General features: G+C 43.8%; 4 protein-coding genes across 4 annotated transcripts; 3 read left to right on the top strand and 1 right to left on the bottom strand.

Annotated features, from left to right (window-relative positions):
* Positions 1-6,506: 6,506 nt before the first annotated feature.
* On the top strand, positions 6,507-10,649 carry ticam1 (TIR domain containing adaptor molecule 1). Its single transcript, XM_063013225.1, has one exon. The coding sequence runs from the start codon at positions 6,606-6,608 to the stop codon at positions 7,986-7,988; it is 1,383 nt and encodes a 460-aa protein (XP_062869295.1). The 5' UTR covers positions 6,507-6,605; the 3' UTR covers positions 7,989-10,649.
* A 1,302-nt stretch (positions 10,650-11,951) lies between these two features.
* On the top strand, positions 11,952-23,136 carry timm44 (translocase of inner mitochondrial membrane 44 homolog (yeast)). Its single transcript, XM_063012668.1, has 13 exons — positions 11,952-12,008; positions 13,719-13,826; positions 14,267-14,440; positions 14,723-14,803; positions 15,041-15,190; positions 17,143-17,279; positions 17,426-17,511; positions 17,658-17,750; positions 19,253-19,377; positions 19,463-19,513; positions 19,646-19,735; positions 21,343-21,453; positions 22,560-23,136. The coding sequence occupies exons 1-13, from the start codon at positions 11,979-11,981 to the stop codon at positions 22,677-22,679; spliced, it is 1,356 nt and encodes a 451-aa protein (XP_062868738.1). The 5' UTR covers positions 11,952-11,978; the 3' UTR covers positions 22,680-23,136.
* Positions 23,137-48,275: 25,139 nt separating this feature from the next.
* Positions 48,276-48,535, top strand: LOC134331741 (cortexin-1). The gene has a single exon (XM_063013251.1). It carries the CDS (start codon positions 48,276-48,278, stop codon positions 48,522-48,524), a length of 249 nt encoding a protein of 82 aa, XP_062869321.1. The 3' UTR covers positions 48,525-48,535.
* A 3,634-nt stretch (positions 48,536-52,169) lies between these two features.
* fbn2b (fibrillin 2b) lies at positions 52,170-139,629 on the bottom strand. The gene is made up of 64 exons (XM_063012479.1): positions 139,367-139,629; positions 128,597-128,679; positions 128,208-128,312; positions 120,910-121,005; positions 120,629-120,724; positions 110,264-110,461; positions 104,923-105,048; positions 99,770-99,895; positions 95,920-96,072; positions 95,567-95,782; positions 95,334-95,483; positions 93,564-93,683; positions 93,339-93,464; positions 93,042-93,164; positions 92,202-92,477; positions 92,011-92,064; positions 91,802-91,927; positions 91,575-91,700; positions 90,536-90,655; positions 90,306-90,443; positions 89,328-89,378; positions 88,964-89,089; positions 87,446-87,673; positions 86,393-86,518; positions 86,173-86,301; positions 85,950-86,075; positions 84,495-84,620; positions 84,285-84,407; positions 83,204-83,329; positions 83,004-83,129; positions 82,785-82,907; positions 81,963-82,085; positions 81,744-81,869; positions 81,527-81,649; positions 80,342-80,464; positions 79,670-79,831; positions 79,494-79,562; positions 78,461-78,586; positions 78,218-78,343; positions 77,965-78,114; positions 77,059-77,130; positions 76,831-76,953; positions 75,964-76,089; positions 74,826-74,951; positions 74,571-74,687; positions 73,698-73,826; positions 73,243-73,362; positions 72,796-72,921; positions 71,605-71,757; positions 71,374-71,442; positions 68,564-68,689; positions 67,982-68,101; positions 66,870-66,992; positions 64,812-64,943; positions 63,981-64,106; positions 62,692-62,898; positions 62,478-62,603; positions 61,410-61,532; positions 61,176-61,292; positions 59,880-60,008; positions 58,762-58,881; positions 57,629-57,860; positions 56,605-56,761; positions 52,170-55,235 (listed from the first exon to the last, which is right to left on the bottom strand). The coding sequence occupies exons 1-64, from the start codon at positions 139,540-139,542 to the stop codon at positions 54,867-54,869; spliced, it is 8,640 nt and encodes a 2,879-aa protein (XP_062868549.1). The 5' UTR covers positions 139,543-139,629; the 3' UTR covers positions 52,170-54,866.
* Positions 139,630-144,179: the final 4,550 nt, after the last annotated feature.

Genomic DNA, 144,179 nt, shown 5'->3' with positions numbered 1-144,179 from the left:
TGGTAGAACAAACGTGTTAATGTCGGACTTGCCACCGTTGTTCATTTGCAGTTTGTTAAAATAATGTAACCGAGCGTCGTAGGGATGCACTTGCATAATAAAGAAATAAATACACGGTATATTCACAAGTTGTCGGGAGCAAAACACTTTATTAACTTAATCTGTTATGGCACTGAATACCGGAGTCAAGCACGCTAGTCCATGAACTATGGAAGCCCCAAAGGGTCAAAACACACTCACTTCGTGTAGAAACGTCCATCAAACCATTGTCACGATACAAGCACAGAAAAGTCTGTTACAATAACTACGCCTTATCCCACCTAAAGCACCGCTGATCTACAATGTTTGCTGATGGAGAAATTCTAACCTACAATCTGACATTTATACGAAGTCAAGGGTCACTGCTGGATAGAATTACTGCCTAGTATGTGAGTGAATAAAACTCCCTTACAGTTTTCTCTTGTTCCAGCAGTTTTTAACATAAGTACATTTAGCATAAAATGTGTTCACCATTTTAATGGTAACATTTCACTTAAAAAACCTTGTTTTCTATAACATTTACACAGAATTTATTTAATGCGATTAATCGCGATTAACTATATGAAATTCTGAGATTAATCGCGATTAAAATTTTTAATCGTTTGACAGTCCTAATAAAAATATGTCTTAAGCCTTCTTTTAAAAATCTCCTTTGACCCAGCAAGTCTAATATCCAGGGGCAGGGTATTCCACAACTTAGGAGCATATGCGGAAAACGTTCCTTCCGTTTCCGCTTTGTCCTAGGGACAACTAAAAGCCCCTGACTGGAGGACCTCAGAGCCCTGGCACCGGAATACGGAACTAAGAGGTCAGAAATATATTCTGGTCCATCACCATGCACCGCGTAGAACGTTAAAACCAAGATTTTGAACTGAACCCTAAAAGCAACAAGCAACCAGTGCAACGATGCCAGTATAGGGGTAATATGTTCCCGTCTTTTAGTCCTAGTGAGAACTCGGGCGGCTGCATTTTGGACCAATTGTCCTGCATGGTCCAATTATGTACTGCAAGATTGATTTATTAGTTGATTGATTGATTGAATACTTTATTGATCCCTGAAGGAAAATTGCAATGTTGCAGAAGCAATTCACAATTATCACAAGCATCACACAACAACACGTCAATGTAGTGCAAGGACAGAATATAAAATTAAAAGTAGTGTGATTCAAAAATGTGCACTGCCTAGTGTCATACATCATGTTTCTATTGGCTGAAAAGGTCCCTATCACTATATTCAAATCAATCCAACTTAGTTAAAGTACATGTGTAGTGCATATCAATAGTACCACTAAGATTCAAACCTATTAGATAGATAGATAGATAGATAGATAGATAGATAGATAGATAGATAGATAGATAGATAGATAGATAGATAGATAGACAGACAGACAGACAGACAGATAAAATCTATCTATCTATCTATCTATCTATCTATCTATCTATCTACAGTATCTATCTATCTATCTATCTATCTATCTATCTATCTCAATAGCATTTAATATGTTAAATACTATCAAGTATTTAGCATATTACAAACTTCAATAGTTTTTAAAATATTTATCAAATTTCTTTAAAACAAGATTTATTTGTTTTAGAAAAATTTGATAAATATTTTAAAAGCTATTGAAGTTTTTAAATAGCTAAATACTTGCAATGCTATTGAGGTTTATGCTATGCTGAATATTTCAATGGTATTAATGTCATGAATAAAATCAGTTTTTAATTAGGTATTGAATGGTAAAAGTTTAAAAATAAAAATTGTAGTGTGTAATATGGGTTACACTTGATAAAATAAATCTTGTTTTAGAAAAAATTTATAAATATTTTAAAAACTATTGAAGTTTTTAAATAGCTAAATACTTGCAATGCTATTGAGGTTTAAAATTGCTAAATACAAACTACAATTTTTGCAGCATGGCAAAAACCCTTCAATACCTAATAAAAAACTGATTTTATCCATGACTTTAATACCATTGAAATATTCAGCATAGCAAAAACCTCAATAACATTGCAAGTATTTAGCTATTTAAAAACTTCAATAGCTTTTAAAAGGCCCTACAATTGTGTATCAGTCAATATTAACCTGACTGACTGGTCAAACCACAAACCACAAACCACAAGCTGTGGAATCGACTCTTTTCAAAATGCATTGAATCAGAGAATCGACTCTTCTGTAATAGAATCTACGTGCTAAAAAATAAAACCCAATGTTTTTAAATCAAGTTTTTGTTTCCTGTGTGAGGTTTCTCAGTATTAAACTGTTGGAGTACTAAAATATGATGTTATAATGTTGCTTTAAAATGAAATGTCTGAAAAACTAAAATCGCGCCATTACTGCATTTTTACTACCAATTCTCGGAGAAGTCCCGCCTCCTCAACAACGATTGGCTAGCAGCGTAAAAGGCGGGTTTGTTCCAGGCCGTAATTGGCGGGAGGTGGTCAGACTTGGCAACCTCTCAAATCACGTACATTCCTACTACATAAGGTGTATAAGTAGATCCCAAACTAAAGCATTTTAACGCATCTATAGGCATACTAGTTAGTAAGAACTGTTCGATTTGAGACGCAGCCACGGAATTGCACCAAATTTAACAAAAATAGTAATTTAAGAATGTATTAATTGTACGAAATGTGTTGTTTTGTGTCATTATTATTCATCACTTCATCCTGATCAGAGTCTCAGTGGGCCCGGTTTCACTAGGAAGAACTGAGATAGTCAATCATGTCTGTGTGGATGCCTAGTCAGCCAATATTACCTCTGAGATTCGAACCTATTCTAACATATTAAGTTTGTTTGTTTATTATGATTTTAACGTCATGTTTTACACTTTGGTTACATTCATGACAGGAACGGTAGTTACTCATTACACAAGATTCATCAGTTCACAAGGTCATATCGAACACAGTCATGGACAATTTTGTATCTCCAATTCACCTGACCGCATGTCTTTGGACTGTGGGAGGAAACCCAAGCAGACACAGGGAGAACATGCAAACTCCACACAGAAAGGACCCGGACCGTCCCACCTGGGGATCGAACCCAGGACCTTTTTGCTGTGAGGCGATAGTGCTACCCACTTAGCCACCGTGCCGCCCAACATATTAAGATATTGTTAATCAAAAGCAATGAGCATTACTAATAATAATGTAATAGTAATAATAGTAATAATAGTAATAAGTATATATCCTCCTGAGACCCAGCAATTCGTTTTATCCTCTGTGGGGGACATGAGTCTGAGATCTCTAACTCAGGCACCATTTATGCAATCTATTTGAGTACTACTGTATTTAATAGAGCACATTCTGAAATGTACAGTAATTGTAACTTTCAAAACACAACATTTATTCAGTGTCCTTTGTAGTGGACAGCAGGACTTACTACCCCCTGTTTTAGCCTGTTTCTGTACAAGGAGGCAGAGGGCTGAGCAAGGCATTTCAAAAAACAAAAACTGCTTCCTGTTGTACATGGCTGATGTTGTAAACGCTGTGTGATGTGATTTTAGGGTGACTATTTAAATGAATACAGTTTAAAGAAAAAAAATTCCACTCTGAGATGTTTTTCTTTTCAGTGGCCAGTGATAGCTCAGTGGTTAAGGTACTTGACTAGTAAACAGAAGGTTGCTGGTTCAAGCCCCGCCACCACCAAGTTGCCACTGTTGGGTCCCTGAGCAAGACCCTTAACCCTCAATTGCTCATTGTGTAAGTCGCTTTGGATAAAAGCGTCTGCTAAATGCTGAAAATGTAAATGTGTTTTAGTGTTCATATTTGTCTCCTTTATCAAACTGTTTTGATGTAGGTAAATAAAATATAATAAAATAGAAATCTATACAAAAATAAATACAATATCATTACATTACACCATTACATTTTTTTATTAAACAAGACCCAATGTCCATTACAAAGGACAGATGATAAAAACAAATAAATAACATTGCTGAGAAATACATTTGAAAATGCACTAATAGCCACATTTTTGTTTTGTTAGCTGTTTGTGTAATCGTTTCCAAAAAGAACACAAAAATGTGTACATGGCAACTGTGTATGTTCTGTATCCTCAAACTAAAGACTAAAGAATAGATCATTACTTTTGTTTATGTTAAACGTTCATCTTTAAAATATATTTTAAGGCTGAATATTTAATTCATGACCTGAGGAAACCGAGTACTGATTTACTTGGTCACTTGGTTTACTTTATTTACTTGGTTACTAGGGGCGGTGGCTCGGTGGGTAGCACTGTCGTCTCACATCAAGAAGGTCCTGGGTTCGGTCCTTTCTGTGTGGAGTTTGCATGTTCTCCTCATGTCCGTGTGGGTTTCCTGCGGGTGCTCCGGTTTCCTCCCACAGTCCAAAGACATGCAAGTGAAGTGAATTTGAGACACTAAATTGTCCATGACTGTGTTCGATATAAACTTGTGAACTGATGAATCTTGTGTAATGAGTAAGTGTAAAACATGATGTTAAAATCCTAATAAATAAATAAATAATTAAATAGTATTTTCCAAAAAGTACATGGGTATGTGTACATGAAAACTGTGTATGTTCTGTATCCTCAGACTAAAGACTAAATCAGAATCAGAATCAGATTTATTGGCCAAGTATGTGAATACACACAAGGAATTTGGTTCCGGCTGGTGGTATCTCTCAATATCTCTATCTCTATATATATATATATATACAAAAACAGTAAAGTGCACAGCATGTAGAATGAGTACTACAAAGTAGTATTAAAAACATATTATTTATTTATTAAGATTATTATTATTTGTTAAAACATATTATAAGTAAACCGAGTACTAATGACTTAAAATGGCTGAGCTCTGTTAAGTGCACTTGTGTGATTTGTAACACAGCCCAAATGAGCCCTCGCTGCATGTTTCTTCTCTCAGGAATTTCCGCACTAGATTTGGGCTGTGTCCGGAATCGCTTGTGTACTGTGCACTAGATCCTCTATATGAGTCACTCTATATATTACTCCCTATGTAGTGCACGTATGTAGGGAGTATGGAGCGGTTTGGGATGCGGTCGGTGTTTCTCAGGAGTGCCTTCTCTTCCTGATGTTTGGACTGAAGTCAGTTCAGCAGGAATAGTTCCAGTCACAGGTAGGATTTTCATTAGACTCTAATCTTTCTAAATTAATGTTGTTTACTTGTTCTAGTTTGTTTGGTTGTGTGTATTTAGCTCTACAGTTCAGTTTTATCAGCTAGTAAATGTCAGCACGCTGTTTACAGAATAACGAAGGGGCAGCAAAATAATCAGTAATCAATCAACCAATTAATCAATAAATTTAACAACCAGTTCATTTAGGCATAAAAGTAAATCATTGACCCACAGAAACATAACAGACTGTCAGTACAGAATACCAAGACCTGTCAAGACCTACGTGTTCCTTACAAGTGTATGTAAAGTTTTGACTTCAACTTATATAATTATTAACAATAATAATTATTATAATTATTATACAGATTTCAGGTGACTGGAGGAAAGTCCATGACAGCAAGGACATCTTGCCTTCATCTTCAGGTAGTTGTTGTAATGCTTTAAGGTTTTTTCTTTCTTTTTATTCTGTGCTGGTATGTGTGGATCAGACACAGCAGTGCTGCTGGAGTTTTTAAATACCGTGTCCACTCACTGTCCACTCTATCAGACACTCCTACCTAGTTGGTCCACCTTGTAGATGTAAAGTCAGAGACGACCGCTCATCTATTGCTGGTCATCTTCTAGACCTTCATCAGTGGTCACAGGATGCTGCCCACTGGGCGCTGTTGGCTGGATATTTTTGGTTGGTGGACTATTCTCAGTCCAGCAGTGACACACACTAACACACCAGCACCATGTCAGTGTCACTGCAGTGCTGAGAATCATAGACCACCTAAATAATACCTGCGTGTAGAGAAACAGATGGACTACAGTCAGTAATTGTAGAACTACAAAGTGCTTGTATATGGTAAGTGGAGCTGATAAAATGGACAGTGAGTGTAGAAACAAGGAGGTGGTTTTAATGTTATGGCTGATCAGTGTATATACATCTATATGTTCCCCTGGGCACAATGCAAGATCTATAGTGTCCTGCACAGAGCCCTGACCTCAGCCCCACCCAACAGCTTTGGAATGAACTGGAACATCAACTGAGGCTTTCTTGGCCAACACCAGTGCCAAGCCATGCAATGCTCTTTCGACTGAATGGGCACAAATTCCCACAGACACACTCATACTCAAAGTCTTGTGAGAAGAAGTCCTCTTAGAAGAGTGACTGTTGTGGCTGAACGGCCACCAGCTATTATTAATTTTAATGCTATTTTAATACTCTAGGCTTCAGTGTGACGGAAACAGAACTGGTTTTGTTCACAGCTGATGGTTCCAGTTTTATTTTAGGCTGAACTCACCACACCTGTTAAGGAAGGAACAAATCAAATAAAAATGAAAGTGTTCTGTTTCTGTTGCAGTTTCAGTCATGGATAAATCGGTCACGTCGCCCCGCCGCAGTAACGCCCTGCCGGTGGCGCAGGTCTGAAAATGCCTGCCAGGCTTGACGGTTCAGATTCCAGTCGTGTTACACTGAGAACAACATGGAAAAAGAGGAGGCGAAGCTGACAGACAGCTTCGGAAAACAAACCATGGGGTCATCTCAGGGACGTCCACCCCAACGTGACGATAGCTACCCGTCATCCTTACGCTCCACCTCCACGTGCACCACGTACAGCCTGGAGATCAGCGTATCTACAGCCGACAGCGGCGGAAAAGAGTCACCGCCCATGTCACTCCGGACGCTTCCCGGGACCCGAGACGCCGATCCTGAGCAAAAAGATCCTGCCTCTACCCTGGCCCACCGTTCTCCTCCAGAAAATATAGATACGGCTGAGACGAGTTCACACAGACCACCTCAACCAAAGGACCAACACATAGAAGAATTAAACCAGTGTCAAGATAAGCTCAGCAACTGTAGGATCGAACCATCCAGGCGCCCAAGAACAAAATCGTGTCCCGAACAGACATTTGTGTCAAATCCAAGCTGCAGTATGAAGCAAGAAGCTCAACCGATATCAGCGAGCGGATCTTTTAATAGGGACCAGGGACAGCCGAGCAGCACTCAGGAAGACTGGCGAGCCGGCCAGGAGGAAGCCGATTTCTTTTTCTCCTTCGTAATCCTGCACGCCCTGGAGGACACCGAAGAAGCCGCGAGGCTGAAGAAGAGGTTGGAGCTCATCTCCTCGACGACCGGAGCCACTTTCTCCGAGGACTTTGCCGAGCCCGGTCGGTCCACCTTCAGATGCGTCGAGGACGCCATCGGAAACTCGGCCTACGTCATGCTGCTCCTCACGCCCAACTTCAACTCCCGCCTGAACGAGACCAGCGTGGACTCGGCGCTCATTAACTCCATCGAGAAACCGCACAAATATAACACCGTCATCCCGCTGCTGCCTCACACCAACAGGCTGACCCGTGACGAAATGCCCCTCGTCCTGAAAACCAAGATCCCGCTCAAGGAAACGAAGGAAAACAGCATTTTTGAGAGGAGCGTCCGAAAGTTGTTAAGTCCGAGCAGAATACGGGACCAGAAGCTGATGTGGAGCCAGGAACAACGAACAAAAAATATCCAGGAGAGGCAGCGAAGGGTTCAGGAGGAGAACCGACACCTCGCCGAAACCCTTCGAGAAAAAGCCAAGCTCCAAGAGTTAGAGTGGCAAAGAAGGCATCTTCAGACGGAACAAGAACGCTACCCGCCCCCGTTCACTTTTCAGCCTGATGCGTACCAGGCTCATCCCACACAGGCACAGCCGTTTCACCCCACGCCGCCTCAATTGCTGGGACCGGTGCCGTCAAACATGAACATGTGGCACCCGCAACCGTCCTGTATCCACATCCAGGACGCAAAGTACATCATGATCGGGAGTAATTCCACCATGACTGTGGGAGCTGGTGGAGACTCGGGAGATGAAGACTGCTTATAAATTGCCAAGCGTTTGCTGGCACTGGTGCTTCGCTGGCGTATGGCACTGCATGGCAACGTTTTGGGCCAAACCCTCACGGTTTGGTAGACGTCATGTTGTAAGCGAGAGTTGTAAATTAGGGAGAAAATGGGATTGAATAACCCGACGACGATGCACTAAACATTCAAGCACTTAGTAATTGTGGAAATGGGTGGTGATCTTGTGGGTTCTGTTTTTAGAAATCGATCTGGTATTGTGGTTTATTCCTTCTTTGTGCAAAACAATCAGTACCAATGAAGTCTTACAGCTTTTTTATAAATAAGATGTGATTTCATAGCAGTATTTATTAGGGATGTCGGGACCGATCAAGGCATTTTTTACTAAGGCCGATCCTAATTCCGATCCTTTGTTTTACGTCGGCATGTCCGCTGTGTGGAAATACTTTAAATTGGAAAGTGAAACAAGTCCAGCAGTGAAGTGTACTGTCTGCAATTCGAGCGTTTCACGAGGCGGTGGGAGCAGAGCTTCGTTCACTACTGTAAAATTTTACTGTTTATATGGTGTGTGAGTCGAGGATCACTCCGGTTTACAAAACAATAACTTTTAATCCGAGTATGAAAACTTCAGGAGCATAACATATAGCTTTTACGAGTGTCACAAGACTGAACGACATCTCAGTATCGAGCACTCTGATTGGCTTAGTTATGTAACCGAGCGTCGTAGTGATGCACTCGCTTAATAAAGAAATAAATACACTGTATATTCACAAACTGTCGGGAGCATTTAACACTTTATTAACTTCTTCTGTTACGGTAGCGAATAGCGGACCGCTAGAGTCATCGCGTTAGCCAAGCAGGCTATTCCATGCACTATGGAAGCCCCAAAGGGTCAAAACACACTCACTTCGCGTAGAAACGTCCATCAAACCATTGTCACAATACAACCACAGAAAAGTTTGTTACAGTTACAACATGCATACAAGTACGGTGGCTCATAAGAAACAAACCAAATATCATTTAACCAAACGATCTACAATTACTACCCTCTGATACGGCACCTAAAAAATAAACACTCAGCCGAATATAGCGAGTTTATTATTATATGATGAGAAGAGGAACCGGCAGAGATGCTGATTTTCCTCAAAAAGAACCTTCACTGCATTTTGAGTGTTCTAGTGTTACTGCTACAATGCTGCACTAAGTTTGTTTATTTTGTAAAAATAAAAGAACATTAGGCAATAGTTTGGATGCAGGCAATGTTTTTCCTACAGCACTGCAGAGCTATTCAGTTGTTAAACATTTACATTGGATTAATTTGAATAACTGTAATGTACTTGAAGTGTGCACTGTGTGAACAGTGTTATCTAGTTCTTATCTAGACCGGAATCGGGAACAAAGAAAGGTGATCGGGACATCCTTAGTATTTACACATAGTTTTTGTATAGGACAGGGGATTAAAATAATGCTGAAACATTGTGATTGTTGCTCACAGTTTGAGCCCTGATAATGCTGTAAGCTCATTGGTCAGGATCAGCCTTGCCTTGACGCAGTCGATTTGTAAACCTACGTGTATAAACGATGACCAAGAATGAATCATCCAATCACGTTTATCCGTCAGGTGAGATTGCATAAGCTACAGTTTGTAAAGACGTGTACATGGTGGATTATGTGTCTTGGAGGAAGCATGTGCTAGCCTCACCCTTTTACAGACATCCCAAGTTGCAAAAACTCATTTCAGGAAGGTACCCCGGACCCGGATAGTGTAAAAGATAATGATTTATGTTCCCTACATAGTGCACTAGATTGTATATTAGAAAAGAATTTATGTTCCTTACTTAGTGCACTAGATAGTGTACTAGATAACAGACTTATGTTTCTAACATAATGCTTTAGGTAGCGTATTAGTTAACGGATTTAGGTTCCCTACATAGTGCACTAGACAGTATATTAGACAATTGATTTATGTTCCCTACACAGTGCACTAGAAAGTATAACTAGATGATGATTTGTGTTCCCTACATAGTGCACTAGCTTGTATATTAGAAAAGAATTTATGTTCCTTACTTAGTGCACTAGATAGTGTACTAGATAACAGACTTATGTTTCTTACATAATGCTTTAGGTAGCGTATTAGATAACGGATTTAGGTTCCCTACATAGTGCGCTAAATTGTATATCAGATAACGGATTTATATTCCCTACATAGTGCACTAGATAGTATTTTAGATATGAATTTATGTTCCCTACATAGTGCACTAGACAGTATATTGGACAATTGATTGCACTAGATAGTGTATTACATAATTATGTTCCCTACATAGTGCACTAAATTGTATATCAGATAACGGATTTATTTTCACTACATAGTGCACTAGAAAGTATAACTAGATGATGATTTGTGTTCCCTACATAGTGCACTAGATAGTGTATTACATAATTAATTGTGTTCCCTACATAGTGTCGCTCTTGGCCGCTCGTTCTAGATTCCGGGAGATTTTATCTGACTTGCGGGCATCAGGGAGCCGCTATGTATACGCGGGAGACTCCCAGAACTTCCGGTACACTTGGGATGTCTGCTTTTACACTGGTTGCTGTGCTTGGATGGGGGAGACGTTTACATTAGAACATTTCATTACTCTGTAAATAACCCAAACCCTTCAAAATAAAAGATTCAGCAAAAAAGGCTTACCGTTTGATTCAGTTCTCTCAGGTATTCGTGCATTTTTTATACACAGGTAACACATCACTAGGCTTAACTATGGATTTATCACTATCACTATGAGAACTACTCATCATATTTTTACATTTTCAGCATTTAGCACACGCTTTTTATCCAAAGCGACTTACAGTACTGGGACAGTATACAGTCTGAGCAATTAAGGGTTAAGCGCCTTGCTCAAGGGTCCAACAGCAGTAACCTGGCAGTGATGAGGCTTGAATCAGCAACCTTCTGATTACTAGTCCAGTACCTTCACCTCTAGGCTACAACTTTGGAGACACAAAATTGTCCATGACTGTGTTCGATATGACCTTGTGAACTGATGAATCTTGTGTAATGAGTAACGACCGTTCCTGTCATGAATGTAACCAAAGTGTAAAACATGACGTTAAAATCCTAATAAACAAACAAACCAACCACAGCTTTATCACGGTGGCTAGGTGGGTAGCACTATCGCCTCACAGAAAGAAGGTCCGGGGTTCGATCCCCAGGTGGGGCGGTCTGGGTCCTTTCTGTGTGGAGTTTGCATGTTCTCCCCGTGTCTGTGTGGGTTTCCTCCAGGAGCTCCGGTTGGAGATTCAAAATTGTCCATTTAGAGTTTCGGGTTTTAGCTGATGCTTGTATCAAAAGTGACTTTTAGTACTGTGACAGTATACTGTCTAAGCAATTAATAGTTAAGGGCCTTGCTCAAGGGCCCAACCTGGCAGTGGTGGGGCTTGAACCAGCAACCTTTTGATTACCAGTACAGTTCCTTAACCACTAGGCTACAACTGTCCATCAGTGTGTTTGACATTAAAAACTTGAACTAATGAATCTTGTGTAACCAGTAACTATCCTGTCATGAATGTAACTAAAGTGTGTAAATCCTGGTCAGGTTTGCGGTGTGTCCTTTCCCAAGAATTGCTGGGCATGGTGCAGTATTAATGGTCATTGGTCAACGGACAGAAAGCCCAGCCAATTTTTAAGAATATCTAAAAAAAGAAAAACCCTTTTGCTATTTAACTGTTAGATACATTATATACAGGGTGGCACATATTTGAGAGTAGGTACCACACAGCACCAACAGTCCACCAACAGTCCTCAGATCCTTGCTTCTGATCACTGTTTGGTCCCCATGTGGGTTTCTACAGCTACTTCACCACACCTCCCACACCTCCCAGAATCGTGCAGAAGGTGGCTTGGCTGATCTAAATTGCTCCTTGGTGCAGACGTGAGCGAGTGAAAACCACGTGCTCGGTAATCCGGAAGTGCGTCACAAGGTCAACGGCATCTCAGGCAGGCAACGCGACCAACATGGCGGCCTCCGTGTGTCAGTGTTACCAGGTGAGACGATATATTTATTATTATTATTATATGAGCTGTAATCGCGGTGATTCTGATAACCGAAACTGTGTGGTTGTTGTGGGATCTGGTCCAGGACGCGGTGCTGTGTTCAGGTGTGAGGAGGGGCGCGTGGTGGTGCTGGTTAGCTTTAGCATGTGTTAGCGGTGATGAGCTGAACATGGACTCAGATTCTGTCTGATTCTGTCTGATTACACAGATAGTTTCTGATCTGTGTGTGTGTGTGTGTGTGTGTGTGTGTGTGTGTGTGTGTGTGTGTGTGTGTGTGTGTGTGTGTGTGTGTGTGTGTGTGTGTGTGATAATAAGCTTTTATTTTCTCTACATGGATGTTATTATGATGTTGTACATGAATATAACCGCATTAATCCCACAATACATACAGTCCAGAGCCTACCTGTCTGTCTCTCTTTATCTGTCTGTCTGTTTCTCTGTCTGTCATCTCAAACCTGTCTGTCTGTTTCTCTTCACCTGTCTGTCTGTCTGTCTGTTTCTCTTCACCTGTCTGTCTGTCTGTCTGTCTGTCTGTCTGTTTCTCTCCATCTGTCTGTCTGTTTCTCTTCACTTGTCTGTCTGTCTGTTTCTCTGTCTGGCTGTCTCTTCATCTGTCTGTTTTTTTTTCAACTCTGTTTCTCTGTTTCTCTGTCTGTCTCTTTCTTTCTGTCTCTCTGTCATTCTCTGTTTCTCTGTCTTTTTCTGTTTTTTCTTGTCTGTCTGTCTGCTTCTCATCTGTCTGTTTCTCTTCGTCTCTGTCTGTCTTTGTTTTGTTGTCTGTCTGTCTTTCTCCATCTTCTCTTTCAGTTTTTTTCCGTCTGTTTCTTCATTTGTCTGTTTCTCTATCTGTATTTTCTATCATCTGTCTGTCTGTCTCTGTCTGTCTGTCTGTCTGTCTTTTCATCTTCTCTTTCTGTTATTTTTTTTTTTCTTCGTCTGTTTTTCTCTTTGCTGTTTGGCTGCCTGTCTCTGCTTTTCTGTCTCTCTCTTTCTCTGTCTGTTTCTCTGTCTGTTTTTTTCTTGTCTCTCTGTCTGCTTCCCCTTGTCTGTCTTTCTCGTTACCTGTCTGCTTCTCATCTGTCAGTTTCTCTTCGTCTGTCTGTCTTTTTGTTTTTTTTTGTCTGTTTGTCTTTCTCTTCATGTCTGTTTGTCTGTCTGTCTCCGTTTGCATCTCCTTCTGTCTGCCTTTCTGTTTATCTGTCTGTTCATCCTCATCTGTCTGTTTCTCTGTCTGTCTCTGTCCACTTGTCATTCTGTTTGTTTTAAAATCTGTCTGTCCATCTTTTTCTCTTGAACTGTCTGTCTGTCATTCTGTTTGTTTCTGTTGATCTGTCCTTTTGTCTGTCTGTATGTTTCTTTTTTTCTCTGTCTGACGTTCGGTTTCTCCATCTGTCTGTCCTGTTTGAGTTCATCTGTCTGTCTGTGTCTTTTTGTTTTTTTCTTTCATCTGTCTGTTTCTCACACAACTCACACACACACACACACACTGTATCTGTATTTGTGTGTGTTTGAGTGTTTTGATGGAACCTAAAGAACCAGGGTGAAATTTAAGCAAACATGAAGAACAGACTAAACTACTCGTTGACAGTAGAACTGCTGGTTGCTAAAACTGGTAGTTATTTTTATGAGATGGTAATATTTATTATATTTTTATTTAATCTCTCTCTCTCTCTCTCTCTCTCTCTCTCTCTCTCTCTGCAGCACATTGCCAGGAGGAGTTTGGTATTGCTAACCACACGCCCGTGTTTGTCCACATATGACAGATCTCATGTCCACAGGATATGTGGGTCCATCACAAGCGCCTCACAGGTTTGAATTACTGTCACTGATTTGTAACACAACTATTCAACCGAGATGTTTATATGGTCAAAAGTATGTAGCTACTCCTTCTAATTATTTACCACACCCACCCACACCCCCTTTCCCTTCCTGTTTGGGCTTGACTGTACCTCCATGAAGTTTTCCAACCCCAGGGAGCATCTTTGGGATGAATTTGAATGTTGATTGGAACGTTGATTGAGCCAGGCCCTCTCATCCAACATCAGTGCCTGACGTTACGAAGGTTTTTTGTCCGAATGGGCACAAATTCCTACAGATACACTCCAAAATCTTAAAGTGTGTGTTATGTTACGGGATGACTAACAAACTCATGTTTGGCTGTCCATATACTTTTGACCATATACAATAACTAAACCTGCAATTTGTGGATGTGTTTGTATTAACATGGTCTGATGTTTATGCCCCTGTAGGTCCGGTATTCTTCGGGAGGAGGTAGAAGGAAAGGCTTTCTGGGCGAGTTTCTGGATAATCTGAAGCAGGAGCTGAGCAAGAACAATGAGATGAAGGACAACATCAAGAAATTTCGGGAGGAGGCCAAAAAGCTGGAAGAATCGGAGGCTTTGCAGCAAGCGAGGAGGAAATATGTAAGTTTCTGTCTCATCTGGGGGGGATATGGCGACCTCTGCTGATTGGTTGATGCATGTGCATGGGGGACATCCCGGTTCTATGAGCTTCTCACAAGACTTTGGAGTATGTCTGTGGGAATTTGTGCCCATTCTGTCAAAAAATGATAGCATTTTATGACTGGGCTGTTATTTATTACACCTCTTAGCAACTGTTGTGGCTGAAAAACATAATAATGAATTAGAAGGGGTGTCCAAATACCCCCAAAGCCACTACACCAATTCTGAACGCTCTCTCTGTAGAAAACGATCGAGTCTGAGACGGTGAAGACGTCCGAGGTGCTGAAGAAGAAGCTGGGGACGCTGTCGGAGACGGTGAAGGAGGTGAGCGCCCCCCTCACGCCTCATTTAAAGATGATAAACGTGCTGCAGCAGCGTTATAATGATTAATAAATGTGATTCTAATAACCTGTGTGTGTTATTTGTTTACGTAGCTCGGTGAACCTTTACGCTGAGTTTACATTGTTAACTATGTAAACACGTATAGCTGTTGGGTGGAACCTGCTTACCTGATTGAAAACAACATGCCGGGCGCTTCTCACTCATGGATGGTTTTTTTAGGGCCTGGAAGAGGTCGGCCGCTCGGATATCGGAAAGAAAATCAAAGAGGGGATGGAGGAGGCGGCCAAAACGGCCAAGCAGTCGGCGGAGAGCGTGTCCAAGGGCGGAGAGAAGCTGGGAAAGACCGGCGCCTTCCGAGCAATCTCACAGGTCAGAACTCTGATCCATTCAGCTCTCAGCTCTTCATTCATTCATTCATTCATTCATCTATTCATCTATTTATTAATTAATACAATCATTTATTCATTCATTTATTCGTCTGAGCCATTAAGCTCTTAGCTCTTATGCTGCTGTCGCTTTATCTATTCATTAATTCATCTATTCATTAATTAATTAATTCATTCATCTGTTCATTCATTTATTCATTTATTTATTCATTCATTCATCTATTTATTCATTTATTCATTCATTCATCTATTTATTCATTTATTCATCTACTCATTCATCCATTCATTCATTCATCTGTTCATTCATTCATTCATTCATTCATCTATTCATTCATTCATTCATCTACTCATTCATCTACTCATTCATTCATCTATTTATTCATTTATTCATCTACTCATTCATCCATTCATTCATTCATCTGTTCATTCATTCATTCATTCATTCATCTATTCATTCATTCATTCATCTATTCATTCATTCATCTGTTCATTCATTCATTCATCTTCATTCATTCATTCATCTATTCATTCATTCATTCATCCATCTATTCATTCATTCATTCATTCATCTATTCATTCATTTATTCATCTACTCATTCATCTATTCATTCATTCATTCATTCATCTATTCATTCATTTATTCATCTACTCATTCATCTATTTATTCATCCATTCATTCATTTATTCATCTACTCATTCATCTATTTATTCATCCATTCATTCATCTATTCATTCATTTATTCATCTACTCATTCATCTATTTATTCATCCATTCATTCATCCATCTATTCATTCATCCATTCATTCATCTATTCATTCATTTATTCATCTACTCATTCATCTATTCATTCATTCATTCATTCATCTATTCATTCATTTATTCATCTACTCATTCATCTATTTATTCATCCATTCATTCATTTATTCATCTACTCATTCATCTATTTATTCATCCATTCATTCATTCATCTGTTCATTCATTCATTCATTCATTCATCTATTCATTCATTCATTCATCTATTCATTCATTCATCTGTTCATTCATTCATTCATTCATCTTCATTCATTCATTCATCTATTCATTCATTCATTCATTCATCCATCTATTCATTCATTCATTCATTCATCTATTCATTCATTTATTCATCTACTCATTCATCTATTCATTCATTCATTCATTCATCTGTTCATTCATCTCTTCATCTATTCATTCATCTATTCATTCATCTGTTCATTCATCCATCTATTTATTCATTCATTCATCTCTTCATTTATTCATTCAATCATTAATTAATTAATCTATTCAGTCATTTATCTGATCCATTAAGCTCTTAGCTCTTATGCTGTTTTGATTCATTAATTCCTCTATTTATTCATCTATTAATTAATTAATTAATTCATTCATCTGAGCCATTAAGCTCTTAGTTCGTACGCTGCTGTTGATTCATTAATTCATCTATTTATTCCTTCATTTATTAATTAATTAATGCATTAATTCATCCATTCATTTATTCATTAATTTATTTATTCATCCATTCATTTATTCATTAATTTATTTATTCATTCATCTATTCATTCATTTATTCATCTACTCATTCATCTATTCATTCATTCATTCATTCATCTGTTCATTCATTTATTCATTCATTCATCTGTTTATTCATCTGAGCCATTAAGCTCTTAGTTCTTATGCTGCTGTTGATTCATTAATTCATCCATTCATTTATTCATTAATTTATTTATTCATCTATTCATTTAATAATTAATTAATGCATTCATTCATCTATTTATTCTTTCATTTATTAATTAATTAATTAATGCATTAATGCATCTATTTATTCGTGGATGCTCAGATGCAGCTTGTTAGTCATCAGAGCAGAATTTGGAATGGAATTCTATATTGGAGTTCCTGAAGAAGTGCTGGTGCTTTTTCAGGGTATGGAGAGCGTGAAGAAGGAGATCGGGGACATCGGGCATGACGGGCCCTACAGAGCTCCCTCTAGATTGCGCAAGAGAAGCGAATTCTCATCTAAAGCTGCAGAGGCGGAGGCCAAGGTCTTCGAAGCCAACGAGTAAGGACGTGTATTCATTTCTGTTTCTGTTTAAATATTCAGATACGACAGATAGTGTACAGTCTGTTCCAGGATTATACACACACAGGAACAGGAGTGGCGGACGACCTGTCTGTCTTACTGTCTGTCTTACTGTCTGTTTTCAGGGATGCGACGGGTATGGTGCTTCACAGAGACTCCAAGTGGTTTCAGCAGTGGAAGGACTTTAAGGACAATAATGTAGTTTTTAACAGTAAGTCGTCGTTTTCTTTTTGCTTTATTTTCTTCAGGTTTTGTGTTTGGGGTTCAGGGTGGCAATAGGATGGAATACTGGCATTAGATCAACAGGTGGCGCTACAACCTTAGCAAAACCATTTTTTATTTATTTATTTTGTGCAGGATTCTTCGAGATGAAGATGAAATACGACGAGAGCGACAACGCTTTGATCAGAGCGTCTCGGGCCGTCACAGACAAGATGACGGATCTGATAGGTGAAGTGGCTTCGACATCTCACCTGGCCGCGTGTGTATGAGTATGAGAGAGGGTTCCGACTTTACTGCCGTCTGATTAAATGGAAGAGCTGATCAGCAATAGTATAAAGACACTTGATTTATCTGACGTCCTTTTATGATTCCTTTTATATTATTAGTTTGTGTCGGTGCTAATTTTGTGCTGACACAAACTAACCCCTCTAGTTCCATCACACCACACTTCTGCTAAGGTCTGGAAACCAGACGAATACAGACATACAAATGCAGTGGAGCCTCGATTTAACGGACTAAAAGAGGGGAGCACTCAGGGGCGTAACTACCGGGCGGGGGGGCAGGTGCACTGGGGCCCATGGCTCTCTTCTATATATACTGATCAGCCATAACATTAAAACCACCTCCTTGTGTCTACACTCACTGTCCATTTTATCAGCTCCACTTACCATATAGAAGCACTTTGCAGTTCTACAATTACTGACTGTAGTCCATCTGTTTCTCTGCATGCTTTGTTAACCCCTTTCATGCTGTTCTTCAATGGTCAGGACCCCCACAGGACCACCACAGAGCAGGTATTATTTAGGTGGTGGATCATTCTCAGCACTGCAGTGACACTGACATGGTGGTGGTGTGTTAGTGTGTGTTGTGCTGGTATGAGTGGATCAGACACAGCACCTCACTGTCACTGCTGGACTGAGAATCGTCCATCAACCAAAAACATCCAGCCAACAGCACCCCGTGGGCAGCGTCCTGTGACCACCGATGAAGGTCTAGAAGACGACCGACTCAAACAGCAGCAATAGATGAGCGATCGTCTCTGACTTTACATCTACAAGGTGGACCGACTAGGTAGGAGTGTCTAATAGAGTGGACAGTGAGTGGACTCGGTATTTAAAAACTCCAGCAGCGCTGCTGTGTCTGATCCGCATACCAGCACAACACACACTAACACACAACCACCATGTCAGTGTCACTGCAGTGCTGAGAATGATCCACCACCTAAATAATACCTGCTCTGTGGTGGTCCTGTGGGGGTCCTGACCATTAAAGAACAGGGTGAGAAACAGACGGACTACAGTCAGTAATTGTAGAACTACAAAGTGCTTCTATATGGTAAGTGGAGCTGATAAAATGAACAGTGTGTAGAAACAAGGAGGTGGTTTTAATGTTATGGCTGATCGGTGTATATATATATATATATATATATATATATATATATATATATATATATAGGTATTTACCTTGTGTGGTGGAGGAGATTTTTTTGGAGGAGCAAAGCTGGTACAGAATTAAGCACTAGAACTTAAAACACAGAGAAAAAGTCGAGAACAAAGTGAGCCTCCAGACAAAATAAAGCCTCTCACTCATGTAAACAGAGAGACGTGCACCACCTAGTGGACAATTACTGAACTACTTGTCTTGCTACGCTTGGGGGAATTTTAAACAATCAGATCGGACATTCGGTTTTCCAGATTTTGTCTGTTTAATAAAATGTCTTTTTTCTTTAGGTGGATTATTCTCCAAGACTGAGATGTCCGAGGTTCTCACTGAGATCCTGAAGGTGGACCCCAGCTTCGACAAGGACTCGTTTCTCAAACAGTGCGAGAAGGACATCATCCCAAACGTCTTAGAGGTGAGTCTTATATGAACGACACTATTGGGACACTTCAACACTGTCTGTTCTTAAAGTGATCGTCCTTTTTTCTTTTTATTTGCAGGCCATGATCCAAGGAGAGCTCGAAGTCCTCAAGGATTGGTGCTACGAAGCTGTACGTGAACATGTAGTACTTGTATAACCACCCGCCTGATGCTGATGCGCATCCGGCTACCTTATTAACATTATTTCAGACCCTGATACAATAATAATAATAATAATGAGCAGCTTTTCTCTGGTTTTCCAGACTTACAGCCAGTTGGCGCATCCCATTCAGCAGGCCAAAGCCATGGGACTGCAGTTCAGCTCCAAGATTCTTGACATCGACAACGTAGACGTGAGTACGACTGAGAAATGTCAAAATGTGATGGAATTATATCATTGTGTGATTGCGTTAGTGGTCATTTCTCATCACGTACACCATGTACACATTCAGTAACATTCTATTGTAGCAGTATTCTTGGAATATTGGAATATGACTACTGGCAATCAAATCTTAAGCATATCTACATTAGTACATTATCTACAAGTAGTAATTGATTATGTATTAATACTAGAGATGGGACGATCGATCGGCTACGAATCGGCATCGGCCGATTTTTAATCAAAATATGCTATCGGCGATCGGCCGATATTTCCTAAAAGTAGCCGATCCGATCGTGTGATATATAAAAGATCACGTTAAGTTAACAGCTCAGTGGATTGATCCAGACTTTGAGCTACGAAGCACCAACCATCACATCACCATTCATCAACCATCGTACAGAAACCATCGTGAAAGCTCTTACGATGTAATTTTGCTGATTGTAATATTTACTTAAAAAAATTAATTCAACCCGGTCACATCTGAGTGGATTCTATCAGCACGTTATATAAACTCCTGGTTCACTTTGGTAAATCGTAAGCGGTTCTTACTTGTGATGTAGATGAGAACAGAAAACGTTACAGAGCCAATCAGAGGCAAAAGTTTATTCATTACCAAATTCGTTAGTTCAGGATCATCTGCTGAACTTTTAGAAAACTTTTAACTCCTTACACGGAACGAGTCTGACGGTCGGTTATAGATCTGTGGTAATAACAGTGTAATGAAGCTTTTTAATGTAAGAGAGTCACACAGAATGTTCTGTAGTAGCTGGTGTTTATTTAAAACCACGACATTTAATTAATAACAGTAAACACGGAGAGATAACTGAGAAGAGAAACTTACGCTTCACATAAAACGAATCAACTCATGAATCAATGAATCACTTATAGCGATACTGTGAACAAAGCGTCTCTGTAACTCTGTAACTGCGTCTCTTCTAAAGGCACACACACACACACGCGCGCGCTGCTCCAGTTTATCTTTACTGTGAGGATCTTTTTAAGTTTATTTACTGCTAATCCCCGCCCCCCCCCCCCCCCCCCCCCCCCCTCCATCGGAATCGGCTATCGGCCGATGTCCCTGAAAGGAGATCGGAATCGGTGCCAAAAACCCTGATCGGTCCATCTCTAATTAATACTTCTAGTGTATATTAACATTTTTCTCTCACAGACAGTACTGTTTAGTAACAGTGTCCACTCTTTCAGGAAAGACTATCCAAAAGATTTTGGGTGCCTGTGGGAATTTGTGACCATTAGATCAGGCACCATACTAATGCTGGGAGGACCTGGCTGGTAATCAAAGTTCAAATTTTTTCCAAAGGGTTGGAATATCAATAGGGATGGGTCTGTCTAAAGTAGTCACTCATGTTTCTCTAGAGCAAACTTGTCAAACCACGTCCTTATCTTTCCTGAACTGTTGCCGCGTATTTGGAGACATACTGTGGCTGAGACATCTGAACTCAACAATTAGGAGAGCTGTCCACAGACTTTTGGCTGCATATTGTATGTTTAAATGTATTGTATGTTAAATACTAATTCTTCTTTTTAACTCTTAATTCTCTCTTCTTTGTGTTGATGCAGTTGGCCATGGGGAAGATGATGGAGCAAGGTCCCGTCCTCATCATCACCTTCCAGGCTCAGCTGGTCATGGTGCTCCGTAACCCGAAGGGCGAGGTGGTGGAGGGCGACCCGGTGAGTGAGTCGTTGGCTGTGGTGCATCAGCATCACTAGCGCTATGCAATAGGTTGAGACTAGGGCTGGGCGAGATACGATACGATACGATACGATGAAAACCTAAACAATGTATAAAGTAAAGTATCATTATTATTTGTAACATGTTGTATAATAACTGTACTTATCAAACTGTACATCTACGTTAAATTTAAAATAATAATAATAAGCATAAGACAACTGCACACCCAGCATACAGCCTTTAACTTAAGTCAAGTCAGTTGCTTCCAACATATATATATATATATCAACCATAACATTAAAACCACCTACTTGTTTCTACACTCACTGTCCATTTTATTAGCTCCACTTACCATATAGAAGCACTTTGTAGTTCTACAATTACTGACTGTAGTACATCTGTTTCTCACCCTGTTCTTCAATGGTCAGGACCCCCACAGGACCACCACAGAGCAGGTATTATTTAGGTGGTGGATCATTCTCAGCACTGCAGTGACACTGACATGGTGGTTGTGTGTTAGTGTGTGTTGTGCTGGTATGCGGATCAGACACAGCAGCGCTGCTGGAGTTTTTAAATACCGTGTCCACTCACTGTCCACTCTATTAGACACTCCTACCTAGTCGGTCCACCTTGTAGATGTAAAGTCAGAGACGATCACTCATCTATTGCTGCTGTTTGAGTCGGTCATCTTCTAGACCTTCATCAGTGGACACAGGACGCTGCCCACGGGGCGCTGTTGGCTGGATATTTTTAGTTGGTGGACTGTTCTCAGTCCAGCAGTGACAGTGAGGTGTTTAAAAACTCCAGCAGCGCTGCTGTGTCTGATCCACTCATACCAGCACAACACATCGTGTAAAAAATACTATCAAATATATCTATATTTACGTTATACCACCCAGCCCTAGTTCAGACGAGGATTTACTTTTTTCTGTGGCTTTTTTTAAACTCCCAAGACACATTAATTGATGTATAAATTTTACTTTCAACTTCTTTTGTTGTGCTAAACTACTTCCTACGCAGTTTGAAATATGAATGCTTCTGTAGTGTATGAATAAATAAATGCAGCCAGGCTCAATTACTAATCGTGTGTGTGTGTGTTTTTCAGGAGAAAGTGCTCAGGATGATGTACGTCTGGGCCCTGTGTCGAGACCAGGAGGAGTTTAATCCCTACGCCGCCTGGAGGCTGCTGGACATCTCGGCTTCCAGCACGGAGCAGGTTCTCTGAGGACCCTCGCCTCGCACGCCTGGCTCAGCCGCGTGGATCTCGCCCTGATGTGGGACCGGACTCTCGATCTCCATCCTCGCCGGCTGTTTCCGAAACTCATGCCGGTGGTTCCGTCACTGGACCGATAGTGATGTTTCTGACCGGATGCTCGTGTGACTCTGGACCGATCGCCGTGCACTTCCACTCGCCGCGACCCAGTACGGAGAGTGAACATGTGTTATTGTGTGTGTTTACTGCGCAGGAGGGTCTGTGGTAAAGCAGCGCCACCTTAAAGGAAGAGATCCGTCAGACGTGCTGATTGGCTCACGTTCAGTACGACGTGACGTTCTACCGATCGTTAGCCATGTTGGCGTCGTTCTGAGCGAGACCCGAAAGACATTCTCATGTAGTTATAATGACACGTATTAATGAATCCATTCCCAACTCTAATATGAAATAAAAAGGAAGTGGAAGAAAATATTCCTAGTTTTTTAATCTAATCTAATTTAAAGAGCTGCATTTAACATTTTGGTAAATAATCTCATCGCTTTAAGTTTCCACACCGTGAATTCATTCATCCTGTAAATGTTTTTACTGTAATGAGAAACTCAGCTGAGCGCGGCGGAAGAGAAATTCTGCTTTTGCAATGAACGAATCGACCTTAAAGTCAAACTTAACTTCAGTTCATAAACTGTAGACGTTAAATCCTTATTTTATTTATTTATTTACATTTTTTAATGCACTTCCCCCACCAGCCAGTCCCAGTGTATTAGATGTAGCTTCAATACCAGTTAGTCCCAGTAAATAACATGTGGCCTCTGTACCAGTATGTTTCAGTAATGGGGGTGTATCTTCTGTCCTGGTCAGTCTCAGTATAGGAGGTGTAGCTTCTGTCCCAGTTGGTCCCAGTAAATCACATGTATCTTCTGTACCAGTCAGTCCCAGTATAGGAGGTGTATCCTCTGTACCAGTCAGTCCCAGTATAGGAGGTGTATCCTCTGTACTAGTCAGTCCCAGTATATTAGATGTGGCTTAATTACCAGTTAGTCCCAGTAAATGACATGTGGCCTCTGTACCAGTCTGTTTCAGTAATGGGGGTGTATCTTCTGTCCTGGTCAGTCCCAGTATATGAGGTTTAGCTTCTGTCCCAGTTGGTCCCAGTAAATGACATGTGGCTTCTTTACCAGTCAGTCCCAGTATAGGAGGTGTATCTTTATTACCAGGCAGTCCCAGTAATGGAGGTGTATCCTCTGTACCAGTCAGTCCCAGTAATGGAGGTTTATCTTCTGTACCAGTCAGTCACAGTATATTAGATGTAGCTTCAATACCAGTTAGTCCCAGTAAATGACATGTGGCCTCTGAACCAGTCTGTTTCAGAAATGGGGGTGTATCTTCTGTACCAGTCAATCCCAGTACAGGTGGTGTAGCTTATGTCCCAGTCGGTCCTACAAAAGGAGCTGTGGCTTCTTTACCAGTCAGTCCCAGTAGAGAAGGTGTATCTTCTGTACCAGTCAGTCCCAGTATAGGTGTATCTTCTGTACCAGTCAGTCCCAGTATAGGAGGTGTATCTTCTGTACCAGTCAGTCCCAGTATAGGAGGTGTATCCTCTGTACCAGTCAGTCCCAGTATAGGAGGTGTATCCTCTGTACTAGTCAGTCCCAGTATATTAGATGTGGCTTCATTACCAGTTAGTCCCAGTAAATGACATGTGGCCTCTGTACCAGTCTGTTTCAGTAATGGGGGTGTATCTTCTGTCCTGGTCAGTCCCAGTATATGAGGTTTAGCTTCTGTCCCAGTTGGTCCCAGTAAATGACATGTGGCTTCTTTACCAGTCAGTCCCAGTATAGGAGGTGTATCTTTATTACCAGGCAGTCCCAGTAATGGAGGTGTATCCTCTGTACCAGTCAGTCCCAGTAATGGAGGTTTATCTTCTGTACCAGTCAGTCACAGTATATTAGATGTAGCTTCAATACCAGTTAGTCCCAGTAAATGACATGTGGCCTCTGAACCAGTCTGTTTCAGAAATGGGGGTGTATCTTCTGTACCAGTCAATCCCAGTACAGGTGGTGTAGCTTATGTCCCAGTCGGTCCTACAAAAGGAGCTGTGGCTTCTTTACCAGTCAGTCCCAGTAGAGAAGGTGTATCTTCTGTACCAGTCAGTCCCAGTATAGGTGTATCTTCTGTACCAGTCAGTCCCAGTATAGGAGGTGTATCTTCTGTACCAGTCAGTCCCAGTATAGGAGGTGTATCCTCTGTACCAGTCAGTCCCAGTATAGGAGGTGTATCCTCTGTACTAGTCAGTCCCAGTATATTAGATGTGGCTTCATTACCAGTTAGTCCCAGTAAATGACATGTGGCCTCTGTACCAGTATGTTTCAGTAATGGGGGTGTATCTTCTGTCCTGGTCAGTCCCAGTATATGAGGTGTAGTTTCTGTCCCAGTTGGTCCCAGTAAATGACATGTGGCTTCTTTACCAGTCAGTCCCAGTATAGGAGGTGTATCTTATGTACCAGTTAGTCCCAGTAAAGGAGGTGTGGCTTTTATCTCTTGTCCATTTCAGCAGGTAGTGTGGGTGCCGCACAGCTTCAGGCTCCTGGCAACTTCGCCTGAGTTTCCTCTCGCCTACCAAAACATGCCTGCAGGTGGATTGGCTAAGTTTCGAAAGCCCCTGTGGGGAAGTGAATGGTCGGCATCCAGGGTGTGTACTGGTTTTGTGCCCTGTGTTTTGGGGTAGGATTAGGGTTCGATTGGGCATTTTATTGTGTGGAAGGCAGAGAGATGTGCAGAAACGGGGGCTGGGCAACACCAGCGTGGTCAGATTTATAGCCTCCAGCGCTGAAAAATGATGAGCTAGCGCACGCATCCGTCCGTCGCTGGGCGCGGCTATTTCAGGCCCGTCTGCCGTGATGAATCCCCCCCGATGGTGTTCGGCTTCTCCACGCCCACGTGCCTCGAAGCGCTTCTGAAGCCTGGTCCTGCCACATCCTGGGTACGAGTGTGTACAACTGAATCTTGTAGAGCTTTAATTTAAACGTTCTTAATGATTGAGGCTGTGAAGGTCACACACACACACACACACACACACACACACAAACACACACTATTTTTAAAGTAAATACAGGGACGAAATACTAGAAACCATTTAAATGTTTAGCTTCTGTACCAGTCAGTCCCAGTGATGGGGGTGTATGTTTTGTACCAGTCAGTCCCAGTATAGGAGGTGTATGTATGTATATATACCAGTACAGGCGGTGTATCTTCTGTACCAGTCAGTCCCAGTAATCTGGGTGTATGTTCTGTACCAGTTAGTTCCAGTATACAAGGTGTATGTTCTGTACCAGTCAGTCCCAGTAATGGAGGTGTATGTATGTATATATACCAGTAATGGTGGTGTATGTTCTGTACCAGTCAATCCCAGTATAAAAAGTGTAGCTCTGTACCAGTCAGTCCTATCAGATGACATGTGGCTTCTGTACCGTATCCAGCCTTGTGCCCGGTGCGTCCCCGTGGCACCACAGCCAATCAGGACGAAGCGTTTATCAATAATAAATGAATGTTCGACTTGACTCGGTTCCGTTCGGGATCTTTTTGATCCGCACACGCGGACGACATGAAACCAACGACGTAAACGAGCTACAGAAGCGGCAGCAGTGAATCACACACTCGTACTCGCCGTAAATCTGTGTTCGGACGCGCACGCTTGATGAATTAGCACAGTAAAAGCTATAAAACACGCCGTGTAGAAATGGCGGCTTTATATTCTTTGAAGTATTGATGCCGCCGCGCCCGTCGGGGTGTAAATCCTCTCTGTGTGTGACTGGGAGTAAATAGGAGTTCTGATTCGGAGCGTGAACCCTGATCAATCAGATCTTAACGGCTACGTTAGCGGGAATCTGGGTCCCGGATGGAGCGGCAGCAATTCAGGTCGACCGGTCGGGCGCCTAGACAGACACGTGATTGGCTGTGTGTCTGCACGGGGGAGGGACAATGAAGGATGAAGGGATTCCTCATCACTGCTGCGATTGCGGCCTCTGCTGGCGGTGTGTGGCTCTCCAGTCCTGTGGTGATACTGCGGTGTGAGAGCCCGCCTCTGGCAGGGGAAAAGAAGTGGTTACTGGCTGCTGTGTTTTAGGAGGCGTGTGACCCTCCTGTGACGCTCCTCGATCAGAGGTTGCCATTGGATACAAAACGATTGGGTGAAGATGGGAAAAAGGTGGCACAGTTGAGGACGTTGGCGCTGCACAGCACGCCTGTTAATGCACTTTACGACTGATCACTGTGTGTGCTGAGTTTGCCATGTTCTCTCCAGGTCTGCATCAGCTCATCGACCTCATTGAAGCATGCAGAAGGTGGATTTGTGAGTGTGAATTGCCCTGTGATGGGTTGGTGCCCTGTCCAGGGTGTATTTCTGTTATCCTCATGCCCAGTGTATCCAGGTGGTGCCTTTCTCACCACCAGTCTCTTTCTTTAATTAAGTACATTCTAAGGATAGATATTGATATGGCCGTAAGTATGTGGACACCTGATCATCAGCTGATCTTTTAAGGAGGCTTCTCACATGACTTTTTGACGTCAGGGCTCCCCGCACAGGGACACGATCATGCTGGAACAGGGAAGGACCTTCCCTAAACTGTTGCTGCAGAGTTGGATGATATAATTTCCTTCATATAATTGATTTACACCTGTTAGCGATTGCTGTGGCTGAAACACATGAATGTAATCATTAGAAGGGGCGTCCGGATACTTTTGTCCATGTATTCTACGTCTGTGTACGTCTGGCCCCGTCATCCTGTTGATTCCTGCCGGATCGAAGCCGGATCGTCTGGCTCGGCACTTAATCCGGTGACGGATGCTCCTCCTGAAAGCCACTAACTCGGGGGTCGAGGAGCGCGAGGCTCGGCGCTCGATACAAATGGAATTAGCCGCCGCTTCCTTCCCGAAGAGAATAACAAATTCTCATCAAGGATCGACCCTTATGGTTATCGGTGAGCGAGACGTCTCCAAATCGCATTTCGTTTGGGCCGGGGGTTCGTCTCTGGATTCGTTACGACTCCCCAGACGACCTTTGTGGAACTGGTCAGCTAAAAACAGCCACTGTTCTTTTTTTTTCCCTGCCAATTTAGTCGTATCCAATTACCCAATTATATTTCGCTTCCTCTAGTGCTGCAGACTTGCACTCCTGACCGAGGAGGGCCGCACAAACACCCCCCCCTTTGATGCGGGTGCTGTGGATGGCCGCTTCTTTTCACCTGCGCTTGGCGGGCACATATGGAGATCCGTATCGCGCACGGAGAGCCACGCACCGATCTCAGTTATCCTTCATCTTGATCAGCCAGCAGAGGTCGTAACTACAGCGTTTGTATGTTGGTCGAGAATGCAACAGTCAAAGTTCCGGTTCATCTCAGAGCTGTCGAGTGGTACTGAGGTCAGGACTCTGCAGGACGCTGGAGTTTCTTGGTTTTTTAATCGCACAGACACGCCCCCTCTGACACGTGTGCTGCTGCCGACCGCTTCTTTTCACCTGCGCTTGGCGGGCACATGTGGAGATCCGTATCGCGCACGGAGAGTCACGCACCGATCCCCGTTATCCTTCGTCTTGTGTAGCCAGCAGTCGTGAGGAATCCCTTCTGACATTCCCACCCTTCAGACAAGCCAATCGTTGTCCTCATAAGCACCTTGTCTTCTGGTAGTAAGTCTGAGATTTTAGCTAGCATGTTTTACCACTGCTCCACCCAAGCGTGCAGCCGCTATCTGTTCTAACTTTCGTTGTAGCAGCTCTAATATACAAAGTAAAACCACTGAACGTCTTACTGCAGTCTTGGACAATGCCAGATAAAAAAAAACAAAAAGCTGCTAAAGTCGTATTAGCGCAGCACGTGGCATGACGGTAGCGTGTGTACATGCTAACAGCACCTCGTTACCGCGTGCAGAGTGACGGCTCGTCCCTCAGCTGTCAGGTAAAATAAATCGCCACACCGTGGTGTGTTTCGGATCCTCTGAGGCGTGACGTGACTGTCTTGCCTATAAAATAAGCGGCGTGGCGTGGCGCACCGACACCGGCGCTGGCGTGGCGTGATGAATGAGCCCCGCTCGCCCGCTGAGCGTGTATAGAAGAGTGGCTGTGGGGGGAGGCGGGTAGATTTAGCAAGACGGTCCAGCGTTTGATCAAATCTGAAAAGGCAGGAAATTAAAGCCAAGACAAAAATATTAAAATCATCTTTCGTTAGAGCCCCCACGTACCCTCCCACCCCTCCCCCCCAGGCGCCCCCAGCAATGACTGATTAAAGCAGCCGAGCTGGTCTGAATTTGTAATGGTGCGGTCGAGGTCCTGGTTTGTGAACCAGTGAGAATTGAGAGAGAATGTGCTCTGGTCTAAATACACAGCTTTTGAAAGGGCATGGCTCCGGCCTTTTAGGAGAGCAGGGGCGTGTTTAGGACCTGCCAGTGGAACCTCTTAATTTAACAGTTCTTTATTTGGTTTAACCCCTTTTTAACCCAGTCCAGTCGTGTCCAATTGGAGCTTTTGGGACTGATGGGTACAGCTTTTGGCACAGTAGCCACGCCTCCTTTACTGGGACTGACGGGGACAGAAGTTCAGTCTCCTTAACTGGGACGGATGGGTACACTGGCCACGCCTCCTTTACTGGGACTGACAGGGACATAAATCAATTCTCCTTAACACGGACCGATAGGTCCAGTGACCGCGCCTTCTTTATTTGGCAGTTACAGTAATCACACCTTTTTTAATGTGACTGACGGATACAGAGGTCCAGTCTCCTTAACTGGGACTGACGGGTACAATGACCACTCCTCCTTTACTGGGACTGACTGGCACAAAGGTCCAGTTTCCTTAATGGGTACAGTGGCCACGCCCCCTTCAATGGGGCTGACAGAGACAGTGACCACACCTTCTTTACTGTGACTGATAGGCACAGTGGTCAATCCTCCTTTACTGATAGTGACTTGTGCACAAGCCACACCTTCTGTACTTGGACTGAGACGGGTACAGAGGCTACGCTCCCACCTGGCACAGAAATACCAGTTACTGTGCCCGTCTAACTCAAGCCGCCTGTCTCGAGTGAAAGAGAACCGAAATCGTTTTGGCGCCCACAGGCCTCCGAGAGACGATGTATGAAAGTGAAAGGATTCAGGATGTGGGGGGGGGGGGAGTTAATGACTGCCCCCGTGTGATTAAAGCGAGGTCTGATCTGTAGGAAACCTCGCCCGATTCGGCTGCCCAATTGGCGGCGCCACTCCCCCGCTCATGAGGAACGTCCTCTAATATTTATGAGCTCGGGGGCCGCAGGGCTCCGTCTCAAACCAGCGATAATTACAGTAAAAATGGCTTTTCATTAGTTAGCTGTCATATGAGCTTCAGAGAGTTCACAGTGACATTTCAGTGCTGGATTAACCCTTACACTTCATCTGTATTGCTCATTCATTCATTCATTCATTCACTCAGTCAAAATAGGTGTAAAACATGAGGAGAACATGCCAAATTATTCAAATATAGTGACTGTAGGTGAGGTTTGAACACTGGCGCTGTGCAGTCACCACTTCACTAGCTATGCCACCGTGATGCCTACACTCCTCATTGTGTCCATATTGCTTATTTCATTCATTCATTCATTCATTCATCTCCTGATCAAGGTCACAGTGGGCCTTGCATCGTTCAAAACACGGCGCAAGGCAGGACCACCACAGAGCAGGTATTATTTAGGTGGTGGATCATTCTCAGCACTGCAGTGACACTGACATGGTGCTGGTGTGTTAGTGTGTGTTGTGCTGGTATGAGTGGATCAGAGTTTTTAAACACCGTGTCCACTCACTGTCCACTCTATTAGACACTCCTACCTAGTCGGTCCACCTTGTAGATGTAAAGTCAGAGACGATCGCTCATCTATTGCTGCTGTTTGAGTCGTCATCTTGTAGACCTTCATCAGTGGTCACAGGACGCTGCCCACGGGGTGCTGTTGGCTGGATATTTTTGGTTGGTGGACTATTCTCAGTCCAGCAGTGACAGTGAGGTGTTTAAAAACTCCATCAGCGCAGCTGTGTCTGATCCACTCATACCAGCACAACACACACTAACACCCCCCCACCATGTCAGTGTCACTGCAGTGCTGAGAATGATCCACCACCTAAATAATACCTGCTCTGTGGTGGTCCTGTGGGGGTCCTGACCATTGAAGAACAGCATGAAAGGGGGCTAACAAAGCATGCAGAGAAACAGATGGACAACAGTCAGTAATTGTAGAACTACAAAGTGCTTCTATATGGTAAGTGGAGCTGATAAAATGGACAGTGAGTGTAGAAACAAGGAGGTGGTTTTAATGTTATGGCTGATCTGTGTATATGTACTCATTCATCTTTACTAACTGCTCGCCAGTTCACTTAGCATTCATGCGTTACCATTAATGCATATCTAATGGAACCCCACAGCTTCCTGTTCCCGTCAGACCGACCGCGCTGGTTTATACAGGACCGACTCGACTCGGCACTAAAGGTCATTAGAGCCGTAATGTGCTCATGATGTGTTCTGCTCCCTCCTGCATAATAAACACATAATAAACACATTCCCAGTGGAGAACTGGGAGCCATGGCGTTCCATAGTCGATAGTGAGGCGTGGAGAGGAAACGAATGACCGGTACGACCCGGTGAATGACGTGGTCAAACCTGTCGATCGCACCGTCGACCTGGAGGAGATTTACGATGCTCGTGGGGTTAATTGTGTAAATGGGTAACAGATTCCACCACTAATCTACTGACTTCAGATCAGTCACGTACTTTCACCAGGGTGGGGTGGGTTATTTACGACAGAGGGGAACTGCCAGGACTCGACACACCCTCATAAAGGGAATGAGATATTCTATATATACTTTATATACTGTATATATATATTTCATTGAAACATACAAATCTAAGCAAACAAATCCTTCAAACATATCCTTCATTTTCAATTTGTCCTGGAATGTTAAGGGTTAAATTAAAGACTACTCTTTGCCGCCTCTGCTGTCGGCGATCGGTTTTCCGGCTATAAATTTAGGGGCAGAGCAACAGTAATTCAATAAGAGATCGATTTCAAATGACCAGGTTCAAAGGTCACGGTTTACTACTGAAAAACAGACGTCAAACATTTAGGATTGATCATGCAGTCAGGTTAACTGGAGCTATTAAAAGGTGTGTGTGTGTGTGTGTGTGTGTGTGTTTGTGTGTGTGTGTGTGTTTGTGTTTGTGTTTGTGTTTGCCCTTTGTTGGACCTCACAGAAAGGTGAATTGTCATGGTCTTCACTATGTATAGTAAGACGTGTGTGTTTGCCCTGTAATAGACTGGCAGAAAGGTTGGACTTTATAGAAAGGTGTTTTGGCACGGTCCTCACTATGTATAGTATGATGTGTGTGTGTGTGTTTGGCTTGTGGTGGTCTGGCAGGAAGGTTGGGTGTGGGTTCCTTTGAATACTTGGTTACTCAGATCACTCAAGGTTGTATTTTTCTTTTCTGGAAAGTTCTCAGTTACATAACGGCCAGATTCAGCACCGAGCTAGAGCGATCGTGACGAGTAAAGCATAATCACGTTCCTACAGAGGTTCGGGATCCAAGCCAACCACCCTGGCACAATCAGGGCTGAATGAAACTCCCTAATGGCTTATTAAAGCGAGTCCATGGTTGCAGCTTTGATGTGGGTGTAGGTGATTAAAACAAAGAGGCGCTGATAAGCTGGCGTACTGGTCGTTCTCTGTTCCTGCGAAGCTCAACACAGGAAAACAAAAACAGCAGAAAAAGATCGGTGAGGCCATTCGTGGACCAAAACTAGGACGACTGGACTTTGAGCTTTGTAGCTCCAGTGCAAAACGAAGGAGGTAAATGTTGGGGGTAGGGGGTAGTGGGTAAGGCTGAAGTCGTGTCAACGTGGAATATTAAGAAATGGCTTCAAACCCCTGCAGTTGTGTTATCAAACCTTAATACAGACAAATAAGCCTTCATGTCCATTTTATCTTTACATGTCCCACCTTGTACATAACAATAAATCAGTTTTTAATTTCCCTGATGCGTCCGTGAAACCCAGGATGTTCCCCCCCCAAAAAAGAGGATTTAGGGTCAGCCTGGTCAGGTTACACATCAAATGTTTCGATTGCTTGAATCTTTCTGCTCGAGTGGCGGAGTGGTTCAAATATGAGCGGTGCTATCGGCCAGCCAGGAGCCCACACAGACATGGCTTAGTCTGAGCAAGGAAGCGATGGCTTCTGAATAGTTTTTTTATGCATTTTCTCCCCATTTTCCTCCCGATTTAACGACTCAATTTTGTCTTCTGCTGCTGAGGGATACCAGATTGCATCCGAGGAGAGCCCTCCTCCTCTCGAACATAGTCCTCATCCACACATAGTCCGGCTCCCACCCTGCAAATACTGTGGCCAATTAGTATCACTGCCAATTATGCCCGCCAGATGGCGCCCAGCCGACTGGTGGAAACACCGAGTTTCAAACAGAGGAGTTCAGAAACTCTGTGCTGGTGTGCTATCCCGCTGCACCACCTGGGCGAGGGCTTCTGAACTATTGAACACTTATTAGCTGAGATCTTTACCAAATATATTAAAATGGTTCCTGAGGGGAAACCACTGACCCCTCCTTTAATATAACAATTGTGTATAATCTCATTGACCGAGTCCTTTAATGAAAACGAGAGAGCAGAGCAGAAGAAACCCAGCAGAGGTTCTTCGGCCGGAGAGAAGTCTTTTAAAGACCTCGACAGGTTAATGAGGCTTGTTGTGCGGAGGTTGATGAAGCTCCCGTTCGTTACGGACGAAGAGGCTGGTAGTGCCCGAGGGCACGGGTCTAATGACGTCCCATGGATCTCATTATTAAGCTTATTGATTTGACCCACGTCCCGCCAGCATCTCGACGTGTCTGTCCGTGTTCGCCAGCACCGCCCAGCGGGAGACGAGCCGCCAGGACGTCCTCTTATTACCTTACACACAGGGTAGCTGTGTAAAATGCGTGGATTCATTTAGGTGTGACGGGGGCTGGATGTGCATCCGTCACACAGTCTGACCTCGTGGAGAACGTGGCGTCCAGCCGAGGACCGGCCGAATGTGGACAAACGGGCAGCAGGTGGCACAGATGGTCAAGCGGCATCCTGCCTTCCTACCAAGGCTCCAGATCTCGTCCTACTGGGACCAGACTGGAATCTCGGTAGAGACAAAAGGGCACAAATGGAGTGGAAACCTGTAGAAACATTCATCAAAATGTTGGGTAATGGAGCGTCCATGTAATATAGCAGCGCAAACGCGATGAAAGCTGCAGCATTAATAATGACTTTCATCTGCAGCTTCAAACGGTGCTGCTGGGTGGACAAAATAACAGAAACACTACATAAAAATGAGCTTGACTTTAAAGTAAGTAAATCAAAATAATAAAGATGGGTTTACAGATGAGTTTTGTTGGATATACATACAGCAGAAAGAATTCTTCACTAACAGAATACTAATAGAATTGACTATACCTAGTGACTCTGTGCCCATTAAATAAAAGGTCTTCTTTGCAAAGTACACTATTTGGACACATGACCATGACCTTGTTGGACATTCATCTTTTGCTGATTGTGTTATACCAATTGTTTTTGAAATTGGATGTCCAACAAGCTAATGATCAGGTGTCCAAATACTTTCGGCCATCTCCCCAAAAAGAATAGCACCTTCATGGTCCAGTCTCAAGCAAAACGAAATGCAATAAAGTGTTATGGTCTGCTGACTAAATACATCCAAAACTTCCTATAAAAGGTGTCTGTATGACATTTTGCATGTTCTCCCCGTGTCTGCTTTGATTTCCTTTGCTTTGATTGCTTTATATGGGCGGTGCAAAGACGCAGCGGTAAAGTAGGACCCGGGTATACGATCCTTGTCTCTGACTATTGTCTGTAAAGGGTTTTGCATGTTCTCCCCTGGCGTCGGCTTGGGTTTCCTTTCTCCCATCAACCAAAAACTTGCAGAAGATGGATTGGCTACATTATTTTCCGCACTGGACCCACCGGAACCGCGACCAGAATCCAGTAGTCAGTGGAAATGAATGAATGAATGAATGAATACATATAAACGTTTTGCACGGGTAGAAATGTCTTGACACACACACACACACACACACACACACACACACACACACACACACACACACACACACACACACACACACAGGCGCATTCCTGGGTGAGAATCGATTCCTCGATTGAATCGTTTAAAGAGTCGTTCAGAAGGAACCGAGTTCCCGATGGATCTCTGCTCAGTATGTTCTGATCTCCAGGCTGATTAAAGCGCTTTCTGCTCCCGCGACCTCGACCAAGTTTGTGCTCATCTAATGCTGGTTATATTTCCTTCCTTCTGCAAAACCGGGGTAAGATTTTGTATATTTTAAATGTATATTAAATGTTCATTTGTACGCGTTGTGTTTATGTGTTGCGGTACATTGCTGAATCTTTGAATGTCAGAAACATTAATAAACTTCATAGGATGTATTTAGTGCCCTGCAGCTCAATATAAAACAAATAACATAACAAGATTTCTACTTATTCACACCTTTTTCTTCAATACTGATCACCTGAATGTCATTATAAATCAGGGTTATATAATAAAGTGCAGGTTGGAGGCTGACAGGTTGCCGTTTCCATTAATATCCTACATTATAAGGAAATTCAGATGCCACTGTGTATACAAATATTGTCTATATTAATAGATCATACATAATCAGCTCCAGAAGTATTATCAGACCTGGTAAAGACGACTTAAATGGTTATTAAATCACTCTTATAACATTAAAGAATGTAATATCTTATAGAAAAAATCCCACCACTGATTGAGGGCAAGGCTGCAATTACTTAATTGATTTACATTCAAGATTTAGAGCCACCAATCCACCTTTTGCATGTGTTTCAAGGTGAGATGGAAGAAAACTGGGGTAACTAATGATGAGAAAATGTTGACAAGGCAAGGTTCAAACCCAGGTTTCCAAGAACTGCTTTGCTGTGCAGCACCTACTCTAGCTGATGCCACCCCATCCATGAGATCAATCTAACTATCCATTAAAGTGCATTTATTTAAATACAATTTTTAAACAGACTATGCATCACTAGTTTAGACGTCTATAGACGAATATTTACATTATATGAATTAATTAGGGTCATGGTGGAAACACCCTGGACATGCACTCAGGGCATCGCTCACTCAGTTACTCACTCTCATTCACATTCATTCACACATTTGGTCGTGTTAGAATAGACAGTATTTAGATGGCACCCACAAGGAGAACATGCTTATCTTCTCATCCTCTTCTGATCAGAGGGACGGTACAAACCCGGGTCCTCTGGACACTAAATGAAAAAAGTCATAAAGTTTTGTTTCACTTTTAAACTGTTTAGTGTTTAACATTTTTGAAGTGCTTCACGAATTCACATGAAATACATGAATTCAATCATTAGAAGGGGTGTCCCATTACTTTTGTCCACATAGTGTTGATGTAAATGGTTCATAGCTTTGCAGACGGCAATGATTTTAACTCAGCAGTTTAATTATATACAGAGATAAAGTCACAGATAACAAACGTCCTGTCTGCCAGTGTGTAAAAATACAGACCTGTGAAATCTGAGGGTCACATTTGGTCTTTTTTTAATTTTCTTTATTTATTTATTGCATTTTCTGATATTAATTGTCTTTTTAGGGTTTATTTTTAGGGTTCTTCTCCTATAAATAATCCCAGCACTGGTATTGATGATCTTCTCTTGCAAAACATCTATTTGTTTTAAAGTGTTAAAGAAGATTTTAATCCTCATGGGTTTTGTTAAAAATCCAGAAACCCCCTCATGAACCCTTTAGGTAGGAGCATCGGTGCAAATCGATGGAAGTAAAAAGGTTTGACTGGAGCTTGGCAGCACGTCCTCAGTCGGATAAGTGGAGCAGCGAGGAGGATTCGATTATTTAAAATATTCATTAGGAGCGATTTAGGAAGCGCTTGATAATTGACACCGTGTCTGGGTCTGAATTATCTCTGTGCTTCGTCTCCGGATAACATGCAGCTTTACAGGTCAGGTTCTAAACTGCTTTAGACTGGGTTCGATCCTGGGTTCGATCTCCAGGTGGGGCGGTCCGGGTCCTTTCTGTGTGGAGTTTGCATGTTCTCCCCGTGTGTCTGCGTGGGTTTCCTCCCAGGTTTCAAATGCCTTGCGCCCATTGGAAAGCTGGGATAGGCACCAGCACCCCCCGTGACCCTGATTGGATAAGCGGTTAAGACAGTGAGTGAGTGAATGTTTCAGCCACAGTATTTGCTAACAGGTGTAGAAAAATCAATTATATCAAAGAACTCATATGCTTCTAAGCTCCAGCGTCCTGCACAGAGCCCTGACCTCAACCCCACTGAACCGGAACCAACATGAGTGCCCAGCTGTACAACGTTGTCATCTTTTGACTGAATGGGCACAAATTCCCATACACAGACTTCAAAGTCCTCCTCGTGAGAAGAACGGCTGTTGTTCTAGCTGAGGAGATCATGTAGAGGTTGTTCTATTTTGATACGGTTTGTTTTTAAACAGGTATGTCATGCTCAGGTGTCCAAATACTTTTGGCCATATAGAGTACGTGTACCATAAAAGATCATAAATGTTTGACTTGTGAAGTGACCTGCAAAACACGAATACAGGTGGTATATTAGGCCATTTGTTTTTTATAAAGGTTTGTTCAACAAGCCCATACTTAGGCGTCCAAATACTTTTGGTCATATAGAGTAAGTTGGGTTTGTTTGGCTGTTTGAATCTGGATGCGGTTCTTAACATCGCTCGACATCTGGAAGCACATTTTTATAGTTTAATTCAGCCTTTAAGAGCTCGAGGTGTGTGTGTGTGTGTGTGTGTGTGTGTGTGTGTGTGTGTGTGTGTGTGTGTGTGTGTGTGTGTGTGTGTGTGTGTGTGTGTGTGTGTGTGTGTGTGTGTGTGTGTGTGTGTGTGTGTGTGTGTGTGTGTGTGTGTGTGTGTGTGTGTGTGTGTGTGTGTGTGTGTGAGAGAGAGAGAGAGACTGTGTGTGTGCGTGTGTGAACATCATCAGCATTTCTATATTCACCTGAACTTGTGTATTCGTGTTTTGCGTGTGAATGTGTGATAAGAAGGTGAAGATGTAACATTAAAAGAATACATCAGCATTTTTAACTTACGTACCCTATATAGCCAAAAGTATTTGGACACCTGACAATAAACTTGCTGGTTACCACATTTACATTTTCTATTATATATTATATATCAGGTGTATGTAAACTTTTGACTCCCGTTGTTCCTCATCATGAGTAACTGAACCTCTCATCTGTATTTGATGGCACTACTTTCTCTGTCCTTTTTACATGCCTCTCGCGGCGTGTCCGTCTGACCTTTCGTCCGTCCCTCCCCGTCGCCCCTCGCTGTCCGTTTGACATTTGCCGAGTTGCGACACGTCGCCTGCGAGGGCGGCGCTTTGACTCGACCTGTCGCCCGTGGGCCGAGGTCCCTTGGCCGGTTTCCCCGTGGCGGGTCACGTCGCCGAGGAGAAAGTGCTGTCTGCTTTATTTAGACTCCAGAAAGTGATGACTGCTCATCGGTGCACGTTTCCTCCACGGGATCCTGCCGTCCTGAGTGTTCAGTGACACGAAAGAATCTGAGCGACACTTCAGTCTTCACGTGTCAAGTCGCTGTGCTCCAAAAAGCTAACACGGACCCCGCTGAGGACCCGTGCTGAGCTCAGCGCCGTCCGTGCTGACCGCTCCGACTTAATATGTCCTGCTGGGATTTGGGTTGGAATTAGAAATGTGGCAGGTGGATTTTGACAAAGATTTGGCATTGTTACCTGTAATGAGCACCAGGTAGAACATTTCATCTGGTCTCATCCAGAACCGGCAGTTTTTTAACCCACCTCACAGCCATAAAAACAAAAATACACCCACAATATAAAGATGAGATACTATAAGCAGACTTAAACATAATACCGATCGTGCCATAAAACGACACGTGTTATAATCCAAACAAATAAACATCCAGAACCAGCACATCCTAAACTTCTTAGCCCCACATTGATTCTCTCGGAATCTCTTGGAAGCGTAGTGGTGCGCTGGTGCAGAACTAAGCACTAGAACACAGAGAAAAAGGCGAGAACTAAGCGAGCCTCCTGACAAAATAAAGCCCATCACTCATGTAAACAGAGAGACAAGCACCAGCTAGTGGACGATTACTGAACTATCGGTCTAGGTACGCTTCTTGCTGGAATTTTAAACAATTGGACCGGACATTTGGCTTTCCAGATTTTGTCCATTAAATGGAGCTCCGTTAAATCGAGGTTTCACTGTAATAGTTTTAATCGGATTCATCTGTATCCTTGACATTTTTCGGCTACGTAGTACCCTGAGCCTGTACGGCACTTTGGTCAACCATTGGTCACCACATTTACTGGTACTGACCGGTAGTGGCCATGACCTATTAAGTAAAACTGTTACAGAAACCAATACTGAAACCACACCGAGTACTACGTCTGGTACTGCACATCACCTGGTTGAAACGTGGTGGTGGTAGCATCATGCGAGTCCACTGTCCATTCTTTCTAATCACAAAGTAATTATTTGCACAATTTACTCCTGTATGATTTCTTTTACAGTGTCGGTTCTTTAATTTGCGTTTAAATAGCGTTTTTAAATAGTCCGCTCTGCCCACCTCTCATCCTTCTGAACAATTTCCGTCACATTCAGTCTCCAGTCTGGGATTGTAAAGATAAAAATAATAATAATCTCCTCCTCCTGACGGTTAAGTGCTTTATTAAAACAGCCCCGCTGGCTGAGGGGTCGGGCGGGGCGCTCGCTGGACAGCTGTATTTGACAAAGCTCGAGCCTCTGCGCTCTTTCGTTCCTTTATTACGCCGAATATCTCTGGCACGGACTCTCACTAGATAGTTACTCCATCATTTTTAAGTACGGCCAGCTGGGACGCATCCAGAACCCGGCGTGAGATTTTTCTCCATCAGTCTCGCTCCTGTTCGGATGAGGATTCGTTAAACGATTCCTTTCAGATGTGATAAATGTGGCCGTGTGTTTACTTCGAGAGCAGGAGTACAAACTGAGCCATCATCTCCCAGGTACGGGTACAAGATCTGGGTACGGAGGGGGTGAAAATCCTCCAGCGGGCCGTTCCTTTAAAATTTTACTACGGAATAATAAACATGACATAGAGGGCTATAAGACGTGTCCGACACATCATTTCCTTGTTCCTTGCAGCTGAGTTTAAAGCGTGGAACGCAAAGATAAAGTAAATCAACAGAACAACCCGAAAGATAGAATCAACAAAACAAAAACTCTCACAATTAAAATCAGAATGACTTACGTCTATATAATTTTAAATCTGCCTCCGTCTGGTTTGTCCTTGAGGTTTTATCCTCATGCTGAGTTCAAACCTGCCTGAAAAAGAAAATGAATCAGGCACTCAGGTGGTGCAGCGGCCTATTATGCTAACTCACCACCTCTGAGATCCAGGTTCGAATCCCAGAGGTGCTACTGGTCGGCTACACAGACATGACAGCCTTGCAATGGACTGGCGCCCTGTCCAGGGTATTCCTGCCTTAAACCCAGTGTTTCAGCTTTGATTGGATTAAAATGAACCTTGGTTTGGTCACTCTATTAGTGCGATTCATTACAGTAAGTACTCCGATGCACCAAATAAATGTCATTAAACAAATTCTGGTGCAATTCGTTTCAGGTATGAGCACGATACGAACCGAAAGCATCTAACCGCAGAACATGATGTCACAAGATGTGACCCTAAACCCACCCTTTTCTCCTGATTTAGCATAGCTAAGTAGTCTTCCACTGCTGGGGATCCCGATTGCGTTTGAGGAGGGTATATTTGCCTGCCCCACGCCCCCTCTGACGCGTGTGCGGTCCCTCGACCCCTTCTTTTTTGTCCTCGGTGCCTCGGTGGATTTTCACATGAGGCGCATCAACGTCTGTACAGGCGCCTCGGTCTGCTAACCAGGGTCCCTTTTGAAGACCCCGCCCACTTTATCCCACCCGGCCAATTGTGCCAGCTAGGGGGCGCACAGCCGGCTGGTGGCAAAGCTGAGATTCAAAGCAGGGAGTTCAGAATCTCAGTGCTGGTGTGCATTAAACCCAGCGTGGTGCATCATTCTGACCACTGGCTCACAAAATATTCGACATAGGTGAATCACACAAATGTAACAATGGATATTCAGAAAAAAAGCTGTTTTCTTTAAAACCGTGATAAAAAGAAACACGTCCACCTGGAGCTGTGCCTCCTCCATGCCCCCTCTGCCGGCCAGATTTAAAAAGCAGAAGGGCATGATTCTGTATCTCCACGCCATGCGGGCGCGTTACATTTACTAAATAAATTGTGGTTTTTAAAAAAATGCATTTTGTCTCTTTTTCTCCCGATTTTAGCACGTCCAATTTTTACCCAATTGCGTTGTGCTTCCTCTCTACTGATGCTGACGCCCTTAAATTGTGGTTAATGGAATTTCTGCTTTTGCCATGGTATTAAATTAGCACCAAACAAACAACCCATTTTCTGGTATTTGAAAGCACCCAGGTTAAAAACAAACCCAGAAAAATGACACTCCGGTTTGAAATCAAAGTGCAAATGTAAAAATGACCTAAAATAATCAGGTGTTTGATCTCGGGATGCTGATGCTGGTTCAGTGCTCGTGTCTAACAGACGATTTGTAGTAAAAGCTGGAGGTTTGTCAGGGTAATGCACAGCGATGGAGCATTTTTACTGAGCCAGCAGGTCATTTATAATCTTCAGCGTCCACCTTTCTCTTTTTTAGCCTCAAAAACTGCACGAGGGTGAGACACATTATTACAGAGCATGAATCCAGTTTCAGGTCGAGAACATGATGTTCTTGAAGATGAGCCGTCTGAACACTTAATCATTATGTCGTCATTAATTATAATTACTCACGACTGTTCCAGCGTCGGATGTAGTAGTTTCAGCTTTCTGTTTCCTGTAATAACTGAGGAGCACTGGTTATTAAGAGGGGCAAGTATCAGTGCAGGCTTAGTTCTGGTCCCAGGCTCGAATAGACTGAAGAGTCGTGTCATATTTACGTCTAACCAGGAGCATTTTGACCGTGTTTGTAGGTAATACTATGAAATGCAGGTTTGCAAATTTGAATTTCAGCTCTGCTATCGGCCGTCCGGGCACCTATACAGACAATAATTGGCTCGTCTGAGGGAGGGAGGGAGGGCTGAAGGGGTTCCTTATAACTGCTGCAATTATGACATCTGCTGAACAGCAATGGTCATTAAGGGGAACATTTACTCCTTAGTCCTGGTCCCAAGCCTGAATAAATTGAACAGTTGGGTCAGGAAGGGCTATCTGGACGCCCAGGTGGCGCAGCTGGATGTTCCGCTAGATTCTGAACTCCTTGGTTCGAAACTGGGTCGTCTGGGCACCATCCAGCGGGCATAATTGGCAGTGCCTGCAGCAGACACTGATTGGCCACTGCGTCTGCAAGGGCGGGATGTCCGGACTATGTGGGTGGGGTCTTCAAAGGACCTGGTTAGCGGACCGTGAAACGAGTCGTTTCCCGTGTAATAAGCGATTAGCTGTGAAATTTTAACTTAAGGTTTGTGTTTATGATGTTTATGATTTACAGGTTAATCTGCACTACGAGGCGCCCTAGTGATCCTTCGGCAATTCAGTTAGCAATCGGTTAGTCAAAACGTCCGAGATGTCGGCCGCTCAGGTGGCGCAGCGGTAAAAACACGCTCTGGAACCAGAGCTGGGATCTCGAATACAGCGTATCGAGTCTCAGCTGTGCCTGCCGGCTGAGGCTGAGCGGCCACATGAACAACGATTGGCCTGTTGTTCAGATATGGGCGGGACTAAGCCGGATGGGGTCTCTCTCTCATGACTGGTGCAATTATGACCTCTGCTGGCTGATTGGTGGTGCATGCACAGAAATGAGAAAAGAGTGCTCTCAGTGTGTGTCTCTCCGTACACGACGCTGAGCTGCACTGCACTGGTCAAAGTGTAGGTAATAAGATGCATACGGCTGCTGCCCACGTGTCGCAGGAGGGGCGTGGGTCAGCTTCGTTCTCCTCAAACAGAGCAGGGATCGGCATTGGTGGAGAGGAAGCCCTCCCTCCCTCAGACGAGCCGATTATCGTCTGTATAGGGGCTGAGATTCGGACTTGCGAGTTTGAAATGTCAGCGCTGGTGGGAGAACACGTTCTTCAGTTTTGCACATGAGCTAAAGCAGTGGCGGTTGTAGCCTAGAGGTTAAGATACTGGATTAGTAATCGGAAGCTTGCTGGTTCAAAGCCCACCACTGCAGGTTAACACTCATTTGCTCAGATTGTGTACTTACAGTTCTGTACGTCTGCTAAATACAGAAAATAGAAATCAGACGTCATTCGACACACAGTTTGCTTAAACCTGCTTTTAAATTTGTCTGGTCTGTAAATCCTGACAAACAAGGACAGAAGAACGTCAGAGCCGCCGTGATGGATCGAAAAAAAGCATGAACGCGTCTCCGTCTCACCACACACGTCTGCTGAAGGACCGTCTGTCCTGTCGCACGTCGCCTATAAAAGCCTCCTCTTGCCCTTTTTCTAAACTCCGGCTGAACGGATTTCGGCTCAATTCCCGATCGAGGCGGCGACCATCAGTGCTCACGGACTGCCAGCGGCGGGCGGATGGATGGGCGGGTGGATGGGCGGGTGGCAGCTCATCATTTGATTACGACCTTTAATTCATTTCGGTGAGGGATAACGGACGGGTCACGTACGCCGATAAATCTCGGCTCTCGGTGCCAGAGCTGGAACGCCGGGACGCAGGAGGGGCGTGCGACTTCCAAAATCTAAAGACGACACGTTTACACTATATGTACAAAAGTATTGGGACACCCCTTCTAATTTTCAATTCATGTCCTTTGGGACAGTGGTGGCCTTGTGGGTGGAGATTTGGGCTATCAATCGAAAGGTTGAGAGTTTGAATCCTGGCTCTGCCATGCAGCCACTGTTGGGCTCTCGACCTGTCTGCTCCAGGGGCTGACCCTGCGCTCTGACCCCTGTCTCCAGACTTTTGTCTCAACGTTTCCAACTGCTTCTACAAGCAACCATTAATCTGTCTAATGTATGTTTCCCGAATGATCATCCTAAAATAACTGTGTGTGTGGGAAGTGTGTGTTTGTACGCAGAAACTATGGGTGTGTAAAGTCTGGGTGTTGATGCACTTGTGTGTGTGTGTGTGCAATATTTATAAAAAATGCAGTATGAGATGCAATGTAAGCCTATAACTTTGCAGCAACAGTTTAGGGAAGGCCCTTTCCTGCATCTGTGGACAAGTCAAGCTCTGTAAGAAAAAGCCCCAGTGTCCTGCACAGAGCCCTGACCTCAGCCCCACTCAACAGCTCTGGGATGATACAAATGCTGTCATCTTTTGACTGAATGGGCACAAATTCCCATACACAGACCTACACTGATCAGCCATAACATTAAAACCACCTCCTTGTTTCTACACTCACTGTCCATTTTATCAGCTCCACTCACCATATAGAAGCACTTTGTAGTTCTACAATTACTGACTGTAGTCCATCTGTTTCTCTACATTCTTTGTTAGCTCCCTTTTATGCTGTTCTTCAATGGTCAGGACCCCCACAGGACCACCACAGAGCAGGTATTATTTAGGTGGTGGATGATTCTTAGCACTGCAGTGACACTGACATGGTGGTGGTGTGTTAGTGTGTGTTGTGCTGGTATGAGTGGATCAGACACAGCAGCGCTGCTGGAGCTTTTAAACACCGTGTCCACTCACTGTCCACTCTATTAGACACTCCTACGTACTTGGTCCACCTTGTAGATGTAAAGTCAGAGACGATCGCTCATCTATTGCTGCTGTTTGAGTCGGTCATCTTCTAGACCTTCATCGGTGGTCACAGGATGCTGCCCATGGGGCGCTGTTGGCTGGATGTTTTTGGTTGGTGGACTATTCTCAGTCCAGCAGTGACAGTGAGGTGTTTAAAAACTCCAGCAGCGCTGCTGTGTCTGATCCATTCATACCAGCACAACACACACTAACACACCACCACCATGTCAGTGTCACTGCAGTGCTGAGAATGATCCAGTCAGTGTTTATTTGTTTATTTATTTATTATTATAACCAAAAAAATACCATTTATGGGCTGAATATGGGCCATGTTTCCTTTACTGGTATAATTAGGTCCATGGATGCGATACTGGTATGAATAGGGCTGTGCCACTTTTACAGTAATAAATAGGGGTCGTGTTTTAATTACTGGGATAAATACGGGTCATGCCTCATTACTGGGATAAGAAGGGGGGTCATGCCTCATTACTGGGATAAGTAGGGGCCATGCGTCATTACTGGGATAAGTAGGGGCGATGCATGCTTTACTGGTAAAAATAGAGCCATTCCACGTTTACTGGGATAAACAGGGGCCATGTCTCATTTACTGGTACAAATAGGTGTCATGCATGCTTTACTGGGATAAACAGTGCCCATGCTACTTTTACTGGGATAAATATGTGCCCTGCCTCTTTTACTGGGCTAAACAAAGACCATGTTTCCTTTACTGGGAAAAATAGGGGCCATGCATGCTTTATTGGGATAGACAAAGACCATGTTTCTTTTCATAGGAAACAATAGGAGGTCAGCCCATTTTACTGGGATAAATAGAGGTCTTGCATCCCTAATTGGTATAAAGAGGGGTCATGCCATGTGTACTGGGAGGAATAGGGGCCATGTTTCCTTTACTGGGATAAATAGGGATCAAGCATCCTTTACAGGTATAAAGAGGGGTCATTCCCTTTTTACTGGAAAAAAATAGGGGCCATGTATGCTTTACTGGGATAAGAAGGGGCCACACCTCCTTTACTGGGATAAATAGGTGCCATGCCAGTTTTTAATAGGATAAGTACTGGGAGGAATAGGGACCATGTTTTCATTAATAGGATAAACAAGGGTCATGTTTCCTTTACTAAGATAAATAGGGATCAAGCATCCTTTACTGGTGTAAAAAGGAAGTCGTCCTTTTTTTAATGGGATAAATAGAGGTCTTGCATTCTTTACTGGTATAAAGAGGGGTTATGCCCTGTGCACTGGGGTAAACAGGGGTCATGCATGCTTTAGTGGTATAAGAAGGAAGTCTGCCTTTTTAATGGGATAATTAGTGGTCTTGCATCCTTTACTGGGATAAATAGGTGCCATGCCCTCCTTTTTTAGGATTTACAGAGGAAATGTGTCCTTTACAATGCTGTATAAACACACACCCTTCACTGGGATTAATGCACCCAAAAACACCCAACACCACTCACCGTCCATTCAGTGCTCGTTTGACCTTCTCTCTTAGTCTCGTCCTCACAGTCCTCACTTTAATTCACCTTCAGTTTTATTGTTCTTTTTTACATCAGTCTGGGTTTTTTATCTTTTTTTCTCGAGTGAGCCAACTCTGTTCTCAACCTAATAGCCCGGCGGAGGAACTGTTCTTTAAAAAATGGGTGTTTTTGTAGATTTGGTGATTCCGGATCAGTCCTCCTCTTCCTCCTCCTCCTCCTCACAGCAGCGTGTTAACGTTACTCTGAATCTCGGCTCTGATGAATGTCGATGACATTTACACTACTGATGCGTCGGTGCGCCGTTACGTCTCTATAATTACGTAATCACTGAGTGATCGTGCTGAATGTCACACTAATACTTTAAGCACCGGTACGACCTGTCAGAATGTCCTTTTAATTTATGGACGTGTGAAAACCAAAACAAACGAAATTCCAGCGGTGTGGGTTAGATTTACACACATTGTGCATGAAAAATTGGTGTCCAAGAGTAACTGTAGTGTTACTACATTGTACCAAGTGAATCTGAGGAACCACTTTTTGAAGCTTGGTGCTCGTTCAGTTGGATGTTGATTTGTGGGTAATATGCTAACTGGTTAGAGCAGAAGCGGGCAATTACGTTTTGCAAAGGGCCTCATGAGAAACTGAGACTGTTGTGGTGAACTTAGTTCCACTTGGTGCTTTCTTTATCTCTTTAAAAATCAGTAAATTGTAAGTTTTTGATAAGCTGTTACTGGTAATAATAGATGTTTCAATCAGGAAATAAAAATGAGAAGCAGGCGGAGTAAAAACATCAACATTATTACACTTTAATCACGATACTTTTAAACACGAGGTTTTTACATGAGCTATACACAAAGTGCCTTTGCTATTTCGTTTGGAGTCTTTCAGTTCTTTGTTACTGTTGGATATTCTTTCTGGATATTACAAAGCTGGTTATGACTGCTCCAGTCCTGAACGTGTAATACTTGTGTTGGTTTGGCAGTTTAGCCGGTGAAGCTTCAGATGTGATTTCTCTTTGTGTTTAGTACCATAATGGTGATTAAAATGTAATCCTTAAACACAGCTGCGTGTTCTCCAATAAACTAAACACACGACTTTACACCTTTACACCTGAGAATTCCATGTCTTGTTAAAACGTACACTTATTTACGTCTGATTTCTAATTACCACTGACCTCATGTGGGCCTAACTTCAACCCAGTTTGCTGACCATTTCAAAGCTCTTCCAATAAGACGAACTGTTTGATACGACACAGTAAAAGCGACTCGGGCCGTACGAACGAAGCTTAACGTGACTTATTGTAGTAAAACAGCGAGTGAGGAATGTGATTAGTGGAGGAACATATGAGCAGTAATAATGAAGAGAAGTTTAGTGCTCCTGTCTCCTTCTTTTACTACATTAAACCACGTTAAGCTTTATTTTCAACCAGAAGCGTTTTAGACTCTGGGAGAAGCTGATTCTGATTCTCACCATTTCTCAGAAGCTCGAGCTGTAACACAAGTTTAAAAGTGAAACAGGGAAGAAAATCCAGATAAATGTAAGGCAAGCCAACTTGGCTTTGGGTTGTTCAGCAGCGTCCACATTGTTTGAACTTGTAAAAGCAACAATCAAATATTGATCAGTGCATCTTAAAGCCTTATTAAATAGAGGTGTTTTGCCTTTACAGGAGACTGAAGACGACTAGAGATGCCCACGTGTGCCGACGACTGCCAAGACGCCAACTGAAGATCCCACATCTCCACTGCCCCTTACACGACTCTGTAATCGATTCAGAAACTGGATTGTTTTGCTGCCGCTCTAAGCTAATATGTTGGTGTAGCGCCTGCTTCCTCTGACCTGCTTCATTAGCGAATATTCTCATCCTCCCCCCGGTGATCTGATGAGTCCTCAGATTCGCAGGCCCGGACACGTCTGAGCCCGGGGAACCGAGAAACCAGGACGTGATTGTTTACAGTTTAGTCGCGCCCGAGCGGAGCATGTAGCACCTGGACACCAGAGTTCCGTCTGGATCCGATTACCCAGCGTGAGTCGGAGTCCCGCGGTCTTCACCCGCCCCTCAGCGCGACCCAGCTCGTGTTCACAGGATCAGATGTGACAGGGCTGAAAAAAGCCGAGCTGAAATAAACCGCCGTGACGTTTTTTACGTGTCGCCGACGCCCCCCTGCGGTTTCCGTCCGTCTCCGTCCAATCTGGCCGAGTCGCCGATCTTCCCGACTGTCCAGACGGTGTGCAGGTTCTGCGGGCGTGGCGCGTGGAGGATGAGCGATGTTCCCCCGCTGGAGTATGAGCCGCTCTCCCCTGCGCTTCCCAGCAGGCCCCCGCTGGCCGCCGACGCCGAGCAGAGGACGGCGCTAGCGTTCGTCGGGCTGCTCATGCTCTTCCTGCTCTTCCTGCTGGTGCGCTGCTTCCGGATCCTGCTGGATCCCTACAGCCGCATGCCGGCCTCATCCTGGACCGACCACAAAGAGGGCCTGGAGAGGGGCCAGTTTGACTACGCGCTGGTGTGACGCCGTGCCCAGCGGCCGTGGGCGAGCCGGGAGCCCTTACCCTGGCCCCCTCTGTGGTCGGCTCTTGATGGCTGCTCCCCAAACGTTGTCATGTAGGGACTTCTCAGGTCTCCAAGGTCCCCGCAGAGCATGACATCAAAAATACTGGTTTTCCTCATCGTACAAAATTACATTCATAGATAAATCAGTTTATTTATTAGGATTTTATCAGCAACTGGTCCAAAGGTCCAAGAGTCCAGTACTAGAAACAAAAACTAAATTCTAAACTATTCTAAACTAAAGTCTAGGTCTAAATTCTATTATTGGCTTTGATCTTACTGCACATGATCTGGAATTAATACTTAACGTTTTTTTTATGGTGCAAAAGTTCCATGTTTTGTCTGGATCATATTCGGAAAACAAACTTCTGCTCCTTTTTATTTATAAGTTTATTTGCATAAAATGTGGATTGTGTTAATTATTAGTTAAAGTTCATTATTTGGCCACCACCAGCCGTTACCACAGTTCCTCTCTTCTCCTCTCCGCTCTGCTCTGGTTCTGGTCTCGTTTTGGTTCTGCGTGCATTTAATATCCATCTTGATTTTGGTGTCGAACAAAGACCAAAAATTGTTAATTGGGTTCATTGTCATTTTTTAATATATTTTTTAAAATTTTATTTAATATTTTTAATGTTTATTTTTTTAATGTTTTATATATTTTAAGGTTTTTATTTATTTATTTTTTTATATTTATTATTTATTTTTTTATTTTATTTTTTTATTTGTATATTGTTTTTTTATTTTTATTTTATTTATTTATTTATTATTTACCAGATAGAAGTAATTACAAATTACTACATTTAAAAACGATTAATAAAATTTTTTTTCAGTATTACCCATTAATGAAATTATTAATAAAACATGGTTACGGTCCAATCTGGAATTAATACTTACAGCTTTATGCAAACGTTTTGACCAGGGGTTTAAATTCCATGTTTTGTCTGGATCATCTTCAAAAAACGTTCTATTATTAATTACAAATATTTAAAAATGAAAAATATTTATTAAAAAACATCAGTTTTATTCACCCAAGTTTACAAAACGTCCTTCTAGAATCCCTCATATTTAGGTACTTTTGGATACGACTGACGATCTTTCAGCAGGAATTCTCAACCTTGCGTCTACGCTATATGGTCAAAAGTATTTGGACACCTGATTATGAGCTTGTCGGACATCCCGTTTAAAAAACGTCTTTATAGAGCTTTGCTTTGTGCACAGGGGCACAGTCATGCTGGGACAGTAAAGGACCTTCCCTAAACTGTTGATACAAAGTTAGAAGTGTTTAATTTCCTTTATATAACTGATTTAACACACTTGTTAGCAACTGCTGTAGCTGAAACACATGAATGCATTAATTAGAAGCGGTGTCCTAATACTTTTGTCCATCCAGTGTACAAAACTGTGTTTGTGCATCATTCAGGACCAGATTTTGAAACACAACACTAAGAGCCGGTGTGTTACACCCCGTCCACCCACGGTGAACCGCTTCCCTCAGTGTTTACAGGCGCCGATCCCCTTTAAGGTTGTAGAAACGCGGTACCGCTGCAGGCTTCTGCCTCGTGTCGTGTATCTCGGCGTGTGTGTGTGTGTGTGTGATTTAAAGCCATATGTGTGTATATATCTGCCTCGGACGCTTCTCTATTCTAGCTCTAGCTGACGTGTAGCTCTGTGCTGTACCGTGAGTTTTTTTGTGAGGTTTAGATTTATGGAAAGTGCTTTATTTTTCTATTCAGACTCAGATTGCGAGTCTCTTTTGCTAATACTGTAATTGTACGAGTTGTGTTGTAGATTTGTAGCTCACTGTCCTTTCAGCGGATCCAGTTTGTGAAGAAACGGTAGATGATGTCCCAGCATGGTGGGGTGGAGTGGGGGGGAACATTGCGGGGGTAAATGTTGCTTTGTGTGTTTTGTACTGTAAGCAGATCGGATATTTTGGATATTTTGCTAAGCTGTTAAATAAAACTTAATAAACTTCCAATAAACTGGAATTATTGACCTGATGCCTCCAAAAGTGACCGATTTCATCCAACCAGTGACTGTAATTATGAATGAACAACATCAGCAACTCCAGATGTGTATCACATTCATTAGGGTGAGCATACGTGCTGTTACTGCTGCAGAGGGAGTTTTTGCATTTTACACCACAAAGTACACTCTGTACTACACTCACACACATACTGTACTACACACACACACACTGTATTATACATAACACACTGTACAAAACACAACACACTGTACTACACACTGACAAACATACACACATACACACTGTACTACACACTCACACACACTGTACTACACACTCACACACACTGTACTACACTCACACAAACTCTATAACACTCACACAAATACTGTACTAGACACTCACAAACATACACACACACTGTACTACACACACTGTATTATACATAACACACTGTACAAAACACAACACACTGTACTACACACTAACAAACATCCACACACTGTACTACACACTCACATACACACTCTGTACGACACACACACTGTACTACACACATACACACACTACTTACACTATACTTAATACAATACACACTATTAACACTGTACTATACACGATACACACTGTACTACACCCAACACAAACTCACAAACATACACTGCACTACACACTCACAAACACACACACTGTACTACACACAACACAAACTCACAAACATACACTGCACTACACACTCACAAACACTGTACTACAGACTAACAAACATACACACTACTACTCATATACACACACACTGTACTACACACAATACTTACACTATACTTAATACAATACACACTATTAACACTGTATTACACACTACACAAACATACACTGTACTACACACTCACAAACACACACACACACACACTACTACACACTCACAAACACACACACACACACACACACTACTACACACTAACACATACACACTACTACTCATATACATACATACACTGTACTACACACAATACTGTATTACACACTACACAAACTAACAAACACACACTGTACTACACACAGCACAAACTCACAAACACACTACTACACACTCACAAACACACACACACACTACTACACACTAACACACATACACACTACTACTCATATACATACATACACTGTACTACACAATACTTACACTATACTTAATACAATACACACTATTAACACTGTAGTACACACAACACAAACACACTGACTACACACCAAACTCACCAACATACACTGACTACACACAACACACTGTACTACACACTCACAAACATACACTGTACTACACACACCGTAATAAGATAATTGAATAGGCAGGTATTAAGAGATTTGTATTTGTTTAAATGTTGATTTCTAAATTATGAGTAGATAAAAATGAGCACTGAACACTTATATTATATTATTAATTTTTTTATTAATTTTTTAAATTAAAAAATTAAAAAAATTAATTATATTATGTTTAGTCATAATAATAATTATTATTATGATAGTTCCCCTTTTTGCTGCCGTGTGATTGAACCCTGATCAGGATGATGTTTACTTTAGATGAATGAATGAACACACACACACACTCACACACACACACACACACACACACGAGTCTTAAAAACATCCCAGGTTCATTTATTGCCATTTGTTGCATTTTACAAAACGATGTGAAACACTGCGTGCTACAAACAGATCAAAAACATGTTCTACCATTACACCGGCTCGTTTTCGGACTTCTACGGCTCACAGATTTCCGAGGAGGCCCCGTGTGAGACGGCGGGAGCGCCGGGGCCCCCGAGCACCAGGGGTCGTTTTCTTCGGTTCCGAAGGGCGTCAACCACTTCAGAGATACAGCGTGATGACGAGAGAGACGTTTCAAGTTTGCTAATGACATGATGCTGAGATACAGTACACACACGCGCGCGGGCACATTCGTTCTGGTACATGTAGTGGCAAATCAACTCCTGACTGACAACAACACAAAACAGGCATAAATATTAGCGCAGGCTGGTAACCTCGGTGTTTAGGAAGCTCTCGTGTGGATTTAGCACCGGATCACGTCCACGATGCGCCCACTTCACATCAACGCCAGGCTAGGCTGGCATTATTTCAGTGGGTACCACGTACAGGACTGTAAACAGTGATGCCGATCACTCAGTGTCTGGTGGCAGCAGAAAAACAAAGTAAACAGCATTTAACCTGGCGCGTTCGGTTCGGCGGCTTTGATGCTTTAAAAAAAAAAAATCGACATTTCATTTTAAAATATACAATTACATTTAGTCGAAAAGCGTTTCGAAGTTTGATAATGTCAATTTTCAGCACTGAGACGGTACAAAAAGACGAGACGAACACAAAACAAAACCAAAAACATCAGATTTTTTAAAAAAAGGTCACGATTGCAATCCGTGAATTATTATTAGCACTTCTGGAGTCGCGTAGCACCTTGTAAAACCTTGAGAGGAAATCATACGAATGGGAGTTGATCGTGTGGACGACAGGATCGGATTTCTCAAGTTTATAGGGTGTGGCTGCTGGAAAAATATGCCAGTGGCTGTGTTCAAAATTGCCTACTACATACTGCTTTTAGTATATACTACACACTACTGTACATACTGCATACCACACTCAGTATATACTACACACTACATACTGCATACCACACTCAGTATATACTACACACTACATACTGCATACCACACTCAGTATATACTGCACACTACATACTGCATACTACATGCTGCATTCAGTATATACTGTATACTACATACTACATGCTGCATTCAGTATATACTGCATACTACATACTACATGCTGCACTCAGTATATACGGCATACAACATACTAGACTCAGTATATACTGCATACTACATACTTCATTCAGTATATACAGTGTACTGCACTCAGTATATACTGCATACTGCATTCAGTACATACTGCATACTACATACTGCATTTAGTATATACTGCATTCAGGTCATTTACATTTTCGGCATTTAGCAGACGCTCTTATTCAGAGCGACTTGCATAAGTGCTTCCATAGTACATACTGCATACTACATGCTGCATTCAGTATATACTGCACACTACATACTAAATTCTACTAAATTCAGTATGTACTACATACTGCACTCAGTATATACTGCATTCTACATACTGATCCCTGTAGTAGTATGCAGTACAGCATCGAGTATGCAACAAAAGCAAACCATACCGCAGGGACCACAATTGTATAAAGGTTCCGGGACGCAGTACCCCCAGAAAGAACATTTTGGTCGCATACTGTGTACTGCATACTGATTTGGGACCACATCAGTATGTGAGTAGTATGTAGTGGACCTTTTTAAACACAGCCAGTGTACCACTTGAGTACCAAACCCGCCACAAAAGTCCCCCCCCCAGGCTTCCTCACATTACGCATTACTGCTCGTACTAAAAACTGTCAGTGGTGGACACTGAGGCCCCATGGATGAGCTGTGTAAACTGCAGAGTAGATCAAGTATCCCAGACTGGGTAGAGAAAAGCGGTTTGGCAGCAACCGCACCGTCGTAGCACCGTTCAAATGAAATGTGAAGCAGGGTGGAGGTATTGGGAGCATCGGCACAATATACACTACACACTTCTAAGAGAAGACTCTTTCCTTTTTGACTTAATGGGGCACAAATCCCCATACACAGACAGACTTTAAAGAAGATTTTTAAATAGGACTTTTAATCTTTAATCTTTTATATCCTCATATCCTCCCGTGTGCTGTTTTCGACTCCATAACGCAGCCCTGGCGACGATCCCTGATCTGATCAACTCCCATTTTGACCTGAAACGCTGTGATGGTTTTATTTTTTGCAGTCCTTCGTGACGTTTTTTCTCTCTTATAAAACAGTACAATCGGTTATGAATAACACAATACTGAGCGGAATCTCCTTAAATACTTTGACCCCAGTGTTTACTGAGATTATAAAAAGGTCAGTGGTTGTTCTGGGCTGTAAGACGTACGTATACATTTCTGAATATTATATCAAACGCGTTTCGTTTTATGTGCATCTTTGGCTGATATAGTTGCTACGATAAAGTCTAAAAAACAAACAAAACAAGTAAAAAACAGATGCTCGTAGATAATAAAGGAAAGATTTGGTTACTAGCTTCAGTCCTCTTTGGTCGTCGAGTCCTTCTATAAAACAGTATTTGGTTTCTGATTGTCGCTCGGGCACGTGGGTCGTTCTTTGGCGTGACGGTGGACAGAACGATGAAGACAGTTCTTCAGCATTACAAAGGCCCCTGTGGCGCCGGGGCCTGGGTCGGGGGCCCGGCGGGTGCTCAGTGCAGGTGGATGTTCAGCCTGATACGCAGGGCGTCGCCGATCTCTCCCAGCAGGTAGTCGGCGTCGTGCTGGTCCTCCAGCTGGCGCAGTTGGCGCGGGCCGTACAGGGGCAGAGAGGCGATATCCAGGCGGTACGTGCCGGCCGGCGGGGGTCTGCGGCCCAGGCGCAGGACGCTCTTGCCGTCGCGCCGCTCCAGCAGGCGGAAGTGATCGCCCTGGTTGCCGTGGGTGATGACGTAGCGGACGTGGTGCTCCAGCGGCTCCAGCGCCGGCAGCAGCTCCAGCAGCGGCTCTTTGTTCTGCAGCGACGCCAGAGACAGGTTCATGGGGATGGACGTCTGAGTGTCCACGCTGGCCATGCTCACCTGGAGAACCACAGAGAGGATTTATTATTTATTCCTGTTTCAGTTCACACAATTAAACACAGAAAACACACCATCACTAACACAGACATGTCACATCTGTAACACCCAGGTGTCAGCTCCGTAACACAACTGTCACATCTGTAGGATAGACATGTCACATTTGTAACACAGAAATGTCAAATCTATAACAGACGTCATATTTGAAACATCACATCTATTACACAGACATGTCACATCTGTAACAGACATGTCACATCTGTAACAGACATGTCACATCTGTAACACAGAAATGTCACATCTGTAACACAGAAATGTCTCATCTTTAATATAGATGTCACATCTGTATCATATCTGTAACATAGACATGTCACATCTGTAATATAAACATGTCACATTTGTAACACAGAAATGTCACATCAGTAATACAGATGTCATTTCTGTAATATAGACATGTCACATCTGTAACAGACATGTCACATCTATTACATAGACATGTCACATCTATAACAGACATATCACATCTGTAACAGACATGTCACATCTGTAACAGACATGTCACATCTGTAACATAGACATGTCACATCTATTACATTGACATGTCACATCTATTACATAGACATGTCACATCTATAACAGACATGTCACATCTGTAATATAGACATGTCACATCTGTAACAGACATGTCACATCTGTAACATAGACATGTCACATCTATTACATAGACATGTCACATCTATTACATAGACATGTCACATCTGTAATATAGACATGTCACATCTGTAACAGACATGTCACATCTGTAACATAGACATGTCACATCTATTACATAGACATGTCACATCTATAACAGACATATCACATCTGTAACACAGACGTCACATCTATTGCATAGACATGTATCATATCTGTATTATATCTGCAACATAAAAAGTCACATCTGCAACACAGTCACTATCTGAACATCTAAATTGTCCCTATTCACGTCAAAAAGACTTTAAATGTCACAGCAACTAAACTGGAATCTTAAAGCTGCACGTGAAACTAAACGTCTTTATCACTTCATCAGCGTCATTAGAAAAAACAACTTTGAGCTGATTTACAGTCGCTGTTACAGCTGTAACCAAACCAAAACAAACAGACGAATGAGATCTAATGACTGGTGATGGGATTATAACGAGTGTAATTACAGTCACATGACTAATGATGGGATTATAACGAGTGTAATTACAGTCACATGGTTTTCCAGCCTAAACACCTCACACTTCACCCTCTGGTAAAGAGAAAATAATCATTACTGTGATTATTATATGGCGTATAACGAGACGCTGATGAGCGTCGTTACTCTCACACGTTATTAATCCTAACTCACCTTTAGCTCGTTATCCGCGGCATTACGTCTGTGGCGACCGTTCTTGCCGGCACCGCCGTTGATCTTACACTCGTAACAGGTTTCGGGTGATAGAGCGCTCTCGTCGTCTTCCTCAGAGCCGAACTGACCCTGGAAGCCCACGCCTGTGATACAGTGTCTACAGAAAAATAAACCCACACGTTACACGTTAAACGCTGATACAGGTAAGTTCATCAAACACAGATACAGAAGCTACAGGAAACAGCGGTCAGCGTTTCTCCTTCTGCTACATTTATATGAACTTTATTTATTTAAACACAGCAAACACGGCATCACTAACACAGAAATGTCACAGATGTAACACCCAGGTGTCAGCTCCATAACACAAGTGTCACATCTGTACGACAGCCGTGTCACAGCTGTAACATTGACATGTCACATCTGTAACATACAAATGTCACATCTGTAACACAGAAATGTCACGTCTGTAACACAGACATGTCACATCTGTAACATAAAAATTTCAAGTCCGTAACATTGACATGTCACATCTGTAACATACAAATGTCACATCTGTAACACAGACATGTCACATCTGTAACATAGAAATGTCACATCTGTAACACAGACATGTCACATCTGTAACACAGACGTGTCACATCTGTAACATACAAATGTCACGTCTGTAGAATAACCGTGTCACAGCTGTAACATACAAATCTCAAGTCCGTAACATTGACATGTCACATCTGTAACATACAAATGTCAGGTCTGTAACATAGGAATGTCACATCTGCAACAGACATGTCACATCTGTTACAAAGATGTCATTTCTGTGTGGAGTTTGCATGTTTTCCCCGTGTCTGTGTGGGTTTCCTTCGGGAGCTCCGGTTTCCTCCCACAGTCCAAAGACATGCAGTCAGTTTACGTGTGTGCCCTGTGATGGACTGGTGACCTGTCCGGAGTGTTTCCTGCCTTTCGCCCTGTGAATCGGACCAACCGTGACCCTGACCAGGATGAATGAATGAATGTTTTCGACTCCTACCCCTGTCCCGCTCTGAAGAAGCCACCAGGACATCCACACAGGTAGCCGCCGTCTGTGTTGGAGCAGCCGTAGTTGCACGGGTTGCTGGACGTGGTGCATTCGTTAACGTCTTGGCATCCGCCGCTGCCCTGCTGGAAGTCGAAGCCTGACGGGCACATGCACTTGAAGCTGCCTAACGTGTTGTAGCACGAGGCTGATCCACACGCCTGACTGCCAGCACACTCGTTCTCATCTGAAAACAGAAAACAAGAGGAGGAGCGTTCACTTACAGAAGTAAAATAATACAAATCTCAGCTCTGCTACCGGTCGGCTGGGCGGACAAAATTGGCCACCAGTCTGCTGGGTGGGAAAATACGGGACAAAAAATCAGGACAGGGTCTTCGACGCTGTGTAAGGACCCTGGTTAGTACCTGCAGGCACCTGTACTTATGTGTGGGAAAGGTGGAGATCAGTGTGTGACTCTCCATGCGTGAGACCGACCTCACACTCGAATCTACCAAGGTACAGGTGAATAAGACACACTCAAACCTCTCCATCGCAGAACAGCATAGACATGATGCCAGGCTGTATCATGTTAATGCTCATGGTTTTGTGTCTGACAAGCTCATCGTGAGATGTCCACATACTTTTGGCCGTGTGGTGTGTGTAGCATTTTAAAGTCCAGTTGCTGCAGAGGTCGGTTACATCATTCGGCCAGAAAGAATTCCGTACATGGGCGCTCGGGTGGCACAGCAATCTATCACTCCCCATCTATCTAGCCCACTACCTCTGAGATCCGGGTTCAAATCTTAGCAGTGAGATGGATCGGCGCCCCGTCCAGGGTGTTCCTGCCCTGCGCCCAGTGTTTCCTGGTGGAACCGGGCCTGCTGTGACCCTGACCAGTATAAGGAGGTTGATGAAAATGGAATGAGCTCTGATATCTAGTGTGACGTCTCGCTTCCTAATTATCGTTACTCCATTCACTATCCCGTTATGGGCAGTTTAGCCTAATCGAAAGGTCGCTGGTTCAAGCCCCACCACTGACAAGTTGGGCCCTAAAGCAAGGCACTTAACCCTCAATTGCTTAGACAATATTCTGTCACAGTACTGTAAGTCGCTTTGGATAGAAAGGAGACCCACGTCGGGTCACTCACCCACGCACTGGTTCCACTGGTAATGTTGGATGTAACCCTGCGGGCAGCCGCACCGGAAACCTCCCAGCATGTTCTGGCATCCGTGCTGGCACCGGTGGTTCCCGCTGCACTCGTCCACATCTGCAAAAAAATAAAAAATACCCGGTGAGCTCTCTACGCAGACGCATTTCAGGTCATCCTACACTTCCGAGATGAGGGCGTGTCTAAATTCTTAGATACATTAAAGTGCTCCTACTGAGGCGCCTTAATTCTGAGTGATGATCTGACTGAATGACGAGGGAGCGTCCGACGCCTCCTCAGCACTGAAGCCAATCCCACCATTCAGTCACAAAATTACAAATATGACGAACAAATGCGGAGCAACCAACGGAGTTCTTTAGAATTGTAAATAATTTCTCGTAGATGTTTAATCTGTATAAAGGTGTAATTACACAAGTGGAGTTTATTTGTAAATTCAGGCTCGTCAGGGACAGATTTACCGTGTTCGGCACACAGGAGGGAGACTTGCGGATTGTGCCGCTTTAGGCTATGTCTTATTAGTAGGGATGTAACGATGCACCACAAGACAGATAAAAATCGAGTCACATGTGTAACGATTCAAATCGGTTCACATGTCAAATGAATCGATATTCGCTTTAAACAGCAGAGGGCGCTGGCGCTATTCACGTCGCCTGGTTGACGTGACTACAGGGTTACCAGGTTCAGAATTTTTCAGCCAAATGTATTTATGTGAGGATACTTTCTTTATTTGTATTATTCATTTATTTATTTAATGTGGGATTTGTTTCATTTCATTCAAAAAGGGAAATGTGCAGCATTGTTTTGCATAGTTTGTACCTACCTCAGAAATAAAAGGGCATTCATTATTTAGATAAATAAAAGATAAGCACAAATACAGGATTTTATTTTATTTTTTAAGAGAAATAAGAAAAGGAAACTGTCATAATTTGTCTTCAATTTCATTTTGTTTAAAAAATCGGGGAAAAAATCGTATCGTGAACCCAGTATCGTGAATCGTATTGCATCGTGGGTAGAGTGTATCGTTACATCCTTACTTATTAGAATCCTCTCTACTGGGGCAGCCTTGCATTTTTACAGAATGCGACTGTAAGCTTTACCTTCACACTCGATCCCGGTGCCGTCCAGAGAAAATCCCTTCTGGCATTCACAGCTGAAGCTGCCAGGGGAGTTGAGGCAGGAGGCTCTGGACCCGCACACACTCGACTGGCCGGTGCACTCGTTGTTATCTACCGAAAAGAACAACAACGTATAAAAGTATTTAAATAAATAAATACATGAGAAATAATGGATCATGTTTTACTAGATCTGAATACACACTATATGGCCAAAAGTATTTGGACACCTTTGTTGGACGAATGCTATTAAAATAGAATGACCTCTGTGTGACCTTTTCAGCCAGAACAACAGCCTCTCTTTTGAGAAGGCTTATCACAAGTATAACTGTAGGAATTTGTGCCCATTTGTGGTTCTGGTTCATTCCAGAGCTGTTCAGTGAAGCTGAGGTCAGGGCTTTGTGCAGGACTCTAGAGGTTCTTGTTTTTTAAACCGAGCTTTTCTTCATGTCTTTATAATTCTTGCTTTGTGCACAGGAGTGCAGTCATGCTGGAATAGCAAAGGGCCTTCCCTAAACTGTTGCTGCAAAATTAGAAGCATACAGTTCTTTATATAATTGATTTATTAAACCTGTTAGCAACTGTTGTGGCTGAAACACATAAATGAATTCAATACTTAAAAGGGGCGTCCCAATCTTTTTGTCTGTATAGTGTATATGCAAAAGTATGTGGACACCCCTCCTTTTCGAATCAACTGTTTCAGCCACAGATATTTCTAATAAGTGTATACATATGAAATGAATCACAACTTTGTATGGATTGTCTGGGGGTCGTACGTCCTGATCCAGTGTGTCTGTGACGTCCATAAAGATTTGATTCGACCTTTCAATGATTTAGACTCAAACTGGAAGCCCCTGCTGAATGCAAGCCAGAACTTCACGTCCATCATCGTTCCCTGACCTTAACAATGGTTTCTGGACCAAATGGGCATGAATGTCCACAGACGCACTCCGAAATCTTGTGGAAAGCCATCCCAGACGTCTGACAACATCATACTAATGACCTTAGTTTAGAGAAATGGCTGTCCAACAAGCTTAGACTAGGTGTCCACATACTTTTGACCACACAAAGAACTCTGGTTCTTAAACCGGTCCCATTCAGGGTTCTTAGAACCTTGGTGCTTTTTAGAGAGCCTGTTGCATTTCCACCAGTTTTTGGGAGCCAAGGATGCATCATCAACAGCAGGCGTGGCAAACAGCACTAACAAACTGGTGGAGCGTGTAGATGACCTGTGAGGATTTGTGCTGTCGTTACAGATGTTCGATTTAGCAGCCAGCTTACCGATACACGCCGTCTGGTGCTGAGAGAATCCAGGTGGGCACTTGCAGGTAAACCCTCCGATGGTGTTGACACACAGGAACTGGCAGTTGTGCTGCTTGGTGGAACATTCGTCCAAGTCTGGGTTTCAAAACACACGTCACATTACAAATAATTCATCATAAATATATGATATGGACACATGAATATATATATACGTATATATTTTTATGTTAACGTTTACGTGGCGTCATTTACCTTTGCAGGTCTTTCCGTCCGGCTGCAGGACGTACCCGCGGGGGCACGAGCACAGGTAACTGCCCTCCGTGTTCTTACACAGGAAGTTACACGGCTTGGGAGACTGAGAGCACTCGTCCAAATCTAACGCACACGGAAAATTCGGATTAGAAATAATATTGACATCATGAGCGTCTACATTCGATGTTTTAGGGGATGCGGGTACGACAAGGCAGCGGTTCTCAACCCCGGAGTGAAGATAGCGACTAGTTAGACAGCAGTTATGTCACTACGCAGCCTGGGCGCCCTTATTGGGTTTATGATTAATATCATTAATAATATGATTTTTTGTTTAATATCCACTTACCATGAGCGTGTGAGCGAGTGACCTCAGCTAGTACAACAACCGCTCTTCTGAGGAGGCTTTCACAAGACTGGGAATTTGTGCCCATTCAAAACAGTAGCCACTATCTTCAAGAGTCGCTGCACCGCCTGGGCGCCCTTGTTGTGTTTATTATTAATATTATTTATTAGTATTTATTGTTTATTATCTATTTATATTTATTTATTATTTATTGTTTATCATTTAATTATTATTATTTGTTATTTTATATTGTTTATTATAATTTTTATATTATTATTTATTTATTGTTATTATTTACTATTATTTATTTATTATTAATCATTTACTATTTATTTATATTTATTTATTTATTATTTATTATTTATTTATTATAACTCATTACTTATCATTTATTATTTATAATTTATTTAATATTTATTTATCTGTCTGTCTGTCTATTAGTGAAGGATAAAGTGAAGTATTTATTTATTGTTATTTATTTATTATTATATATTGTTTATTATTATTTATTAATAGTTGTTTATTTATTATTTTATATTGTTTATTATTATTTATTATAATGTATTTATTATTTACTATTATTTATTAATTATTAATCATGTATTAATTATTTATATTTACTTATTAATTATTAGTTATTTATTTATTATTTATCATTTATTATTTATTTATCATTATTTATTTGTCTGTCTGTCTCTTAGCGAAGGAGAAAGTGAAGCTCGTACCGATGCAGGACGTGCCGCTGAAGTCGTTGGTGTACCCGATGTTGCAGTGGCAGCGGAAGGACCCGACGGTGTTGATACACTGGCCGTTCTTACACAGGTTGGGCAGCACCTCACACTCATTAATATCTGCGAAACCAAGAGTCACGGTCAACGTCCGAACCATAAACTTCACCTACGATCCGAACTGTCATCCATGAATACGAGCCCGTCTTACCCCTGCCATCGGTGGTGTAGCCCGGTCCATGCGGGCACATCTTCTTGTACTGGATGGTGCCAGGCAGGGGGCAGAGCTCGCACTGCGGGCCCCAGCCCCGTCCCCCGTTGCAGCAGCACTCAGACTTGGTGGCGCTGTTGCGGTTGGTGGAGGACTGCTGGCACATGGTCTGCAGGACCTCGGTGAAGCAGTAGCCCTGCCGGTTATCTGAGAAATAATTCATATGGAACGTTGAATGCAGCACGTTAATAATGGATGTCTTTAATATTATAGCACACGCTAATATCAGAGCGCAGAGAGGCAGTGGGAATAAAAAAATATGTATTTGATGTTTATCGTGGCAGATGCCCGTGCTTAAATGTCAGTGGTGCTACCAGCCTGGTCAACCTCTCCAGAGAACCAGCTGTCTGTGTCTGAGGAAGGAACGGCCAGGATTGGAACTCCTACTGTATGGTTGAGGTGCTGGAACGAGCAGTGGAGGAGTACAGAGAGCTCAGCATGTTCCTCTGTACTGGTTAAAGCTCTGTACACTGTGCCTGTTTATTCATTCATTCATTGTCTGTTTTATGACCGCTCTATCCTGGTCAGGGTCTCGGTGTGTCTGATTTATTGGAAGAAAGGTAGGAAACACACACACACACACACACACACACACACACTAATAGGGCAATTTCGTATCTTCAATTAACCTGACTGCATGTCTTTGGACTGTGGGAGGAAACCCACACAGACACAGGGAAAATCCCAGATCGTTCCACCTGGGAATCGAACCCATGACCTTCTTGCTGTGAGGACACAGTGCTACCCACCAAGCCAACCTCCCAGCAACATTTAGACCTATCTCAGCCATCTGTGACCAACCAAGCTTTTGGAAAGGGGGACTATAGGGCAACTTTGTGTCTCCGGTTCCCTGGACAAGGCGTGTCTCACCTCAGCAAACTGGGACGTCACGCCGCTACTGGGAAGCCAACGAGGAACTGGGGCGAATTCCCAAACACAAAAGAACACTGACCAAACCATCTGGCATCACGGCTTTTAGGGAAATATGTGTGCCAGCCAATGTGCTGGCAAACAAGACAAGAAGATGCCGTAATGTATATAGAAAACCTTCCACCTGGAGCGCTTTAGATCACAAACTGTGACTCCGTGCCCCCTCTGCCAGCCAAACTAGAGTGCACGCGTCTTAACGTTACAGTCAGAGTTGCTAAAACGCCAGCGGTCGAGTCGCGTGGGCGTGTGTTAGATGGTATTTGTGTAGGAACGCCGGTTGAGTGCATGCCGAGGCTTACCTATACACTCAGTGCCAGTGGAGCTGGGCTCGAATCCCTCGTTACACTCGCAGCGGTAGCTCCCCACGGTGTTCACGCAGCGGCCGTTCTTGCAGATGCCCGGTTTGGCGCGGCACTCGTTCAGATCTGCCAGCGCGGCGTGCAGAGGAGGAGGATGAAGGATGGTGAGTCAGGGTCGGTGGGTGGTGATGAAGAAGCAGAGAAAGAAAGAACAAACAAACGAAGGTCTGAAGGTGCTGAGAATGCTACTACTTCTGTGTCTAATAATAACACTCTGGGCACTGAGCGCCCGCGGCAGATTAAAACACCGCAGCTGGCAAACAGGCACGCGCCAGGCTGGCTGGATGATACGCGACTTTGATTAGCCTTTCGTTCCATCATTAATAACAGAAACGTGTCAGGGTGCCGGGTTTTTCTCCCAGTTTATCGTTGCCAATTAGTTTTCACTGCCGGGGACCCCGATGGCATAATTGGCAGACACCCGATGGGTATAATTGGCAGACACGCGCTCCCTCAGACGCGTGCGTGGTCCACCGACCCTTTCTTATTCGCCCGTACTGTGGTGGATTGGCGTGTGAGGTCGGTCTCGCACATGGAGAGTCACGCACTGATCTCCACGTTCCTCCACTTCTATACAGGCGCCTCAGGTTACTAACCAGGGTCCTTACACAGCGTCAAAGACCCCACCCACTTTTTAGTCTGGTCTTTTCCCACCTAGCAGATTGTGCCCGCTAAGGGGCGCCCAGCCGAGATTCAGCTCAGAGAGCTTCCAAGTGCCAGTTTTTAAGGTTTCATGTTCTGCTTTTTACACCTAGGTAGGTGGGTACTCACCCATACAGCCCTCTCCATCCGGGCGCCGGGTCATGCCAGCGGGGCAGATACACATAAAGGTGCCGATGAGGTTCTTGCAAAGCATGCCCCGGCTCTCACAGTCATCCAGCCCCTCCGCACACTCGTCCTGGTCTACACAGAGAAATGAAACATGGATTAATTAGCAAATAAAAACAACCGCTACATCCTGGTCAGGGTCACGATGGGTCCAGTCTCAGCAGGAATCTCTCGGCTTTGGTTGTCCCGCCATCAGACACAGCCAATCGTGTCTGTGTAGACGCTAGAATGGTCGGTAGCACCGGAGATTCAGCCGGGATCTCACCTGTGCTGGACTACCGTAGCTGAACGTTGTGCCACCCAAGCGCCCAAACTTAATATTTTCTGCCAATTTAGTCATATCCAATTACCCGACTGTAATTCGCCTCTACTGCTGCAGATTTCCACTCCTAACCAAGAAGGTTCATGACTAACACACCTCCAACACTTGTGGGTTCATGTGGAGATCCGTATTGCGCATGGAGAGTCACACACCGATCTCCAGCAGAGGTCATAATTGCAGCAGGAACCCTGTTCAGCCGTTGTCACACTACCATCACACTACCATACACCGTCACACACACACTACCCTCACACTACCATACACAATCACACACACACACACACACAAACACACACTACCATACACCGTCACACACACTACCCTCACACTACCATACACCGTCACACACACACTACCCTCACACTACCATACATAGTCACACACACACTACCCTCACACTACCATACACAATCACACACACACACAAACACACACTACCCTCACACTACCATACACCGTCACACACACACTACCATCACACTACCATACACCGTCACACACACACTACCCTCACATTACCATACACCGTCACACACACACTACCCTCACACTAACATACACAATCACACACACACTACCCTCACACTACCATACACCGTCACACACACACTACCCTCACACTACCATACAGTCACACACACACTACCCTCACACTACCATACACCGTCACACACACACTACCCTCACACTACCATACACAATCACACACACACTACCCTCACACTACCATACACAATTACACACAAACACACACTACCATACACAATCACACATACACTACAATACACAATCACACACACTACAATACACAATCACACACACTACCATACACAATCACACACACTACAATACACAATCACACACACTACCATACACAATAACACACACTACAATACACAATCACACATACTACGATCACACTACAATACACAATCACACACAAACACACACTACCATACACAATCACACACACACTACAATACACAATCACACACACTACCATACACAATCACACACACTACAATACACAATCACACATACTACGATCACACTACCATACACAATCACACACACACACACAAACACACACTACCATACACAATCACACACACACACACTACAATACACAATCACACACACTACAATACACAATCACACATACTACGATCACACTACCATACACAATCACACACACACACACACACACTACAATCACACACACTACCATACACAATCACACACACTACAATACACAATCACACATACTACGATCACACTACCATACACAATCACACACACACACACAAACACACACTACAATACAATACACAATCACACACACTACAATACACAATCACACACACTACGATCACACTACCATACACAATCACACACACACACACAAACACACTACCATACACAGTTACACACACAGCCAATAGTGTGTCTGTGTGAGTGTCTGGCCGGCTGATAGCAGCTAAATGTAAAATGTAGATTAATAAAATAAAGTGATGTTTTCTCTCCCCCTGTTGTTTCTCTTGTAAGTGTGAAACAGTCTGAATGGCTTAAATCCTGCTCTGTGTGGGATGAGAACACAGTGTGGGAGTGAAGATCTGTGTTCTGTGATACTGAGCCTCCGGTATCAAGCTGTGGATGTTTATTATTTTATTATTTTGTACCTCGACACATCCTCTGATCCTCACGCAGCACGTAGCCTGAAGGACACATGCACTCGTACGAGCCGAAAGTGTTCACACAGCGGAAAGCACACAGCAGAGGGTTCAGACTGCACTCGTTAATATCTGTCCGAAACAGAGGAGAGAGGCGAGTAAATATCATCAAACGGCGAAACAGCACGGCACAGTCTCACAGTTCTGAAAATATTTAAATAAACTATAATAATAATAATGATAATAATAATATTATAATACTAATTATAACTTAGATAATAAGAATAAAATAATATTAATTATACTAAAAAGAAACAATAATAGTATTAACAATTGTATTACAAATAATAACAATGATAGTAATAATAATAATAAAACAAAATAAATAATAATAAAATAGTAATAATAATACAAATATTAATAATACAACTAATAATAATAATAATAATAATAAAAATACTACTACTTACAACTAATAATAATAATAATAATAATACAACTAATAATAATATTAAAAATAATAATAAAAATACTACTACTACTCACAACTAGTAATAATAATTAATAATAAAATAATTTTAACAATAAAAATAATAATACAACTAATAATAATAATAATAATACAACTAATAATAATAATTATAACAACAAAAATAATAATAATAAAAATAATAATACAACTAATAATAATAATAATAATAATAAAAATAACAAAACAATAAAAATACTACTACTTACAACTAATAATAATAATAGTACTACTAATAAAAATAATACAAATTATAATTAATAATAAAAAAAATAATTAAAATAATAATTAATAATAAAAATAATAATAATAAAAATACTACTACTACTACTTACAACTAATAATAATAATAATAATAATAATCCTTTTTTGAGTAAAAAAAAGTTTGTGGTCTTAAATATTAAAGTAATTTTAAGCATCTTTTGTGATCTATGGAGGAAACACTAGACTACGTCGCCTTCCAAACACTAACAACTAAATATTTTTATAAATTGAATAATGCCTGTGAGAACAAGCTTGGTGATTCATTAAAACATAAAGGAGCACACACACACACACACACACACACACACACACAGACACACACACACACCTTCACAGGTCATCATGGGTCCAGGTTCGAAGCCCTCCTGACAGGAACACTCAAATCCACCCTCCACATTAGTGCAGGTACCGTTACCACACGGGTTCCCGATGGAACACTCGTCTGTATCTGAGAGAAGGAAGAACAACACGTTTAAACACCAACATGTTTGTTTTCTGTGTTTCTGAGAGAGTTTCTGAAGATGAGATAGCCTATCCCACAGGAGGACATTTATAATGTTACAGCAGCTTTAATGTATATTGTGTGTATTTGAGTGTATATTATATTTGGTTCAGTTACATGAAATGACACAACATGAATATCTCTACATTTATTACTTTAATAAGAGCATCATGATATAAAAAAATAATAATAATTTTACATTCTGAAGTAAAACAGTTGGTCACAGTAGGAATAAAAGTCATTAGAATTAATTTTATATTTAAATTCTTCAAATGAAGACAAGCTGAGTGAGTAAAGCAGTAACAAGTCAGCAGCCCTTCCAGAAAATTCTGAAAATACCCCCCCGATCTGTGGCTCGGTGTGTGTGAGTGTATGTGTGTACGTGTGTGTGTGTGTGTTTATACTCACCCACACATTTGATGCCTGTGTAGTCGAGGTTGTAGCCGAAGGGACACTCACAGCGGAATGACCCGTCAGTGTTGATACACTGACCGTTCTCACAGATCCCCGGGTTGTCCTGACACTCGTTCATATCTGCACCACACAACATCAAAGTGCAACATTACTGATTGTGTAGTGTGTGTGATTGTGTAGTGTGTGTGATTGTGTAATGTGTGTGATTGTGTTGGGTAGTGTGTGTGTGTGATTGTGCTGAATAGTGTGTGATTGTGTTGGGTAGTGTGTGTGATTATGTTGAATAGTGTGTGATTGTGTTGGGTAGTGTGTGTGTGATTATGTTGAATAGTGTGTGATTGTGTTGGGTAGTGTGTGTGTGTGATTGTGTGATTGTGTAGTGTGTGATTGTGTTGGGTAGTGTGTGTGTGTGATTATGTTGAATAGTGTGTGATTGTGTTGGGTAGTGTGTGTGATTGTGTGATTATGTGATTGTGTTGGGTAGTGTGTGTGTGATTATGTTGAATAGTGTGTGATTGTGTTGGGTAGTGTGTGTGTGATTATGTTGAATAGTGTGTGATTGTGTTGGGTAGTGTGTGTGTGATTATGTTGAATAGTGTGTGATTGTGTTGGGTAGTGTGTGTGTGTGTGTGTGTGTGATTATGTTGAATAGTGTGTGATTGTGTTGGGTAGTGTGTGTGTGTGTGATTATGTTGAATAGTGTGTGATTGTGTTGGGTAGTGTGTGTGTGATTGTGTAGTGTGTGATTGTGTTGGGTAGTGTGTGTGTGTGATTATGTTGAATAGTGTGTGATTGTGTTGGGTAGTGTGTGTGATTATGTTGAATAGTGTGTGATTGTGTTGGGTAGTGTGTGTGATTGTGTAGTGTGTGATTGTGTTGGGTAGTGTGTGTGTGTGATTGTGTTGGGTAGTGTGTGTGTGTGTGATTGTGTAGTGTGTGATTGTGTTGGGTAGTGTGTGTGTGTGATTATGTTGAATAGTGTGTGATTGTGTTGGGTAGTGTGTGTGTGATTGTGTGATTGTGTAGTGTGTGATTGTGTTGGGTAGTGTGTGTGTGATTATGTTGAATAGTGTGTGATTGTGTTGGGTAGTGTGTGTGTGATTATGTTGAATAGTGTGTGATTGTGTTGGGTAGTGTGTGTGTGTGATTATGTTGAATAGTGTGTGATTGTGTTGGGTAGTGTGTGTGTGTGATTATGTTGAATAGTGTGTGATTGTGTTGGGTAGTGTGTGTGTGTGATTATGTTGAATAGTGTGTGATTGTGTTGGGTAGTGTGTGTGTGTGATTATGTTGAATAGTGTGTGATTGTGTTGGGTAGTGTGTGTGATTATGTTGAATAGTGTGTGATTGTGTTGGGTAGTGTGTGTGATTGTGTAGTGTGTGATTGTGTTGGGTAGTGTGTGTGATTATGTTGAATAGTGTGTGATTGTGTTGGGTAGTGTGTGTGTGATTGTGTGATTGTGTAGTGTGTGATTGTGTTGGGTAGTGTGTGTGATTATGTTGAATAGTGTGTGATTGTGTTGGGTAGTGTGTGTGTGATTATGTTGAATAGTGTGTGATTGTGTTGGGTAGTGTGTGTGTGATTGTGTAGTGTGTGATTGTGTTGGGTAGTGTGTGTGATTATGTTTAATAGTGTGTGATTGTGTTGGGTAGTGTGTGTGATTATGTTGAATAGTGTGTGATTGTGTTGGGTAGTGTGTGTGTGATTGTGTGATTGTGTAGTGTGTGATTGTGTTGGGTAGTGTGTGTGTGTGATTATGTTGAATAGTGTGTGATTGTTTGTTTGTTTGTTTGTTTATTAGGATTTTAACGTCATGTTTTACACTTTTTGGTTACATTCATGACAGGAACGGTAGTTTATCTTCACACAAGGTTCTTCAGTTCACAAGGTTATATCGAACACAGTCATGGACAATTTAGTGTCTCCAATTCACCTCACTTGCATGTTTTTGGACTGTGGGAGGAAACCGGAGCACCCGGAGTAAACCCACGCAGGCACGGGGAGAACATGCAAACTCCACACAGAAAGGACCCAGACCGCCCCACCTGGGGATCGAACCCAGGACCTTCTTGCTGTGAGGCGACAGTGCTACCCACTTAGCCACCGTGCCACCCGTGTGTGATTGTGTTGGGTAGTGTGTGTGTGATTATGTTGAATAGTGTGTGATTGTGTTGGGTAGTGTGTCTGATTGTGTAGTGTGTGATTGTGTTGGGTAGTGTGTGTGATTATGTTGAATAGTGTGTGATTGTGTTGGATAGTGTGTGTGTGATTGTGTAGTGTGTGACTGTTTTGGGTAGTGTGTGTGATTATGTTGAATAGTGTGTGATTGTGTTGGGTAGTGTGTGTGTGTGTGATTATGTTGAATAGTGTGTGATTGTGTAGTGTGTAATTGTGTTGGGTAGTGTGTGTGTGATTGTGTGATTGTGTAGTGTGTGATTGTGTTGGGTAGTGTGTGTGATTATGTTGAATAGTGTGTGATTGTGTTGGGTAGTGTGTGTGTGATTGTGTGATTGTGTAGTGTGTAATTGTGTTGGGTAGTGTGTGTGTGTGATTATGTTGAATAGTGTGTGATTGTGTAGTGTGTGATTGTGTATGGTCGTGTGTGTGTGTAACTGTGTATGGTAGTGTGTATGTGTAATTGTGTATGGTAGTGTGTATGTGTATTTGTGTGATTGTGTATTGTATGGTAGTGTGTGTGTGATTGTGTATGGTAGTGTGTGTGATTTATAAGTGTGTGTGATTGTGTATGGTAGTGTGTATGTGTGTGTGACTGTGTGTGTTGTGTATTTGTGTTGTATCTTACCCACGCGTCCTTCACCACGTCCAGGAACAGTTCCGAGACCGTAGGGACACAGTGATGTAAAACCAGCTGCTGACCAAACAGATGATGAGAATTATTACAATCACACACACATGCACACACACACACACACACGCACACGCACACACACACTGTATATAACAGTAAATGAATGTATAAACTGTATAATATGAAGAAAGCTGGGCGAGTGCAGACGCTCGTGTCGGTACCCACTCTCGTTTTCGCTGGGGCAGAGTTCGCAGGGGTCGCCCCAGCCCTCGCCGGGCATCAGGCTGCAGCAGCACTCGGCCTTGGTGGTGTTCACAGCTTTGGGCACCGAACATTTACTGGATTCAAAACGGGTGTAACAGAAACTCTTCCGGGTGTCTAAACAACAACAGAGAGGAATTTACAAACACACACACTTACAAATCACACACACACACACACACAGAAACACTTACAAATCACACACACACACATTATACAAACATATACACACACACACACACACACATCACAAACACTTACAAATCACACACACACATTATACAAACATATATACACACACACATCACAAACACTTACAAATCACACACACAAATCACACACACACACACACACACACACACACAGAAACACTTACAAATCACACACACAAATCACACACACAGAAACACTTACAAATCACACACACATATAACACACACTTACAAATCTCACAGACTTACAAATCACACACACATATTACACACACACAAATCACACACACACACACACACACACACAGAAACACTTACAAATCACACACACATATTACACACACACAAATCTCACAGACTTACAAATCACACACACATTACACACAGACTTACAAATCACACACACATATTACACACACACAAATCACACACACATATTACACACACTTACAAATCACACACACACACACAGAAACACTTACAAATCACACACACACATATTACACACTTATCATACACAAATCACACGTTTATCACACACACACACACATACAAATCACACACACATTACACACACACTTACAAATCACACACACATATTACACACAAATCACATGTTTATCACACACACACACACACATAAATCACACACACACACACACTTACAAATCACACACACATATTACACACAGACATACACACACATCACACATACACAAATCACACACACAAATCACACACTTACTTATCACATACACACAGAGAAATCGCACACACATTCACAAATCACACACAGAGTTATCAGACAGGTACAAATCACACACATCACACTTACACACACAAAAATCACACACTTATCTCTCTCTCTCTCATACACACACAGACACAAATCACACACACACACACTACTAAACACTAGCTAGGTCTGTAGCTCAGCACTCACCGTGGCAGCGTTTTCCATTGTCAGAGAGAACGAATCCTGACTGGCAGATACACTGGAAACTTCCTGGTGTGTTAATACAGGTGCCAAACAGACAGGTATTGGGCTCGGAGGTGCACTCGTCAATGTCTGAGGAGAAAGGGAGCAAAATAACAACCAAAAAAATAGAACGGGGTTCACGTTAGAGATCAGAAAACAAAACTGGAGAAATAATGACACAGAGGAAGGAAATAACAGGCAAAATAATTCTGGTTCACTGTATAAGAAAATAATAAAATATCAACAATATTAAACAGTATAACCAACAAAAATCTGTTTACATCGTCCTGAAAGAAAGTTCTATCATTTCTAAAACAATAAAAGACAAGATAAGAATAAAAATGACTTATTTTTACTATGGTAGTTTACTATGGTAGAACCTTTTTGGCTCCCAGAACATGACAGACTCACCTATACACTGCTCATTCTGCAACTTGTAACCCTTCGGACAGATGCATCGGAACGACCCCTCCAGGTTCTGACAGGTTCCTGGGGAGCACGTGCCCGGGAACGTCACACACTCATTAACATCTGAAGAGGAAACAACACACAGCGCATCAGAAACCTTCTACAATGATAAGATAGACAGACAACTGTTGTGCAGTAAGTGAATTTAAAAACTGCTGAAAATCTCATGGAGGAAGATAATAACCACTGAGCGAGTGTAGGTAATGGCCAGAACAGAAAAGGAGCTACTAAACCAAACTAAGCCCCACAAGTTATGTTACTTAGGTTGTGTGATGAGGTGCCCACATGATGGAAGGACTCAAAAGACATCAGAAAGGTTCTACATAGATAAGATAGATAGACCCATATGTGCAGCCAACCATCACAATGGAGCTGTGATGGTGCTGGTGGAATCTTACCGACGCAGTTTTTAGAGTCGGGCGTGAGTTCGAATCCCTCCTGGCATAGACACTGGAAGAATCCCAGAGTGTTGATGCACTGACCGTGGCTGCAGACCTGGCCTTTCAGAGTGGTGCACTCGTCCACATCTACACACACACACACACACATACACAGACACGTTGTGAGACATTGTGGACATTTTATATGTTGTGGGACGCTGTGGGACGTGTTGTGGAACATTGTGGACGTTGTGGACCATTGTGGGACATTCTGAGACGTTGTGGTGGACGTTAAGAGACACTGTGGACATGGTGGGTCATTGTGGACATTGTGGGACATTGTGGTGGACGTTGTGGGACATTGTTCTGGACGCTGTGGATGTTGTGGGACATTGTGGACATTGTTGGACGTTGTCTGACATTGTGGTGGGCGTTGTGGTACATCGTGGGACATTCTGAGTCAATGTGGACGTGGTGGACGTTGTGGTGGATGTTGTGAAACATTGTGGACATTGTCTGACATTGTGGTGGGCGTTGTGGGTCATTGTGGACGTTGTGGTACATTGTGGGACATTCTGAGTCACTGTGGACGTGGTGGACGTTGTGGTACATTGTGGGACGTTCTGAGTCACTGTGGATGTGGTGGACGTTGTGGAACATTGTGGATGTTGTTGGACATTGTGGACATTGTCTGACATTGTGGTAGATGTTGTGGGACATTGTGACCGTTGTGGTGGACGTTGTGGTACATTGTGGGACGTTCTGAGTCACTGTGGACGTGGTGGACGTTGTGGTGGACGTTGTGGAACATTGTGGACGTTGTTGGACATTGTGGATATTGTCTGACATTGTGGTGGACGTTGTGGAACATTGTGGACGCTGTGAACTCACCCATGCAGTCGTTGTTGTGCGTGAGCTGGAAGCCGGGGAAGCAGAGACAGTTGTAGGACCCGACGGTGTTCTTACATGTGCCGTTACCACACGGCTGCCGCTCACACTCGTCGATATCTGAGACACACAGAGTAAAAATCCACGTTATGAAAGAATTTATTATATTTCAGAGACGTTTTTACCCTCAGATGATGAAACGGGGAGCAGACTGAGACTAGGATAAAAGAGATCTGGAGATGTGTGTTGGACACTCACCCATGCACATGGTCAGGTCCGCTGTAGCCTTGAAGCCATTGTGGCAGAGACAGCGGTAGCTTCCCTGTGTATCAATACACTCGCCGTGGCTGCACACGTTCGGGATTTCCTGACATTCGTTACGGTCTGTATAGTAAAAAATACCACGTTTTTAATGATCAGAAAACACCACGGTGTCACAAAATACTGCGTTTATCTTACGGCGGCCTTTAGCTTTAGGGAAACTGTAAAGTTACAAAAAAAACACAATTTAATTCTTGGTTGTTTTCTGCATTTTCACAGCACTGCAGGAACCATAAACAACAACAATAAAGAAATAATAATAATAATAATAATGATAATAATAATACTATAATAATAATAATAACAATAATAATAATGATGATGATGATGATGATGATGATGATGATGATAATATAATAATAATAATACTATAATAATAATAATTATTATTAAACAACAACAACAATAATAATAATAATAATGATAATATAATAATAATAACAATGATAATAATAATAATAATGATAATAATAACAATAATGACAATAATAATAATAAAAACAATAAAACAACAATAAAAACAAAAATTAAAATTAATAAAAAATAAAATAACAACAGTAATAGTAAATTAATAATAATAAAATAATAATATAAAAATAATACTAACAACAATAATAACCAATAATAAATAAAAACAATTTAAAAATAATAAAAACATAACAAATACCTAACGGTAAAATAACAAAACAACAATAAAAATAATAATACAAATATAAACAATAATAATAACAACAATAATAAACTATTCTCTGTAGTAATTTAAAAAATGAGAATGAAATTAACATTCAATTATTAACAGACTAAATAAACTAAACTATTATTATTATGTAATAAACAGGAACATTTATCCTTCAGGTATTTTACAGTAAACAGTGCTGTACGATTGTAAAAATCATATAATATTTTTTGTGACCTGTAACCATTGATCTTTATTGGCATTATTATGAGTATTTATCTACAGGGGGTTTAGAAACACATGGATTGTTCCTAAATTCCTGTAGAGGTTCCTGCAGTGAGATTATGCAGCATCTTTATTTGTACACTGGTGTGATGAGTGTAGTGGGGCGAGACTCACCCACGCAGGCTCCGCTGGGGGAGAGTTTAAATCCGGGCGAGCACTCGCACCGGTAGCTGCCGGGGATGTTGTTACAGTTGGCGTTACGCTGGCACAGATTGTCCCCGCTGTTACACTCATCAATATCTGAGAGACAAGCGACAGGAAAACAACAACAGTGAGGTGCAATCAGTCATTTACTCATTCACTCACTAACTAACTCACTCACTTATTTACTCACTCACTAACTCACTCATTTACTCACTAATTCACTTACTCACTTATTTACTCACTCACTAACTCACTCACTTATTTACTCACTCACTTATTTACTCACTCACTAACTCACTCACTTATTTACTCACTCACTAACTCACTCTCACTTATTTACTCACTCACTAATTCACTCACTCACTAATTTACTCACTAACTCACTCACTTATTTACTCACTCACTAACTCACTCACTTATTTACTCACTCACTAATTCACTCACTCACTTATTTACTCACTCACTAATTCATTCACTCACTGCCTTACTCACTTATTCATTTACTCACTTATTTACTACTCATTCACTAACATTCACTCACTCATTTCTTTACTAAACTCACTCATTCAAGGACTTATTTACTTACTAACTTACATATTCACTCACTAACTTATTCACTCACTCATTCACTTACTTATTCACTCACTAATTCACTAGTCATTTACTCATTAACTCACTCATTTACTTACCAATGCACTCACTCATTCACTTATTCATTCAATCGTTCACTAAATTATTCACTCATTAACTCACTCAATCACTGACGCATTAACTCACTAACTTATTCATCCACTAACTCACTCATTCACTAATTAATTCACTCAGGTGTGTGTTTACCTTCACAGACGAGCAGGATATTGTTGTAGCTGAAGCCCATCGGACACTCGCAGCGGAAGCTGCCGATCTGGTTGATACAGGCTCCGTGGGCGCAGATCCCTGGAATCTGGCACTCGTCAATATCTGGATCATCACACACACACACACACACACACACACACACAGACTTTAGTTCGAAGCCTGTGTGAAGGAGATCATGTGATACAAACACACGTGTCTGTATTTTACCGATGGGTTTTCCAGTCTGGATGTCGATGATGAAGCCTGGAGCGGGGTTTCCACACAGCTGCTCATACTCCACTACACAACACACACACACAACACCGTTAAAGAAAAGGTTCAAAAGGTAAAGTATGCTAACACATGAGTGTTGAGATCTGGGGGTTCAGGGTTCGAATCTCAGTGATTGGCTAGACCTGGAATAGAACTGGAACCAATGACAGTGTCCAGGCATACAAATCAGCTCTTTTGACTGAACGGGCACAAATTCCCACAGACATACTTCTCAAAAGAGCGACTGTCGTTCTAGCTGAAATGATCTCTTTATTTTAACACATTTACGGCATTTAGAGGACGCTTTCATTCAAAGTGACTGAATAGAATTTAAGCAATTGAGGGTTAAGGGCCTCGCTCAGGGGTCCATCAGCAGCAACCTGGAAGCAGAGGAGCTTTTAAAATAGTTTGTCGAGCAAGTACACGGTGTCCGAATACTTTTGGTTGTATAGAATCTGTCTGAAAACCTAGTGACGCAATGTACGTCATCCTACACTCCCGAGAAGAGGGCGTGTCTAAATCCTTAGATCCCTTAAAGTGCTCTTACTGAGGCGCCTTAATTCTGAGTGATGATCTGACTGAATGACACGGGAGCGTCCGACCTCAGCGCTGAAGGCAATCCCAGCATTCAGTGCGGCACGACTTTTCTCACAAAAAATGACAAACGTGGCGGGCAAATATAATGCGGAGCAACCAACGGAGTTCCGTTCAAATGTAAATAAATTCTCATTGATGTTTAATCTGTATGAAGGTGCACAAGTGTCACCAAATCGGTCTTATACGTTCCATGTCTCTCTACTGAAGCAGTAAGGCAGATCACTAGGATTTCAGACCGAGTGAACGTGTGTGGGGATCTCTCACCGGTTGCAGGTACGGGACAGGGTTCGCAGGGTTTGTTCCAGGCTTTGCCAACGTTGTAGGCGCAGCAGCACATTTTCTTGGTCATGTTGAAGGAGAGCTCGTTCTCACACGTGTCGTTGAAGCTGTGGTAGCACACGCTCTTCCTCATGTCTGAAACAAAGCACAAACCGGAGGGTTCAGTCAGGCACGTTCAGCACCACCTACACCAGGACCGGTGGAGTACCGCTGGAGTCCACGTTTTTGAGTTCCTTACCCATGCAGTTGTTGCCCCCGTTGACCTGCATGTACTCCGGGGGGCAGATGCAGGTGTAGTTACCCAGCGTGTTGTAGCACGTCCCCGGGCCGCAGATGCCGATGTGAGCCGAGCACTCGTCGATATCTGAGGGGGGGAGCAATTCGGCATCGTTACCGGGTTTAAATGGGCATCACACACTCCTCACACACTCCACACACTGACTACAAACTCAGTGGTCAGTGATGATGGGCTGACCGTTACCTTCACAGATGCGCGTCTCCTCGTTGAGGTAGTAACCAGCCGGGCATTCACACTGAAAACTACCAAACGTGTTCACACAGTTTCCACCCTGGCACAGACCGGGCAGCTCCTGGCATTCATCGATGTCTGGAAAAGGTCAGCAAGAGGGCAAAGACGGGTCAGTATCAATCACTAACTGTACAGTGACACACACATTCATACACACACACACACCTTCATATGGAAAGATCACATAAACTCTCTCACACACACCGTCAGATAGAATGATCACCCCCACACACACACTCACATACACACACTCATTTCACATGGAAAGATCACACAAACTCACACACACAGACATAAACATACTTTCATACAGCAAGATCACATACACACACACACCTGTTATGGCAAGATCACACACACACACACACACACACACCATCATATGGCAAGATCACACAAACTCACACACACACTTACTCCCACACACACCTTCATAGAGCAAGATCACATTAACTTACACACACACACATCTTCATATGGGGAGATCACATACACACACCTTTATATGGCAAGATCACACACACACACACACCTTCACATGAAAAGATCATACACACACACACACACACACACACACATACACAAAGACCTTCATATGGAAAGATCACACAAACTCACACATACACACATTTTCATACAGCAAGATCACATACACACACACCTTTATATGGCAAGATCACACACACTCACTCTCACATGCACACACTCACACACCTTCATACAGCAAGATCACACACACACACACACACACACACACACACACACACAAACACTAGCACACTTTTCAATAATTAATTCCTTGTTAGTAGTAGCTTCATTCTGATCAGGGTTGCACTGGGTCCAGATCCAACCTGTAAACACTGAACACACCTGCAGTCCATCTAAGGGTATCACACACACCTCACACACTCATCAGAGTTGCCATTCTACCTACTGGTAGGTGTAAGGTAACCAGAGTGCTCTGATAAAACCACAGGGTTCTTACCCTCGAGGATGACAGTGATGGGGTTCGGTCTGAATCCCTCTCCTCCAGGACACAGAGTTTTATATTCCGCTACAGAGAGAACCAGATTAAAATGAGATTATTTAATCACACTCACACAGGCCGGGTCGACTCTTCAGGGTGTGTGAGGGTGAGTGTGGTATGCTGGGAGAACATACTGGAGTTAAGAAGAGGGCAAAGTTCGCACGGGTTCCCCCAGGCTCCGCCCCGAGAGCAGCAACAGGAGGCTCGGGACACGCCCACTCCGATCTCAGCACTGCAGGAGATACCGCCGTCGCCCCGATCCAGCGTGTCCAGGAAACAGTTACCCACCCGGGTGTCTGGAGGGGGAGGAGGGAGACAGAGGAAGACGTCAACACGTATTTTATTTATTATTATTATTATTTATCATTAAATATGAAGATTTGAAGGGTTCGATTTCTACACAATCACACCATTTAATATAGACAAAAGTATTTGGACACCTGAGCATGAGCTGGTTTAATGTCCCATTTCAAAAACTAATACTATCAGAGTGACCGCTATGTGACCAGCCGGCTTCTCACCAGACTTGGAAGTACGTCTGTGGGAATTTGTGCCAATCAAAAGAGCTTGATGTGGACAAGAAACCCATAGTTGATGTTCCGGTTCATTCCAGAGCTGTTCAGTGAGGTCAGGGCTCTGTGCAGAAGGGCCTTCCCTAAACTGTTGCCCCAAAGTCCTTTCTATAATTGATTTATTACACCTGAATTCAATCATTAGAAGAGGGTGTCCAAATACTTTTGTCCACAGAGTAACGTCGTTCAGGATGAATCGGCTGAAGGTAGGCGGGCACGGCCGGGCACACTCACCCACACAGCCCACGCCCGTGGGGTTGAGCTCGAAGTCGGCGGGGCAGTTACACAGGTAGCTTCCCTGCATGTTCACACACAGGCCATTGATGCAGTTCACGGGGTCGGCGCATTCGTTGACGTCTGGAAAAGAGAGAAATCGCTCGGTTATAAAATATGAAAGATGCCCTTTTTGTAAGTGTGGGCATTGCTTTTCTTGGTTGGCACAGGCGTCAGAGGCAGCCACGTCAGAGGGCAAGAACAAGTAGCTTCATAAATATTTCTGGGTTTCTGAAAGAAGTTGAGAACAGAAATAGAAATCTGGAAGTTGGTCCACGTTAAGAGTCGTGCCCTCCTGTTCGGTCTAGTTTGACCAGCAGGGGGGGCACGGAGTCAAATTGTGACCTGTCATTCTCTTAACACACTCCAGGTGGCAGGTTTTCTATTTATATGCTTTTCTGTTACAGTTCCAGGTGCTTTGTGATTAGTTTTTATAACCAGCCCTATTTATATGGGCACAGAGAAGTCGCCAGCTGCAGTCAATCATTGTCAGTAATGAGGAACTCCGAGGCCCTGCTACTAAGTCTAATGAATTTTGTCTTCCAGTCATTATGACCCAAAAATCCCCAAATAGTCCCCCAATCATCCCCAAGTCCCTATATAGTCCGCAAGTCCCAAAATCGTCCCAAAATCGTCCTAAAATCATCCCCAAATAGTCCCCATATAGTCCGCAGATCCCAAAATCGTCCTCAAAGTCCCCATATAGTCCCCAAACTGTCCCCAGGTCCCCTAATTGTCCCCATATCATCAATAAGTTCCCAAATCATCCCCAAGTCCCCAAATAATCCCAAAATAATCCCCAAGTCCCCAAATTGTCCCTGAGTCCCCAAATAGTCCCCAAGTCTGCAAATTGGCCCCAAGTCCCCAAATAGTCCCCAGATAGTCCCCAAATCATCCCCAAGTCCCCATATAGTCCCCAAATCATCCCCAAGTCCCTGAATAGTCCCCATATCATCCTCAAGTCCCCATAGAGTCCCCAAATCGCCCCCAAATCATCCTCAAGTCTCCAAATAATCCCCAAGTCCCCAAATTGCCCCCAAGTCTCCGAATAGTCCCCAAATAGTCCCCCACAAATGCATATAAAGCTCAGACAAACACCCATCCTGCTAAGCATTCTGTATAAACTTCAGAAGTGAGCGTCCTTACCCGTACAGTTCCCTCCACTGCGGTCCAGCTCGTACCCGTCGTCACACACACAGCGGAACATTCCGGGCAGATTCTGACACGTTCCGAACACACAGATGTTCTGGAAGCTGCACTCGTCGATATCTGTGTGTGTACAGGAAAGAGAACAGTGAGTGTGTGTCGTACTTAAATGTGTGTGTATACTAACAAGTGTGTGTGTGTGTGTGTGTTTGCGCACCCTGGCAGGTCCGGCTGTCCTCGCTGTTGTTGAAGCCCATCTCGCACTCGCAGCGGTATCCACCGGGCGTGTTCAGACACTGACCGTTCTCACACAGGTTCACGTTGTCGGCGCACTCGTCCGTATCTGAGGAAGAAAAGAGACGAGGGTCAGTGTGTGTTCCTGAGACACTGTGTGTGTGTGTGTGTGTGTGTGTTGGGTAGGGGGCTTTTGAGGTACCGGAGCAGAAGAAGCCGTCTCCGTTGAAGCCCTCCTTGCAGGCGCAGCGGTAAGACCCGGGCGTGTTGACACATTCGGCGTTGGGGTTGCAGCTGTGGTCCTCTGTCGCGCACTCGTCCAAATCTGCCGGAACGAAGCACAGGGTTAGGACTGACCGAATGACCGCATTCATCAAACAACACAAGCATGGAGCTAACCAAACCACATTCTGCACGGGTAACAACAGTGTACATGGCAATGGGCGTGGCTTTGTAGCATAAGAGTGCAGGTGCTAGACTGGCCTGTCTGCAGTCCAAACCTGTCACCTATTCAAAAATGCGCCCAGGTTGTGCAGCTTCATATTCTTCTAGCGCACGATCGACAGGATTCTGGACTCTCTGAGCTCTGAGCTCATCTGTGAGATGAGGTGGGTGACTGGGTGCCCCCTAGCGGGAGCAATCGGCAATGCAGCAGACAAAATTGGCCACTAATCTGCTGGGTGGGGAAAAAGACCAGGCTAAAAAAAAATGGGGCGGGGTCTTCAATGCTGTGTAAGGACCCTGGTTGGTAGCTCGAGGTGCCTGTACAGAAGTGGAGGAAGGTGGAGATCAGAGCGTGACTACCGAAGTATGGGCGAATAAGAGGGGGTCAGTGGGCAAAATATACCCTCCTCGGGTGCAATGGGGGTCAACAGCAGTGGACGACTGCTCCTGGACTGTTGAGCAGCTAAAATAAGAGCTAAATAAATAAATCATAGGGAGAAAATCGTCATCCCCAGTTACAGAAAGCCGTCGAATAAAATGTGATGCATCACAGCGGCAATAATCATCCAGCGACACTCACCGACACACTTGATGCCGTCTCCCACCCATCCGTCCCTGCAGCGGCACTTGAAGCTCCCGGGAACGTTGACGCAGGCGGCGTGCATGTCGCAGTTATGAGCGTCGAGCTCACACTCGTTAATATCTGAAAACAACAACAACAACGCACAGGAGAGCAGTCAGAACAGCAGTCCACGCCCGTACGAAAGCTCAGCAGACGTCCGGACGCTCGTCCACTCACCCGTACAGCCGGTGGAGCCCTTCCTCACGTGGTAGCCCAGCTGACAGTGGCAGATGAAGGAACCCTTGGTGTTCTCACAGTCCCCGTGCAGGCAGATGTTGGGGTTCAGGTCGCACTCGTTCACATCTGGAAAGTCGCCCAGACAGGTCAGGCACTCGCAGTAAAAAAAACAACTCCAGGTCGCTTGGTTCGATCCTTACCCAGACAGGAGCGCATGTCCATGGAGGCCATGAAGCCGTCGAAGCAGAGGCAGCGGAACTCTCCGGGGATGTTGGTGCACTGACCGCCGTCGCAGATGTCGGGCATGTCCTCACACTCGTCGATGTCTGAACACACAACAGATCCGGTTCAGATCAATTTATTTATTTATTTATTAGGATTTTAACGGCATGTTTTACACACTTTAGACTGTGGGAGGAAACCGGAGCTCCCGGAGGAAACCCACAGGGACACACGGAGAACATGCAAACTCCAGACAGAAAGGACCCGGACCGCACCCGGGAATCAAACCCAGGACCTTCTTGCTGTGAGGCGACAGTGCTACCCACCGAGCTGTCCCAGATCGGTGAGTAAGTGTTTACGTGTATGTGTGGTGGGTGAGGACGCGCCTCGCTGGAGAGAAAGCGAGGCGAATCCCCACACACCTGGTAGAAGGAAAATAGAATCCGTATGCAAGTGGGTGGGTGACGTGACTCGGTTTTGCAGTGTTAGGTCACTGTGGTAATCAGATGTCCACAACAATGGACAGTAAGGGAACTTCCGGTGCCACCTAGTGCTGGCCAGAGGTGTTTGTGTGTAGACAGGCTGTGGGTCATTACCATGATAATGGGTACTAAATGGCTCACAACAGGGGAGCGGGGGATCGAGAGGCTAGAGTCCCTTGCGCAAAAAAGCGTAACTGTAGTCATTCTAGTGTTAACAGGTAGACACCCCGACCAGGCTACTTGCGCCTCCTCTGTGCATCAGGTGGCTTTACGGGCGTGTCTCACCCCAGGAAACAGGGATGTCATGGCACAACTGGGGCTCAAACTGACCCCAACTGGGATCAAAAACAGTCAGACTGTAGATGTCTATACTATATGACAATAAGGGCGTTTTCTCTTTCTCTCTCTCTCGTATGTTTGATGTTTTAATCTAGATTATAAAATTGGCCCCTAAAAATACCCAAAAACATCAGACTCTAAAATCGGCTGCAGAGCAAGCAAATAAAAAATGCAGATGGGTGTGGCACTGCTGTGAAAGTTCAGACACTGAACACGACGGGTGTTTGCGTGTGGTTACCGGAACAGGTCCTGAGGTCGGGCATCAGGGCGTATCCCTCACTGCAACTGCACTCGTAGCTTCCCTCTGAATTGGTGCAGTGTGTATCGCATCCTCCGTTCATGATGGTGCACTCGTCCACATCTATCACGACAGAAATAACCACGACATCAGCACTGGTTTAGATTACTTATAATAATTAATAAACGAATGAATAGAAGAGTCACTCACCCACACAGCCCTGTCGGTCTGGAGTGGCCTGGTACCCCATATCACACGAGCACTGGTACGATCCCACCATGTTAACACACTTGCCGTTTCGGCACAGGTTATCGCTCAGCTCACACTCATTCACGTCTACACAGAAACAGAGAGATCCAGATGCAGCGCGTTTATAATAAATCTATATTTGTATTAATAAACATTTATATTCATTAAATCTACAAAATCTTGCAAATGACTATAAATAGTAATGACATACGTATTGGGACGCCCCTTCTAATTTTTGAATTCATGTGTTTCAGACACAGCAATCGCTAACAGGTGTAATAAATCAAATATATGCTTCTTTAGGGAAGGCCCTTTCCTGTTCCAGCATGACTGTGACCCTGTGCACAAAGCAAGCTTGATTCAAAAACTAAGAAACTCCAAAGGCCCCATTGAACAGCTCTAGAATGAACTGGAACACCAACATCAGTGCTTGGCCTTGACTGATTAACGATGACATCTTTTGACTGAATAGGCACAAATTCCCAAACATAAGTCTTGTGAGAAGCCTCCTCATAGGAGTGGCTGTTGTTCTAGCTGAAAAGAAAAGATCACCACAATAAGCTCGTGGTCAGGTGTCCCAATAATTTTGGCCACAGAATTGATTTCTGCTGCCTGTATAAGTAATACTAACTCTAACGGGGCAGATAGAGGGAGGTAAAGCCCAGCACCTGCAAGAATGAAGGGTAGTTGTAGCTTAGTGGTTAAGGTACTGGACTAGTAATCAAAAAGGTTGCCAGTTCAAGCCCCATCACTGCCAAGTTGCCACTGTTGGGCCCCTGAGCAAGGGCCTTAGTTGCTTAGATTGTATACTGCCACAACTGTAAGTCGCATTGGATAAAAGCATCTGCTTTTATTAATGCCATAAACACTTTTGGCCACAGTATCGCAACCTTTATAACTAATAGTAGTGAGTTGCAGCCCTGAACCTGCAAGAAGGTAAATAAACCCAAGTGCAAAATGCTGGACCGAGGTACAACAACAAACACAGTGGCAAAAAAACAAAAACAAGGGGTCAGTCTCGAATAAATAGGTGGACAAAATAACGAGAACAGAGCAACAGCCGCAACGGAGATTGTGGATAGAACAGGGACAGAGCAGAACTGAGAACCGGTCATCACAGTATGACATGCTGACAAACCCTAAACACACGCTGGGGATGACAAAACCCAGGTCCACTACCTAACCATCAAACCGGGGACGGCTCTGGAACATGAGTCGTCAGAGAGCGGTTCCAAACGTGACACCCCCAAACTGCCACGGTGCTAAATGAGTTCCCTGAAGGTAGGTAAAGTGTGGTGGCATCACACAAGCAGACCAAAACCTCACGGTTCCACACACAAGCAACATGGTCTCTGGTCGTATCGCCGGTGTGCAGTTAAAAGTGTGTGTGTGTGTGTAGAGGAAAGACGTTCGTACCTTCGCAGGCGGATCCTTCCGGACTGAGCTGGTGACCTCGAGGACATTCACACTCGTAACTGCCCTCCGTGTTCAGACACGTGCCACCTCGGCACAGCAGGGGGTCCCGCTCACACTCATCGATGTCTAACAGATGGAGAAATAATAAATGGTGTCAGACTTTGGGATTAAACGCAGCATCACGTAGATTATGTGTGTGTGTGTGTGTGTGTGTGTGACTTACCCATGCAGTTCTTCATCATCATGAAGCCGCTCTCGTAGCCGTCGAAGCATTCGCACTCGAAGCTTCCCGGCGTGTTCACGCACGTCCCCTGGCCGCACAGGTCCGGCGAAATAGCGCACTCATCGATGTCTGAGAGAGGAAGTCCGGGACCGGGACGTTATTGCAAATACAAACAAAACAAGTGGAACAGTGTGTGTGTGTGTGTGTGTGTGCGGCTCACCGGTACAGTTCCTCTGTTCCATGGTGGGAGCGAAGCCGTTATTACAGCGACACTTGAAGCTGCCGATGGTGTTGCGGCACATCCCGTGCGTACACAGGCCTTTAAACACCTTACACTCGTTCACGTCTGTACAAGAGAGATGGACACACAGTCACATGACTTTTAAATACACGTCTCTTTTTGGTGCAGACGACACAGCGTCGGCGTGTGTCCGACAGAACAGTAAAATTGGCGAGTTCTCCCACGTAGACAATAATTGGCTCATCTGAATTGCTGTAAGAGACGGGGGATAATGGGGATCGGTGCGCGACTCTCAGTGCGCGATACGGATCTCCATATGACCCCGTTGATTAAAGGTAAAAAGAAGTGTCCGGTACCACACATGATGGAGGGTGTGTGTGTGTGTGTGTTCTTGTCATGACACTCCTCAGTCAAGAGTGAAGGTCTGCACCAGTAGAAATATGATTGGGGAATTGGATACGACTAAATTTATTTAATATATTGATATATTTACATTTTAAGCATTTAGTGGACGCTTTTATCCAAAGTGACTTACAGTACTGTGACAGTATATTGACTGAGCAATTGAGGGTTAAGGGCCTTGCTCAAGGGCCCAACAGTGCCAACCTAGCAGAGGTGGGGTTTGAACCAGCGACCTTTCGATTAGTAGTCCAGTACTTTAATCACTAGATTACAACTGCCCTTGATATACAGTATATTGATAAATAGATCCCAGTTCGTTTGGAAGCTGGGGTCAGAGCACAGGTTCAGCCGTTGTATGGCGCCCTGGAGCAGACGGGGTTAAGGGCCTTGCTCAAGGGCCCAACAGTGGCTGAATAGCAGTGCCTGGATTCGAACAGACAATGTTCCGATTGATAGCCCAAAGCTCTACCCAGTATGTTACCACCGTCTCTAAAACAAGATGCCGGATTTTATTTGTGACTTAAATCGACGACATTGGATTATTTATTTATTAATTATTCGATTTATTTACTTAAATTCCAGACCAATGAAACGAATGTACAGAAATCAGCAGAAATCCTAATCCAGCACCTTTATAGAAGGGTTTTCCGGTGATGATGTCTCCCCTGTTGGCGAATCCGGGGCCCCGGGGACAGATGCTCTTGTACTCCGGCGATCCAGGTTTGGGACAGGCCTCACAGTCCGAGCCCCACCCCTCTCCCACCGAGCAGCAGCACATGTCCAGCCGGTACCGACCCGGGAGCGGCTCTCCGCATTCGTCCTCGTCCCATTTCAGGTAGCACTGCTCACTGCGTACGTCTGTGCACACACACACACACACACACACACACACACACACACACACACACACAGATGAGTCCAAAAAGTTTCTTCGTCCCCTAAAACATTCAGTATAAGACTTACATTTACTTCCTTTATCATTATGTTTTATTATTAACACAAGCTATATGGACAAAAGTATTGGGACGCCTCTTCTAATGATTACATTCGTGTGTTTCAGCCACAGCAGATGTTAACAGGTGTAATAAATCAACTATAAAAAAAAGGAATGATGTTCCAATGCTCCCCTGCACGCCAAGCCCCACTCAACAGCTCTGGGATGAACAGGAACCTCAACCAGCATCAGTGCCCGTTCGACAAAATGGGTACAAATTCCCATACACAGACATACTTCAATGTCTCCTCAGAGGAGCACATAGAGGTCACTCTGTGTCATTTAATAGCATTTGTTTTTAGAAGTGGGACGTCCGACAAGCTCATGGTCAGGCGTCCAGATACTTTTGGCCATATAGGTTATGCAACATCCTTGTTTACAATCTTTACATAGAAAATAAACAAATAAAATCACTTAAATAATCATTTAATAACATTTAATATTTGTATTGCTGTAACAGTCCACTATATGGCCAGAAGTATTTGGACACCTGATCATGAGCTTGCTGACCATCCGGCAAAAACAAACCGTTTTAAAACTGAGCGACCGCTGTGATCTTTACAGCTATAACAGCAGCCGCTCTTCTGAGAAGGCTTCTCACAAGACGTATATTTGAAGTATTTCTGTGTGTGGGAATTTGTGCCCATTCAGTCAAAAGATGGCAGCATTTGTAAGGCTGGGCACTGATATTCAGTGGGGCTGAGATCAGCTTTTCTTAATTAGCTTGCTTTGTGCAGAAAGGGTCCTTCCCTAAACTGTTGCTGCAAAGTTAGAAGCACATAATTTCCTTTACATCACTGTTTTATTACACCTGTTAGCACATTTTGTCCATATATTTTATGTTAATGCGAGTTTTCTGACATGAATAATGAATGATGCTGATAAATGACGTAATTCTATCAAATTCTCTATTTAAATCTCTATTGTAATTAAAACGTCTCTAAATGTATTAAACGAGACGACAGGTCATCATTTATTGTTCGTTACATTCTGATTAATTTGAGCTTCACTTCACGTTTCTTTTCATTCACTATATTTAATCACTTTTCCACTATAATGATGATTATAATTACTGTGCGTCCCTGTTGGCGCTGGATTAGGAAACTTTAGGAAACTTGCTGGATTATGAAGCATTAAAGTCTCGATTTTCTTACCCACGCAGGTCCGGCCGCTATCGTCCAGGGTCAAACCCTCGGCGCATTCACAGCGGAACGAACCGTGCGAGTTCACACAGCGGCCGTTGGAGCAGACGCCCGGAAAAACCTCACACTCGTTTATATCTGGAAAAGAAAAACAAGAAATCGAGAGGTTTTACACACGGCAGTGAAGAGAAGCAGCAGAACCGATTCTACCGTCGTGTGATCGTTGTGATTACACGTGAACATTCACTTATTTATCACTACCCCCATACCCAACCCACATTTCCCCACCCCGTCTCGAGCATATCCAATCGTGTCTGTAGATGCCCGACCGGCTGGTAGCAGCACTGGAAATTCAAAAGTTCCTATGATGTCATACCTTCACACACGAGTCCCTTCCTGCGGGCGAGACCACGGGGGCAAGCGGTGTCTGGAAAAAAAACAAAGAATATAAATCAGTACACAGTAATACATAAAACTGATACTGTTTGTTTGTCTTTCGGTGTTTGTGTGCCTTGTGGTGTCCCACAAGAATCCTTCCTCGGTCCACCCCTGTTCATAAACTATATACATGAACTCTATTTTAATATCAGATGTTCAGAGTTCATGTACGTCTTTCCCTTCGTATAACAGAGTTCCAGATTGTGCTGTCGCGCCCATGTGGCGTTAGATTTATCACAGTAGCATGACGGGTTCTCATGCTATCCCGTCTGAGAGCTTCAAGGGTCACACATATGCACAATTTCTCCAGATTTCCTGAATCTTTTCACAATATTATATACGGTAGATGGTGAAAGTACCTAATTTGCAATTCTGTGTAGACAAACACTGAGCCTTTGGTTTCATGTCTTTGTACTTTTGTCACTCATATAAAGGTTCAAGAGGACTGGGAGCACTGGGAGAAGTGGGAGCAGGTATTCGACAAGAATACCCCCCCGTTATTTATTTATTTATTTGCGTTTTTCTCAATTATCCTCCCAATCTAGTCATATCCAATTACCCAAATGGATTTTACTTCCTCTCTATTGATGTTAACCTCCACTCTGATTGAGGAGAGCCGTGACTAACACGCGCTTCTTTTAACATGCACGAGTCGAGTTCATACGGGGTTCAGTCTCGCTTACGGAGAGTCACGCACTGATCTCCATGATTCCCCATCTCTTATGCAGGCGCCTTCAATCAGCCAGCAGAGGTCGTACTTGCATCAGGTACAAGAAATCCGATCAATATCCAACCCGACAAATGAGCCAATCACTGTCTGTGCAGGCGCCCAGTCTGCGGGTAGCAGAGCGCCCCCTGTTTGAGCTACACTGTAAATACCAATACAGACGTATCGCGTGTACTTTAGCGTACTAACCGATTTCGCAGGCCTCACACGGGCTCCCCCAGGCGGCTCCCAGAGTGGAGCAGCACTCGGATTTCAGCGTGGCGCCGTTGATGTTCACCTCGCAGCGTCCGTCCTGCATGGTCAGCCAGCAGGTTCCCTTCACGCTGTCTGTACACAACAGAGAACGAATCGGATACGTTCAGTTTTCTACAAACGTATAACAATATTATTGACCATACGCCGTGCGCTGCCGTCCTTACCCACGCAGACGGTGTTGGTCGAATCCAGGCTGCTGCCCCGAGAGCACTCGCAGTTGAAGGATCCGGCCACGTTCCTGCAAATTCCGTTAATACAGGGACTGGATTCGCACTCGTTAATATCTGAAAAAAAAGTGAGGTGATCAGGTCATGAGAAGGAGCTGAGGTGGCAGTGTACCGAAGCATAGCCTAAAAACAATCCTGACCATCCTAATCATAAATACAGACTAATAAACAACAATTGACTTAAATATATTTGCACTATATGACCAAAAGTATTGGGACACCCCTTCTAATTTTGTCACAACACTTTAGGGAAGGCCCTTTGCTTTAATTCCGAATTTAAAACCAAGAAACTCCAGTGTCCTGCACAGAGCCCTGACATCAGTCCCACTCAACAGCTCTGGGATGAACCGGAACGTCAACTGAGGCTTTGTTGACCAACACCAGAGCCCAGTTACAAAAAACAGCACAAATTCCCATACATAGACAGACTTCAAAGCCTTGTGAGAAACCTTCTTAGAAGAGCGGCTGGTGTTACGTAGAGGTCACTATTTATTTGAAGTGGAATGTCCAACAAGCTCATGGTCAGGCGTCCAAATACTTTTGACCACATAGTATTTATGATTAACAGTAAAAGCGTCCAGCATTATAAGAGACTTAGAAATATAAGGCTCTTAATCTGTGTTAACTTTTTACTTCTTTGCATATATGAAATGGCCATAAGTATGTGGACGCCTGACCATCAGCTTGTTGGGTATTCAAACCCAACTTGGCATGAATGTAGATGTTCTTTCTGTGGGGCTCTCTATGAAATTTTGGGGTGTTTTTGTTGGGACTTTGTGCCCATTTGGTCAAAAGAACTTTTGATGTCGGACACGATGGCCTGCCTTGCCATAGAAGTACCAATTCATCCTACAGGTGATGACCACAGGCCACCAGAGTAGAACTGATTTTATGTACCTGTTAGGAGTGGGCGTGACTAAAACACCTGACCTCATTATCAAGAGAGTGTGTGACGCAAAGAAGGTCGAATATTTACCTTCGCACGTCTCCGAATCGGGCTTGAAGACGAAGCCTGATGGGCAGGAGCAGGTGTAGCTGCCGGGCGTGTTCCTGCACAGTCCGTTATCGCACAGCAGCCGGTTCACCATGCACTCGTTCACATCTGGAACGGATTCATGTCAACAGATGTGCGATTAATATTTACATTAATATCTCGTCCTGACATTTCCACCCAGAGTTCCAGGACGGGACGTGAACACCTACCCACGCAGTTCTTGCCGCTGGCGTCGGGCTCGTAGCCGCTACCGCAGATGCAGCGGTAGCTCCCGCGCTGGTTCTCACAGATCCCGTTCTGGCAGATATCCGGGTCCAAGGCGCACTCGTTGATATCTGTAGAGGAGGAACAGAAGTCATGGAACACGGTCGGAACCGTCCACCTCATCGATGAGGTACTGTTCTCTGAATGACCTTACCTCTTCCATCGATGGTCATGCCCACTCCGCTGCTACAGACGGCCTGGAACTCAGCTGAGAAGAACAGAAGATGAAACCCTTACAACTCTACCACACACTTCTAATTACCGTTAAGGCATCACATGCCAAATAGATCAGCAAAAAATGTTGGACATCCAAGTAGTTTTACAGTAAAGTCCTGCGTTCGCTACCTGAGTTGCGACTCGGGCACGGCTGGCACGGCTGGCCGAAGCCGTGCTCGGGATTGGCGCAGCAGCACTGGGACTTGGTGACGGCGCCGGGGAAGGGGCGCGAGCACGTGCCCATCTTGATGGCTCCGTAGCAGGTGGTGCGCATGTGCGTGTCCACGCAGACTCTCCCGTCCAGGTCGACGGCCAGGCCGGCCGGGCACTCGCAGCGGAACGAGCCCTCCGAGTTCAGGCAGCGGCCGTTCATGCAGATGCCTGGCGTCTGGCACTCGTCGATGTCTACGAGATTCAACAGAAGGGCTCAGATTTAAAAGCCTGTCTGTCTGTATATCTCTACGTCTAATGTGTGTGTAACTGTCTATCTATCTATCTGTCTGTCTGTCTAATGTCTATCTATCTGTCTGTCTAATGTCTATCTATCTGTCTATCTTTCTGTCTGTCTACCTATCTATCTAGCTGTCTGTATAACTTACTATCTGTCTGTCTGTATATCTATTTATCTGTCTGTCTGTCTAATGTCTATCTATCTGTCTGTCTAATGTCTATCTATCTGTCTATCTTTCTGTCTGTCTACCTATCTATCTAGCTGTCTGTATAACTTACTATCTGTCTGTCTGTATATCTATTTATCTGTCTGTCTGTGTATTTATCTATCTGTCTGTCTATCCATCCATCTATCTGTCTGCATGTCTGTCTTTCTTTCTGTAGGTCTGTCTATCTGTATGTGTCTATCTATCTGTCTGTCTGCATGTCTGTCTCTCTTTTTGTAGGTCTGTCTATCTGTATGTGTGTCTATCTATCTATATGTCTATCTGTCTGTCTGTAATACCAGGAGCTGCTCACCAACACAGTAGCGCCCGCTCGGTGCCAGGGTGAAGCCCGGTTTGCAGATGCACTTGAAGCTGCCGTCCTCGTTAATGCACATACCGTTCAGACACATGTTGGTGGTGGCACACTCATCGTGATCTACCAAACAACAACCAAAACAACAATGAAAGCGGTTACACATACAGTATCAAACTCGTTATCCTGGTCAGAGCAGGGTCACTTCAAGGGCAGTCTCTGCGCCTCATTAAGTGCTATTCGTTACTATAGCAGCCTCGTGAGCAAGCTCTCAAATGGGTGGCTCACAAAACTCACCAATACAGTTCTTGCCATCGGGGCTTTTCTCAAATCCGGCGTTACAGATGCACTGGAAGCTCCCTTCAGTGTTCACACAGCGGCCGTTACGACACATCACTCCGTTCACGATGCACTCGTCGATGTCTGAAACGGTAACAGCAAATACGTTATTAAAAAACAACTAATCAACTAAAGATAAATAAAGTCAGAAGCATTCGTTTACACTCATGTTTGGGTTCGTACCGATGCAGGCCTGTTTGGTGGGGGTGCCCTGGTAGCCCTCGTGGCACTTGCAGTGATAAGAGCCCTGAGTGTTGATGCAGTCTCCGTTCACGCAGGGGTTACTGACACACTCGTCCACATCTGGAGTGGAAGAAACGGAACACAAATTCAGTCAGGCACCAGATTCAGATTACCGACAGGTTAAACAATACTGAGAGGAGCCACTAGAGGGCAGCACAGCTCAAAAGAGCAAATAAAAACGTCAAGAGCAGAATTCAACACTAAAAATAATAAAATCTTATTTATTTTATAATAGTTCCATCAAAGATCAATCATAAAGCATCTGAGGGTGCTTAAACACACAAACATTCAGAATCATCAGAGAGATTTTAGAGATCATTTTTTATTTTAATTCATGCATTTTTCTTGGTCTTTTTTTCTCCCAATCTGGTCGTATCCAAATACCCAGTGGCAGACCCGCCCCCTTAACGACGAGGACACGCCCCCTCCAAAGTGTGTAGTAGAACCGCTTCTTTTTCCCTGTCCGAGCTGGGTTCATACAGAGAGCAGGATTGCGTACACAAGAGACAGAGGAGGAATGAGGAAACCCCTATGGCCCTCCCACCCTCAAACACAGCCGAATAAGTCTGTGTAGGTGCCCGGGTGTAGCGTGTGTTTTTTTGTTGTATTTTGTTTATGAATTTTCTCCCTTTTCCTCCTGACTTTCAGCGAGTTCAATTTCCCGACTGCATAATGTTTCCTCTCCACTAATGCCAATCCCCGCTCTGATTGAGGAGAACGAAGCTAACCCACGCCCCCTCCGACACGTGGGCAGCAGCCGTATGCATTTTTTCACCAGCTAATGCAAATCAGCCCTGTGTACGAAGAGACACACCCTGATCAACGAACTCCCTCCCGGCCCCTGTGCAGGCACCATCAATCAGCCAGCAGAGATCGTAGTTGCATCAGTTACAAAAAGACCTAATCCGGCTTACTACGACCCCGCCCCTATATGAACAACAGGCCAATCGTTGTTCATGTGGCCGCTCAGCCCAGACGGATGGCAGAGCTGAGATTCGATACGATGTATTTGAGATCCCAACTCTGGTGTGCTAGCGTGTGTTTTTACCACTGCGCCACCTGAGCGGCCTGGGTGTAGCGTGTTAAGGTACCTGACCGGCTGTCACTGACTTTCAGTCAGAGCTGTCGACTTAAAAACTTGAGCGATTACCAATAGGAATTGAGGATTGAGTGTTACGTGCTTTATCTCCACAACCATGAAGCGATACGCTCCGTTTTTAGTTCCTAAATAATAGTTCCTACTACAGATGGAGGAGAAACTCCAGGTTGCAGAATCAGCGTTGTGTCCTGTTGACTGTACAGACAAGGATGGACTACCAGGAATGAACTAGACCAGCGATTTTTTCTTTTAACAGAAACACGTCTGATTTGTGATCAAATTCTCTTTTCTATATGCTTTTTCATGGCATCAGTTAAACCAGGTCAACCAAACGCTCACAGACGATGCTGACGCTTCCGGTGAGAACACAGGACGATGAGCGATCAGCGATTCAGGCGACAAATCGCTGCCGGTCTGAACGTAAGGTAGGAACTGTTAGCGTTTTAGACCGCTGCACCACACAAGCACTCGTGTTGTGTAATTTTTAATAAAATTTGTTATTAGAACCATAAATAAGAAAATAAAACTACACTGTCAGTCAAAAAGGAACCTCAAAATTATAGTTTTTAGATTGATTAGAATGATTAGAATGATTATGGTTTGAGTTTTACCGCCGCACTGGCCCGGGTTGTCCTGTCTGTACCCCATGTTGCACTCGCACCGGTAGCTGTTGGGGGTGGGGATACAGCGGCCGTTCAGACACAGGTTGGGGAAGTGCTTACACATGTCGATGGTGGTGCTCACGTTCTTGGACAGCGGACCTGCGAACCGAACAACGGGTCAAACAAAACCACTCAGAACCATAAACAAACAGAATGTCACTATTAAGGCGACAGGAACTCACCCACGCGGCTGTTCCAGTCCACGACTAGGCCGTCTCCGTTGGTGTCGGTGCCGTGCCCGTTGCCGTGTCCGTGCCCAATGCCGTGTCCGTGCCCGTTCCCGTGTCCATGTCCGTTGCCGTGCCCGTTTTGTCCGGGGTGTTTGAAGCCGTTAAATATAGGACCGTCTCTCCCGGTGCTGAAGGGGAGTCCGTCGATACACAGTCTCCGAAATTCATCTACACACACACACACACACACACACACACATATTAATGCCAAAATCAACGCCCATGGTTTTTGGGTATGGGTATGGCTCTTGACAAACATCAACCCCCAGCCTCAGCACTTAGAGGAAACACTTAAACAGACTCACCGGACCCACGAACAGGACACATCTCCGGGAGGTGACCCATGGCCCAGCAGCGTCCAGTCTCACAGCAGCACTGCATCTTGGTGTACTGGCCGGTCAGTTCCATGGCGCAGCGGCCGTTAGCCAGGTTCCCGAAGCAGGTACCCAGGCGCTGATCTGAGACACAGATGTGAAATGAAGTTTAAACGAGTACAACGGTGGAACCAGGAGGTTATTGGTTCTCAAAAAAAGCTGGTAAAAGAACATCAAGGAACTGGACTTGCCACTTGGAGGTGCGCTTGCCAGTGCGCTCTGAGTACAGGTGCCAAGCACGGATAGAAATAGGAGGGTTGTGGTATCCAAAGCCACTTACAACTGTGACAGTAGGGCCTTGTTCAGGGGCTAAACAGTGGCAACCTGGTAGTGGTGAGGCTTGAACCAGCAACCTTCCAATTACTAATCAAGTACCTTAACCGCTAGATGGCTTTTATTTGTTTCTAATAATTTGACCACCTTATTTACTTATATTTTCATTCACTTTCAGCATTTAGAGGACGCTTATATTCAAAGTGACCTACAGTATACTTTGTATTTGTTAAGCAATTGAGGGTTAAGGGCCTTGCTCAAGGGCCCAACAGTTGCAGCGTTGTTGGGTGGGGCTTGAACCGACAACCTAGTGAATGCAAATCCAGTATCTTCACCACTGTTTGCCGACCCCTGCTTTCAGATGATCCAGTGTTCAAATCTCAGTGGTGCTAACGGCCGGTCGGGCGTCTGCATGGACACGACTGGTCAATGTCTGAGGGGATGAGGTGGACGAAACAGCCCAGCCACTGGTAGGTGCGCTTGTCAGTGCGCTCTCAGTACAGGTCCCAAGCACGGATAGAAATAGGAGGGTTGTGGTATCCAAAGCCACTTACAATTGTGACAGTATACAATCTAAACAACTGAGGGTTAAGGGCCTTGCTTAACAGTAGCAACCTGGCAGTGGTGGGGCTGGAACCAGCAACCTTCTGATTACTAATCAAGCACCTCAACTGATAGATGGCCACTGCTGAAATTTCCTGTCTTTTATTTGTTTCTAATAAAGCATTTGGAGGATGCTTATCTAAAGTCACTTACAGTATACAGTTTTTTTTAAGCAAGTGAGGGTTGAGGGCCTTGCTCAAGGGCCCAACAGTGGCAACCTGGCAGTGGTGGGGCTGGAACCAGCAACCTTATGATTACTAATCCAGTATCTTAACCACTAGGTTACACCTGCTCTTATCTGAAGTGACTTCAGCTGAAAGCAGCTAATCGACGAGCTTTGACTGAATACAATTTGAGCAGTTGAGGGTTAAGGGGCAACTTGGTGGGGGTTGGGCTTGAACCAGCAACCTTCTGATTACTAGTCCAGCACCTTACCTCTAAGCTACCACGAAATGCATCTGCAGTTGTGCCGTTCTACCTCAATTAAACATCTGCAAATGGGTTCTATTACCTCTCTGGCAGGCGTGTGGGGATCGCGCCTCCACGTACGCTTGACAACACTGCTGACAAAAAGCCAGCGTGGCTACAGCTTGCATCAATAAAGCAAAACAAGGAACGGAGCGCGCACGCCAGAAACCATGCTAATCTAAAACAGACTCGTTTTAAGGCTTTCCCTGAACGCCATGAGTCACGTCTAGCTTTGCACCGCTCAGCTCCGGCTACGCGGATGTCCTCGGAGCTAGCAGAGGTTTCTTAGTACAGCTGTTCTCCAAGGAACCTGTGTGCTCGTCTCATGGTCAGCCTGCAGTCTGAGAAATGATCAACATCCTTCGAAGATGCACAAAAATGACTGGTTTCCTCAGTCAAGGTTAAAGAAGGACTGGGTAGAAGGGGGGTAAAAGGGGGGAAAGGGTGGCTCGTCGATTATCTGCTAATGAGACGGATCTTTAGACCGTTTTTAGTCCACATGGGCGTCTGTGTGGTGCCAAAATTCGTCCACGTTAAACCCAAGCGAGAGGAATGTAGCTCAGGGGGCACAAAGGGTGGGGGTACGGGTTTTCTGCCCGGTCCGTGATGGGGATGATAGCAGTAATTGGTACCAGACCTTTTTCTATACTTATAAATGCTGGCTTTCTTTTTACCAGGACAGAGAATTGAACATAATTAGTGCCGACCGCAACAGTTTCCAATACCAGCCTGGGTTCTTTACCAAACCACAAACTTCTGGACCTTCTACACCCCCCATCCTACCACCATCAGGAGAGCTGCCCGGTCAGTGAGGCATGTAGGAACCGTAACAGTCTTTACCAGCAGACAGTGGAGGAAAACAGAGCAGCCCAGGTCGGTGCATCACCTCAGGTTCCATAAATCTGCTCTTAGTACCCCTGCAGTTCAGGGCCAAAAGGGTGGAAGACGGACAAGAACTGAGAAAATGGACAAAAAACAAGAATCTCTATAAAAGTACCTGGGTTCCTTTCCCCCCTTAATTTAGTCGTATCCAATTACCCTGGTTGCGTTACGCTTCACCTCCACCGATACAACCCTTCACTGCTGACTGAGGAGCTTCGAAACTGACACACGCCCCCTCCGACACGTGATCAGTACCGACTGCCTTTTTTCATCTGCATGAGGCGAGTTCATACGCCGACCAGCCTTGAGCACGGAGAGCCACACCCTGATCAGCATTATTCGCCATCAATCAGCAAGCATAGGTCGTAATTGCACCAGTTATGAGGAACCCTGGTCCGGCTCATCCCATCCTTGTTAACAACAGCCAATCGGTGTTCACGTAGATGCCCAGCCCAGCCAGATGGCAGAGCTGAGATTCGAGACGTTGTATTCGAAATCCCAGCTCCGATGTGCTAGTGTGGTTTACCGCTGTGCCACCTGAGCGACATCCTGGGTTCCTTTGGTGCAACACAAACAGTCTTGCAGTAGAAACGTTTTAAACTTTCAAGGGTGCTTAAAAAAATCCCATTTTTACAAAGTTCTTAAAAAGGTTCCTGCAGGACAGCACATTGACGTAACTTAAACTCAATTAAGTCTTAATTAGTTTATAAAATGTTTAAGGCAAATTATTGCAGTTCCCGAAAACAACACTTCTAAAGTAAACTTCTAAAACCCAAAGCTTAAAAATAACAAATATTGGCACCCAGGTGGCGTAGCGGGATATTGTACTAGCACACCAGCGCCGAGATTCCGAACTCCTCGGTTTGAAACTCGGTGTCATCTAGCGGGCATAATTGGGAATCGAACCCAGAAACTTCTTACGGTTAGGTGACAGTGCTACCCACCGAGCCACCGTGCCCCCCGGACCAGTTTCCAACATGACGCTGCACCCGTATCAGTGATCTGCTGCCTAAAGCCAAATGTTTTTTTTGTGTATGAACGTGATTATCAGGCGTCCACATACTTTTGTCCTGAACACATGACAGGTTGTTCTAACAGATGATGGATGAGGAAGAAGAATTTAGGCGAGTAAACGTCTTCATTCTAATAATTACACACTCGCCGAGAGCTCGGGGATGAGAGAGTGTTTTAGATCCGTTTACGTTTCAGAGCAGATGTTTCTGTCACACACACACACACGCGCCTGAGCTTGTAGAGGATGACCACAAGCCGAAAGGCCAAAATGACTCAGTCAGGAGGTGGAAGAAGTGCTGCCAGATGTCAGACAGGTGTGTGTGTGTGTGTGTGTGTGTGTGTGTGTGCATCTCTAAACACATCTGTACAGGTGACGTAGTGCTTTATACCTCACCTTGTTGTTTTGGTAATATGGCCCCCTGAGGTCAGGATGTGAAGAGTTGTACCTATTTATTTAGACTCCTTGAGACCATGTGTGTTTGTGTGTGTGTGTGTGTGTGTGTGTGTGTGTGTGTGTGTGTGTGTGTGTGTGTGAGCTTACCGATACACCTGGACCCATCAGAACTGGTGATGTAGCCACGGGGACAGGTACACACATAGCTGCCGGCCGTGTTGGTACAATCTCCACCATCACAGACGCCCGGAATGGTGGCGCATTCGTCCACATCTGGAACCAAACACACGACATTATACAGATGTGTCAGTGTTCAAAGCCACATGTGGCAACTAAGAGAGATCCAAAAAGACTCCAAACTGGCTAATGGTTCGACTTCATGTTTTTGCATGATACACTACATGGACAAAAGTATTGGGACGCCCCCTCTGTTTTTAAATGTACATGTTTCAGCCACAGCGGGTGCTAACAGGTGTGATAAATCAATGATATAAAGGGAAGTCTAACAGTTTAGGGAAGGCCCTTTGCCTCGGTCACAATGAGGTCACTTATTTTAATTCCATTCATTTTTGATATGGGTTGTCCGACAAGCTTATGGTCGGGTGTCCAAATACTTTTGGTCTTATAGTGTATAATGGAATACCCAACATTTTATATATCCAGGTGCACCCTATGGTGCAAACACTCTTTTCATATGAAGCCGAAGAACTTCAATAATATAGAAAATACTATGAAGACCAAAACAAATCTAGTCTAGTTGCCACGCCCTTGTCTTTCGCCCCGCCTCACCTCACACCGCCGCGCCTCACGTAATATAAGTTAGCAGTGCATTAAATCAAACAGACTTTGACCAGCTAGCAGTCAAATAAAAGCCGCAGTTGCTGCAGTCGTTGCATTCACAGGTAAGCCTGGTTTTCCCTAATCATGGCACAGCGGTGCCCACATGCCAGCGTCAGCAGGAAAGAGCTCCTGTTCGGCACCAGCTTTAATGTCTACGTGAGTGTGTTCGTGTGTGTTTGCGGTCGGCTAAAGAATGCGATAATGGAACGACGGCGCATTTCACGCAGCACACAGAAGCAGACGGGAAACAGATCCTAACGCAGCAGCATCTTTTATACGCGGCTCCATAAACAGATCCCATAAACGGATCCCTGCGTGTAGGTGTGTGAGTGTGAGAGGCCGAGAGACGCTCGGTGCCGTGCTGATTGGATAATGTCTGTCATTAGCGGTGGTTAAACTGGCGTGATAAACGTGCAGCTACATAAATCTGGTATTTAAAAAAACACACTTCCTGTGTGAGTTCCAGATTTAACACACACCAGACAGATCACTGTACTGTACGCTAAAGGAAACCACTGACACTGTGTGTGTGTGTGTGTGTATGTGGGTGTGTGTACACATCTGTTTTTTGTACATGAACCTCAATGTACATTTGTGTACGTATACACACACACACACAAACACATGTGTGCATTGCATGGACCTCAGAGTACATGAAATACACACACAGTGTTAAGGCAAGTGTGTGTGTGTATGCACATCTATTTTTTTATGTTTGTGTACACACACACTCTCACTTAATATGTGTATTGCATGGACCTCTGAGTATAGAGTGTGTGTGTGTGTGTACATGTACACTAAGGTTCATGTAAACACACAGATGTGTACACACACAGTATGTGTGTATTAAATGTCCTGAGGTCCATGCAATACACACATACAGTGTTAGTGTGTGTGTGTACACATCTGTTTTTCACATGAACCTCAATGTATATTTTTGTACACACACACACACCTCAGAACATTTAATACACGCATACAGTGTGTGTAGACCTCTGGGTTTTGTATGAACCTCAGAGTACATGTAATAAACACAAACAGTGTGTGTGTGTGTGTGTGTGTGTACACATCTGTTTTGCATGGAACACAGTGTACAACTGTGTACACACACACACACTAAATGTCTATTGCAAGGACCTCATAGCACATATAGTACACACATACAGTGTGTTTGTGTGTGTGTGTGTGTGTGCATTGCATGGATCTCAGTGTACATATAATACACACATACTGTCTGAGTGTATGTGTGTGTGTACATCTGTTTTTGCATGGACCACAGTGTACATCTGTGTACACACACACACACACACACACACACACTATGCATTTATTACATAGACCTTTAGAACATTAAAGTGAGAGATAGTGTGTCTAAGTGTTTATCTTTTTTTTTTTTTTGCATTTACCTTAATGTATGTTTGTACACACACACACACACACACACACACACACACACACACACACTGTATGTGTGTACTGGATGGACCTTAGTGTACATTTACTGCATACATACAGTGTATGTGTGTGTGTGCGAGAGTGTGTGTACACATCTGTTTTTTTTTCACATGAACCTTAATGTACATTTGCGCACACACACACAGACACACTGTATGTGTGTATTGCATGGACCTTAGTGTACATTTAATGAACACATAGTGTTTGTGTGTGTGTGTGTGTGTGTGTGTGTGTGCTGAGGGGGATGAGTCCTGGTGCTCTACCATTTGCGAGCACCATTTGTGCTTCCAGATGTAAACGTTTCTTTGTTGAAGCGTGAACAGCTGGCTCGCCGCCGCCTTGTAGTTACACCAGAACAAAACGTGGGAAAAGAATGTGGTCAAAAGTATTGAGACGCCTGACCTGACGCTCTTCTGAGTAGACCAGAGACAGTGAATAACGGAGAGCTTTAGCTGCTCACGTGGAGCAGCTAAAGCTGCTCCACGTGAGCAGAGCCACCAGCTGAGCTCTTACGCCCTAAAAAACGAGATACTGATAACTGTGTGACCCGCTTCGCGCAGGTGAAAAAAAGCGGTGCGCGAATGCACACGTGTCTGAAAGGGTGTGTTAGGTACTACCCTCCCAGGGGACCGGATACCAGGGGAATCGGATACGACAAACCAAAATAAAATCACATGTTTTAAACTCTCAGTCCTCTTTTACCTCGTTAGTAAATTAGTGACTATAATTAAAGACTCTATGTGTTTTTTAGTAAATCAGGGACTAAAAATGAACTCTAAGGTTGTTTTTAGGACTTGGTGAGATTACAGACAAACCCTGAAACTGTCGTTCCAAGTGAAATACAGCTTAGTGCAGCTACTCTCAGTAAGAGGACGTCTCGTCCCTAAAATCACCCCTTTAAGCAGTAAAGTGAGGCCTGAGGAAACACATCTCTGCACTTTACTGTGGCCCTTGTAATTAGTTCAGCTGCTCCACGTGAGCAGAGCCACCAGCTGAGCTCTTACGCCCTAAAAAACGACTTTTCTAGAAGCTAAAGCAGCCCGTAAGCTTCCTGGTCTCAGCGGATTCCAGCGTGACCCTCACTTCATCTGAACAGCGGGGGAACATGAACGACGTGTCGAGGAAATGAAGGAGCTGGATTATTCTCGAGCTTCTCGTCAATCAGCAGCAGCACGTCGGGAATCAGAAGCTAACAGTTTAATTCAGTCACGCTGGGAACGTGTGGATCCATGACCAGATCAGTCTAGGTTTAGGTGACCACGCCTAAACTCTCCGGTTTCTTCTACTGATAAACCGACACACATTCATTACTTATTTATATTATCTATCTATTTTTCTGTCTGTCTGTCTATTTAACTATCTGTCTCTTAATTTGTGTCTGTCTAACTATCTCTCTTTCTATTTATCTGTCTGTCTATCTATCTATTTTTCTGTCTGTCTGTCTATCTGTCTTGTCTGTCTGTCTATCTATCTGTCTGTCTACTTATCTATCTGTCTGTCTGTCTGTGTGTCTGTCTATCTATCTGTCTGTCAATCTGTGTCTGTCTAACTATCTTTCTATTTATCTGTCTGTCTGTCGTTCTGTCTATCTATCTATCTATCTATCTATCTATCTGTGTCTATCTATCTGTGTCTATCTATCTATCTATCTATCTATCTATCTATCTATCTATCTATCTATCTATCTATCTATCTATCTATCTATCTATCTGTCTGTGTCTGTCTGTCTATCTATCTATCTATCTATCTATCTATCTATCTGTCTGTGTCTGTCTGTCTATCTATCTATCTATCTATCTATCTATCTATCTATCTATCTATCTATCTATCTATCTATCTATCTATCTATCTATCGGTCTTGTCTGTCTGTCTGTCTATCTGTCTGTCTACTTATCTATCTATCTATCTGTCTGTCTGTCTGTCTGTCTGTCTGTCCGTCCGTCTATCTGCCTGTCTGTCTCTGTCGATCTATCTATCTGAATGAATGAATGATTTCTTTATGGCTGCTCCTGTTATGGGTCATCACAGTTGATCATTTGTCCGTACATCCCACAGGAGGCAGAAACACAACCAGGACAAAGTGTCGATTTATTACAGTACAACACTCAGTCACTCACAGAAGTAATTCTCCAGCAGCCGGTTCACATTTAGAGAAATCCAGGCTCACTCTCACAGACAAGGACCAGAGAACCCAAATCTAGATTTTATATTGCTGTGAGGCACAAATTCCACCCACTGTGCCTCCAGTCCACTTCTCCACCTATATAAGTACATCTACCTCCATCACGTTCCCCTTGCCGGCCTGCTAGGCTCCCCCAGCTGTCCCCCATTGAATCCAATCTCTCCTGTTTGTTTTCACTTCTCATTGTTTAAATTCCAGCCGGTGGAGTCGAGTGGAGTAATGTTAACCAGAGACACGCTGACCCCCTGCTGAGGAAAAGCCCTGAAGCCTGAACGTGGTGGCTAATTAAAAGACACGAGGTCTGGAGGAACAGCAGAAGCCTGAGGAGAACCGAAGAACTTCATGAGAGGAATCTGAGAGTCGAGGAACCTTCTGATCACTTGTACTGGACCTTAACTCCTGTGCTACCACTGCCCATTAATAGATAATGTGTCAACCCTCTTCTACCATACGCCCTGGTAAAAACGGACAACCACAGGACCATTACAGACCTGGTACAGGTGTAAAAGGTGTGCACTGTGTCCCTAATAACACTGCTACACCTGATACACTAAAATCAGAGCATTACCATGTTAGTCAAACTGGTCAGTGGGGGTCTTATAGGGGTCCCTGATATATGCGATCCAGGGGGTAACAAGCACAAAGAGCAACAAACAGGCTGCAGTGAGTAATTGTATACCCACAAAGTTCATGTGTATGGTAAGTGTATCTTATAATAGTACCAGATAGGTGTACCTAATAAAGTGCTCAGTGGGTGTGCGTCCTCGTAAGAGGATCGTGATGGAGTTCTGGTTTGTACTCGAGCTCGTGTACGTTCACTCACCTTCACATTTGTGGCTGGTCTCGCTCTGCCGATGCCCAGCGGGACACTTGCACTCATATGAACCCACGGTGTTAATACAGTTCCCTCCTGCACAGAGACCCGGAATGGCCTGGCACTCGTCCACGTCTGCAGAGGACAGAAAAACACCCGACATTTTAGCACGATTCGAATACAAGCTTGTGTCTGCTGCAATCTGCTGCAGATAAAACACGAGTTTCCTTTATTTTTAATGGCGTGAGGTGAGATTTTTGTTTTTTGTAACTCGGGTGCCTCCAGGACTGAATGAAGGAGATTTTGAATCCTGGCACTGGTGCTCTCTCATGAGACTCGAGTGCTAGTAGAAGGAGGAAATGCTCTCATCACAGAGTCAGAGAGGATTTTCACTTCCTAACAAATCTGCAGACCAGAGAACACCTAGGTTTTCATTTCTTTCTTTTTTCTTTTCTTTCATTTTGCCATGACTACCTATAAGTTTTATAGGTAAATGAATTAAAGTTAACTCTCTCTGTGTCTAACAACGTTTGTTTGCAGAAGGGTTCAAGGGAAGCTCCTAATGACAAAAAATAAATTAGTGAGATCTTCAAATCTTCAAACAGGTCGTTATAAGCTCCTCACAAATTCCCGAGTCTGTAAAAGGTTCTTGGGCTCTCAGAAAATAAGGGTTTAGAAAACAGCCCACAAATGAGATGTCTTTTTGTAAACAAACCTTTATTTTTGTAGCTTCAGACGTCAAACCGTTTACTCTTCACTCCCCTAATGCTAAGTTCACACTGCACGACTCGATCTCTTAGAAAAACAGTAACTCAGCCGGACTGAGATCTGACTGGTCGATCTGCGCAGACGACTCAACTGGGAGAAAACGACATGGTTGTTGGTTCAGTTGTTGGCCGGTATTTCCCCGTGTGATACAGGACTGGGATATAAGTGTGGTGGAGGGTGCAGATCAAGTCGTTAAACAGTTTACGCTCAGCGGTCAAGAGTCGAGCCTCGAGCGAATGCCGGTTTGCCGATTTGCCTCAAAGCTGGTACATCTGTCGGCAACCAGTAGGCGGGCAAAAATCAGGGCAAAAACCATGTAGTGTGAACTAGGCATAACAGAACCAAACAGTTTTTGTTCAGTAATGGTCCCCATCACAGCGGTCCTGATGCTCGGGTGTGATCCTACATCTCGTGTGCTTTAAACTTTGGTATTAAATGCGTTGGGTATTTAAGTTTAAATAAAGCCAGAGGAATTTTAATCATTCCAAATCTTTATTTTCAGTCACAAGGAAGTAAGCTGTGAGACAGGGCGGAGCTGAAGCGATGACCAGAGCAGCTTTTATCTTCATCATCTCGCTCCATCAAAAGACCTTCATTCAGGATTAAGTTGTAACTTGCAGGTCTTTGTTATTCAGCTCTTGTTGTACGAGAACTTTGGTCCTCGGGGCTGAAATTCCAACAAACCAACTCAGACGCATCACTATCAAACCATTTAGCAGCCTGAGGTCTGATGAGCATTAGCGCAAACAAGGCGTGGATACGTGGAAAACACCCAAAAAACATGACCTCACAGTATTTAGAAGCTGTCAGACCTACAGCTCCGTAAATCATCATCCATTCGTGCAACTATTCATTTACACTTACTCCTCCATGCCAGTCAGGATTAAGACAATTTGGTTTTGATTGGTGGTTTTGAGCAGATGACTCAGCTATACTGGGAGAAAATCACATGGTTGTTTGTTCAGTTCAGGCTGGAATGTCGACGTATCAGAGGTGAAACTTAGTTCATGTCTCCAGGATTTCAGACTGTCCAGAGACACAAGTGTGGTGGAGGATGCAGCCAATATATCAATCACTCAATATGTCAATCACTCAATATATCAATAACTCAATATATCAATAACTCAATATATCAATAACTCAATATGTCAATAACGATATATATAAATAACTCAATATATAAATAACTCAAAATGTCAATAACTCAATATATCAATAACTCAATATATCAATAACGTAAATAAGAGAAAAGAGTTTGGTGATATTGTATATGGATATATGACTAGACTACAGAAATAATTTTAGTTGTAGTAATAACAGGCTGGCTGACAGAACCAACAATGATGTCTGGTGTCTAATTTATTTAGTTCGGCAATTTATGAATGTTAATAATAATAATAATGGAAATTATAATAAAACAACAGCAAAATACAATAATAATAATAATAATAATAATAATAGTAATAATAGTACTACTACTACTACTACTAATAAACAATAATAATAATAATACTTGTAATAATAATAATAATAATGATGAGTAATAAAAAAAAAAAATTATGTTAATAATAATGTAATAATAATAATAATAATAATAATAAAAAACATCAATAATAATAACAACAACAATGCTGCTGATAATAATAATTATAATTATAATATGATGCTCCGTGTGTGATGACGTGTGTGTAATTAGAACTGGTTTGTTTTAAACACAGTTTATATTTGGTTAATAATTATATAACTAAACGCCTCTTTATTTTGTGTGACTCCGGCTGCTTTCACGTGATGAGAGTTTTGTGTTGAGGCTGAACACTGACCGCAGTGTTTATATCGTTCACATGATACGTGCGAAAATCTGCTGGCTGTGCCACTGAGGGTTGAGCTTTAAACAATGGACAATACTGACCGACAGCACTGACCACTTATTTACATGCAGTTTTTTTATCAAATGTTCTGCAGCGTCGTCATTTGGAGACATAAAAAAAAAGTTTTATGAAACTTTGCTTCAATAATCAAAGAATGAATGTAATTATACTGAAGAGCTACGGAGGCACGACAAGTGATTCCAGGATGAGGAAACGTGCCGTTTAAATGCTTTTAAATGCAAATACCACAGTAAAAGAGTGAGAGGCCATTTCTCTCGGCCGTGTCTGTGCAGCAGCGAGCAGTAAAAACCGAGTAACAAAGCGGTAAATCTGCAAAGCGTCTATCTATCTGTCTGTCTGTCTGTCTATCTATCTATCTATCTGTCTGTCTGTCTATCTGTCTGTGTGTCTATCTATCTGTCTGTCTATCTATCTATCTATCTATCTATCTGTCTGTCTGTCTGTCTGTCTGTCTGTCTGTCTGTCTGTCTGTCTGTCTGTCTGTGTGTCTATCTATCTGTCTGTCTATCTATCTGTCTGTCTGTCTATCTATCTACTTATCTATTTATATACCTATCTGTCTGTGTATCTGTCTGTCTATCTATCTATCTGTCTATCTATCTACTTATCTATTTATATAGCTATCTGTCTGTGTATCTGTCTGTGTATCTATCTATTTATCTATTTATATAGCTATCTGTCTGTGTATCTGTCTGTGTATCTATCTATCTGTCTGTCTGTCTATCTATCTACTTATCTATTTATATAGCTATCTGTCTGTGTATCTATCTATCTGTCTGTCTGTCTATCTATCTATTTATCTATTTATATAGCTATCTGTCTGTGTATCTATCTATCTATCTATCTATCTATCTATCTATCTATCTATCTATCTGTCTATTTTTCTGTCTGTCTGTCTGTCTGTCTGTCTGTCTAGCTATCTGTCTATCTACTTATCTTTATCTATTTATATATACAGTGTATCACAAAAGTGAGTACACCCCTCACATTTCTGCAGATATTTAAGTATATCTTTTCATGGGACAACACTGACAAAATGACACTTTGACACAATGAAAAGTAGTCTGTGTGCAGCTTATATAACAGTGTAAATTTATTCTTCCCTCAAAATAACTCAATATACAGCCATTAATGTCTAAACCACCGGCAACAAAAGTGAGTACACCCCTTAGTGAAAGTTCCTGAAGTGTCAATATTTTGTGTGGCCACCATTATTTCCCAGAACTGCCTTAACTCTCCTGGGCATGGAGTTTACCAGAGCTTCACAGGTTGCCACTGGAATGCTTTTCCACTCCTCCATGACGACATCACAGAGCTGGCGGATATTCGAGACTTTGCGCTCCTCCACCTTCCGCTTGAGGATGCCCCAAAGATGTTCTATTGGGTTTAGGTCTGGAGACATGCTTGGCCAGTCCATCACCTTTACCCTCAGCCTCTTCAATAAAGCAGTGGTCGTCTTAGAGGTGTGTTTGGGGTCATTATCATGCTGGAACACTGCCCTGCGACCCAGTTTCCGGAGGGAGGGGATCATGCTCTGCTTCAGTATTTCACAGTACATATTGGAGTTCATGTGTCCCTCAATGAAATGTAACTCCCCAACACCTGCTGCACTCATGCAGCCCCAGACCATGGCATTCCAACCACCATGCTTGACTGTAGGCATGACACACTTATCTTTGTACTCCTCACCTGATTGCCGCCACACATGCTTGAGACCATCTGAACCAAACAAATTAATCTTGGTCTCATCAGACCATAGGACATAGTTCCAGTAATCCATGTCCTTTGTTGACATGTCTTCAGCAAACTGTTTGCGGGCTTTCTTGTGTAGAGATTTCAGAAGAGGCTTCCTTCTGGGGTGACAGCCATGCAGACCAATTTGATGTAGTGTGCGGCGTATGGTCTGAGCACTGACAGGCTGACCCCCCACCTTTTCAATCTCTGCAGCAATGCTGACAGCACTCCTGCGCCTATCTTTCAAAGACAGCAGTTGGATGTGACGCTGAGCACGTGCACTCAGCTTCTTTGGACGACCAACGCGAGGTCTGTTCTGAGTGGACCCTGCTCTTTAAAAACGCTGGATGATCTTGGCCACTGTGCTGCAGCTCAGTTTCAGGGTGTTGGCAATCTTCTTGTAGCCTTGGCCATCTTCATGTAGCGCAACAATTCGTCTTTTAAGATCCTCAGAGAGTTCTTTGCCATGAGGTGCCATGTTGGAACTTTCAGTGACCAGTATGAGAGTGTGTGAGAGCTGTACTACTAAATTGAACACACCTGCTCCCTATGCACACCTGAGACCTAGTAACACTAACAAATCACATGACATTTTGGAGGGAAAATGACAAGCAGTGCTCAATTTGGACATTTAGGGGTGTAGTCTCTTGGGGTGTACTCACTTTTGTTGCCGGTGGTTTAGACATTAATGGCTGTATATTGAGTTATTTTGAGGGAAGAATAAATTTACACTGTTATATAAGCTGCACACAGACTACTTTTCATTGTGTCAAAGTGTCATTTTGTCAGTGTTGTCCCATGAAAAGATATACTTAAATATCTGCAGAAATGTGAGGGGTGTACTCACTTTTGTGATACACTGTATCTATCTATCAACACAGATTAGCAGTAGGTCTGTGTGACTGAGTAATAATCAATGAGCCTTATCGGTGTGTGTGTGTGTGTGTGTGACCTCTGACCTTGGCAGGCGCCGCTGCGGATGTTGGGAATGAATCCTCGGCGACAGGGGTGCGGCTGGGCGGGGCACATCTCACAGGGGTGACCCCAGGCTCGGCCGATGGTGGCGCAGCACAGAGTCTTGGTGCACACGATGCCGCTCAGCTGGCCCTGGCACATCTGGTTGTTGACCTGAGTGAAGCAGGGTCCAGTTCGATAATCTGCAAAACACAGACGCAAACCAGTACGTTCAGATGGTCTAGTAACCCGTGGATACTGGGAGATGATCTGGAGTAACGGGCGGGGTAGTACCTGTGTGTGTGTTGTCCGAGACAACACCCACCCACCTCTTTGGGGTGTTGTAAATAAAAGGTATATTTTAATTCCACAGTGGAATACTAAACTAGGTCAGGAAGAAACACGTTCAGGAGTGTAAAAGGAGAACACCCCCCCCCCCCCCCGTCCCCCTTTCCGTCCCCCCTCGTCTCCGGTGTGCACCCTTGACCTAACGATCCTTCCCGGACGATTTGAGCGCAGGAATGTGAGTCCTCGCTCGGGCCGGGGCGTCCCGCTGGGTGCATCCTATTCACATCTGGATTCAATTAATGATGTTCGCTTTTGACTACGCGACCGAGCAACGAGCTGCAGCTGAGACGGATCCGTCCGCATCCAACCCATGATCTGGGTAGGCTAGCGATTACGATACTGGACTAGTAATCAAAAGGTCGCTGGTTCAAGCCTCACTGCTGCCAGGTTGCCACTGTTGGACCCTTGAGCAAGGCCCTTAACCCTCAATTGCTTAGACGGTATACTGTTATAGCACTTTAAGTAGGGTGGCACTGTGGCTAGGTGGGTAGCACTGTCGCCTCACAGCAAGAAGGTCCTGGGTTCGGTCCCCAGATGGGGCGGTCCAGGTCCTTTCTCTTCAGAGTTTGCATGTTCTCCCCGTGTCAGCGTGGGCTTCCTCCGGGAGCTCCGGTTTCCTCCCACAGTCCAAAAACATGCAGTCACTCACTCACTTTCTTAACCACTTATCCAATTAGTGTTGCGAGGGGGGGGGGGGGGGGGGGCAGTCCATCACAGGGCAGACACACACACATACACACACACATTCACCTATAGGGCAATTCAGTGTCTCCGATTAACCTGACTGCATGTTTTTGGACTGTGGGAGGAAACCGGAGCTCCCGGAGGAAACATTCGCAGCCCCGGGTTGAACATGTCACACAGTCACTGATTTGTATGGCTGGGAACTAATGTTGAGGAAAGCCTCAGTCGATGTTCCGATTCATTCAGTGCTCTGTTCAGGACGCAGGAGTTTATTGGTCTACATGTATTTATTGAGCTTGCTTAGTGCAAGGAAAATCAAAGGACCTTCCCTAAACTGTTGCAAAGTCAGAAGCCTATGATTTACAATGATAAAATTTTGACTTTACTTTAATTGCACTTGTGAATTGCAACCTGAATAGGCTATGACTAAAATGCAGAGTCATGACTGAACTGCTAATCGTACCATAGGAGGATTTCTGCATTGTCAGACTGGTCCCGCCCATTTCCCACTGAACAAAGGACGTTGGACTCGCAGTGTGAGTGCAGTTTCATGAGAAAGGACTCTCACTGAGAACATGCCAGGAGCTAAGTGTACGAGAGAACCCGATCCAGCCTGCCCACCACGCGGCGCTTTGATCCGCTGGAGACGCAAAGCTGTGGAGACTTGAGGGAAACGCCAAGACCGTTCAGGAGTCGTCAGATCTGCTCGAAATGTGTTGGCCTGGTTTAGTGCGGTCTAGCCTGTGTGTACTTACAGCTAAAGAAAAGCCAAAGTAAAGACTGGTGTCCATCAGCTCGATTTAGACGTCCAAACTAAACGTCGTCCAGTGACATGTTAAAGTACAGACCAAATTCCCAGTAAAAAACGCTCGAAACCCAGACAGATCAGACAAGGGGACCTTCACAGGGGTGACGTAGCCCACATTCGGAAGCAATTTGGACTGATTACGGTTTAAGCCGCTTGATTGATCAAAAACATTCAACCTTCTGCCAACCTTTTCCATGCAGTCATTCCGCTCTCCACCAGACGACTCTCAGTTTAAAGAAAGAACTATTGTAGAGCGTGAAACGAGCGCTCGAATCGCTTTCTTTTTTCACGGGTGCTGCGTCCGGTGCTACCGGTGTAACGTGATCCGATTCCTGGAAGTTTACTACACGCTTTAAGGTCTTGGCCCATTTATTATCATTCATGAAAGTAAGAATGAAAAACGGAATGGAAAATGGAACGGTGTTTAATCTTGTCTGGAACGTTAAGCCTTGGGGCCCGAGCTGGGTAGGCGATTAATGCTTAGAGAGTCCAAAGTATGCAGTGACTGGCTTAATGTGCCTCAGTGCAGGGTGGTAACCATCACTGGTATCCAGAACTAAGTGGGTGAGAAATTGGAACAACTACGTTAGGAGGGATTTGAGGTGAAACGATTCGGAGTTTTGTTAAAGGTGCTTCACTACTTGTAAGCTGTTCTTCAACCACAGTTGCACCAATAATCTATCTTTTAATCTGTCTCAGTACCTTGGAATCAAACTGGAACAATGTTTACCTCATATTACACTGGTAAATAAAACATACTTACTTTCTGGCTTATTTATCATCTAGTTCTCATTGACTCCAGAGGCTTTATTGAATACAATCAAGGGTGAGAACACTTGGTGCTAGTCCACCACAGGGCATCAGTACCTCACACTTATTCACAGCCTTATCCAGACTCCTATTTTAGAGAAGCCAGTCATAGAGTGGTATACCCCTCGTTAGATGGAGGGGAATCAGGTGGAACCAGGCTGGATCTCCACGTTCCTCCACTTCTGTACAGGTGCCCTGGGCTACTAACCAGAGTCCTTTGACAGCTGTGAAGACCCTGCCCCTTTTTTTAGTCCCATTTTTCCCACCCAGCAGATTTTAGTGGCCAAATTTGTTTTCTGAAGGCACTGGCGATTGGTAGCAGAGCTGAGATTGACCTCGGGGAGTCCAGAATCTCAGTGCTGGTGTGCTAGTGGAATTCCTCAATGCGTTTACTCCTTTCCAGACCCTTTACTGGGATTTCAAAGATACAAAGGGGTGACAGAGCACAACAAACTAGCCTTAAGCATCTCCCCGAAGAACACAGTGGCCAAAAACTATCATGCAGGTCAACTAGTGGCCTTGGAGACACATGGAAAAAAAATGGATCTATTCACACAAGCTCGAGTGAGGAGGCCCCGTGTGAGAGGAAGCGTAATATTAGAGCCTCGGTCTCTCCCTGCAGGACTTTAACGTGTCCTGGACGGGTCATCCTGCAGTTTTTACAGCCCTGTGATTTACACGACGCCTAGAAAAGACGGTCGGCTTCATCTCAGCGATCTCACAGGGTCCGGCAGTTTTACGACCAGCAGTCGGTCTTTTCTACTTTTACGTTCTCATGGTCGTGTGATCATTACGGCTGCGTTTAGACTCAGAATCCTGTAGGTAGACAATTAAGATCATGGCGGGGGTCCCCGAAATTCCTCTCGGTTTCACGTAACCGTCTGCAGTGGCGGAGAGGCGCCCGAGTGCCGAGCGAAGAGGCAGCGGGCGACATTCTTCAGCAGGGGCCACGGTAAGAGCTAACGCAGAGGAAAATGAATTAGAGCCGAAGCGCCGTTTCTAACCCTGACCCGTCGCACGCTTGTAAAATCCGCAGGAGCGAGCTGAACCCCCCCCACCCCAAAAACTGTTCCGCAGATGGTCAGTCATTTTAAATTCCAGTTACAAGGCTTCATACGTGAGCTTTACTACACGTCATGAGTCCTGCTCATGTCTTTCATTCAAGGCTGATCCATCATCCATTCCAACAACTCAACACTCGTGTGACCGCCAAGATTCTGCATCCAAAATGTTTGCTTTACTCATGCTGAACAGAGCTGGAGCAAAAATATTAGGACACTCCTTCTATTTTTGGATTTGTGTGCTACAGCCAAGACAGTTGCTAAAAATTCTAGGCTTCTATTATTGCAGCATTCGACAAGCATTGATCAGTCATAACATTAAAACCACCTCCTTGTTTCTACACTCACTGTCCATTTTATCAGCTCCACTTACCCTATAGAAGCACTTTGTAGTTCTACAATTACTGACTGTAGTCCATCTGTTTCTCACCTTGTTCTTCAATGGTCAGGACCCCCACAGGACCACCACAGAGCAGGTATTATTTAGGTGGTGGATGATTCTCAGCACTGCAGTGACACTGACATGGTGGTGGTGTGTTAGTGTGTGTTGTGCTGGTATGAGTGGATCAGACACAGCAGCGCTGCTGGAGTTTTCAAACACCTCACTGTCACTGCTGGACTGAGAATAGTCCACCAACCAAATATATCCAGCCAACAGTGCCCCTTGGGCAGCATCCTGTGACCACTGATGAAGGTCTAGAAGATGACCGACTCAAACAGCAGCAATAGATGAGCGATCGTCTCTGACTTTACATCTACAAGGTGGACCGACTCGGTAGGAGTGTCTAATAGAGTGGACACGGTGTCTGATCCACTCATACCAGCACAACACACACTAACACACCACCACCATGTCAGTGTCACTGCAGTGCTGAGAATCATCCACCACCCAAATAATACCTGCTCTGTGGTGGTCCTGTGGGGGTCCTGACCATTAAAGAACAGGGTAAGAAACAGATGGACTACAGTCAGTAATTGTAGAACTACAAAGTGCTTCTATATGGTAAGTGGAGCTGATAAAATGGACAGTGAGTGTAGAAACTAGGAGGTGGTTTTAATGTTATGGCTAATCATGTATATAGTGTAAAAATTCACTAACGCACAGCTGTAGCAACATCTCGTTCCTCTGAACAATTAAACCAATCGTGGATTAAGCGTCACGCTCGAGGGACCAAGAGAGGCGGATTTTCTGCTCTCCCTCTTAACTAAAGATCAGACGTGATGACAGGTAGCCAATCTGTTGAATTAATGTTGGGGAAATCCAGGACCGGTTCTGGATCTGAGGCCCAATTTCAAATCTCACCAGCCTTAGAGCTTAACTGAGTTGTTTTTACAGCCTTCGAACCCCTGATCGGTCATCAGTTCTCGTTTCCAGACAAGCAGCATTTTCGGACACGTTGGACGTAACTGGAAGTGCGAGCCACGCCTTTAATGGTAGAGAACGAAGATTGATTTTGAGACTGTAAGAGAAGGGAAGGGAGGGGAACTCAGAGACTGTTGGGTTTGGGTTAAGGGTGGTTCCCTCTCTGTGCTGGGATACCAAAATCTCCCCCTATCCCCTGTGGAGGAAACTGGAAGGAAGGGAGAAGGGAATGATGGGTAAATACAGTATATACACTGATCAGCCATAACATTAAAACCACCTCCTTGTTTCTACACTCACTGTCCATTTTATCAGCTCCACTTACCATATAGAAGCACTTTGTAGTTCTACAATTACTGACTGTAGTCCATATGTTTCTCTGCATGCTTTTAAAACCTGCTTTCACCCTGTTCTTCAATGGTCAGGACCCCCACAGGACCACCACAGAGCAGCTATTATTTAGGTGGTGGATGATTCTCAGCACTGCAGTGACACTGACATGGTGGTGGTGTGTTAGTGTGTGTTGTGCTGGTATGAGTGGCTGTTTGAGTCGGTCATCTTCTAGACCTTCATCAGTGGTCACAGGACGCTGCCCACGGGGCACTGTTGGCTGGATATTTTTGGTTGGTGGACTATTCTCAGTCCAGCAGTGCTGTGTCTGATCCACTCATACCAGCACAACACACACTAACACCCCACCACCATGTCAGTGTCACTGCAGTGCTGAGAATCATCCACCACCTAAATAATACCTGCTCTGTGGTGGTCCTGACTATTGAAGAACAGGACTACAGTCGGAACAGTTGGACTACAGTCAGTAATTGTAGAACTACATAGTGCTTCTATATGGTAAGTGGAGCTGATAAAATGGACAGTGAGTGTAGAAACAAGGAGGTGGTTTTAATGTTATGGCTGATCAGTGTAGATAGTCAATTAGGAGTTGGGATGACTTTCAGTTGCGTCTTTTCCACCAAACCTAAGATATTTCATCACAACATTTATAGAAAAGCTCAGTGTAAAGCAGCCTCACCAATGAGGCCAAGCTCATATTTATAAATCGAGGAGGGAAGTTTGCAAATAGAAGGTTTGTGGTCACCTGTGGGGGTTCTACAACACGGACAAGAGAACGAGACGCCCAGAGAGCGAGCGAGGGAGCCTGGATTTGGATGCAGGGGAGCAGCGTCCACCGATCGGCGTCTGGAGCCCAGGCTGTTTGTGCTGGCCGGTCCGAGCCTGGCTTTCTTTGTGTACACAGCTGGCGAGTCCATTTCCCCTCCCCTCCCCGCTCTGTCCGCACAACTTCTGACTTTACTTTCTGTCAAGCGTCCAAGAAGAAATGAGCGGCGTCTCGTTCCGACCCGGCTGAATTTATTGCAAGGTGCCTTGCCCCCATCGCCAGTGGTGTTTTCCGAGAAAACAAACCCAAGGTTGCAGGAGACGACGGGGGAAGAGAAGGGGGCCGCACGTAATCGGAGTTTTGTTTTGCTTGACCGAAGCTGCATTTTATTCTGGGTGAAACGTCTGAGCGGCCTCATTAGTGGAAGGGATCTGTGTCACTGGGACGGCGCGAGAAACCAACAAGGGTGCCATTCAGCTCTGTTAAGAGAGGTTCACGACATTTGTTTACTTACAGATGGTTGCTAGCTTTCACCTTACCCAGAGACGCCAAACTACCAGCATCTGTTTGTCTGGTGCCGAACAACTAATAAATACTAGCAAGCTAAATTGTATGACAAGCTTAAAAGGTAAATTACACCGATCAGGCATAACATTAAAACCACCTTCTTGTTTCTACACTCACTGTCCATTTTATCAGCTCCACTTACCATATAGAAGCACTTTGTAGTTCTACAATTACTGACTGTAATCCATGCTGTTCTTCAATGGTCAGGACCCCCACAGGACCACCACAGAGCAGGTATTATTTAGGTGGTGGATGATTCTCAGCACTGCAGTGACACTGACATGGTGGTGGTGTGTTAGTGTGTGTTGTGCTGGTATGAGTGGATAAGACACAGCACCTCACTGTCACTGCTGGACTGAGAATCGTCCATCAACCAAAAATATCCAGCCAACAGCGCCCCGTGGGCAGCGTCCTGTGACCACTGATGAAGGTCTAGAAGACGACCGACTCAAACAGCAGCAATAGATGAGCGATCGTCTCTGACTTTACATCTACAAGGTGGACCGACTAGGTAGGAGTGTCTAATAGAGTGGACAGTGAGTGGACACGATATTTAAAAACTCCAGCAGCGCTGCTGTGTCTGATCCACTCATACCAGCACAACACACACTAACACACCACCACCATGTCAGTGTCACTTCAGTGCTGAGAATGATCCACCACCTAAATAATACCTGCTCTGTGGTGGTCCTGTGGGGGTCCTGACCAATGAAGAACAGGGTGAGAAACAGATGGACTACAGTTAGTAATTGTAGAACTACAAAGTGCTTCTAGATGGTAAGTGGAGCTGATGAAATGGACAGTAAGTGTAGAAACAAGGAGGTGGTTTTAATGTTATGGCTGATTGGATATAAATAAAGTGTGCATTAGAGTAATACAGTAGAACTTTAGCTTTTGCTATGTGAGCAGAGACACAATAAATTATGATTGCTGGTTTGCTATAGAAGAATTTCCATTTGTAAACACACCACCACCACCAGTCAAAGCAACAATTCAGTCCACCAAGTGTAGTGAAGCTCCACGTTTATCGTACTGCCTACACCGAGGCGCAGACACACAATGCCGCCCTCAAATTTGCCCAAAACAAAGAGGTTTAACGTACTATCCAAATCACAGCTTTTGACTTAAGAGGACACAGATGCTGTAGATGCCTTCAGAAGCGACCACAACGCCAAAATACAAGAGCCTCATATATGTGGCACGCTTTGGCACCTTAGGTGTGGCCAGCTTGCCATTTTTTCCTCAATGAACCATCAATTAATCAGTTTTGTATACCTGACGTGACCTGAACCTGGACACCCAGTACTGTCGTGGAAAAAAAGGTGACTGTTGACTGGATTGAAGAATTTATTGGCAGGATCGTGGGTTCTTACAGCGGTGGAATAGCTAAAGAACAAGGAACAGAACTGTGGGCCTCCTTTTATACCACTCTAGTCACATCACATTGAGTGTTGGACTTTGGAACCTCCATTCTGTGCTCACTGTAGTTTCTTATCTGCTAACAACATTCTACAACAGCTTAACGACAGACGTGTTGCTTATCTCTGTACTGTACTTTAGACTCTCAGCAACATCTCAAGCAGCCACATAAGGATTAAAAACGATAAGAATTGCAATGGGTACAATTCACTGGACAAAGGTGGACATTACACCATGACCAAAGCACACAGAAGTGACCAGAATCCAACACTAACATCTCAATCGAATCCATCGAACAGCTCCCACCTAACGGAGGCTTTACATCCCAGACTCACGTCCGTTCCCACGCGTCAAATTATTCCATGTTTCCTTCCACATGAGTTCATCGTCCCGGCCGTTAAACGCACATCAATCTCAGTCACAGTAACACTGGAGCCATTTTTTAACCGCCCCAGAACTGACTTACCGCGCCATGAATGACATCAGAAGTGCCAGTTTTGAGAAGTAAAACAGAAATTGGTCCGTGTGCGGGCACTTAGTTTTGGATCGGTGCCTGGGGTTTGTGGTTTTCTTACACTCAAGTAAAAGTGGAAGTAAATTAGAAAAACAAAACTGGGAGAAAACTGCACAGACGGGACTGTAATGTTACGAGAATCAAAATATACCTAAAAATACTTTTCTACCCCAGTCAGGGGGAAACAGCAAGCTGCAGCATGATGGCACAGTGGGTAGGACCTGGTTTTAATTCTTTTTTATTTATTTTTAGTCTTTTCTGTGTGGAGTCAACATGGGTTTCCTCCGGGTGCTCCTGTTTCCCCCCCACAAGTCCAAAGTCAGTTTAATATCAGCTGCTAAAATTGCCCTAGATGTGAATGTATGTGGGCGGCACGGTGGCTTGTACCCACGGTGTGGGTAGCACTGTCGCCTCACAGCAAGAAGGTCCTGGGTTCTATCCCCAGGCAGGGCGGTCCGGGTTCTTTCTGTGTGGAGTTTGCATGTTCTCCCCGTGTCTGCGTGGGTTTCCTCCGGGAGCTCCGGTTTCCTCCCACAGTCCAAAATCATGCAGTCAGGTTAGTTGGAGACACTGAATTGCCCTATAGGTGAATGGGTGTGTGTATGTGTGTGTGTGTCTGCCCTGCGATGGACCGGCGCCCCGTCCAGGGTGTTACTGTGTGCCTTGCGCCCATTGAAAAGCTGGGATAGGCTCCAGCACCCCCTTTGCGACCCTGATTGGATAAGCGGTTAAGAAAGTGAGTGAGTGAATGTATGTTTGCCCTGTGATGGACTGGCAACCTGTCCGGGGTTTTTCCTACCCTTAGCCCAATAAATAAGACCCACTGCAACCCTGACCAGGATAAAGTGTCGGTAGAACAGACACTGAGTAAACAGATGAAGTAGACGATGAACTCCTAATAAATAAATGTAGCTTCCTCGTTTTATTATTGAGCTTTTTGTAGATGCTGTGAAAATTCATGAATCGCAATAAATTGTATGAACTACAGCTGGACATTTAATGCGTTTTTGTCTTTACTAAAAACTATCAAACATAATTTTATAACCTTATATATATACACCGATCAGGCATAACATTATGACCACCTTCCTAATATTGTGTTGGTCCCCCTTTTGCTGCCATGACCCGTCGAGGCATGGACTCCACTAGACCCCTGAAGGTGTGCTGTCGTATCTGGCACCAAGGTGGGCACATGATCTGCATCATACGCAACAAACTGTGACGCTTATTCTGACACCTTTCTATCAGAACCAGCATGAACTTCTTCAGCAGTTTGAGCTACAGCAGCTCGTCTGTTGGATCGGACCACACAGGCCAGCTTTCGCTCCCCACGTGCATCCATGACCCTGTCGTCGGTTTACTACTGTTCCTTCCTTGGACCACTTTTGATAGATACTGACCACTGCAGACCGGGCTGCAGTTTTGGAGATGCTCTGACCCGGTCGTCTAGCCATCACAATTTGGCCCTCAAATCCTCAAACTCGCCCATTTTTCCTGCTTCTAACATCAACTTTGAGGATAAAATGTCACGTGCTGCCTAATATATCCCCCCCACTAACAGATGCCGTGATGAAGATAATCAGTGTTATTCACTTCACCTGTCAGTGGTCATAATGTTATGCCTCGTCGGTGTATATTTACATTCGGTGTATTAATATTCATTAGAATTATTCGCTCACCTCTCTCGCACTGGGGGCCGGTGAATCCGTACACACAGGCGCATCTGTTGGGCCCGATGCATCGTCCACCGTTCTGACACCCGTTCTCACACACGGCTGTACACAAAGCAAAGTTTATAATCAACACAGACGATACATTTCACAGCAACGCGTTCCTAATAACCCCGTGTATATAAAGGTTTAAATGATTTATGTCATAATAGCTTGAGAGGTGTTGTGTATTATAGTCAGTGTGTGAGTGTGTGTGTGTGTGTGTGTTGGGAAGGTTATTCATTACTCACGCTGTCCACAGTGAGTTCCTGTATATCCCTTCTGACAGGAACACGAATCCTCGTTACAAGCTCCTCCGTTCATACAGCGGATACTGCAGGACTGAACTGCAGGGAAAGACAAAAACGAAGTGTAACAGTTAGCGGGATTAAAACAGGTCAGCATATTGCTCTGGACATCAGTGATACTGGGCACAGGGGGCTTCCAATCATCCCCTTTACCCCCCTGGGTAGTGCTTTTGCCTCACAGCAACAAGGGCCTGGGTTCAATCCTGGTACACTCACTCACCCACTTCCTCAACCGCTTATCCAATTAGGGTCGTGGGGGCCTATCCCAGCTTTTCAATGGGCGCAAGGCACACAGTAACACCCTGGACGGGGCGGCAGTCCATCGCAGGGCAAAGACAGGGCAATTCAGTGTCTCCAATTAACCTGGCTGAAACTGGAACTCCTGGAGGAAACCCACACAGACACGGGGAGAACATGCAAACTTCGGACAGAAAGGACCGGGACCGCTTCGCCTGGGGATTGAACCCAGGACCTTCTTGCTGTGAGGCGACAGTGCTACCCACCGAGCCACCCTAGTCTGGTACAACGAGTTAAAATGTTATAATTGTATATATACAGTATATACAGTGTATCACAAAAGTGAGTACACCCCTCACATTTCTGCAGATATTTAAGTATATCTTTTCATGGGACAACACTGACAAAATGACACTTTGACACAATGAAAAGTAGTCTGTGTGCAGCTTATATAACAGTGTAAATTTATTCTTCCCTCAAAATAACTCAATATAAAGCCATTAATGTCTAAACCACCGGCAACAAAAGTGAGTACACCCCTTAGTGAAAGTTCCTAAAGTGTCAATATTTTGTGTGGCCACCATTATTTCCCAGAACTGCCTTAACTCTCCTGGGCATGGAGTTTACCAGAGCTTCACAGGTTGCCACTGGAATGCTTTTCCACTCCTCCATGACGACATCACGGAGCTGGCGGATATTCGAGACTTTGCGCTCCTCCACCTTCCGCTTGAGGATGCCCCAAAGATGTTCTATTGGGTTTAGGTCTGGAGACATGCTTGGCCAGTGCATCACCTTTACCCTCAGCCTCTTCAATAAAGCAGTGGTCGTCTTAGAGGTGTGTTTGGGGTCATTATCATGCTGGAACACTGCCCTGCGACCCAGTTTCCGCAGGGAGGGGATCATGCTCTGCTTCAGTATTTCACAGTACATGTTGGAGTTCATGTGTCCCTCAATGAAATGTAACTCCCCAACACCTGCTGCACTCATGCAGCCCCAGACCATGGCATTCCCACCACCATGCTTGACTGTAGGCATGACACACTTATCTTTGTACTCCTCACCTGACTGCCGCCACACATGCTTGAGACCATCTGAACCAAACAAATTAATCTTGGTCTCATCAGACCATAGGACATGGTTCCAGTAATCCATGTCCTTTGTTGACATGTCTTCAGCAAACTGTTTGCGGGCTTTCTTGTGTAGAGACTTCAGAAGAGGCTTCCTTCTGGGGTGACAGCCATGCAGACCAATTTGATGTAGTGTGCGGTGTATGGTCTGAGCACTGACAGGCTGACCACCCACCTTTTCAATCTCTGCAGCAATGCTGACAGCACTCCTGCGCCTATCTTTCAAAGACAGCAGTTGGATGTGACGCTGAGCACGTGCACTCAGCTTCTTTGGACGACCAACGCGAGGTCTGTTCTGAGTGGACCCTGCTCTTTTAAAACGCTGGATGATCTTGGCCACTGTGCTGCAGCTCAGTTTCAGGGTGTTGGCAATCTTCTTGTAGCCTTGGCCATCTTCATGTAGCGCAACAATTCATCTTTTAAGATCCTTAGAGAGTTCTTTGCCATGAGGTGCCATGTTGGAACTTTCAGTGACCAGTATGAGAGAGTGTGAGAGCTGTACTACTAAATTGAACACACCTGCTCCCTATGCACACCTGAGACCTAGTAAGACTAACAAATCACATGACATTTTGGAGGGAAAATGACAAGCAGTGCTCAATTTGGACATTTAGGGGTGTAGTCTCTTAGGGGTGTACTCACTTTTGTTGCCGGTGGTTTAGACATTAATGGCTGTATATTGAGTTATTTTGAGGGAAGAATAAATTTACACTGTTATATAAGCTGCACACAGACTACTTTTCATTGTGTCAAAGTGTCATTTTGTCAGTGTTGTCCCATGAAAAGATATACTTAAATATCTGCAGAAATGTGAGGGGTGTACTCACTTTTGTGATACACTGTATATATATTATGTATATTATATTATTAGATTATTTGTTGTGTTGTACAGTCTAAATGTTGTACTAAATAACGTATGAAAGTCATTTATACCACTAGACCTTTTTATTTTTTTATGTTTGATATTGTGGGAATTTAACAGCTTTCCAAAAAACAACAAACGTCGTGCAACAGAATCTTGGACGCTATTCCGGAATTTTCCCCAAGAACACTAAATTACATTCACCAGAGTCCAGAGGTTCTTTGAAGAAGCTTATTGGCTTCTTGGCTGATGGATGTGTTTATATGAACGATCACGCCGTAAAGCATCTGAGATCTGTATCAGAATTATTTATTTTCATTTCCTTTGTATTTGTATAACAAACAGAACAGGACATTTGGACTGTTCAAACAAACTCTCATCCAGAACTGGAACAGAACGTGGCTTCATCAACCGAACACAAAACACACATAACAATGGTAAATTAATCATCCGCAGATAACCGACAGCAGGAAATTACAGATTTACAGACATACAGATGTATCTAAATATATCTGTATATTTAAATAATAAAAAATAAAGCTTTATAGAACCAACACTGATTTTATCTGCAATAGAAATCGCCAACATGTATTTATCTATTTCCTCGGCTGCTCCCGTTAGGGGTCGCCGGCGGATCGTGATCCGCATTATTAGATTTCGCACAGTTTTTACGCCGGTCCTGACACGACCCTCCTTATTTATCCGGGCTTGGGACTGGCACTACAATGCACTGGTTTATGCATCCTAGCGGCCGGGTACCTATAGGACAATTCAGTGTCTCCAATTAGCCTGGCTGCATGTTTTTGGACTGTGGGAGGAAACCGGAGCACCCAGAGGAAACCCACACAGACACGGGAAGAACATGCAAACTCCGCACAGAAAGGACCCGGACCGCCCTGCCTGAGGATCGAACCCAGGACCTTCTTGCTGTGAGGCGACAGCCGCCAAGAAATCATATATATAGAATATACTGTACATTAATTCCTTCTGTTTTACCACCTTTTTACTCCATTTAGGGTCGTAGTGGGTGCTATTCACGGGGCAAAATGCCCCGGAAAGGTCGCCAGTTCATCACAAACACACAAACACACACACACACACACACATTAGTGCAATTCTAGCATCTCCCATAACCTGACTGCATGTCTTTGTACTCTTAAAGGAAATCAACACGGACACAGTGAGAACATACAAACTCCACACAGAAAGGACCCGCACCGCTCCACCTGGGATTCAAACCCACACGTGGTACTAATGATACCAGTTCCGGTACTAAAGGTACTAGATTGATTATCTAAGCAGATGCTATTATGAATAAATGCAGGTCATGCAACTGAGGATTAAGGGCCTTGATTAGGGGCCCAACAGTGCAAACCTGGGGCTTGGTGGTGGGGCTTGAACCAGCTACCTTGATTGATAGTCCAGTAGCTTAACATCTTCCAGGTTTAATGGTATGAGTTTATTTACATTACATTTACATCAGCATTACTTACTTCAGCATTTAGCAGATGCTTTTATCCAAAATGACTTACAATTATGACTGAATGCAGTTCAAGCAGTTGAGGATTAAGGGCCTTGATTAGGGGCCCGGAAGTGCAAACCTGGGGCTTGGTGGTGGGGCTTGAACCAGCAACCTTGATTGATTGCTAGTCCAGTAGATTAACATCTTCCAGGTTTAATGGTACTAATTCAGCTACAGCATTTAGCAGACGCTTTTATCCAAAGCGACTTACAGTACTGTGATAGTTTACTGTCTAAACAATTGAGGATTAAGAGCCTTGCTCAGGGGCCCAACAGTAGCAACCTGCCAGAGATGGGGGTTGAACCAGCGACTTTAATTGATTGCTAGTCCAGTAGCTTAACATCTTTCAGGTTTAATGGTACTAGATCATTTACATTACATTTACATCTTCAGCATTTAGACTTACAGTACTGTGACAAGATATTGTCTAAGCAGTCGAGGGTTAAGGGCCTTGCTCAGGGGCCCGACAGTGGCAACCTGGCAGTGGTGGGGCTTAAACCAGCAACCTTTCAATTACTAGTCCAGTACCTCAACTGTTAGGCTACAACAGTTCCATTATTGGACCAACAGACTGAACCTGGAACTCCTGGGTTAGACTAAACGCACAGCAATCCTGACCAGGATTTAGTGGTTAACAAATACAGTGTATCACAAAAGTGAGTACACCCCTCACATTTCTGCAAATATTTTATTATATCTTTTCATGGGACAACACTATAGAAATAAAACTTGGATATAACTTAGAGTAGTCAGTGTACAACTTGTATAGCAGTGTAGATTTACTGTCTTCTGAAAATAACTCAACACACAGCCATTAATATCTAAATGGCTGGCAACATAAGTGAGTACACCCCACAGTGAACATGTCCAAATTGTGCCCAAAGTGTCAATATTTTGTGTGACCACCATTATTATCCAGCACTGCCTTAACCCTCCTGGGCATGGAATTCACCAGAGCTGCACAGGTTGCTACTGGAATCCTCTTCCACTCCTCCATGATGACATCACGGAGCTGGTGGATGTTAGACACCTTGAACTCCTCCACCTTCCACTTGAGGATGCGCCACAGGTGCTCAATTGGGTTTAGTCCATCACCTTTACCTTCAGCTTCCTCAGCAAGGCAGTTGTCATCTTGGAGGTTGTGTTTGGGGTCGTTATCCTGTTGGAAAACTGCCATGAGGCCCAGTTTTCGAAGGGAGGGGGATCATGCTCTGTTTCAGAATGTCACAGTACATGTTGGAATTCATGTTTCCCTCAATGAACTGCAGCTCCCCAGTGCCAGCAACACTCATGCAGCCCAAGACCATGATGCTACCACCACCATGCTTGACTGTAGGCAAGATACAGTTGTCTTTGTACTTCTCACCAGGGCGCCGCCACACATGCTGGACACCATCTGAGCCAAACAAGTTTATCTTGGTCTCGTCAGACCACAGGGCATTCCAGTAATCCATGTTCTTGGACTGCTTGTCTTCAGCAAACTGTTTGCGGGCTTTCTTGTGCGTCAGCTTCCTTCTGGGATGACGACCATGCAGACCGAGTTGATGCAGTGTGCGGCGTATGGTCTGAGCACTGACAGGCTGACCTCCCACGTCTTCAACCTCTGCAGCAATGCTGGCAGCACTCATGTGTCTATTTTTTAAAGTCAACCTCTGGATATGACGCCGAACACGTGGACTCAACTTCTTTGGTCGACCCTGGCGAAGCCTGTTCCGAGTGGAACCTGTCCTGGAAAACCGCTGTATGACCTTGGCCACCATGCTGTAGCTCAGTTTCAGGGTGTTAGCAATCTTCTTATAGCCCAGGCCATCTTTGTGGAGAGCAACAATTCTATTTCTCACATCCTCAGAGAGTTCTTTGCCATGAGGTGCCATGTTGAATATCCAGTGGCCAGTATGAGAGAATTGTACCCAAAACACCAAATTTAACAGCCCTGCTCCCCATTTACACCTGGGACCTTGACACATGACACCAGGGAGAGACAACGACACATTTGGGCACAATTTGGACATGTTCACTGTGGGGTGTACTCACTTATGTTGCCAGCTATTTAGACATTAATGGCTGTGTGTTGAGTTATTTTCAGAAGACAGTAAATCTACACTGCTATACAAGCTGTACACTGACTACTCTAAGTTATATCCAAGTTTCATGTCTATAGTGTTGTCCCATGAAAAGATATAATGAAATATTTGCAGAAATGTGAGGGGTGTACTCTCTTTTGTGATACACTGTATATATAAATAAATAAATAATTTCTAGACGGAATAACTATTATAACCCAAAAAAAGATGGGTAAGACCTGCCAATATCCCTTTTAAGAGTGATTTAAGTTCCCCCTGGTTCCAGGTCGACGTCAGGCCTCCGTACATCCGTTCCAACAAGGCTCTGCAGGGTGAAACACTGGGCCAGAACTGGGACAGTTTTTTGGGAGTTTGCACTATCCAGAAGCCAGAAGGAGATCGCTTTCCTTCCTGAGTGCAGCTGTGATTCCTCGAGCGTAAATTACAGCGGCCAACAGCCGTGACTGCGGTTCCTTATTCACGGACTAATTAAAGATTCGTCCTCGAGTCATAAACACCGCCGCTCCCCGGACGGGTCGCTGTTATTACCGAGCTCTCAAATCTCCGCAGCCGTGCCAGACCGTGTGGGTGGGTGGACGATTCGGAGAGAAACGGCTAAAATGTCTCACGTGTCAGCACTCAAATACCAGAGGAACTCCACACCCAGTTTCTCCATGTGAGGAAACCTGATCGAATGTGACAGCCAATAAGACCAGATCATCAGTCACGATCAGATCTGTTTATTTATCTACAGCAAAACCGCTGGACTAAATCACAACATCAGCACCAATGTGGCCGATGTTCAAATCCGCGGTCAAGTGATTTACAAACAAATAAAATTACACATAAACAGTCAGAGGAATGCTGAGTGATCTCATATGAGCTCAAACTGACCGGACGTTTCCCAATAAATAAATAAAATAATTAAAAAATCCACCCAGCATGATGTATGACTTTAGATTTCTTTGCCCTGTAACAGACTGCCGCCTCATCAAGGATGCACGGCGTCAAGGTGGCACCAGACCCACACTGACCCTGACCAAGTCAAGTCACATTTATCTGTATAGTGCTTTTTACAATAGACATTGTCTCAAAGCAACTTTACAGAATCCAGGACCGACAGACCAAAAACCCCTGTTGAGCAAGCCGAGGGCGACAGTGACCTTAAGAGGAAGAAACCTTAAGAGGAACCAGACTTAGCAGGGACCCCCATGAGGATATTTACTGAGGCAGCTGATCAGGGAGGTATTAGGGAGCAGGGCGGGTCACTAGGTTTTCAGACCCTTTGACTTTATAGCTGGAATCTCATTCGTGTTATCAGCCGGTCGGGCGTCTGCACGGACATGATTGGCTAATGAAGGTCGTGGCAGAAAATGGATAAAAGAGCTGAAATATTTCAATGATCACATGACTAGTCTGATTCCTCTTACCTGCAGCAGCTGCAGCTCCACAGCTGGAAGCAAGGTGACCGCTGGAGCAGGTACACATGTTGGGCCTGGAGCAGAACCCATCGCCGCACGTGTTCCTACAGATGGCTGAGAGAACAAGACACAGGAAGCAGAAAGAAGTGAGGAGAAGACAGGTATGATCAGGTATCAGTTCAATCACGGCGAACCGTCCGTGTCGTCACATTCGGACTCAGATCCGGTTCAGCTAAAGGCCGGGCGGAGTTTATCGGCCCCCGTCAGGCGCCTCGGTGGGTGTTCGCCGCTTCCTTTCCTTCGTATGGATCCCGTAACACGTCACCCGGCACTTATAAAAACACAAACTTCCTGCAGGACGTCAGATGTGAGTCATGAGACGAGGTAAAGTTACTCACGCACGATACACTGGTTCCCCCCGGGGAGCGTCTTCCACCCCGGACAGCAGTAGGACTGGAACCGGGAACCACACACGTTAGGTCTGAAAAATAAATCATATACAGCGATTAACAACAAGCCATAAACACGTACACTATATAAACTATACAAACACTATATAAACACGTACACTATATAAACAAATGTATTGGGACGCCCCTTCTAATTTGTTATGGTGTGATAAATCTGTTATATAAAGGAATTGATATGCTTTCAATGCTGCAGCAACAGTTTAAGGAAGGTCCTTTCCTGTTCCAGCATGTGCACAAAGTGAGATCTATAAGGACATTAAGAAAAGCTCAATTTAAAAAACAGCTCTGGAATGAATCGGAACATCAAGATATACGATGTAAAAAACCTTGTTTGTCAGAACGTAAACATGAAAAATATGCAGTTTTTTAATCTAAACTTTGGGAGACACAAATGTTTACTATGCTCCCTCAGAGCTGTGTTTGGAGCAGTTCCAGCCACTTAAAGTCGTCGATACGAAGAACGAGGCCGCGCGGGACTAAACACTACGGCCACTTAGCCTGAGAGGAAGACGGCCGCACCGTTCTCAGAAGAGAATCTGTTTAACACGAACCACCGACCACCTGAAGCGGAGGGATCCGGCTTCCCTCCCGCCGCGTGACGACATCGGACCCGAGCACGACTGCGTTTTCTCCGTGGTGTTTATTGTGGCGTAATTCACGCTTGATCTACGTTACAGAAACAGTCCCGAGGTTTACTGTGAAATCCGACCTGGGCCTGGTGAAACCGCGTCCTGTCGGCGTCTGGATGCGCCCGGTGGGTCCGAACGAGCCATGGGGAACATCATTCTGTCCACACGCACGCGTATAAATAAACGTACGCTGATCTGGAGACATGGAGATGTTTACCTAGGTGAGTCATGTGGAAGTCTGTTACTAACTGTTTATGTTCGAGCGCGACATGCTAACAAAAGCCATGAGAGGAATTAATACGGGGTTTAGTGTTTCGTAACGGTTGAGAAAATGCTAAAACAGCCTAGCAAGATAATTTAGGCTATTATCGCCCTACTGCCAACACAGGAGGATGGAGACTGTTATATTTGCAACCATATTAACACCCAAGGTTTTGGAACAGGGTGTCCAACAGGCTTATGATCAGGTGTCCACATACCTCGGGCGTCCACTACTCTGTCACGAGTAGACGTGAGTTGGCATTTTAAACTCACCGAGTACCGAGTCTATATTTACATCATTATATTCTGTGCAATTTTGGTAATTCTACTCAATTCTCCCATAATTACCCATGATTCCATTGGGCCAAAGGTAGAACACCCCATACAGGTCACCAGTCCATCACAGGGCACACAAACACACACACACACACACATTCATTATAAGGGCATTTAGTAGCTCTAGTTTAGGAGTCGTGGTGTGGTTAAGGTACTGGACTAGTAATAAGAAGGTCGCTGGTTTAAGCCCCACCACTGCCAAATTGTGACTGTTGGGCCCTTGAGCAAAACCCTTAACCCTCAATTGCTTAGACTGTGCATTCTGTACATACTGTCACATTACTGTAAGGCTCTTCAAAAAAATGCATCTGCTAAATGCAAAAAATGTAAGTATTCTAACATGCTCACCCAGCAAAGCAGCGTCTGCAATCACAAGAGGTGCTATCAGCCTGGTCGGGAGCCCAACTAATGGAGGGGAGGTTGGATAAGCCTGGACAGGGCATGGCACGACTCTCAACCGCTATTTGACTGCTGGCAGGTGCTGGTTTCAGAAGTTTTGGACTGGTCTGCAGCCCTCTTCGACCAGCAGGGGGTGGACGAGGAGGTGAAGAAGGAGCAGAGGAATTAAAAGAGAAAAAAATCTGAGAACTAAAGAGAGAGGAAACGGCCGACGGAGCGCTTTAAAGGAGGTAAATGATAAACGAGATAAGAACCAGAGGCCAGACGGAGGAACCAGAGAGATGGTGGGAAAGTGCTACGAATTAACATCGAGTATGTGCACGAGACTGAAAACAAAGCAAGGGTAACGAGACCAGACACTGATGGAGCGCCAGACATCAGGGTCGCATTTCCCAGCCAAACACACCGAGAACGAGGGAAACGCTCCAGTACAGATCAAATCTGGACATCAGTCCCGGCGGACGTTCCTAAACACTGTGCTCATGGTTTTGGCTTCAAATGTACGAGTCTGTTGGGATATCAAAGACCTATATCAATTCGTTGGGCCAAGATTTATAGAAACTGAAACTGTGCACATACTTTTTCAACAACCTTGGGTCTTGAGGTGTTTTATAGACATAAAAAAAAAGATTGGAAGCCTTGAACCAAATCAACCAGCTTCTACCTCAGAAATGTGTTTGTTCTCCAATAAAGCATTTAATCATTTCATTTTTTATTTTTATCAACCGCTTTATCCTTGTTAGGGCCTCTAGTCTTTTGTTAGACACCTCATAGCCTCACAAGGGCAGTTGTAGCCTAGTGGTTAAGGTACTGGACTGCCAGGTTGCCACTGTTGGTTCCTTAAACAAGGTCTTCAACTCTCAATTGTTCAGACAGTATACTGTCACAGTACTGTAAGTAGCTTTGGATAAAGGCGTCTGCTAAATGCTGAAAATGTAAATGTAAACCACAGGGCAGTGGTAGCCTAGCAGTTAAGGTACTGGACTAGTAATCAGAAGCTTGCCAGTTGAAGCCCCACCACTACAAGGTGGCCACTGTTGGACCTTTGAGTAAGGTCCTTAAACCCTCAGTTGCCTGCTGTCACAACTGTATGTTTATAAAAGCGTATGTTAAGTGCTGTAAACATAATGGCAAATATAAAAGAGTATTATTGGGGCAGTGGTAGCTCCATGGTTAAGGTACTGAACTAGAAATCAGAAGGTCACCAGTTCAAGCCCCACCTCTACCAGGATTTACATTTTTCGGCATTTAGCAGACACATTTATCCAAAGTGACTTACAGTACTGTGACAGTATACCATCTAAGCAATTGATGGTTAAAAGCCTTGCTCATGGGCACAACAGTGACAACCTGGTAGAGGTGGGGCTTGAACCAGCGACCTTTGGATTACTAGTCCAGTACCTTAACCATAAGGCTACAACTGCCCTCAGGATGCCACTGTTGGACCCCTGAGCAAGACCCTTAATTGCTCAAAATGTATTCAGTCACTCTGGATAAAAGCGTCCGCTAAATGTCGAAAATGTAAATGTCATAGCCGATCATGTCTGTGTAGAAGTTGCTGAGATTTGAACCCAGATCCCAGAGTTGCACAAAATACCATTTAATCGCCAGTATTTATTCAAGTATAATTTAAATAGTAGTATAAGTAATTACTTGTACACTTTGTGGTTTACATTATATAATTGTATATTTATTGTTCTTTATGTTCTATTGTTTTTGCCTGTGGCCTTGTGAGCCGTACTGTAGCATAGATCTAAAACCTCAACCAATCACGTGCTGCGTTTTACTGGCCTACGTGACCGGATGACACTCTTGTTAATGAAATCTGTAACCAGACCCTGATGTCGACATTTTTACAGCTGGACCCCGATGGATCTTTCAATATAACGGCGCAGCAGTAAAGCGACGCAGCCGCGGGGGCCGTCGTGTGTTCTACTGTTACACAACCCGGCCGACAGCTCGGTCACGCTAAAGGAATGTAAGCGGATTTATGGGACTGGAGCGACCCTATGATGTCTGGGGATGATAGCACTTATTGCCTAGATTATAGAGGACTGTTCTGATAAACACCAGGATGAACATCAGGATCGGGGCTCCAAAATTACAAGACTGAAACATCATTGAGCTTTAATAGAAGGTCCTGAGCACGGACTGAGAACATGATCCTCATCTTCTTTATTTTTGTCACCCAAATGAAGAACTTGTGGCCACACTCACCACTAACACCACCCCTCACCCCTGAGTGACGAGAGCAAAACTGTCACCACTTCTTTTTCTCTGCCAGGGGCGTGGTCTCACAGAGCACAGTATTGTGCTGTCATAGGTGATCAGGTCGTACTACAGTACTTTAACCGTTGTCCCTTCTCCTACAGACACACAACTGATCATGTGATAGCAGAGCTGAGATTCAAACTCAAGACCTCGAGATCTCAGTGCTGGCGGGTTAGCAAATTTGACTACTGTTCCACCATAAACCATTCTGGACTTGGTATGGATGGTATGGATATTAATTAAACAACTGGCTCGTTATCTGACATAGAAGTTGCTGTTTGATTTAATACACAGAAAATGCTGATTGGTTACTTATCCTCACCCTGACCCTCCAACCCAAACAGAAAGAATTCTACGTATGACGTTACCATGAACTATGGAAATATTATGAATACTATGAATAAAAAACCCAAATGGAAGCTGTATGGAGTCTGTATGTCATGTGGATCTGTGTGGAATGATTTGGATATTTTGCATCATGTTTATTTATAAAGGTTGAACAGAGTCTCTATTTTTTGATTGGCATTTTTAGTTAGCCTGTGTAAATAAAATCTACACTCAGTATAATACACTAGTCTTACTAAACTAAACATTACTGCCATGTTTGCTGCAATATGCTGCTTTTTTTATGCATTTTCTCCATTTTCTTTAATGCATTTAATGCAATTTTTGCGCGTCCAATTATGCTTCCTCTCTACTGGTGATGACCCTTGATTGAGGAGAGCGAACTGACACACGCCCCCTCCGACACGTGCGCAGTAGCCGACTGCATCTTGTCACCTGCACGAGGCGAGTTCATATGAGGATCAGCTTTGTGTACGGAGAGCCACACCCTGATCAGCATTATTCCTCATCAGCCAGCAGAGGTCGTAATTGCATCAGATATGAGGAGTCCCTATCCGGCTTTTCCCTCCCTGTATGAAAAACAAGCCAATCGTTGTTCATGTAACCGCCCAGCCCAGCCGGACGGCAGAGCTGAGATTGGAACCGGCGAATTTGAAATGTCAGCTCTGGTGTGCTAGCGTGTTTTACCACTGCGCCACCTGAGCGGTTTAATATGCTGCTTTTTGATGAATGTATAAGTATAAAGACAGAAAGCTCAAAGATGTGTTTCATATTTTGATAAGATGCTATAAGCTTGTAGGGTAATGCCAGCCAGGCTGGTACTACTATATATAAGCTTTGTTATGTAAACATACTGATAGGAATTTTCCTGGGTCCTGTTAGTATTTACATCTAATCGTCACCTTTGGTGTTTGACCTCACGTGTCTGTAGAACTTCAGATACAAACATAGTTGTTTGACATGTTTAAGAGCTGAAACCGTACCAGGTACAGAAGTGCAGGAGGTCACAACCAAACATGACGAGAAATGATGGATCAGCCATAACATTAAAACCACCTCCATGTTTCTACACTCACTGTCCATTTTATCAGCTCCACTGATCATATAGAAGCACTTTGTAGTTCTACAATTACTGACTGTAGTCCATCTGTTTCTCTACATGCTTTGTTAGCCTGCTTTCATGCTGTTCTTCAATAGTCAGGACCCCCACAGGACCACCACAGAGCAGGTATTATTTAGGTGGTGGATCATTCTCAGCACTGCAGTGACACTGACATGGTGGTGGTGTGTTAGTGTGTGTTGTGCTGGTATGAGTGGATCAAATATCGTGTCCACTCACTGTCCACTCTATTAGACAGTCCTACGTACTTGGTCCACCCTGTAGATGTAAAGTCAGAGACGGTCGCTCATCTATTGCTGCTGTTTGAGTCGGTCATCTTCTAGATCTTCATCAGTGGTCACAGGACGCTGCCCACGGGGCGCTGTTGGCTAGATATATTTGGTTGGTGGACTATTCTCAGTCCAGCAGTGACAGTGATGTGTTTAAAAACTCCAGCAACGCTGCTGTGTCTGATCCACTCATACCAGCACAACACACACTAACACACCACCACCATGTCAGTGTCACTGCAGTACTGAGAATGACCCACCACCTAAATAATACCTGCTCTGTGGTGGTCCTGTGGGGTTCCTGACCACTGAAGAACAGGGTGAAAGGGGGCTAACAAAGCATGCAGAGAAACAGATGGACTACAGTCAGTAATTGTAGAACTACAAAGTGCTTTTATTTGGTAAGTGGAGCTGATAAAGTGGACAGTGAGTTTTAATGTTGGCTGATCTGTGTATACTGTCACTGTACTGAATGGAACTGACCCTGATTCGAGGAAACCCTTCAAATCCTCTGTTTCATAGAAGGTCAAGGGTTAACTTGCTGGCATCTAAACCTGTACTATAGGTGCATATTTCCAAAACAGACAATTCACAGACGGTTCTCGTTCTCCTCATGGCCAAGAAGCTGTGACCTGGATGACCTGCGATGACCCCGCTGTCTAGACGAGACTTAAGCCCTGGATACACAGACCTGGAGGAATCTGTTCATCTCGCTCAAGATCTAAAGATCCAAATCAGCTCCTGCATTTACTGTCAAGCTGCCTGGGGTTATTTTACTGAAGCTGGGGCACAAATCCCACAGGTTTTGTACACCATCCTAATGTAGCTATGAAATACACACGGTCTGTAAGCAATGTCAACATACGTAAGTATGTTATGAGACGTAATGCATGTTGCGTGCATAGCTCTACAAAATTCCACACAAATTCTACAGTATTTACACAGATATTTGTTTAAAACAAGCCACATGACTCACAACATTTGTTCTTCATAATGGAACTCAATCCATCTAAGGGGAATCATAAGCAAACGAGAAACATTCAAACACTAAATCTCCCAAAAATCCACATCAGGCTCTTCTCAAACCATCTCGAGCGTCTGTAGAAACCCGACGTCTTCTTGGCCATGACCAGACCGACTGAAAATTACTCTCAGCTTTCAGAAACGTTCTCAAAGCCAGCAAACAGTCAACCGGGTCTCAACGAAGCCCATCCAGACCCGGCCAACCTTCTGCTCCTCTTCAGAGATTCTTTTATAAAAAAATTTCTGGGACATCAAACACAGCCTGGCGTTGGTCTCGTGCCACACATTCTTAAAAATTACAGTCAAACGGCAAACCGAGCAGCCCAGTCAGCACAATTCTCATTCCATTCCATCTCAGATACCTTCCTGTCCATAACAATAAATAAACTTTGTAAAGATTTGTGTTTGGAATTTGCAGCCCTCTCAGTATTTATCAGTTTTAGCTCAGGTGGGAAAATATGTCGTATCTATACCCCAACACATATACCAATCAGCCATAACATTAAAACCACCTCCTTGTTTCTACACTCACTGTCCATTTTATCAGCTCCACTTACCATATACAGTAGAAGCACTTTGTAGTTCTACAATTACTGACTGTAGTCCATCTGTTTCTCACCCTGTTCTTCAATGGCCAACTAGGTAGGAGTGTCTAATAGAGTGGACAGTGATTGGACACGGTATTTAAAAACTCCAGCAGCGCTGCTGTGTCTGATCCACTCATACCAGCACAACACACACTAACACACCACCACAATGTCAGTGTCACTGCAGTGCTGAGAATGATCCACCACCTAAATAATACCTGCTCTGTGGTGGTCCTGACCATTAAAGAACAGGGTGAAAGGGGCTAACAAAGCATGTAGAGAAACAGATGGACTACAGTCAGTAATTGTAGAACTACAAAGTGCTTCTATATGGTAAGTGGAGCTGATAAAATGGACAGTGAGTGTAGAAACATGGAGGTGGTTTTAATGCTATGGCTGAACAGTGTATATATGGGCACTAACGCACCTGGCTTTTGGATACTTATTAGCCACCAGTCTGGACGGCACTTTTGTCTTTTGTTTGGAGAACTGGACTCATGTGACCACAGCACACAATTCCACTTTCTTTTGGCCGATCCCAGATTCCCAACCCATGGACCCGCCTGCCTGTGTTGTGGGGTCAAGAAAAAAACCTATTTGTCACAGTTCAACCCTGTGGTGCACCCCATAACCACAAAATTGTACTCAAGCCACTTTAAGTGAATTTGATTGTGAAATTCTGCTGACGGAAAGATTGGGGCTTATTCAGCACCAGCCAAGAGCAACAAACTGGGGTATTTAAGTGTAATTTATCCCCAGCCGTGGGAATTGTTGCTGTAGATAAGAATAATCTCTCCCTTTATGTGCTTTTTTTGTGTTTTCTAACTCATGCCACACTGAAGCGATTAGCAGATCGTGCGTGAACTGGATGCTCGGGTGGCGCAGCGGTCAAACAATCTCAAGATCCCAAGCGGGTCGAAAGCTACGTTCAATTCCTCATCGCTGGCTGGTCGGGGCACGTTCGCAAGTGGTGGGTGATTAATAAAATGCACAGCGTGACTCTCTGTTCATAATTCGGCTCATATTAAGCTGTGCTGATTGGGAGAAAAGGGGCAGAAAGCTCCGATCTTTGGATTAGGCGGAAGGTTTTCATGTCCAGAAATAAAAATCAAGCCTAAACATTCGGAACATAAGATCCAGGACTGTTTATTTATTTAAGCTTGACTCACATTTGAAGAAAATCGTTCCTTTGTGAGCACAGCACGGTCCTGTATAATGTAATTACGGGTAATTCGGGGTAACTGTGACGTCGATCTGTGTACCAGACCTCTGGCTCTTTCTCACCTGCACCCCGAAAAACAAACGCCCTTTGTAGCAGCCCCCCAGACTCAGGGGTAGACCTCATTTCCCATGGCAGTTTGTGGGGAAGTCATAAGCGAGGACAGATGAGCGGCTGATTGGCATAACCGGCGTCGACATTTAAGACCACAAGGAACAAAACATCTCTTGTTCTTCAAAAAATTCATCAGCGTTCTTGGACCTTTTATAGCAAATAGGTCTGGAAAGCTGCTCTCAGCACCAGTCGCCTCAGGATGATCCCTAATGTATTGACCACGGCTTTTAAAATAAACCACCCATGTTCGTAACGACGTTTACTCGAGCCGGCCAAGAACGTGTCTACAGCATCGAAACCATCCCCGAGCACAATCACGATCTAATAAATGAACTTTAAATTAGATTTATAGCCAAGACCAGCATTTCTATCAGCCAGACGTTCAGTCTATAAGTGCTGCGTGAGGTAATGCGGTCTGTATACGGCCGAAAGTACCTGAACGTGAGCTTGTTAAACAACCTATTTGAACCAGAGATGTTCACAAGTCACAAAATACGAGTCCGAGTCAAGTCACGAGTCTTTAGACTAGAGTCCAAGTCAAGTCACAAGACAATATAATTACTTTATTTACTTTCCTCCTCATTGTGTAAATGAAGGTAATTTCTGTAACAAGAAGGTTCCAGTTAAAAGCTTCAACTGATACGTTTTGTTTTCATTGCAGAACAAAAGCGCTCGATAAATCACGGCACAGCGGCCAAAATCCCAAACACAGCATAAACAAATCATAACCGCTGCTTACCTGAGCTTCTGTTCTTCCAGATGCTATTACATTTATAAGCGTGCGTCCCATTAGGAATAGAATCCGTTATTTTGTAAATGTGCTTATAATTAAAAACCTCCAAACTTTTCCCGGTCGTGAAGTAAAACAGGAAGTCGTTAGAAAGCCGATCGAGCGTTTCATTACCACGTCATCTGTGTGACGCAAACTGAATAAATGCAAATAACAGCATTTCTTACTAACAATTACAATCAGAAGCTCTGATTGGTTCAGAAAGCGCTCTTTCAACCATTAGCACCGATTCTGTAGGAGCGTTCCATTCACCCCGGTTGTTCCTGTGACGTGCACTACATAGGGTATTCCTCCATTTTAAGTGAGATTCCAGTCCAAAGGAGGGAGTAGGGAGCGACGCTTCATCACTACACCGGAAGCTGGCGGGAACATTTACCCACTGCGTGTGTTGTGGGTTAAGACGGCTGGAGCATTATTATTATTACAGAGCAGAATATTTATAATAATAATTATATATATATATATATATATATATATATAAATGTCACACGTAACTAATGTTAACACATGCGGACGCTAGCGACTCTTGTTGTTTACGAGTCATTTTTTTTGTGAGTCATGAGTCGAGTCAGAGTCATTTGAAACGAGTCCGAGTCCCCATCTCTCATTTGAACAACAAATGGTACTGAGACAGAGCAGCTATTCTGAGAGGCTTCTCACAAGACTTTGAAGTGTGTCTGTGTATGGGAATTTGTGCCCATTTAGAGAATAAAAATAAAAGATAATAAAAGGAAACTTTGTCACTATTTGTCTTCAAATCGTATCGTGAATCGCATCGTGGGTAGAGTGTATCGTTACATCCCTAGTCCCTAGGCTACCATCTTTCCACTGAAAGTGAAACGAATGTCTAAAATTCATTATCAGTATCAGATCAGAATCAGTATTAGCCTTGGTACTGGTTTCACGTTGGGATTACAACGACAACACCATGCTAGCTAAACCATTAGCCTGTGTGTATGTGTGGCTGCCCTGCAGTGGACTGGCACCCCGTCCAGGGTGTTACTGTGTGCCTTGCGCCCATTGAAAAGCTGGGATAGGCTCCAGCCCTCCGGCCCTGATTGCATAATCGGTAAAGAAGTGAGTGAGTGAGTGATCATTACAGGTCATAAACTCTGGTAGGATTGAAGAGCAGAACACACGCATGGCGTTGACTTTGCTGCTAGCAACAACCTGAACGTAGAAGTGGGTGATGTTATAACTGCATAACTAACTACATAAATTATGATATTTCTGCAATGCTGACCAAACGTGACATTATTTTCATGCATTAGCGTTTTTAAAAGCTTTTCGGGTCTCACGCTACTCCTAACAATCAAACATGAGGAAGCCTCTTACCCCCTGAGGGGATCCTGTCCTCTTCTGCGCACCCTCTGCTGGATCTCCCCCTCCGGCTTTCCATTAAAGAGGTTGGCCTGCAGACCTCCGTCTCCCTGAGCCTGCATCGTCTGCAGCGACGCCCAACACACGGCGGCCCATCCCAGCACCACCCTGGCTACAGTCCAAGTCCCCATCAGACCTCGCCTGGCTGCTCCTCAATTCCGGTCCTCGCTCTCTCTGATCTTTCGGTCGCCTCCGATCTCCAGTCGTCCCGTCCGGGTCCACTCCAGGGTGATAGCTGAGGGTCGGACGGAAAACAGGAAGAAGTGTGATTACTTTGTTCTCTCCTGATAGTGAGTCGCGACTGTGATTTTCCTCCCCGGGACGTCTCCCAGCTCCAGCTCAAGAGATTAGAAACACTTTGAGTGTAATGATGAATAGTTTTACGTTTACAAAATTTAGCAGATCCTTTTATTCAAATACAATTGTGGGTGAGGGTTGGGGCCATGCTCAAGGGCCCAACAGTGGCAAATTTACTACTCCAATACCTCCAATACTACAGAATTAAAGACTGCTTGTCTAGACCAGCGTTTCCCAACGTTTTTTGCACTACGGACCGGTTTCATATAAGACATAATTTCAAGGACTTTTTCGCTGTAACGAGAAGCTGCTCCCACCTAGGGGTGACAATAAGACAATAACACCCGAAATAGAAGCAGTGATCTCTAATTATTTATTCTTTCTGTGCGGCCCAGTGATAAATAGCCCGCGGACCGATACCGGTTGGGGACCACTGGTCTAGACAACAAATCTAATTGCCCTAGTTTGGCGGTTCTCAACCTTTTTTGCCTCCTTTTTTGTTCAAAAAACAGTTCTCTGCCCCCCTTATAATATTATTCTTATTCTTTCAGCAATGATGACAAAAGGTAAAGTCGTCTTGCTCATGGGAAATTCAATGAATCCTTAATGAAGGTATTAATCTTGGTATTTTTATTATTTTGGTTGATGTGGTGCTCATTAATAGTGCCCATTTGTTGACCTTTGCACTTTTGAGGTGGACAAATCAAATATTTTCCCATTCTTAAAGACTCAACGTAGACTACAAGTAGTTTAAAGGAGATGTAAATGACAACACATCTCCCATACGCTGACAGCCTGTTGATTTTCCCGTCCAATCGTGTGATTATTTTTACTCTTCTCAATAAAATGCAACAGGACCCCACTCTGGGCTTATTGAGGCTTTTTTGTGGTTTGAGAACCACTGCCCTATTTGTCTGGAGTTCTGCGTTTGTCTGATTCGTCTGCATGTTAAATTCATTCGGTCCAAATAAAACAAACGGCGCATTAATGGAGTTTCCAACAATGTGAGCCTTTTATTTTTAGCATGGAAACCAGTCCTACTGTAAATCTATACGTTAATCATCCCGGAGCTGATTTTTATATCATGTAATAACCAATTATGCCCGCTTTAATGCTGGCCAGCTTTCATAAGCAAAGTGATTTTGGATTATATACCAGCATGGGAGCTTATAAAAGCCCACAAAGACCGCATTAGTCCCGTATGGCCGATCGTTCATTCAGACCTTTCATTAAAGCAAGAGTTTGAGCTAAATCACGGGACTCGGTGGATTTATAACTAGTTAAAGTTACTTTCAGCTTCGTGGGAGTGGCAGAAACCAAAGAACTGAAATGGACAAGCTTAAAGCCGGGAACAATCGAGAATTTGGCTGTACTGACCAGGCACTGACCAGGTAAACCGTGGTCTATTATAAAATAAAATACTAACATATTCTGATTATATCTGTTGGTGTTTCCTGCTCGCTCTCCCTTTTAGTTCTGCTGGAATAATCAGGGGTGCCGGAGTCTAAAGCTACTCTCTACAAAACTGACATCTTACTCAGTTCACATTTTACATTTTAACTACATTTTCTGTTTTTTAACCCGAGGTGGTTCTGATGGAAACCTGTTTACCCACCCGAGGTTAAGAAATGAAGTCGAGACTGCCGTGCCAACAATTCTGCTCCTGCTAGATGTGACAGTAACCTGGCGTGTTGCTTTGAGACACTGTCCACTGTAAAATGTGCTGTATAAATAAATTTTACTTGACTATATCACCTTTAAATGGTCTGGTCTTTTATTAAATAAGACTGTACTGTGAAATAAGACATTAACATCCATGATAGCAACAGTAATGTTGACGTACATTACATAACAGTGTACATAACAGTTTTTAATGGATGATAATTACCTTACATTTACATTTACAACATTAATTAGATCCTTTTACCCAGACCTACTTACTAGCATTGAGGGTTAAGGGGATTGAACTAGCAGAAGTCAACTTGATAACTAGTCCAATAGCTTAGCTACTGAGCTACCAATGCCCATGTTTACCCGCTCACATCCCCACTGTACAAGTAGGTTCTAAAAGAGTTGATTATTTCTTATATTGCAAAGAAAAAATCATGTTACTTCAATCGACCCAACAGACACAATATTGTCGGATGTTTTTGCTCAATGCCAAGTTGTTCCACATGTTGGTCGGTCCCAAAAGTTCTTGACTATGGAAAATGCTTTTAAATGATCTTAGTAAACATTTAGTAAACAAACCCTTCTTTTTAATAATGTAAGTTACTGTGAGTATAAAACAATTAGATCTTGATGTAGATATTGATGACCATGATGGTTATGAAACACCAATGTTGTGCAAGAGCTTAGGCTGGATGAAAACGCCCAGGTCCAGCAAAACTTAAACATAAAACAAGAAACCCTGAGCTGGTTGAGAGTAAATGTCCTTTAACCACTCTTGTCTAGCTGGTAAAATTATGCAACCGCTGCGATCGAGATTAGTTAGTCGTGAACTCCGGACCAGTGACGTCACTGTGCCTGTATGAAGGGGGTGGGGGTCAACTGTCAACACTTAATGAGGTGGAATAAACCATGAGATGTGTGATTTTGATATTAAAAGGCACTTGAGTTCCTATTTGCTTGATGTTTGCTGGATATGATGAAGTTATCAGTCCAGGTTTGTGCATTAATAAATAGTGATAAATAGTAATAGTGTTGAGAAGGTAAAAATCATGAAAAATATCTATTAATGTATTTTTATGATGATAAATAAACCACAATAATGTTCTGTGAGTATATTTAATGAGCTGTGTGAAATCTGGCAATGAGAGGGTTAAAACACAGTATAAAGCATAAGCAGACCAAAAAACATCTTCCACATGCTTATATATTATATTATAATTAGATAATTATGCAGTCTTTTATTTATATGGACGCTCTTTTTTATTCTAGGGTATAAATAAAGGCGCGCAAAGTTTTTTTCTTCATTTTGGCTGGACGAAGACCAAAAAAGTTTTGAATATCTGAGAAAAAAATGGACATGAGTTGAGAAAACTGTAGAATAGAATTTATTTAAAAAGCTGCTCTGTTATAAATATATAAATATATAAAACACTAGATTTATTCTGCACCAGTTTAATGCGTCTGTATTACTTTGAGGAATTTATTACAGGACTATGAAACTCATTTGCTTGTGCAGTTTGAGGAACTTTATCCGGTCAGCTTTTTTTTTCCTTCTGAATGATCAAAGAAGTGCCAGGAAAAAGGACAGAATTAAGAATTTGGAGCACAAACGATCCGGTCCAGCAAATCAACATAACATAACATGCGAACGCGAATAATTCTAAACTTTCTTATTATAAACTTTCAATGAAATTCCTGGAAAATTTCCCTCCATGTAAAACTTTTTTTCATTCCAGCTGCACTTACAGGTTCTCACATATATAAAAACTAAGATATATTTTGCAGCAGTAGGTAAATGAGGTATAAATGAGTGTAAATTGGGTTTGATTACCTCGTTCCAGCAGCAGGAGCGTCGCGGCTGTGCAGCCCGGAATGCGGCGTCTCTGTAACGGGATCCGTTCCGACCGAATGGGGTGAAAATCTGCTCAGCCTTGTGAGAAAAGAAAAAGTTTGGTGAATTAGAGGGGACAGAGGGGGAAAAGAAAGGGGTGGTGCTCTCTCTGATACGTAGACAAAGGGGGGTTTCTAACACGCTGCAGGGGTTGATTCACATACCTCAGAACCAGAGGAGATAATTAAGCACCGGCTGACACCGCTGGACTGACATCCAGCTGCAGGCCTGGCATGCTGGGCAAAGCCTCAGGTTGGGCAAAGAAGCACTAAGATGAGCACAAGTGTGGTCAAATTTGGGAAAAGTTCAGAATGGTGGGTCCAGCACCATCCAAAACACCGACTAGTAATCGAAAGGTCACTGGTTCAAGCCCCACTCTTGAACAAGGCCCTTAACCCTCCCTGAATTGTTAGATAATATAGTGTCACAGTACTGTGAGTAGCATTGGATAGAAGTGTCTGCTAAACGCCCAAAATGTAAGTGTTTTCTGCAGGTGGGGGGGCAATAGTACCTGGAGGGAACCCCCAGCAAAATCTACTTTGAGAGAGAATCAAACTTTGCAAGGACTCATCAGCTGACCCGTCTTCCATGGGTGGCCCAAAGGATAATTCCAACTAATTAGAATTACATTAAAAGAAAAACAACAAATAAAAGCATCATGAAAATAGAGTTCAGTACTTAAGATCAGTCTGTGGTCAAATAAAGTCGAATCGTGAGTTCTGGACAATGTAGATTCCCATCATGTCCAGCAGGAACAGCAGTGAAATCATGGTGGCTTTGAATCTACATCTTCACCCTCAGGATTTTTTAACTTTGGAGACTTGAATCCATTGTGTAGATTAAATTAAATCTCAGTTTGGGTAAATTAAGTAGATTGGGTAGATCAGATTGTACAGAAAATGCCCCTTG

This window comes from Trichomycterus rosablanca, chromosome 17 (genome assembly GCF_030014385.1).
Source record: "Trichomycterus rosablanca isolate fTriRos1 chromosome 17, fTriRos1.hap1, whole genome shotgun sequence".
Lineage (NCBI taxonomy): Eukaryota > Metazoa > Chordata > Actinopteri > Siluriformes > Trichomycteridae > Trichomycterus > Trichomycterus rosablanca.
Note: the sequence above shows the minus strand (reverse complement) of the source record. Positions and strands in the feature narration are given on the sequence as shown.

Excerpts from the sequence above, each read along its gene's own strand:
- ticam1 (XM_063013225.1), top strand. The coding sequence starts at position 6,606 with ATGGAAAAAGAGGAGGCGAAGCTGACAGACAGCTTCGGAAAACAAACC.
- timm44 (XM_063012668.1), top strand. The coding sequence starts at position 11,979 with ATGGCGGCCTCCGTGTGTCAGTGTTACCAG. Across the intron at positions 12,009-13,718 it reads CCGTGTGTCAGTGTTACCAG|CACATTGCCAGGAGGAGTTT; the intron begins GTGAGACGATAT and ends CTCTCTCTGCAG. Across the intron at positions 19,514-19,645 it reads AGGATTGGTGCTACGAAGCT|ACTTACAGCCAGTTGGCGCA; the intron begins GTACGTGAACAT and ends CTGGTTTTCCAG.
- LOC134331741 (XM_063013251.1), top strand. The coding sequence starts at position 48,276 with ATGAGCGATGTTCCCCCGCTGGAGTATGAGCCGCTCTCCCCTGCGCTT.
- fbn2b (XM_063012479.1), bottom strand. The coding sequence starts at position 139,542 with ATGGGGACTTGGACTGTAGCCAGGGTGGTGCTGGGATGGGCCGCCGTG. Across the intron at positions 74,688-74,825 it reads GGACCTGACCATGTGCATGG|ATATCGACGAGTGTGAGCGG; the intron begins GTGAGTGTCCAA and ends TGTGTGTCTCAG. Across the intron at positions 57,861-58,761 it reads CCAGTGGAACCAGTGCGTGG|ATGAGAACGAGTGTGCTGGC; the intron begins GTGAGTGACCCG and ends TTCTGTTTTCAG.